Genomic DNA, 144,179 nt, shown 5'->3' on the forward strand with positions numbered 1-144,179 from the left:
GTTGGCAAATAAATGTCAATTAGTGAATTACGATGGTTCACAGTCATTCTGTGGTCCTGGTGTTTGCATTCGATTAATCTTGTCAATTCAACAAATGTGTCTAATGCAAGCTGCCTTCAAATTCTATTCACAGCTTGTTGTCTGTAATAGTAGGCTACCTCAGCAGCGTTTGCTTTGTATTACATTTGAATTCTGCTGCATAAGCACAGAGCTTCCCAAACTGTGTGCCGCAAGCAGGTCGCATGTGTGCCGTAGGTTACAATAAATTGCCCACAATTAAATGCATTTTGGCCTCCGAAAAAGTCTAAACCAGTTAATCAACAGCACAGTTCGTCGACAATTATTTGCAATGCGAATTCACGTGGTCAGTTAGTAGTTTTCACCCTGCCATCACAGCTCATATTGCAGTGTGTATGCAAATGATTTTTCTGGCGTACATTGATTGAAATACAGCTTTAGTGACTTCTACTATTTTTTATGTATAGTTTGTTCAAGGTAGCTGTTTCGATGAAAGCGTTGTAAGGCAATATTTCGACAAAAACGATGACGTAGTAAAGCAATGTGCCGCGATAGATTTGAAAATCCTTTGGTGTGCTGGAGATCAAATAAGTTTGAAAATCGCTGCGCTAGGGGATTGCATTAGGTTGTTTGTGGTCCGGCTGTGTTTTGACACTCATGGCTCAAGTAGCGGATATATTGCAATGCAACTATGGAAACCTCTCAATGGGCTTGCATAGAAATGCGGTTGATTAGAGTTTACTAAATGAAAATAACTGCTTTATATTATTATCAGGATATAAAATTGTTTAGTAATCTTATGAAAATGTTGTCACATTGTTAAGAAGATGAAATTGCCTACCCCAGCGGATGACACGCGTATCAGCCAGAAAGGCCGAAAAGAGTCAGGTTTGTAGATTATATTGTTTGTGTTGCTATTTCTGAATGTGATCAAGTTGTTGACGACAAATTTAAAATAGTATTCTTTTTTAAACTCATTGCATATTCTGGATTTTTTGTTCAAAACGTTGTAGCTTCTATCAACAAGGGTCTGCTACTATTCGGCGAGTCCGATTCGGCGAGTCCGATTCGACTAGTCCGATTCGGCGAGTTCCCTATTCGGCGAGAGCCTTTTTTGGCGAGTGCCCTATTCGGCGAGTTTTTGAAATTTGTTAAAGGAAATTATCGGATGCCGTAGCCCAGTTATCCCGACCAGCAAAAATTGCCGTTTTTACATCGTTTTAACGTCGCTAAATGTTGAAATCGTGTAGAAAAGAGAACTTTGCTGACTAGGATACGTTGAAGCTGAGAAACATTCACAGAAGCCTTTCGAATTGTTCCAAGAACCCATTTAGCATAACATTTCATTTGTACATTGATTCAACGTCTGAATACATTATCTTAAAAATGCAACGTATCGTAGGGCTTCTGTGAATGTTTTTCAGTTTCAACGTATCCTAGTCAGCAAAGTTCTCTTTTCTACACGATTTCAACGTTTAGCGACCTTAAAACGATAGGCCACACATTTGGTTAGCCTTTTTATTCTGTTACTACAATGTAAAAATGAACTGTTAGGCTAACTGGGTTCTTGGAACAAATTTTTGCTGGTCGGGATAACTAGGCTACGGTACCCGATAATTTCCTTTCAATCTAAGCTGTAGGTCACACATTTGTTGATCCAAACTAATCATTTTAACTATTCAAAAGTACTAACTTATAGACATAAACATGATTTTTTTTGTAACATTGTCTTTGTTTTATTTTCCCTTCATATCTTAAATTTTTCTGAAGGTGTTGCGACCGTGCCAAATTTCTTTCAACTCAATAACTTACTTCGGTCACAAGCACGTTTTAACTTCGCGTTTTGTCGCTTCTACCTTTTTCTCGACCTTTGCTATGTTGACGTGTATTGTTTTTGATATGATGGTCAAAAATAAAAATAACTGAACTGACATGACGAATTTTAATTTAATAGTTCAAACATTTTATTTTTATTCCTTTCTGCACGATTTAAACGTTTAGCGATGTTAAAACGATGTAAAAACGGCAATTGTAATTAGGCTACGGTACCCAATAATTTCATTTTAAAAATTTCAAAAACTCGCCGAATAGGGCACTCGCCGAAAAAGGCTCTCGCCGAATAGGGAACTCGCCGAATCGGACTAGTCGAATCGGACTCGCCGAATCGGACTCGCCGAAACGGGCCATTCCGATCAACAAGGTGACCAAACTTTAAATAAACGTGATGTAAATTTATGTAGAAACAAAGGATATTGACCAGAACGAACTGGTCAGCAACAAGACACGGCAAGACATGAACGAAGAAAAGTTTCCACATTACAAAAGAGTGTCAGACTATTTGCTTGGAACTTGTGTCGGAGAAGGGTCCTTTGCCAAAGTTCGGGTTGGCTTCCATTGTCCCACAAAGGAAAAAGTAAGCCTTTTTTCGCAAAATGGAGCTCCGCCCTGTTAAAAATATTATGACGTCATAGACAGGAATCGACCAAGACACATGGGTTGAATTGTGTGAACAGTAAAGCAAAGGTAAAGTGGTTTCACGCGAAATGTTTGATCGATTCCTGTCTATGACTTCATGGTATTTTTTACCAGGGCGGAGACTTATACACCAGCTCCCAAAAATGTTACTTGCATAACAGTCACACTCACATAAGCACTAAGCAGCCTGTTAAATTAATTATCAATACATATCAAAGGTTTTAAACACTCAAAGCTTTATTACAAGCTATACAGTATTGTGTCATCACAATGGTATTCTATAGTTACTGGCATTATGAAATTACAAAGGTTTAAAGTTTCTGCAATCCAATTTAATAAGAAACAGTAGGCTACTTTATTAAAATGACGACCACAAGATCCGATTTCAAAAGCTTATTTCAGTTTGTTGCTTAGTTTCGAACTTCACTCATGAAAATGATCTGCCTATCATCCTATGTCCATGATTGTGCTTCGTGCACAGTTCCAACATTTAAAAGTCCAAATTCTGCAGATGCATGAGTGAATACAAATCACCAACACGACACCATGAGATGGAATATGAATTTCGTGTGGATAATCAGCAATTGTAGAGTAGACTTTTATTAGGTGTAACCTCGTTGAAGAGTATGGTAGAAAGTGGTGTTGATTTTGTCGTTTCTTTTAAGTTTAATCATTTTCCAAGCCAGAAAGTTGTTTCATTGGTGGTAAACACATAACATAACTATATATATCACTCACTCTCTGCTTTGCAATTACTGTAGTTTCTTTGGTGCAATTGCTGTTACTTTGTAGCTTGGCCTAAACGGAACAAACATACTCGCAGGTCGCAGTCAAGATAATCAACAAAGCGAAAGCGAAAAAAGACAGTTACGTCTTCAAGAATCTTCACAGAGAGGGAAAGATCACGCAGATGCTTCGCCACCCAAATGTTGTCCAAGTTTTTGATATTCTCGAAACGGGAAATAATTATTACTTAGTGACGGAACTCTGTACCGGAGGAGAACTCATTGACATTGTTACGGAACAGGTAACTGAAAAGAGATGTAGTTTAACATTTTGAGAGTTTTTTTCTCGCAGAAGCCTGTTTTTATCACAGCAGTATTTAGGGCGCTGAACAAAAGACTGAGATTTTAAGACGTTGCTTGATTACCAGTTGTGTTGTTGCGGTCTAGTAATCAGCAGTCTCATTCGAACTATTATTTCTCTTTGCGACTGTCTGAACTAGTCTAGCATTTTCTATTTACCGTAATTTGTATTATAATAACACGATACACTGAGGGTGGAGTAAGCTCAAATGAATACTGCAAACAATAAGAATAAGACAAGTTTTTAAAAGAACTGCTCTTTGACCCACACAAGTATTTTCTCTGAACTCTTCGAGCTTTTACCCGGTAACTCGTCACTCCAGATGAGTGGTGAACATTTCTCATCAAGCGATTTTTGAAGCGTTTTGTTAACAGCAGATCGCTGCCTGTAAAACATCACATGGTAGTTGATCAGCCACACTATTTTTGAAATTGAACCGATTTGATGATATCAAACAAAGACTATAGCGTGTAACCACCTTTCAAAAACGGATTGTGCATCGCTCAGTTATGCTTGTGTAAACTTCTTGTAAAGTCTCATTACACGTCAAGGTATTACCAAAGCATCCTATTTTGTAGGGTTCTCTTCCCGAAGAGGTTGTACGGAAATACACATACCAGCTGGTGAACGCCGTCTCTTACATGCATGACCGTAAGATAGTACATCGGTGAGTAGGCTGCACAATTCTCACACTCTCAATTTTCGCACTTTTTATCTACATAAGCTTTGCTTTGCCTTACACCCTATAAGAATACGAAACCAAGCACAACCCAAAAACTTAGTAAACATGCAAACATTTTCGGCTATCGTCTATCCCTTGTCAAGCATTTCTAAAACAAAGGCTACATATACAAATTAAACCTTTCGCATTATTTCGTATCATAATAAGTTTTGTGTTCTTGCTTGGTTTCGTTTATGATGACTATTTTAACAAAGCAGCTTCTTTAAAAAAAGTATGTGCAGTAAGTCTTTCAAGACCTCAAATATGCAATGATGCCATCCAACTTCGAGCAAGTCTATAACCTACGACTTAGTTTTAGAGCTTACGTTCATGTCAATGTGGCTTGCGTATATGAAAACTATAGCATAGCCTAAGCAATGTCATTGTATATCATGTTGGAAACGCGATCAAAGTTTAATGTTACACTTACACTGGATTTCAAAACGTAGACATTTGGGATAGTTTTGCAACTACACTACGGTACTAGCTCTACATTGGTTACCAAAGTTATTTAAAAGTTCTGCAATGTCAACAAAGTTCACAAGAATTGTTGCAATACTTCTAACGGGAGGCATAATGCATAAACTCTGGAACGTGATATAAAGTAAATAGCCAGTCGGCGATTTTAATTCAAGTGAGGTTTTTGTGGTTTCTGAGTATGCAATTAATAATGGATGTTGTTGTTGATGATCTGACTTTATTATTTGTTTGGGATGAAACGCCGCTTTATGCGCTGTATACGGGGTAGTGGTCTGTTATAGGGCGGCCTTTCTCCTGTGCATATTAAGTGATTCAACCATATTTTTGGAAGTTTTATATTCGCTGAGAACGAGTCGAATCAACACAAAGTATAAAAATAGTGCACAAAGCAGTTAAATGTTCTAAAATGATTTGTTGTCTCTACCAAACGAAAACATCATATTGCCTTTGTGTGGGCCGCAACTTCGGGTTGATTCTTAGAACATGTGGGCTTCCCACTGTTATCGGCTGCTCATGATCAATTTCTTTTTTTTAATTTTTACTTTTTGCGATATTCTTTTAAATCCTTAAGTTTTCATGTTATTTCAGTCTTCTAAAAACTAACAAATTTTATGGAGAGATTTGCAAAACATTTTTAACGATATGTCTTCGACTGTTCATGGAACATTATCTACAATAAACTATAAAGTAAAAATGAAACACCAGCATAACTGTAAATGTATGTCGTTCACTTTTCAGTGCATCGTGTTTATTGTAAACTAATTAAATTTAAAATTCTATTTCATTTAAAATTCTAGTTTGAATTTAACGCTTTAAGAAAATTTTCGTAAGTTTGCAGAATACAAACAAGCGAAAAAACTTGGTACACTCAAGCTAACATTTTAATTACACTGTATGTTGCAAAAGAAATTGCAATGAAAGTGTGACTGACTGGTTAGTCGTGACTTTTATGTGAGTTACGTGAGTTTTCCTGTAGACGGCAGGCAGTATGACGTTCATGGTACGATCGTTCAGCTGATTGTTTTGTGTTGGTACATTCAAGCTGACTGAAAATTGTTGAAGTAGAGGTGGTGCATAATTTAGGTTGATGCTCTTACTTATAGTTCTTCTTTAAGCGGCTATATATAAGATTTTTGAAATATTATTCGCAGTGGTCGTTTTTGCATTTAAATTTAGTTGGGATTTTTTTAAGTGGGTGAGGTCATGTTTTAATGTCTTGGTCACATGTGCATCACTGCGTCCGTCAGATCGCAGGGTCAACAAACAAGATCCTTGGAGTTTCTGCATGAGTCACAGCCATTGAAGCTGATGTAGAATATAATATCTACAGTATGTTTTCTCCAACAAACAAGTTTTTAAAAACTCCGGAAAGTACAAAATCACCTCTGTTTATCAAACAACGTTTTCTCCATAAGCAAGTATTTTGTGCACAAAACACTTCAGTCGTGCAAATTGTTTTCAAATCATGAAATGACGTTGTCCAGTGGTGAACCGTGAAGTGTATACTTTTATTGACTCTTTGGAGTGATGTAACTGGACAGAATTTTATTTGTAACAACTTGTTAAAACAGAGCCATGTTTGATAAAATGGTTGTCATCAAAATAGACAAGACAAGTATGGAGCAGACAATGAAAGAGTCAACTTTGATTAATATTGACTTACTATAGTTGGTTAAGGAGTGGCAGACCGACGTAGCATCAGTGGAAATTTTTGAAACAGCAATTTTGTTTTTAGTTGTAGGCTCTATTCACGATAATTGAAAGGGGTACGATAAATGGTGTAAAGTTTAGATACTTTTTGTTGTTTTGCTCAAAATTTAAACTTTTTGACAATTAAGTATTGCGCCTTGATTGGCATTTCGCGTCGTATTTTCTGCATAGCAATAAAGCAATTGCATGTGGTCAATGAGACTTGTTTTTACTTTTGCACGAGCTTCAAAATGAAGGTTGAAATTTAAGCAAAATTAGAAAAAGTTTAAGTTCCTGATAAGGAATTAGAAAAATTATCAAAATTCAAGATATCGGAACCAGGGAGGAAATCCCAAATGTACTTCCAATTTTTTTTAAAGACAACTATCGCCATTTGTTGAAACGAAAAGCTCAGCCCACAGGTGTTGACAAATGCAATGATGCAAGCAATAAGCCGTGAATCACGTTGTTACCATGTTAAAAAAGCTGCAGATGCCAACGATGAAACTTTTCCAAACCAAAAGGTTTCACAACTTTCCATGTTGCCATACAACTTGCCGACGTCACATCAGGATAAAGTTTATTAGCGAAGAACTCGTCCCACCAACGGTCTTGCCTACACAAACGAAACAAAACAGGATGCCGTAACTTGCTCACTCGCAAAATCGTAATTTATATATTTGCTGTATTCCCGCTGTTAACCATTGCGTTGGTCCTTGTGTAACGTGTTAGCAAACAAGTTTACCTCGTCTGTTTCCATATAAAACGCTTATTTACTATCTGGATATCCTTTTACAGTCGATCTTTAAAATAAATTATGAGAAACCGAATTGGAAATAATATAGCTTTGTATTTTGGTTAACTTTCATATACGTTGCATTTGTGCAAAAAAACAAAGTTTTTCTGAGGAAACGCTTCTTGATATAAAGAAAATGTAGCTTTGTATTTGTTTTTCAAAGACTTTGCAATGTTTTTGAAACTTCGTTTAGTGTTGGACATTAAAAGGCTTATTTCGTGAGCTATACGTGTTGGATAAATTAATGAAGCAAACCTTGTATAGCAACTGATAAAACGGTATACAATATTATTGTGCGGGAATCATGAAGGGCGTAACCACCGACAACTAAGCTTACGAGGCAAATGATTAAAAAATGTGACACGACTTTACTTTTTTGGCCAGCTTAAGTTTGCTCCTTTCAGGTCGCTGTGGAAAAGCTAACAAACTTGGATAGATGTTAGACAAAGAAAAGCTTTGTATGTTTTATTTCGTTTTTCTGTAAATAGAGCTGAAAAACGAAACCTGGATAAACTGATACTCACAAAATTTTAAAACGAATTTTAAGTCAAAGAGTTTAAATCCATGACAATGTGCATGGGTGGGCACTGGGCAAATGAGGTACATTTTTCCTTACTGTCTGCTTGAAAAGTCTTAGAACCAAATTTCAAGTCTGGACAGCGACCAAAATTACTGACCACAGGACTAGTAATGTTCCTATGACCTTAACGACGCAAAGCACGGCGTTTATTTTGTAAACTTTCACGATGAAGATTTTGTCATAATGTTGGTTGATGTATCACCTCTGTCTGAACAATGCGAACCTTTCTTTCCAAGTCTTCGATGGGACAGTCAGTGACGTTTAGAGGAATAGTTTGCCGGTTTATCTACAGTACTCCAATTTAAACCTGCTTGGTGTGAATGAAGACCTAGTCTGTCGCCTCGTTTTCTTTGTCAGATGAACAATTGAACATTAGGAGACAAAAATGATTTTCCAATCTCTCGGTATAGTTTTTGCCGTGTTTACAGCTTTCACGGCTTGCCGTTGAGTCTCTATGGCATAGTCATAGGGACCCGTTTGCCAATATCAGTTCTACTGAACATGAAATAGAAAGTATGACAGAGCAAATTTTAAAGAAGATAAATGTATTTTTGTTGACATACTTACTACATATCTCCTGCTTCTGGTTGGCAATTCTGATTGTTCAATTTGATATAGCCTAGTAAACTATCCTGACAAAAAAATCAGTTTAGAAATTGTCTCTATCGTTTCAGTGACGTTCTTGTCGATATTGAGCTAAATATAAGTATCGTCCAACTCTTAAGCACCCCATAGGTATAAGAGCGACAGAGGACATTTTGCATGTGTGTTCGTCTAACGTGGCGATTGAAGTAATACAAAAAATATGTAACACAAAATTCTTAAATTTTTCATTGTAAATATGGGGTCACATTTATTAAGAGTTGTAGTAGAACATGAGTAGAATGACCACGGACCAAATAGAATTGAACACCGCTATGCTAACCCACACATTCACCAGCATAAGACAAAAATCTCATTTTACATTACAACAGTTTTGATAAAAGGCGTCCTATTTGGAAAACATTACAACCGCTATTTACTCATGTAATATTTTGGAAATTTTTGTTCCTCTTTAAAACTTTCCTGTTTTCATTGTGTAAGATGAAATACGTTGCCTGCCAGAGGTGTTTTCTTGTAATGTATGTTGATTAAAAGGATCAATAAACATGTTCAACAACGAATCAAGCAAACAAGCAGCACAAATTTTTTAAATATTTGAGTCATCCTTTTGCATTGAATAGACTTTTCAATGGTTTGTTTTAGGTTGTCGTATAGCTTGTGTCACAAATTTGACTGGAAGATAGCAAAGAACTTCACTATTCACAGGAATTTAAGGAAAGACATTGGTTAGATGTAAAAGTTATCGTATTTAAATTTCCTATTATTCACTCTTTCGATACGTTTATTTGGTGTTTGCCAAGAACAAATACGCTTTCACTGTATTTTCATACCGGTTAATGCATTGAACTGTGTTTTTCAAAACCTTTTGTTTTCAACATTCGTGAAGTGATTGCATAGTGATTAACTAACGTTTTTTTTGCGGTATCCAGGCTTACACCCAATTGTTGAAGATTTAGGTATTGAGATTAGGTTGAGATTGGTTGAGACAAGAAGACAAGGAAGCCAATCTTTGTGTGCACCTTTAAGCCATGCCTATTAAGTGCTTTAAAACAAACAAACAACTAACCTTGATGCTGACCCATCGCTTCAAAAAGATAGTATAGTATGAAAATCCCAACATCGTTGCTGTATAGTGTATAATCTTCCTATGCAACGTGGCTTTGAACTTGTAGCATCATGACATTAACCTTCATGCTCTATGGACCATCATTACAATCTGCCCTTGTATTGCTCTATCTGTCGTTGATTTTATTAGTAATTTGAACCGCTTATAGATGTAATTTACTGCATGTGGAATTTTTTTTGTTAAAGTTAGAGCTCTACTTATAAGACTAGGAATGAAATGAATAGAAATTCCCTTTCTTAATACTCAATACTTCTGACTCCTGTTACGATAATGAGAAATAAAAAACGAATTATGTGTTTCTCAGACACATGCGTAGTAGCCTACCAATACCTCTGGTTTACTCGCACGTGGCTATTCAATGAGAAACCACATGCAGAGATTGGAATGATCTTCAAGATCATTTTGATTTTGGCGATCTTGATCTAAGATCACTTTTTGCATGACCAAGAATGTAAAATCTGAGTATAAACCAATATAAACATAAGATATATACTGCGATGTTGCCCATTCTTATGTAGCTTTTGTTTTTCTTTTATTTGATGCGGTTTGTCTGACCTCAAGTCTGTAAACTTTTTTGTTAGCAGACAGCAGTACCAAGATTGCCAGATGAGTACATGGTGCAATAAATGTTGATATAATTATTATCTAGTACGGTAGTTGTAGTAGCCTAAAAGTGGAAACTCAGCATTTCCATCAGACTTTAACCAGGTTGCTTTCGAGTCATCCATAATCCATGAGAGGTCATTAGAATTCTGTTCCTATATGAATGAAAATCATTGGCATGATGAGATTTAATTGCTTGTTTCAAACCTTTCTGACAACTCATTGTATGTTTCATTAATGTCGCTTGAAACTATATGTTTGCAGAAACCAGACAACGTTAAACCTCTTGTGTGTTTATCACACAAGGAAATCTGTTGAACAGAATAAGTTCATTATTATGGGAGTATTGTTATTGAAATTCCAACTGAGCTTTTTTGTGCTCAACATGGAAACGAGTCTGAATTTTTTTTAATGTAACGGCTTTCAATCAGTCAAACTGGGTCGCCGAAGTCAAAATGAAAAAATAGTTGTATGCATTCTTGAAAGGCATTTTTCTTGATTCACTGAACCTGAGTTCACACTTGTATTTTTACGTTGATAGAGCGTCATTAACAAGAAAATGACAGCCACCACCAAGCCACAATTAACACCGGTAAAGATATTGATCCGCGTTTTCCAAAGTATTGATTCGAAATAATTCTGAGACCAATAGGCTTCATAATTGCACACTTGATTAAAGTTCTTGTGACAAATCTCAAGTGTACAAATCTCTACCTGCCAAACAAATCCTTCCGAGTGTTTATTTTAATCTTTTGTTTTTCAAACCGTAATAATGCAATCGAAACCTTAACAAGCGCACTGTAGAGGTGTCGGTCAAAGCCGATCTTGTTCCAACCAAACTCCCAATTTAGGAGCATAGAATTTTTCAACAAAATTGAGAAAATACCCGAGATGCTTGTGTACTGAAAATACCGCCAGAATAAGGCCAATCAACTTACCCAATTCCACTATCTTGCAGTGAATGTGCTGAGGTTAGCAGAACCACTGTGAAGGTTATTTGCCGATACCTCTTATCAGATGACAACCTGTTTCAACATACAAGCCACTCTATTTTAAGATACACTTCAAATTAGGGCTAAGCTTGTGATAAGAGTCCACAAATTGCTAAATGGAAACACTCTATCTTGGTGTTTGAGACTCACTTTATGTAGTGAGGATGGCAGTAAGCTACTGTGCACGACTGTTTGCATGTCAAATCTTAAAAAGAACAGTGTAGAGCTGTAGGCTAGCTCAGTGGTTTTGTGAAGACAGAAGTGGTTCCTGGATCAAAAAAGGTTGCTGACCATTGGTGTACATTTTGGCTTCAGCTTGTTAATAGCTGAATGCTCATGTTGCATCTTTCTCTTACGCTGTTGTCTCTGTGCAAATTTCTCCACTTAGCAACGGGCTAAACGGGTTGCTGGGCATCAAGTTTAACACTGCCCTTCATCGTCTTGGTAGAGTTAACAATATAGGTCGTTGTTTATCACAATGTGCATCAAATATGATGAAAAGAATCACCAACATGAATATTGTTTACACTTTCTTGCACAACATTTGGAGCCTGGGGTTTTTGTTTACAACTTCAATTTGTCAATGATTGCAGTTTAAGTAGCGTATAGTGAATGAACTAGATTGCTTACTTCCTTGTGTGTTATGCTTGTGTTCGGTAGGACCATGTTTATTATAAGTCATAATTAAACATTCTTACAGAACAATTTTTGATGTTTGTAGAGATTTAAAGGTAGAAAACCTGCTGTTGGATTCCGACGACAACCTCAAAATCATTGACTTCGGTTTGAGCAACGTTCTTCCTGAGCCTTGTAGCGACATCTCGTGTGCACTTGCAACACAATGCGGTAGTCCGGCATACGCCGCTCCAGAGCTATTAGCTAAGAAGATGTACGGACCTAAAGTGGACGTTTGGTCAATGTGAGTAAAAAAGTTCTTGAGCCGCTGAAACTTGATGATGAAAAATGTTTAGATTTTAACAAAGTTTTTTCAAAATTTGCATTCTATTAGTCTTACAGCCATTGTTTATCCCGTAAAATTTTCTTAGATTTATCCAAAATATTTGCTCCATTGCTAACGACTTGTTTACTTTTCAGTGGAGTTATAACGTTTGCGCTTCTGGTTGGAAAGCTCCCATTTACGGTGGAGCCTTTCAACATTCCAAAATTATGTAAGAAGATGATGAGAGGAGACATGAATCCGATCCCTCCATACATATCGCCTCAATGCAGGTAATTTGGGAAGATATCTCTTATACAGTAAAAAATATGTTATTAAAAAAATGTGGTTGGATATTTTTATATGTCTTGTAAGCAAGTCAGCTTTGCAAGTCAGCTGGAAATTTTCTAAGTGTCTTAACCATTCAGATCAATAAATTGTGACAAATAAAAAGTTTGAATTGGAGTTTCAGAATTTTTATTTGTGGAGTTCGAATTTGTAGTTTTGCTTACATGAAGAAAACTGAAAAAGTTCATTGACTGTGCTTGAAATTGGCAGGGTGTTCATAAGAAAACTTCTCTCTCCCGACCAAGCCCGTCGACCAAGTATAAGTGACGCAATGAGGTTGAAGTGGATTGCTGCTTATCAGGAAATCGACGGAAAGTCATCAAAAAACTCCGTATCCTCTTTGCTTATGTAAGTTTTTAAATTATTATCAGTATATCCGCTTCAAAGTTTATTTTTGTGAAAATATGCTTATCCAAACATTATGCTAAACTTATTCTGATGTTAAATGGTTTTAAACTGCAATACAGGTGAATCGCTTAATTTCTTGATTTAATTTAAACTTTCTTACAGCATACTTTGTCGTTTCTAGAGATCGATTGACTGGTGATTCAAACATTCGTCGACGTCACACGCTGCTTGCTCCACTTGTGTCTCCACCTATTGATTCGTCAATTGTGAAAGATATGTCTGCCATGTATGGTTTTGCTTTTTCGGACATCATACAATGTGTGCATAAAAACAGACCGGGCCCTCTTTTAGCAACATACCATCTGTTGAAGAGAAAGAAATCGAAACATTCCAGACGTTCAGAAAATGACGACTTGACGAAGAACGGCTTAGTCAACGGGCAAGATGGTTCTCAGGAACATCAACCGTCACTTAAACAAAGCGCTCCTACAAATTTGGAGCAGGATGTCCTTTCTCAGAGTAATCATCCCGCTGTTACTGATGACCCTGATAGCAGACGATCATCAGAAGAAGACCTCACGACTACTCCTCCTCTGCCGAAAATTCGCACTCCAGAACATTCGGATAAAACATCCACAAATGACGTTGATAGGATTTCACAACACAAAGAAAGAAAGCAGATTTCTCCTGCCGAAGATACCTCTACCACATCCGAAAAACTCATCGAAAGGAAAGCTTTCAGAAACACGGTGAAACCAACACTTGATTTCCGGTCTCCAACACCGTCTCAAAGCGATTCTAAATCAAATAGCAACGGAGCGAAAACGGTCATTGTTGCAGTGAAGCAAAGGGGTGATATTGAGAGTACAGATCAAACAGATAAACAAGCTCTTTCATTAGAAGAACGAAGATATCCCTTAACAGCCAATTGTACTTTCTCAAAAAATAAGTCTACAGAAGTAAACGAGTTGTTGGCTAGCATGAAAAAGGCTCGAGAACTGTTGGAGAAAAGACAAAAAATCCAACAGCGGAACCTATTAAATTTAGCTAAACCAAAAAATCTAGTTAAACCTGAAATTCCACATAACCAATTTGCTAAAAACGATTCCCTAAGTCAAAGACCATCAGATAAAAAATCATCAAACGGTCTACAAGAACTAACAACCTCACCAAGAAAGTCTCTTCAAATACACATTTCAAACCACGTCCCAACAGAACAGAGAAGCATTTCACAACAAGGAACAAGGGGAAAAGTTGAGCTTTCAGATCAGTATCTGATGCAGTCTCCTTACACAAGGCCAGCTTCTCACAACACTGTGCTGTCCAAAATGTCAGATGGCGCTGTTATCCCAAAGCGGTACATTTACACACCAAACTCTCCACCCAGACCACGCTCTATGCATGACCGATTAAAAATCGACAAAGAAGAGAAAAGTGGTCAAAAGTCTCCTCGTGTTTCCACTAGAAGCAAACCAACCACTCCTTCAATGCTTCCACTGATAAGCTCCAAGCCAAAAAAAGAGACGAAACTTATAAAACAAACAGAACTTCGTCCCTTCCAAGGAGACCATAAAGCAGTCCGACGTTCATTTCCTGCCTCAAACGGGTATTCCAATGGAATCAACCGCATGTCTTTATCTTCCCGTGGCGATAAATCAGCATCACTGAATGACACAAAACTTCCGATTCCTTCAAAGTGGCAAAAGAACTACACAGACACTGATGGAGGACTAAAAAAATCCCGGTACGGCCAACACCTCGACCGAAGTCAATCGGAGAACGCAGCACACACCACTCATAGACCACGCAAGGTTATATCCGAGCCTATAGCAGCCGCTATTTCGTACTTAACGGCGACCAAAAATCGAGCCTTTCGAAAAGAAAAAACAACTTCTCTTTCAGCAAGTTGAAAAAGAACCCACAAATGCATCTGCAGACTTTGTCAACAATTAGTATTACTTCAATATGCTACTGTGTTAAGTTTTCATGTTATTGCAGTATTCAGTGCAGTGATATTAGTAAATGCGTGCAGTATAACGTAAGCTACTAATTATTCTATTCGTTGACGTGTGATGATTCTTGTTCAATCATCTAGAATCTAGATGTATATTTTTATCAAGTTTGCAATTGAAAACATTGTCAAGAAAACCTGTATTGACCACTCATGAAAATGTCAACAATATTGAATAAGTATTTTTGCTTTTTCTGTTCTTCGACACAACAGAATTGTAAGTTGCTCGGTTAAGCAATGAAGAATTCTGATCGGTCACACCGAAAAGCTATCCACTTTTTTCGTGTAATTTATTAGGAACTATTTCGCTGTATTGTGATAGGTTGATTATGTGTATAGCCACTGCAAGCCAGAGCATGCAATGTGGAAATTGCTTATTCTTTTGTTTGAAATAACAAACGCACAATTCGATGCACGGATTTAGAAACATCAAAATTTTGCTGCAATTCGAATGAAAACTTTTCTCCCGCCTTCAAACTCCACTGTACAAACTGCTGTAAAAATAGAGAGAAAGCCATAATTCAATTCTTTAAGAAAAACTAAGTGTTGGTGATTTGATGAAGCAAACGTTGCAAGCCACCATCACTTAATGCTCATATTTTAACTACCCAGCCAACAAATCAATCAATTTAAAAAGTAATTGATTTGCTGACTGGGTACATGTCTTTCACTGTTATGATGACAAGCCATAATCTCATAGCCAACAAAACACACGCTATTTCAGCATCGGACTCACAGATGAATCGGTGATGAAATGTCTGGTTTCGTTGGCTTGGGATAATCGAACATTCTCACTGTTATTTATGTTATTTTGATTGAAGTGTTGTTTTTTTTAAATCCATTGTTGAAAAATCGTGAAGGGACTTCTGTGAAAACGTTCCGAGAGAGCTCTTATTATCAGTTTATGAAAATAACCGGTAGATTGATTGATTCGAAACCAAATTGCAAATCATCGTTATCTCATTTTTTGACAATAATAAACCACAGACTTACAAAGCAGTTTAAAAAATATCTCTTCGACTTGAGACGTCTATTATCAGCAGTAAAAAATAGCATTTGAACAATTTTTTTTCTGGAAATGAACGATAAAGAATATCAATTTCAGAAGTTTTAAATTGTAATCTGGCAAGGTTCATATTTGGCTGCACAAAGAATAAAACGCATTTCAACAAAATCTGAAACAGGATTGCAGAAATCAAAATTTTTTGCAGTCGTATTTTCAATCGTCTACCTCTACCTAAGTGTAAGGACATAATCTGATCGTAATATCCTACCTGGCCTTTTCACACGAGTGTTTGAGGGTTGTCCAAAGAAACATCTTAATTGAAACTTTAATGTTCAAGCTCTTCCTTTGAAAGAGTGAAGTTGAACAAGGAATCCAGTGAGCATCAGTAACTTAGATGCTGCACTCGCAGATGCTTAGCTTGAGCGGACAAATCAAGCAACAACTTATTTAAATGTCTTGAAAGCAAAAATAACAAAGTAGTTTCCAGAGAGGAAAACCTGAAAATCCGATTTGTCAAGTTTAAACCCACTGCCAAGTAGGAAGGGGCGCCGGAAGCGGGGGAACAGGGGGGCGAATGCCCTCCTGCTCTCAATTTTTCTTTGGATGGGGGGGAGGCAGGGAGAGCAATGGTGCCCTTTTAAGGTCATGTAAGCTACTGCATATTTCGCAATTTCTGCTATTCGCTTTCAGACTAATTATTATCTTTAATTTTTGCCTCTAAATAATAGGCCTATTTACGACACATAATTCTGCATCACAGTAGGTTAGGCCTACATCATTATAAAATAGCATGATGCCCTTCTGTGCCATTGTTCTTTGTATACCGGCAGGAGAACACTTGTATCATCACTCGATAATGAGCTGATAGATGAGCATTATCGCTATAGGCTATATCCCAGCTAGAAAGCTACGTATATTACACGTTGATTTTTGGTTGATTTTAGGTAGTATGGTATCTTAGGTAGAATTCAGGTGTTATTAAGGAGTTTGTGTACACCAACACAAATTCACTAGTTTAAAAAACATTTTTTTAGAGACATATTTTAGCTATCATTTAGTATGACTAGTGTGTAAATATGATTCTAGAAGTTTTATCAGGGATTATTTTTTGAATATAACTCTTGCAAAAATAGCACGTGTTTTCCACGTACATTACACGTGTTCAAAATCCTATGATTATTTGACTAATTTTTAAGGTATATAAGGTAAAATCACACCCAGAAGAGGGCATACAAAAGAGAAAAAATGTTTACCCGAGCAGAAGGATGTTTTATCGGAATTTTTTATATTTTGATTATATGTTGTTTCCACGTGTATTGCACGTTTCCATCTGTTGAAAAGTAACACGTGTTTTCCACGTATATTAAACGTGTTGAAGTTCTTTCGTTCATTTGGGCAATTTTTAATCTGTGTTAGGTAAAACTACCTCCCAAGGACGGTATAAACAAAAAGAATTCTCCACTCAAGTGGATTGGTGTCAACCACACTCCTCCGCATTTTTTAGGATATAAGTTAGATTATGTGTTTTTGTAGGTGTCTTTACACGTTTTTATTACGTTATGTATAAAGGAAACTTCATGACATTTTTTAGTCGCAAATTAATGTGATCTTTTAACGATAGTTCTTAGTGTAAATTTAAGTGGTCTCGCTTACTGATATTAAACAATTACTTACTAAGGTTTGGTACGGTAGCCACTTTAACAAGTCGAAACTCTGCCACTAAAAATGACTAGAATGAAACCGCCCACCAACCATAAGCTCCGGTTTAAGTGACGTAAAAATGGCGAAAAAAAGTTGATAGAAAGCAAATTAAGTGATGGGTTTTTTGTCAGCTGGTTGGCTTAGGGGTTTTGTCAGCTGGTTGGCTTTCATTGACGCGGGTTCGATTCCCACCACTGCTATTGCTCTTTTTCTTCTCTAATTCCAAATAAAGTTCAAAACAAGCGTTAACTCTCCGAATGAGTGCTAGAAGGGTCACAATTGGACAGTAGCCTCATATAACAATATGTGTTATACAAATGTGTTAAATAAATACAAATGTGTTAAATTGTTGATTTCAGATACGGTACGCGGAAATTAGGTAGAATGTGGGTGTAAAAACACGTAAAATCCACCACCAAATATACGTGTAATACACGTGAAATAGTGTCGACACTTATACGTGAAAATTAACGTATAATACACGACCCAAGGAACTTAGAATCTACGTGTCAGATACGAGGAAATTAGGTGTAATGCGGGCGTAAAACACGTAAAATCCACCACCAAATATACGTGTAATGCACGTGAAATAGTGTCTACACATATGCGTGTATTATACGTGAAAATTAACGTATAATACACGACCCAAGGTACGTAGAATCTACGTGTCAGGTACGAGGAAATTAGGTGTAATGCGGGTGTAAAACACGTAAAATCCACCACCAAATATACGTGGAAAACACGTGTATTAGTGTTGTCAGATACGAGGAAATTAGGTGTAACGCGGGCGTAAAACACGTAAAATCCACCACCAAATATACGTGTAATGCACGTGAAATAGTGTCTACACATATGCGTGTATTATACGTGAAAATTAACGTATAATACACGACCCAAGGTACGTAGAATCTACGTGTCAGATACGAGGAAATTAGGTGTAACGCGGGCGTAAAACACGTAAAATCCACCACCAAATATACGTGTAATGCACGTGAAATAGTGTCTACACATATGCGTGTATTATACGTGAAAATTAACGTATAATACACGACCCAAGGTACGTAGAATCTACGTGTAATACACGTGAAATTTCTAGCTGGGATCATCTTAAAACTTTAAAAAATGGCCTTTCAGCAATAAAAGTGCCCTGTTTTCATAATCCTGCCCCCCAGTCAAAAATCATTCCGGCGCCCCTACAAGTAGGCTAAGACTTCGAAGAACTGGAACTTGAAATTATCTTTCTATTTAGCCTACTCACTTGTCTCATTCTTAACTCAGGACATTTAAATACTAACAGTGCTCTGACCTCTGATCCACATATCTATCTGAAGCTTAACTTTTTACTGCAGTTGCTGTTACGACCAAGGACAGGCTGAGAGTTGAAGACTTAAGCTACGTTGCACAATTTTTGCGGAACTACCTCGCATTAAAAATCTAGTTGCTGAGAAGTAATTTCAAGTACGGCATTTTACTGACAAGTACGTGATCAATAAATAAACAAAAACAGAATTGCTTTTAGTGTTGCATTTGTTCAAAATTGGAACGGGGGCGCAAAGCATGTAGGAATCATTGTTAAAAGGGGCGTGCAGGCCGTAACTAGCTTGGAGCACTAGGGGGGGGGCAATAAGTATTCTAGAGGGGGCCTAACTTTTACTTTCCGTATCATGTACGAAAACGACGTTTGTACACAATGTGGGTATATTTAAGCAAAAACATTAATCGTAAAACAGTGTTTACATTAGCATATAGATTATCATAAAAACAGCAGCGTGAGGTGGCATTATAGAGTGAATTACATGCTGTACAGTAGCACAGTTATAATGACGACAGCATAGAAATTGAGAAGCAAAATCATTTTTAAAACATCCGACCATCAACTAGTGATAAAATGGTTAAAAATTGGCATAGAAACCGTGTAGCGATCCATTATTTCGTCATATATGTTTCCCTTTCTTTTACTTATGTGAACTAGTTTAACCTAAATTTATTTCCTAAACATTCTGTAATTTTCCATGTAAACTGCTCCCGAAGTAAATAGAAAAAAGGGAACAGAAAATAAAAGGGTTTGTCGTTTGTTCGCCCTTTGACGAGAGCTCACATCAAACCAGCTCAATTAGACAAAAAGCTCACATCAAACCAGCTCAGTCAGACCAGCTCAAACTGAGCTCGGTGAAGAAAACGTATGTAACAAGTTGGACGCCTGTTGTAATGTGAAAATCAGTACCCTTTTGTTTCGTTATTCTACAATGTTTAAATTCATTTGCCATAACTACAATGTTTAAATTCATTTGCCATAACTACAATGTTTAAATTCATTTGCCATAACTACAATGTTTAAATTCATTTTGCCATAACCTACAATATTATATGAACCCCTTCTGAGAACTTAAAATTATAATTCGAATAACAATAATTGTGTGGAAATTAGTTCATGGAGTCAGATAGCCAAACTAGATAGATAAAACTTCCATCAGGTAGTCAGACAAACTTAATATTAATTCAAATATAAACAAACATTAGACCTCAAATAAACTAACTTAATAATTGTTACCACATTTTTATAAGTTACGTAAAATATATATAACCACAACCGCAGCGAAACTTATGAAATATACACAAAATATAGACAAAGACTCTATTTATCAACTAATACTCAAACTATCAACTTATAATACTCGCGATTTTGGCTACTAACAGATCGGCCTTCAGTCAAATTTTAAGCTGCACGTTGCCATGGCCTGTGTACAAAGGCCGTGTATAAAGGTCGCCATGGGCCTATACATAGAAAATAGGCGTTGAACTACGATCAAATAGGGCAGCAGCGGCTGCACCCGGCTACGATCAAATAGGGCAGCAGCGGCTGCACCACTCATCGTTTTGTAAATAATTGTACAATGCACCTTATTTTTTTTAGTGCAGAATCAACAATTATCTCTTCAAGATCAATCCTTTAATGATAATAGTGAGAATCTATTTCACACCATCAGTGAAATGTATCCTCACCATGGATAGGTTAGGTCCTACCTTAACAGAGCCTATATATATTCAGGAATGCCAGTCGTTGATTGTACAGTTCTTTCAGTACGTACTATATTGGAATCCTCGTGTTCTGCAACTTCCACATGGTCATGTAGGAACTGTTTTGCGACTTGCAATTCCGCCTCTGATGGAATATCTATCTTCAGTTTCGTGTATAGTGGAATGAACGATTCACGGTCCAAGAAGTTTTCATTTTTTCTTGAAAGGGCACGAACAGATGTGTAAAACCATGAATTGTCTGCCAATCTAAGTTTTAAACTGCAAGTATAGAAGCATACCAGGAACGCAAATGCCAAGGTGGTTGTCCGGTCCTTTAATAACGCTGTGGCAGTCAACTGCACAGTATTCTGGAGACTGATCGGCTATCACACTGCTTAGTTTAGTTGGAAACTGGTGTAAACCTACTCTGGCTCTTACCAGCAATAAATCTCGAGTCTGTCTGTTTAACACAACATTAGACACACAATGTTTACAATTAAACAACACAAGAAAATTGGGTATAAAACTGAAAAGTTAGCGAACAGAGCTAATTAAATAACATCATTTTTTCCAGGGGAGGCGAAGTCCCCCCTAGTTACGGGCCTAGGGGCGTGTCTAAGAAAAGGTAAAGAATAGAGATGTAAAACAACGGTTTTTTTTGTTTTAAAAAAAAACGAGCTCGCTTTTTTGTTTTTTATTCGTTTTTTTTACCTATTTTGACATTAAATGTCACAATATGCAGCAATTAGGGTAAAGTAAACTCATTGCAATAGCGTCTCTTTCAACAAACAAACAGTCTCATAACTCGTATAACTTATTTCAAATCAGACAATATGTCTGGTATATTTTTTCATTGCAATTTTGTAGATCTCAAGTCTCAACACACGAGCCATAAAGATTTCTCATCGTCTCAAATAGTAGTAACAGTGTCCTATGGTTGGCACATCTCAAGTATTGTCTGTAATTTGGTCCAGCCAGTTGTTAAATGCAGTACCACACTCGTGTACAGTTTCGAAGCCACCTGGGATTTTGGTTCATGGGCATGTCAGGACCAGGTGGTCAGTGTCCTGTTTCTCTGCTTCACAAAGGCACTTTTGACCAGCACTCTATACACCTTTTCCAGTACAACGTTAAGAGGTTATTCCAGTTGATGTGCATTTGGTGCAAACTTGATGAAAATCACACAAGCGGTTCACGGGTTATAAGTGAAATAATCTTAGCCACTAAGTGGCTTCATAGATAAGGAGCAACAGAAAAACGCCAATATCTTAAGAACCGCTCAACATATTTGAATAATTTTTAGCTCTACTTTGGGGTGGGCCATCTGTTTATGAACATTAAAACAAGTTTTGGCTACTACTTTTTGAGATAAAAAGAAATTAACCTTTTGTCGTTACGCACCGATGAAACCATGATGCATAACTTTAAAAAAATATTTTTTTTAATTGGGTAGAGGAAAGATAGATGAAAAGTTTGGCAAAAGCAGTGTAGTGCTAAAGTCCCAACTTTTAGCCCAAATCACATTTAAATGTAGTGAAAGATGGAAACATTTTGATGCTTTTTATTTTCCCTGAAGAGATTCAATACTCCTTTGTGATGTCATAGTCATGTTTGTTTTCCCTTAATCACACCATTGTGCTGTCATAGACATTTTTAAAAGAAGTATGGTAGCACTTAATCCATCCAATTGAACTAGTTTGCAGGACTTTAGCACTTTTCTGTTTTTGCCAAACTTTTCGTCAATCTTTACCCAATCCAAAACAAAAAAAATTAAAAATAAAGTTACACATCATGGTTTTATTGGTGCGTAACGACAAGAGGTCAATTTCTTTTTATCTCAAAAAGTAGTAAGCCTAGTTCCCAAATAAAATAAGTTTTCATCTTTGATGTTTGTTTTGTATTTTTATCCTGCATTGCGGGAATATGGGTAAAACTTTATACTTGTCAGGAAAAGTAGGCTATTATGAAGCATTTATTCACTATGTGAACACTGAGCAGTGCTGAAAAACCCCACTTTAAAGGGAAAATTTCTTCATTCAGGGCTGGTAGTTACTAGCAATAGTCAACATGAGTGTGGTGGGCATTTGAAAGGAACATTAACCTAAACCTTTTCTGACAAATGCACTTACTTTTGACAGCGGAAAATATCAGTGATAAGATCTCTTGCATTATGTCACAAATGATCTGCAAGAAGCATCAATGACAAAGTGTCTAAGACCTTACAACACACAAAAAGAATACTTCTATTTCAACATTTATAAAGCAAATTATACATCGTTGCTAAGCTATCAGTTAAAAAGCATGTTTAAACAAGCTATTGGCAAAAGCTTGCATTAGTAAATTACCACAAACAAGGTAATGTGTGTTCTGAATACTGCCATCTTGTTTTTGCCAAAATTTTGTCCACCCATTGAGTGTGTACAAGAATAACCAGTCCCGGTATACTAACATCGTAGGCTAACTTCCATAAAAGGAAAAAGAAATTAACTCATCTACATTGTGTCATGTATCAAATTGCATTAATTCAATGTTTGTCAGGTCTACTGCCACAAACATGCCTGAGAATGAAGAAGCGAAACAACGTAGAACTATGCAAAAAATATAGGCTATGCTGCCAAGCACAAACACTTAGGAATTTCAGCACACCAATAAAACCAATTTTACTAGTTTAATGTTTTTCAAGAGCACTATAATGAAACTAAGCTGCAAATTGCAAAAAATTTGCTACTTTTCCAGATAAATATGAAAAAAAAACAAAAAACGCGTGTTTTTTTAGCCCAACTTTTTTTTGAAAAAAAACACGTTTTTTAAAAAAAAAACGGTTCGTTTTTTTTTTTGCATTTACATCTCTAGTAAAGAACCACTGGTCTAGACAGTTTCACATTTTGTGGACTCTGGATCAGCTATGCTCAAGGTATAGGCTATAAGGTGGGATGTTTTGAAGTCATTTGAAGGTTCTTTTGTTTTCAGCAATGTATGTTAACGTAACTTACAACGATCATTACCTGCGGTGGAATATGGGTAAAATTTCATTATTGACTTTGTGAATGCTATCAGAAGAGCAGGCTAGCTTTTAGTTGAAGCTGGGTACTGGATAAAGTTATGACCCGTCAATCACACACGCATGAATTGTAGCTGCTTTTATTCCCTTAAATTCAACAGAATGACTATCAAAAAACGCTGAAATACGCGAAACCTCATCATTGCCAAGAAATACTTTTACTTTTGTAAATGCTGTGGCAACTATTCTAAGCAAAAACATCGTAAGGGAACGTTCAAATATTACGTAACGCTTTTTTTCCGAATTTTTGACCCCCCCTCCCCCATGTAACGCTTTTTTACTACGAATTCAGCACAAAAAACTACCATTCCGTAATCGAAAGCGTTACGTAACGTTTTGCTTAAACCCCCTCCCCCCCGATGTGACGCTAACGTAACGCTTTGCATAAACTCCCCCCTCCCCCTCGAAGGCGTTACGTAATATTTGAACGTTCCCTAACAAGGAAATAAAAATCGAGGAAAGAACAGTTAATTAACGAATGCATGTGCCAAGAATGAGCTTTAAGCTGCGGTGATGGGAGAGTTCATATTTTGACTTAAGTTAAAAGCAGCTGCGAGATCATGACACACAAATCCACATGAACAAAAGGCAAGGGATTTTTCAAAACTAAACATAGGTTTTGTTAAAACCAGCTGTCATGATGTAAATTAATAAAAATCTAGTCTCGTAACCTTGTTTTGTCACGTTAGATTTTCATTTTTTAACGTCAAAGAAACACGACTCAAATACTTTAAAAGTAAAGGCTTGCACAGTATCTCAAAACTCGTAAAAAAAAGTGAGAAAACAAATTTTCAGTGGCAAATTCCTTATTTGATGGACAAAATTGTATCCCAGTTTTAATTTGTTAGCGGTGGTCACTCCCGTTTCCCGATCCTGTCTTTCATCTCTAACAATGGATCCAGCACCAACCCATGGAATGATCGGGTGAGAAATCACGGTTTTCTAATTGGGCTACAAAAATTTCCGTCTGCTCTGTTGGCCGAAAGAAAACTGGACGTTAGATCGTCTGCCTGCAGAGAATGATCCAAAAAACGTAAAGGAAGAACGGAGGGTAACAACGGATTAGGAAGAAGTGGATGAAGATGTGACTCTGAAAATGAATTGAGAGTTAGTTGTGATTGAAAATAAAAATCTTCACGACACGCAGAGCCACCTGCTTGGTACAGGCCAGCAGAATATCAAACGAGTTGATAATATCTCTACCAAGAGCGTTTAGTTACCACCAGCTTCAACTCGAAAGTCAGTCAAGAAATAATTTGAACAATCGCAATGCGTGCTGTTGCACTGAATACTCTAAATTGTTCAACAAGTTTTCCACTTCACTCTTCTGAGACTTCTGAACGGATTCTTGGATTGAACCTACCCGAAGAAGGGCTGCGAGATCTCAGGTCCATTGGGAACGAGGGACGATTTAGTGAATTTACCAATGACGAATCCAACGTTGCGAGGTCGGCACCATCCGAAGATCGGAGGCTTTCATCATTGTTAAGAGATGAAAGGGAACTAAAGGTTGAAGAAGAGTGGATCTGAGGAGGAGGAGGAGAATGAGTGCGAAAAGACCGAAAAAAATGATCGGTGATGGGAGGTTGTCTTAAAGATGGAACGTTTTCAGGTTTGGAAGATTTGTCAGAATGAGAATTGTCATGGTGCGAGTGGCTTTTATAAGGAGAGCGGGGAGCTGAAGAGGAGTAAGGTTTCGAGGATGACGTACAATGGGGTCTTTTCCGATATGATGACTTTTCGTGATCAGAAGAGCTACTCTGTGCACTGAGATCGACGACGTCACTTCCTGTCTTCAATGGTCTGCTGAACAAAACAGAACAGCTGCAAGAAATGACCATATATGGTGCAAACACGACAACGTTTAGAAATTACATAAAAGTGATACTAGTAACAGTGGCGAGTTCGCAGAACACGGCTTATGTATGCAAAACTGCCCATTATAATATAAAGGGGAGTTTGTACAGTCTGGTTCACATGAGCGTTTATACAAAATAGACTGACGTTTTAAAACCTGGCAACAAAAGCTCACAACTTTCGATAACTTGAAAACATAAACCGCATACCTCATCTTAATTCTCCAATGCGCAAACGCGAAGACAAGGGTACTGACTACTGAGTAAACGAACACAACTTACGGTGAACCTATTTCCATTAGCGTTCCATCTGGTACAAAGATTGGCGAGTTCGGAGCTTTTTCGTCATCACTTGAGTCGCAGGTTAAGTCGATCACAACCGGTTCATTCTTCCATTGTTCGGTATCTTTCCTGTCGCAGTCAATCAAATCTAACCGAGTAATAAAATATTGGATCAAGCGATATTGCCGCCTTGCAGTTGATTGCACGCAAAACGGAAATTTTCATGCTAGTTGTTGAAATATTATTAAGTCAAAAAACTTACATGAAAATTGATTTTATATTCACTTTTGAGATTTTTTTTAAACCGATTTAGTTTGACTAAATTATACCACAAAGAAAATGCTCTTTCTATTAATTAATGCATTGCTATAATCAAAATTCCGCGATGTAAAATTGTTCCAGTGCATTTGGCATCTTAAGGTCTGCAGGTGCTTTCAAATTCAAACCAAAGTGATGCATTTGGCAATAACGTAAAAAGCGAAAAAACCTTACAAAGGGTAGCAGCTATACAATGATAATCGCTAAAAATGTTCGCCCCTTCAAGAGACTACCTATTGCCTTGATTGGTGTCCCAACGACAAGGGTTTCCATTTTTCTTTTTTCCTTTGGACAGTGCCAGTTGCCGTCTTCGGTGAAGTCAATCTCATCAAAGTCGCAGCTTTTGAGAATTTCCAGAAACAAACCATCAATAGCAAGCTTGGAGAAGGTCGCGGGTCTATCACACACAGGGCAAATCCACGTCGGCTTCCTGAGGAAATCAACATTAAATTGGTTAGTTGGACCCCAGAAAACATAAATTCTCTTCCCATGTTCTCCAGTGCAGTTTAATACTCACTTAAATTTAAGTTACATTCTGTGACAAAACATAAACATTAAAACAAAAGAAAAAACGTGTAAGTTTGTAAGTCTTATTACGCTACAGTCATGTCATGCATTGAATGAACACAAAATTACTAATACAGTCCAATTTGTTTATATGATATCTCTAAGGTTGCATGGTAATCTACCAACACAATTAAACAAAACTTACTTTTCGTTCATCATGAAGAAAGTAGCCGCATCGAAACACTGAAGGTGGTTACAAGTCAACGGCCTGGTAGGAGCCTTCATGCGCGTCTTGCCTATCTACAAAGGTGTGCGGACATGTTGCTTATCTGACTTTTATTTTTAAATGGAAGAGAGCAAGACAAAAATGTGCGTCATTACGTTAAGTTAACGAATCCTCTACATGCTTTGTCATGTATGAATCAGTAAATGAAATGAGATTTTACAAAAACAACATTTCCCAAAGACTAGCTTTAAAAGCTGAAAATGAAACATTTCTACCTTATCACTTTACTCGAGCGTATATATTCAGTCAAAAATCTGGGAAACATGAGCAAATTCAATATCGAATGAAGCCAATACCGGACAGAGAAGTGACACTTTTAGACTGGTTGTTGTGATGTCCGATTCCGGATCACCAGATAGTTTGTCTTTGATAACAGCCCGCGACGTAGAAGGTGGAATCAACGCAACCTGCTTCACCTTGCGCAGTAGATCGTCAACATTGAGCTTCTGCACAAGGTTGATGGTCACACCGTAACCTTGGTCGTTAGTCAGCATCTGCAATGAACAAATTTAACATTTTCATTGGGCAACTAGTTTAACATTTTAATACGGGTTGCAATGTTACTGACCGCTGCAACAACGCACCAAAAAATGCCAAAACGACTCTACATGACTTTCAGTGGAAAGTTGTCACTGACTCGTATGGCAAGCATTCAGGTTTCGTTAAACTCGTTGGTGTTGCATTGGCGCTTGTCGTGAGACTGCCGATTGAATGAGACTGTTTTCAAGACATTCAGCTTAATTTGGGAAAATAAGTAAAGAAATGAGTTGCTTTTCTGGTGCCTGGTAGAACCTTCCATTCTGCATTATTGCCTTGGCAACAGCGGTCGGGTTCAGAATGAAACCAACCGATCCGCAAAGAGAAGCAGAATGCCTCCACTGAGATGCGAATCCACACGCAACGTTGCTGAGTACATTCACAGATCGAAGTTCAAACCTCAGTAAAGGCGAAATCTTTCAATATACCCAGGACAATGGTCACACAACAGTTGTTGCTAAGTTCAAACTTAAATACTAAGGTGAAGCGTCACCTATCCCCATATACTTACTTTCCTTAAAAAAAAAAATTAAAATGATGTCTCAAACATATTTCAATTCTTGCAATTTGCAGTCAACAGACAAGCAAGTGGACTTTATCAATGAAGCTACTAAGCATTCTTTCGTCAAAAATAACTAACAAACCTCATGATTTTCACTTGACCATTTTATGTCTATCGTGTAGTTGTCATCCGGGGATAGGAGCGGTAAACAGTTAAGCGTGATATCGACTGGTTGGTTGATGCGCTTTGGTATTTGGCCGGTATTAGTTGGAGATATAAAAGGAGGAAGCGTCACAGTAGATCTGTTGATCTGAATGAAAGCACAAAATTATTTTAAGCTTTTTTAAAGATATTGGTAGAAGTATATTGGAGTCCCAGAAGGATTTAATGAGTGCTTATTCTTTGACATTATATGTATGTATGATTTCAAATGAAATTTCATCACGGTAAATGTCTTTATCCAAAACACAAGGTTTGTCCTTGTAAAAACTTTGTCCAAGTTACAATAGACTACTTTTCACTAACCTTTACGTTCAGGTTTGATGGCAATGAGTCACTCTGTTCGCAAGATGTATTCAACAAGCAAAACCTAAGCATAAATATCCGATGAAGCAATGCAGAAAAAAAGCTGGATTAATCTATTAAAACGATATTATAATTATGCAAACCAAATTGCCAAAGTGTGATCACTGAATCTCAAATCACTGCAAAACTCTTGGTGTCGCTTTTAAAAAAAAGATAAACCTTTTAATGTCATCAGTGCTGCCAGATGCTTGTCGCGTTTTTTAGCATAAGTGTTGTGGTAACAGTAACACAAAAGTAGCCCAAAATTACATCACATATGTACAAAAATCATATATATATATCTATAAAAACAATGAAAACTATTAATAGCCTACCGTACTACAAAACGTGCTCAATGCTAAGCAAAAAAGCAAAGCAGAGCGAATTAAATCAAACATAGTTATTAGTTACTATCTGAATCCTTAACAGCCTGTTTCACCTACACGGATCATCAGAAAGTTCTTATTCAAATAGAATATTAATATATAATTCAAATTCAATATTTGAATAAGACCCTTCTGATGAACCGTGTAGGTGAAACAGGCTGTTAAGGATTCAGATAGTGATAACTATATTCGATTTATATCTATAAAAAAATACTCAAACAGCAACTTATACTAGCGATTGCAACGGCTATCAAGAGTAGCAAATCAGTCTCCAATCCAATTAAAACTTTGCACATTGACTTGGCTCAATGCTCATGCATATAGGTTGCCATGTTTAACATAATAGAATATTAAGACACAACTCTTCGAACTGTAATGCTTTCTAAAAAGGATTTGAAAATATGAAGAACCTTGAAAAAGTATCATAGCTGTCATTCCAACAAATAGGCTATTGCTTTCTGTTAGTATCCAGCCTTATATCCAGTTTTTATCCAATTGTATAATTTAAAACCAAAAGTGGGCTAAACCCTTGCAACAGAAAAGTTTAAAGCGAGCATTGCTACTGAATACTAATTCATGAGACTGCAGTGAAGCAGTTATACCAACCATGTTTATTGTTCGTAAGTAAATTATTTTGTCTTTAAAGATCAAATTAAAGTTGTTAAATTATAAATTTAGAATTGCTGCTTGCTAGCATTTTCCACAATTGTTTTGCATCACACACATTTTTCATGCTTGACAGATTCTTTTCTTTCTTTGGGTTACACTCTGAATTGGTGTCACACCATGTCTTCGAGTTAGCTGCTCTGCTCCCCTTATCTTTGGCATATCATTAAGTGTTTTTACCGAGACACAGCCACATGCTCTGGAGCGGTGTTGAACCCTTGTCCTTTCGAACGTCGCACAGACGTTATCAGCACTTGACCACGTGCACGTGACCACTTGAAATCTTACATCATGTCAGTAAATCCGGTGACAATAACAATCATTTAAAGAAATATGTCATTCATCGTTTTTATATCAGCGTATCAAATCAGTCGAGCAAGGTAGTCTAGTATGCTGCACAGTGCATATGCAATTTCTTACCGTAGTTGAACCTGTATATCAAATTTGATTTGATGTTTCGACTTCTTTGTTTTTCCACTGTGTATTTTGGCACCTTGTTGTGATGTAAGGCGAAACTTAAAGGAAGAATCTTGCATAGGTCTGCTGGGCTTTGGATCTACAAAAAGTATAAATTAATCAAACTTCCATATCATTTATAATTTCCTTCATATATTTAATTATTTATGTCCACCGGTACCAGTACGTAAAACAGTATCAAGACGCAATTCTCACCAGGGCTGTGGAGTCGGAGGGATTTTGGCATGTCCAGAGGCGCCCAGTTATAAATCAAGGAGAAGAAATATATTTTTTGCCTGACTCCACAGTCCAGTTTCACACCCCAAGCCAAAAGCACAAATCAGTTTTTCTGCTGCATTTAGTACTACAGTAGTAGCTTCGACATCAATTTGACATCGTCTTTGCAACTTACTCATTGTCTTTGGACGCATAACTTCAGAAATGTGTTCATAAAAAGGAAGTGATTGGAACTTTAAAGAAGAATCATGTTGCTTTGCTTTGAGAGGCTCATGATAACTGGTTGGACAAGAATTTGTTATCATTTTATTTCTCGCGTTTTGTTGATCACTGAAAGTACAAAATAAAAACTAAATTCACTGTTTGTGTTTCTACAACACTAGAGATGTACCGATACCAATATTGTGGCCGATACCAATCCCGATATCACTTTTTTAGGCCGATACCGATACTGATACCAATATTTTGGCCGATACTTTGGTGTTACAAAAAGATGCAATTTTGGTATTTGCAAGGTATTATATCAAATGCTAAGTTTTACCTTATTTGCATAAAACTATTAAAAAAAGCTTTCAATTGGTATAATTTATTAAAGATTCAAGAATCCAATCTCAACGCATTTTTGTGTCATAATAGTAGGTTTTAGTAATGAAAGGCCACCATAATTGAGGACTAGGGTATAAGGGAAGAAACATTACATCATAATTGGGGTTTCTGAAAAATTAAATAAAGTGTTTGCGCAAACTCTCCACGGAATGGCCCATTTCGGTGAGTCCGATTCGGTTAGTCCGATTCGGTTAGTCCGATTCGGTTAGTCCGATTCGGTGAGTCCGATCCCTTAACGGGGGATTTTTTCAATTCTTTTTTTAAATTATCGGGTACCATAGCCTAATTATCATTGCCGTTTTAGGGTTAGGGGTTAGGAGTTAAGGTTAGGGGTTAGAAATTAGGAACTCACCGAATCAGACTCACCGAATCGGACTCACCGAATCGGACTCACCGAATAGTAGCAGACCCAACTCTCCAAATAGGCTATCATAATTGATAATAAGATGTAAAATGTAAACCAAGTGATTTGTGTAGTCGTACAAAAACTATTCGACAAGTAATATGCAACCTAAGGGCGCTTGTCGTTTGGTTGAAAAGCTTTTGCCAGGCCAAGACCACCCAGGCAGCAAAAATGCACAATCCCCCATCGCCCCCACGCTGCTAAACGTCCAAAAAAACTATGCAACCCGGCTGCCCCAGCAAGCCGGCTCCACCAGTCCGCGACCCAACTTCCACCCCTCGCTGCAACATACCCACCAAGCCCAAACAATTCCACGGCAGAACTAGCAGGCCCAACACGAAAGCAATGGGACCACGAATCCTCACCAAACCAATCAAAACGATCCTGCCGCGCCCAAGACGACAACCCCACCGCGAAGAAAGGAGCGCCCCTCCCGGCCACCAGCACAAGGCCGAGCACCCACCAGCACAGCGAGCAGCTGCGACCCGCCAACCACAACGGTGCAGCTTCCACACTAGCCATTTCAATTCTTGTCGATGTCAATTCTTGCTGCGAAACGGCTGCCGAGAAACATATAGTTGATTGGATGGTCTAAATGGCTAGCGTGGAAGCCACACCGCTATGGCCAGCGAATTGCAACAGCCCGCCAAACCAGTGAGTGCCCAGCACCGCACCGACAGCCGAGATGAACGCTCCCCCCACAACGAGGCCGCCATCCCAGATGCAACAAGACCACTTATTGACCAGCCCAGCGAGGACTCGCAGTCTCACCGCTCCCACCCACTCCGCCACGACATTGCCCAAGCTTGGCGAGTCCACCATAACTAAATGCGGAAACCAAATCACAAACCGACAGAACCAGCCCACCAAAAAGAACCAAGTTATACGGGTCCCCCAAACGTCCAGCAACGCAAAAACGATGCAAAATTATACACATTTCCGCCACCTGGGCAGTCCTGGCCTGGTTTTATCCTCTGTTGAGAGTAAAAAAGAAACACAAATGATAAATATTGGAGAAATTGAGTCTCCTTCACAACTTAAGAATCGAACAACGCAAAACTTATGAAACAAAACGTTTTGTTTGAGTGAAAGAATCACTGTAAGCAAACAATGCCAAAAGGTGTGCGCATGAAGTCATGGGAGTGTGAGGTATCAAAAATTTGAACAGGTTTTTATTTTTCTTCATCAATGTGACGTTAGTGTGACCTTTGCTTCTGCAGAAAATTCGCAGCAAACGCCTTTTGATTACATGTTTAGTATCGGCCACAGTATCGGCCAAATTTTGCCGATACCGATGCCGATACCGATACTCAAAAAATGGCCGATATCACCGATACCGATATATCGGTACATCTCTATACAACACAAAGATTGATTTCACATGTCCCACTAAATTTGAATCATGACCATGCGATGTGAGTTAAATGGTAAAATATGACAAAAGTAACAATCGATTTGAAACAACAGCTCTTACCATGTTGAAGAATATAGAGGTTCTTTCATAAGCTGATCATGTGAATATCTTTGATGGTAAAGATTATGTATTTTTGAGGCAACCTGTTGCAAAATTGCCAAATCAAATTGTTAATCTGTCCACTGTCCAGTGAATGATATATGTAATTATTATAGCTCAAAGATAACACCCAACCCCTATTGTCAAAATGACTCCAAATAGTAAATAACATTATGTCATAGTTTATTTTGACAAACAAATCAAAAGCCATTCTATCACATGTTTTCAGGGTACAATTTCAAAGTCAGGTGGTGGCATACCATAAACTTACAGAGTTATTGAAACAAGGTGATTTTATGAGCTGAAGGGCACTTGTCATCAGTTCATGCTTTTTTCCACTTTTTGTTTTACCAGCATAACCCAGCAGTGCTTGAAGTTCAGACACACGAAAGCACATCACCTTTTGCTGAAACATATAAAGAGCTCATAAAGTGTTTACTGGCAATCTTCTTCTTAAATGAAATACCAGCATTTAGCAATCCAGCATATGGATATTATATGGTATAGAAAATAACTCTTGATATGCACTTATACTCAATTAGTCATACATTATGATTTTATTGTCATGTTCCTGTGTTACGGTAGCCTACTCAATTATTAAATAAAAAAGAAACAATAAGTCAAATATCCATGGCCAAGTTCAAGAAACTTTATTTTTCTGAAAAACTTCATGTTTGAACTTTGATTCAAATCAAAGTATAAGTTTCCAAATATTAAATATCATAATAAATAAACACTAAACAGGTGATGTAATGACTTCAACACCACTTGTCATTGCACATGACTAGGGAGCTGTGTTAAAGTCCATGATAAACGGCTGTCACCATAGCAAACTTGCAGCATTAAGCTAAAATAGACGGTTTGTATCGGATGCAACCTAATTCGTACCATCAACAATTCGTACTGTTAGTTCGTACCTTGAAAAGATCGAGAGAAAAAAATAAAAAAAAGCCGAAGTTGCTGATCGCAGTTTTCGCAAACATTTTAAAATTTTCCGCAAACTAAAACTCTTAGAATCATTACCAGAAATTTTTAAATGATTGCGGAAACTCCGATCAACCCTAACCCTTTCAAAATGTTTGCGGAAACTCCGATTAACCCTAACCTAAACCCCGATTAACCCTAACCCTCGCCTAAACCCTAAGGGAACGTTTAAATATTACGTAACGCCTTCGAGGAGGAGGGGGGTTTATGCAAAGCGTTACGTTAGCGTCACATCGGGGGGGGTTCAAGCAAAACGTTACGTAACGCTTTCGAGTACGGAATGGTAGTTTTTTGTGCTGAATTCGTAGTGAAAAAGCGTTACATGGGGGAGGGGGGGATTGAAAAAAGCGTTACGTTGGCGTTACATGGGGGAGGGGGGGGTCAAAAATTCGGAAAAAAAGCGTTACGTAATATTTGAACGTTCCCTAACCCTTTTAAAATGTTTGCGGAAACTGCGATCTGCGATTTCGCAAACTCTTAGGATCATTACCGGAAATTTTAAAATGTTTGCGGAAAAACGAAAACTGCGATTAGCGACTCCGGCTTTGTTCTATTTTTTTCTCTCAATCTTTTCAGTTTGTTTGTTTGCGGAAACAACCTAACCTTTTTAAAATGTTTGCGGAAACTCCGATCAACCCTAACCCTTTTAAAATGTTTGCAGAAACTGCAATCAGCGGCTTCGGCAAAATCTTAAGATCATTACTGGAAATTTTAAAATATTTGCACTACCGGAAATTTTAAAATGTTTGTGGAAACTGCGGAAAAACAGAAACTGTGATCAGCAATGTTCTATTTTTTTCTCTCGATCTTTTCAGTTTGTTTGTTTGTTTGTGGATACCGATACCCTAACCCTTTTAAAATGTTTGTGGAAACTTCAATCAGCGACTTCGGCTTTTTTTAATTTTTTCTCTCGATCTTTTCAAGGTACGAACTGACGATATGAATTGTTCATGGCACGAATTAGGTTGCACCCGTTTGTATCTACAGTAGTGAAGTAAGTAACAATGATGCTGCAGAAAGTGAAACTCAATCTATTGTATAAACTTTTTTTTTTTTGGAGCAACGTTCACAAGGTAGTAATGTTAAGCCTAATTTTGATGAGCTAAAAACAAGCTAACTCTCTATAATAAATTTTGACATTATGATATAATTTATAAGACAGAGAGGTTGAGTACAAGTGGAAAATAGTTGAGCTACATTGAAGTTAACGCTACTGGTACCGGTACTCAACCTTCAAAAAGTAAAAACTATCATCAACAAAATTAGTGAACTGTGGGTTATACATTTCAAATTTAATGAGCGGAAGAAAACTTACAACAGATTTAATTTTTTTTTAAGAATTGACCATTTTTTCAAATAAGCCTTCATGACATAATGACAATTCATTCTAGAACATGCATAACTCTAACCTTTATGTCTGATATTTCAGCATTAGAAAAATTTGAATCCATTCTTTAAACTTGAATTGTATACAGCAAACAATTGTTTACTGTAGGCTACTTGTAATACAATGCTAAACTTGACTTTTGCAATGTTCAAGTGTTCATTTTCAGCATAAAAGATAACCCTTAAATAAAATAAACACTAGTTAAAATCTCATCGAAAGTAACCTTTTTTACAATTTTAAAAAGAAAAATTAAAAGTTTATAAAAAAACATGCCTACTGTAGCCTACTTCTTTTTTGATATTAACTGAGCCAGAGTTCCTCTTTGGTAAGAAATGACTGGAAAAATGTAGGCTAAGCTAGATAGAGCTCAATACATTAAGGAGATGTCAACATTTTTTGTGAAAAGTGCTTTTTATTCGGTGGAAAATTTGCATTACAGTTACAGGGAATGTCGCTATAAATTGGCGCCTTGTTGCTATTATAGCCTAAATACTGACAATACTTGTATTGCAAGGCAAGTAGGCCTAAGATTTTTATAGAAATTTTTAGGCAGAAGCAATAAATGAATGTTAAGTTTACAATAAAATTTCTTAAATTACAAATAAACATTCCTATTCTAGCCTAGCCCTACAGTACCTTTGCAAAAGGAAACCGCCTTATTTAGTCTATAAAGCATCTTTCAATAAAAAAGAAACAACGAAAATAGCCCAACACCACCTAGCACTTGTTTAAATTGACAAATTTGCCTTTTATCACATATTAGAAAAAAGTAATTTTAATTGCTTTGTTCAGTAGCCTATAACATTATTGGCCACCAATGACCATCACCAGAAACAAACTGAGAAAGCGTCAGATGCAAAATCTAAATATTTCAAAAATACTTTTGTAATAAAACACTGTTGCTGTAGAAAACATCATTTTAACTTATGCTTCCTTTATTTCAAACAAAAAATAAGTTATTAATAGTCATGAAAATTTTTTCATCTCAAAATGCATGACAAATTTTACTTTTATTTTCGCAGTTGTCATCATCATCTTTCTTCAGTTGGCAACTCTGGATTTAAGGAATTGCCATTTGTTTTTGCTCTTTTTCGCGCTTTCAAATTTCAAATATTGTTTGACTGAAGTGAGCATTTGGCCTTTTCATAAATTTGTTTTATTTATCGGCCGGATCTTGCCGAAACAGAAGCCAGTTGCCCAAGATAGCATGATTGGAAAGTGTCTGTTTGTTTGTCTGCAATTTTTTTCTACGTTATATGCCAAATTGGATATTTTTTTACTTTTATTTTGGTTTAACGTGTAAAACATACGGTACGGTAACCCAAATTTCTCATATTACTGTGACATGCCACTGCTACATCCCAGCTAGCGATGCCTGTCATTTTTGCATTAATTCAACGTTTGCTAACGTTGGATCGGTGTGGAGGTGACGAGTTTAGCTGACTGGGGTCTAAATTTATCGCTTTATCAACGCAACTTTATAACAAAGCACACTTGATATCTTCAAGACATAACTTTCCTGGGTATAATTGGATTTCCAAAAGATGAAGATGTTGTTCTTGCTAGTTTGTTTTATTTGTTTTTGTCATTGTTTTCACGTCGTCAAGTTATGGCCTATCTATTTTGTGATTCGTGCAAGGCATGGTGCGTTACGCTTGAAATGGCTTTGCCCGTGGTAGGATTTCTTCATAGGTGGGCAAAGTTACTTTCAAAAGTAACTGAGTTACAGTTACTTGGCCAAAATAGTAACTGAGTTACCGTTACAGTTATCGATTTTAAAAAGTAACTAGTTACCGTTACTAGTTACAGTTACTAGTTACAGTTACTAGTTACAGTTACTAGTTACTTTCAGTTACTCACAAATCTGAACATAAAATTCTGCACCTGGCCAGCTCTGCATGCAAGTCCAGTTTAACCGCAATGTTTGATATATAGTGTTTGAGCCATCCATGCTAACATAACAGCACAAGTACAAAACCAACAAGGTTTTATTTAAAAAAAATACTCGGTGGCTTATATGTTTATTCCTTCGAGCATTTCAAAGTGCTCGTCACTCAGGCGTGCCCTTTTGAGCTTTAAAATGTCCTTGCCCAATTGTCGTCGTCGTGTGACCCTCTGGGGCCGAGAGTCTATCCTTTTACCGCTCCAGATTCACGATGTTCCCGGACTACACTGGAAGGCTACTAGAGAGCAGCCAGTCTTTGGTTTCATCATTTATAACAAGCAGACCTTCCACTCCGTTAGGTGGCTTGAAGATGTTACAGTCATTGATGATGTCCGCCCCGATAGCTCAATTGGTTAGCGCGTCACTTCTGGAACGAAGAAGCTTCAAGATCAAGCGGCACTGGTTCGACACTCAGGGCATGCGCTTGAGCAACGCACGTTAAGAACTGCTCTCCATTTAGAGGCATATAGGCCTACATAGAATAATTTCCCGGCAACAAAACTTCAACAATCGGAAACTTCACTCTGTCAATCTCGGTGACCGGGCCTGCGTCAGTGATTTAAAGCCTTTAGTTTACAAGCAGTGGCGTACGCAGGATTTTCTCAAGAAAGGGGGCCATTGACAGTAGCGTAGCCAGGAATTTTGAAAGGGAGGTTTTTTGATGTCCGGCGGGCGAAGCCGGACGGCCTTGTCAATTAAGACAACACCCAGTGGCGGGGGGTCTGGGGGACCTCTCCCAGAAAATTTTGAAAATTTACTTTGAATTTGGTGCATTCTGAAAGCATTTTTAACAAAATTGTGGGTATGAATATTCTTGTACAATGGTGCTGTCAGATGGCATAGCAAAAGGATAAGATCATGTTTTCTTCTGCATTTTTCGGAAATAAAGCTAAGTCTCTATGTTTTCTTGTTGCTAATTCCTGGCTGAGATGTTTGAATGTTTGGTATTGGTAAAACTCGCTCTTTTAATGCAGTTTTGTTTAAAATTAGGCAAGCTTTTTTTTAGACTGAAAGCATCCTTCCCAAGCATAAAGAGACTGAAAGCGTCCTTTTCAATATCGTGACGTCACACGCGTGCTAAAAGGGGAGTTGTAACCCCTAACCCCCCTCCTGGCTACGCCACTGGCCATTGATATCCCAGACGTCTTCATGATATCCCAGTATGGTTTTAGTTTAGACTTTATCCATTTCTTTCTCACTATAATAGGCTTACAGAGCACTATGCTACATTGGCATACCTGGGGTGGGGTAGGTAGATTGGGCCATGTATTTCGTATTGGCTTAGTCTATAAAACAACATTGTTAATTGCTTTGACAGTGCAATCCAAAACATATTAAATGCCTTAATCTACGTTGTTAACTACTAAAACATTTTTAAGGGGGGGGGGGGGGGGCATGGCCCAATGCCCCCCCCTGTGTACGCTAGTGTCTACAAGCAAGTACACTAGCTTTCCCAGTCCAAGGATAAAGATTTAATCAATCAATCAATCAATGATGTGATCTGCGGTCTGTTCCTCGGCACCACTTTCACAGGAGGAGGAAGAGGCCATTTCCCATTGGTGCATGGTTGAGCGGAAAAGCCCGACGCCCGTACGGAGACGGTTGAGGCGCACCCATGCCTGTCTTGGTAGTGTCAGGTCGATGGAGCGTGTGTCGGCGTCTGGGATGAACGAATAAAGTCTGGTGATGAACAAGTGCTGCAATGAAAACAATACTTCTACTGCAGCACTTGACGGAATGGGAGTGTTATGTTCTTAAAACAGTTTTTCATTGGTCCAATTGTGAATCTGGATCCGCTTAACTTGTCCTAAGGGTCCGCTTCCAAATACTCCTGTAACAGATTCAACGCGCATTGCTTTCTTTTCTTGGTTTTTGCGTAAAGTGGTGCAAAAACTCTTCCGTGGCTCTACCTACCACCATCCACTTCAGTGTTGCTGCTACTCCCCTCTTCAGCAGAGCAGTTTGCTTCTTCAATTGCTTGAAGCATGTTCTGTTTTATTTTGGTCTTCAATTCAGCAGTGTCGCTTAATGATCAGGCATTAAACACAGATAAGTCTAAATTGTGGGTGGAATGCAGTCGCAAGCTGAAAGTCGCTGTCCTCGAACCAATGACCAAATCTGGTTTAGGCCTATATTGCTTCCACAAGAACGTCCACCAACAGCAAGCACACAGCAATGCTGTTGCTGGTTTCAATGTCAAACAATCTTTTAAGAGGCATTGCAAGCGTTACACTAAATGCAATAAATTTCAACTTCTTGAAGGTATAACTAACTAACTGACTAGAAGCATCAACAAATTGCTTTTTATCGCTGCGTGTTTCTTGATGCTTATAGTCAGTTAGTTAGTTACCTTCAAGAAGTTGAAATTTACTGCATTTTTATAAATATTTTCAGGTTCCTGATGAGGGCTTAAGTTAAACCGAAAACGTTTGACTGTTAAACTCATTTGTAAATATGTAAAATATATTATTATAATGCTCAACCCTGTTGTATTGTTGTGTCTTGCCTGTCTTTGGTACATATTGATTAATCGCCAAAACAATTAATTTAGCCAAATCAGTTATCAAAAATCGCCAAAAAAGAGCCAAATCATAAATATGAAGCTGAACGTCTTAAAAAATCGCCAGATTTCTGGACTTTTCAGTACAAAAGTAACTTGTAACTGTAACTGTTGAAAAAGTGCTAAAATAGGAACTAGTTACCGGTACCGCGTTTCGTTACTTTTGGAAAATAGTAACGAAGTTACCGTTACAGTTGCTCAAAAAGTAACTAGTTACTGCCCACCTCTGGATTTCTTTGTGGGGTTTTCTTTGCCTGCCTTGCTCTTCTTTGCTATGAGCTAAACGCATCAAGACGTGTTCCCCTCACGACCATCAGCACTCTTGATAACGCACCATGGCCGATCTTCATAGCAACTGTCCATACAAATCTTAAATAGGCTATATCAGCTAAAGCTATGTGGGCTAATAAAGCTACAGCCTAAATTTTTGTTTTTTATTTTTTTGTAACATTTTCTTTTTTATTTTCCCTTTACATCTTAAATTTTTCTGAAGGTGTTGCGACCGTGCCAAATTTTTTTCAACTCAATAACTTACTGTGGTCACAAGCACGTTTTAACGTTCGCGTTTTGTCGCTTCTACCTTTTTCTCGACCTTTGCTATGTTGACATGTATTGTTTTTGATATGATGGTCAGAAATAAAAAAAAACTGAACTGAGCGCCTTATCTTCTGCGCCCTCCCACAGAGTTTTCGATTTTTAAGCAAAAACTAGGCTAATGTTGAGCAAAAGCAGGCGGGCTGAGGGCTCATTAAAAAAAACGTATGTAGGCTGTAGCCAAGTAGGGTGCTTTCTACAGTTTGAGATTTTTGTGCGTTTCTGGTTGACAACGAAGTTTGTGTCACTGTCAGTATAGTTAAAAACAAATTCTTCCTTAAAAACCTGAGATTAACTCCAATCAAAATGAAACCAAACTAACGAAACTGGGCAAACCAAACTCCATCCAGGGATAACCTGTTTTAGAAATCTCTAACCCCATCAACAACAATGCAGCAGGGTTGACCCTTTGCGATACGGGTTGTCCAAATTATGGTTTCAGAAAAGTTCACTGAAAAAAAAACAGCTTAAAATTAGTGCTTTTTCCGGACAATTTCAACTGCAGATATATCCTGCCATGCCTCAGTAGACCTTTTGTTGATGCTATTTTACCATTAAATGCTGCATGAAAAGATTGTTAAAAAAATAAATAGTTGATACTCCGCTATTTCGCCTATCGCACTCCATCCTCAGTTAATAAGTCAGGGTCAAACCACTTTCACGCATTGCGTAGCTTTGCATCGTCAGCACAAAAACCTCGCTTCATGTTCCGGATCTGTCTCGTCGGTCACGATGTTTCTCATGCCTAGCCTACTTACAAAACTTTCAACCGATCTGACAGTTTTCACAATTGGACGTAGGCTATCTATTGCACAGTAAATGTATTTCAAAGACAATAACTGATGTTGTGTCAGCAACTGAAGTTTACCAGAGTGCAGTGTAATGCGAAAACTTGAAGTAAGTTACCATTTGCTTTGTCAAATATCACAAAACTTATTAGGCCTACAGAAAAAAAGAATGTACACTTGTACAGTACGTTAGCAGTAGGCTAGTACCTAGTACGGTACAAAGAATCATGATAAAACACTAAGAATTCGACAGCTTCAAGTCTTTGACAAACGAAAAAGCTGAACAATTGATTTGAAAATTACAGTTCAATGATTATAACTTATTTGTTTCAAATGAAGGAAAAAATGATGGTTAAATAATAACTCTCACAATACAGAAACATTTGGGTGTTGCTCAGGATAATCGTTTCTAGCACTACAGTAGAACTCGGTTAATCCGGATTCGATTTGACCGGCGATTCCATCCGGATTAGGCGAAGATCCGGATTAACCGATGACGGTTCTATCAAGCCTGACGTTACCTAGATAGAAGGGTATCGGTCTGCCAATTCCGAGACGCGCGATCACCATATTAGCGATAGAATTCTTTTGAAAATGCAGTATGCATGTAAAACGAATGTATTTGTAGACTCTGCGTCTAACGCAAGAACACACTGGCAAAAGTTATATCTTTAGACATGCGTGTCGGAATAATCTGTAGTCACTCAAAACTTTTGAAAACAGTTACAGAAGACGAGTTTCTTTGGAAAACTTACAAAAAATCAAACAAAGTCTTCTATTGGAAAAACATCACCAACATACCGCCGAAAATTCCACCGACATCTTTTCAAGTTACAGTACGAGTTTGAGCATTTGCGCACGAATTTTGCGTTAGGAGGGATTACTGTTCATGAAAAGAAGAAATCCGCAATAATTTATTGCGTCACATTAACGGAACAATAGATAAAAAATTTCTCGCAATAAGCTTTTTTAACGTTACGTTTTAGCATAAAATGGCAAAACTGTCGGGAAAATCCGGATAAAGCGATAGAGAAAGCGCAACTTTTGTCCGGAATAGGCGAAGATCCGGATTAAATAATCCGGATAATCCGAAGCCGTTTCTCAAGAAAAAGATTACAAATCATTTGTACTTCCAGTTTCATCCGGATTAGGCGAAGATCCGGATTAACCGAATCCGGATTAACCGAGTTCTACTTTAGTTTCAACGTTCACCTGATAAAACTAAAAGCAATGACAAACAGGTTGGTTTAGTGCTTCACTGACGTTTCACGCACCATGAAAATGCGCATCCTCAAAGCGAATAACAAACAAAATAAAATTCACGGAGTTATATTTTGCAATGCGATTGCGCGTTGTCATGGTGCGCGAAACGTCAGTGAAGCACTAAATCAACCTGTTTGCCGTAGCTTTTGCTTTCATCAGATAAACGTTGCAACTAGTGCTAGAAACTCTTAAAATTGTGACAGGAATAATATGACACGATAAGTTCCAGCCGTCAGCGGTGGTTAAATTGTATCAGAATATTTGATACAATAAAGATATTTTGATCCAAAAAAAACAATATCGTAGAAAAGGTGTAGGCTAGACTAAAAACATCAAAGCCTTCTAAAATAAAGTGAGATTTCCAGAACCAAAGCATTACTATGAGCCCAGATAGCAAATCAGTTAGTTTTTACATTGATTCAATGCATAAAAACGTAAAAGAATATGTATAATGTAAAAGCGACTGGTTTGCTGTCTGGGTACATGCAGAGGTGGGCAGTAGCGCGCTACTTTTTAGTTGGCGTAGCGGCGCTATTTTTTTCAAAGTAGCGGTAGCGGCGCTACTTGTTTTCAGTCGCACTCCGCTACGTGGTCAAGCAGCTATATTATAAATAATCGGTTTGGTTGCAAAGTTTGGGTCTTTTGGGAATCTCGTTTTCTGGTGTGGAGCTGCGATCAAGGTATGAAATCGACAATTTGCGCAAAGAAGTTAACTGAGATCAGTGATCTTGTGAGGAGTTAAGAGTGAAAGTCCTTGAAGGGGTGAAAAAACGATTCAACAAGCGCTTCAACGACATGAAATGTGTTATGACATCATGTCTTCATCCCTCCTTCAAGACGTAGTGGCTACAATTCCTGCACTACGTTTCCACGGATGATGCTGACGCACTACGAGAAAAAGTCAAGACAGATGTAATTCGACTGTTGCGGGAGACATCAATCCAGGTTGATACCGAGAAGAGTGACACCAACACCAGTTACAACTCCGAGAATTAATTTTTTGGTATGTTGGCGCCATTCCGTGAAACGTCGGTGCAGAAGGAAACAGCAATTGTGGACGCCGTTTTTCGGACAGGAGCAAGTCCTTGAGCTTTTCGAATACCGAGTTAAAACATCTGTTCATTAAATACAACACCCCATTCCTTCCAGTAGCCGTGGTGGAGAGACTTTTCTCTGTTGGAAAAGATGTGCTTAAGCCAAAGCGGGCAGGACTTAGAGACTCTTATTTTGAAATGCTCGTGTTTTTGAAAGATGCGTAACAATAATTTTCCCTTAAAATGTGTTTTCTATAACGACGTTAAAATGACAGCGTAAACGAATGATAACATTCGTTTTCAAGGTCATTTTTGCGTCACTAGGGACTTGAAGAGTGTTTCCTAGGGTCATTTTAGACATAAGTAGCGCGCTACTTTTGTAAATTGGTAGCGGGTAGCGCGCGCTATTTTGGTCCAAGTAGCGGTAGCGCGCTACTATAAAAGTAGCGGGTGCCCACCTCTGGGTACATGTGTCCCGCTTAGATCACCACAATATCAAATTAGATAAATTAAAAAAGCAGCACAAAAATAAATATAACAGAGTTGTAGATGATGAACCTTTTACGTACAGAAACAAACAACCTCACAACTAAACGAACGCTTGAATGGAAGTAAAAAATATGGACTCGAAACTAAATAGGTCTAACTAAGTAGATCGGATTCAAGCAAAAATTGATCAAAAGTGTTTGTTGTACGTTTCCTTGAGTTGTGGTAACTTTGACTGTGAAAATGTTTATCCTCGGACCGGAAAGCTTCTTTGAGAGTTTAATCCTGGCAGTGTCGCATTTTGTAGAGGCTTTGAAAAGAGCCTTGAACAACTGACACAGGTCTGTCATCGTGTTTGACAGTGAAGTTTCCGATTGTTGAAATGTTGTTGTCGGTGTATTATTCGTCGCTGAATAGAGAGCATTCCTGAAATGCGTTGCTCAAGCGCACACTCCGAGAGCCGAACCAGCACAGCGCGATATTGTGCTTTCTTCGAGCACAACGTCCGCGCTAAACCAATTCAGCTATTAAGACGATGGCATGCAGGCTATGGGACACATGATATATATGGTCGGTCGTGTCATCGAACCCATTACTACAAAATGATTATTAAATAAAAACATGATTATTATTACTACTGTAAATACCAGGGAAGACAGATGCAGTTTTCACATTTTGACAAAAAAAAAATGGTGAGGGTGTTTTAAAACAATGTATATATCTTTTTTATCAAAACGAGTAAAGATAGTATTTTTAACCTTGAATTCTCATAAACTACGCTTTTGCATGCAGAAAAAATCAACAATTCCCTTTACTACATAAATAGGAAACATCCAAATAAAACATTCAAATTGCATCAATATTTACATATAAAATGATTAAGTTACAACTTGAAAAGGGTTTGTCGCACAAACACCTTCTAATTGCACTGTGTGTATTCAATCTACCGGCGTGCGGACACAATCGATTTATGATTCTTCAATAAAAACATTTCACCTTATGTTGCACATTATTACGAGATCCACGACGTTTTTGTTGATTATTTTTACAGTCATTACTTTTACAGTAACAGTACGGTCGAGTTTACAGTAAAAGTGAGAATTAAACACTTTCAAAGGCAGCAGCACGCCTGAGAAACAACACAAAACGCTTTGTTTTATCCTGTAACATATAATCAAAAAAGCATATTTGAACGCTGTACGAATCAAAGCGACTTTTCTATGACAGAAAATCGTGAAATGTGTCACCATTTTCGTCTATTTGAAATCGAATTGAAATTCAACACATTCGATGTGACATGTGAGCTGTCAATTTGTCAAATATCATGATCTCGCGACAACCTTGACTACTGCTGGCGGTTGGGAGTCAAAACGACGCATAGAAAATAAAGCAAATGCTGTTTCGTACAAATCTCATTTTATCTCACCTGTGTAAACGCACCAAACTACAAATACATGCAAACTGAAAAAGCTGAATAAAAAAATAAAAAATCCATAGACGTTTGATTGGAACCCTGGTGTGCGACGAAAGAATCGAACAATGTCGCTTGTGAAATATGTAGGCTACGTAGTCACAAGTTCATTTAAGACAAAAGCAAAAAAAAAAATTGACTTCAAAATTATGTTTGCTCAATGTTGTTTAAAAACCAAAAGACGGTTTCGATAAGTTATAAGACGTTTCCAACGAGACTAACTGGTTTGATTTTTGGCTAGCGACCGTCTCTTTTTGTCCAACGTTGATTTGTTCTTGAGTGAATTGGTTTGACCAGGCAAATCAAAGTAACCTTTGCGTAAAACTATCTGGAAATAGAACAGGTTCAGAATCAAATGTTGTAAAAATGTTTAACACGCGATTTGATTTTAACGATTTCAATAATTCTTGTATAAATCGACATCATTACGCAAAATATAGGCTTTAAATAAAATTTAGTCAACGCAACAAAACGATACGAAGCTCCACTGTGCTGTATGCAAATTGTACAGTATGTGACATGTATTAGTGGCGCGATCCTGATGAGGCCAGCCTCATGGGCGACACACGGTGTCGATCGCTGTCAATTCTTGCTGCAATCGGCTGCCGAAAAAACATACTGTACAGTAAAGTTATAGGGGTGGAAATCATCAATTCTCTTCCAAAGCTTAACTTTGTGCCTTCGTAGTGCAACGACACATTGTCAATGTGATACTTACACATGTCGTCACAAACCGTTTTCTTTAATTCTCGATAAAAACTTTCATAAAATACCCGAGCCTCTACGTTAAGTATGCAACATAAGAAGAAACGTCCCCAACGTACCTGTGCATTAAACTTGGCAGCAATAACACGATCTCTCGACTTCAAATCACTGAGGTGGGCAGAGTATCCTTCGCTTAATACCTAACGTTATAAACATATTACGTTACATCACAACCATGCTTGATTTGCCTTAACGCTCACAGATGCGTCAACAACATCTAATGGTTTCAGTTAAATTTAAGAAATATTGCATTTGATTGACAAGCAAAATATTTTTGCATCATTAGCACAAGTCTAAACTACTATTAATTTTAGAGATGGTTATAAAGCAGTATCCAACTACACACCGTGGAGATATCTCTCGAAATTGAAAGGCATAACAACGTATTCACTATATACAGTATACCGACCAAAGTGGAATGTGAGTCCCACGATGGTTGGCTTTCATATCATGCCACAGTGCGGTACAAGTTAGAGAGAAGGAATGCAACTTACGGAGCATTGGGAGTTAAGTTTCTTTGACGTTTTTCCGACAATGTAAATTTGATTTTCTCGCATATCAAGTTGGGTGTAGACCCAGATGTCTTTGCTCGACCCGTAGCCAGCAGCGTAGTGCAGTTTGTACTGAAGTTTAAAAATACTGTATTAAAAAATTACTGTAACGACAATTTTATTAAATCTGGTGAAACAATCCCATTTGGTAATTAGACTTCGATAGAGTTATTTAAATATTAAAATTCCCATACCACCACACAAGGCCAGCTTCTCACCTCAGTTTTCAAGGTTTTAAGCAATGTGGCCTTTTGCTTCAATGGATCAGCAGTGAGCGCATCGCCGAACCAAACCAAGCCCTTCGGGAAGTTGTGATGCGCCAACCAAGTCACCACTCTGTGCTTCATGATGTTTGGTCGTGCCGTGATGTATATGATCAAGTAGCCGAGATCCTGCCAAAACCTATCAATACATGGATGTTTTTGAAACGCCGAGGGTGCGCGGTGATGTCAGTTCAGAAAGTGAGCGATACTTCGGCTAATACAATACGTTCGTTGGACTTTTGCACGTAAAATTTTGGATAAGAGGAAAAGTGTGAATATTTGTTTTCTGAAGAAATCGCATATCTACATATTTCAAAGAATATCTACACAATATCTTTCACAACGTGTGTTAATGTTAAAATGATGTAAAAATAACAACTCTACAAAGTTGAGGCTTCACTGACCTGACGATATCAACGGATCCAGGCCTCACTTTAGGATCGGATCCCATGATGGAGACGCTGGCAGTGAACGATCCGTCGATGCTGAAGATGACACAATCTGTGTCCGGTGGAAGAACGGCCAGGTAGCTGTCGGCTGTGGAATGATCACCACTGAAAACAAAAACAAGATGGAAAAGTTTATTTATTGTTGCATACCCACAGCCGTGCTAGGGATTCTCGATTATGGGGATGCGAAGCTACATCCGCTTTTGGCTTAACCGCCACACTAGAAGTTTTTCTCTGATTAACAAAATAATGTACTTTTTATGGGTGATATAAGGGAAGTTGCTTTAAAGCAATTTAATTTTTTTTCTTAGAAAGCAAGCTAGTAGCGCGTAGTAAACAATTGTCAGAATGACAGTTGACCTTTCTAATGTTGCAGGAAGAGAGGAGCTGCGCGTCCAATAATGCAACTTCCTTAAGCAGTGCACGTCAAGATAGGCCTTGTGATTATCCCCATGCATTTATAAATGCTAAGTTTCACGAAGTAAATGTCGATCTTTCACACAACCAACAACACTCACCAAACAACCATCTTGATGGGATGGATGCCAAGTCCAAGCTTCTGACTATCAGGAACAGTATACGTCACTCTGCCATTGCTGTTAGTCACCTCGTTCCCTAGCAACATCCACTCTGACGACGGTGGCTTAGGAGGGAAATTTGCGTGTTAATTCAATTAGTGCAAACAGAAAAGTTTGCTTCAAAATTCATAGCAATTTTGTTAATTTTACAAACGACATTTGTGAAGTAAACAACGATCTAAAAGCGAAGTTCAATCTATTGCAATTGTGTTAATGTTTGCTTTCTTGCAGTGTCACCGTGCTAAGTTTACTTCTCACTCACAGGGGTCATGACGTAAACGTCAACCTTCTCTCCCTTTAAAGCGTAGACGTCGAGTGGTCCGTACATGAACTTGCCCGTGATCACCTGCGGATCGTTCTCCAGAGCTATAGAGTCTCTTGCTCTGTGATTTGGCGACGAATTCTGAGAAAGATGTATGAACAATAAAGTCAATCTATGCTTGCTGACTGCACTGTTACACGAAAACCTTGACGTCTAACTATCTTTGACTATCAATCATATGCAAACAAATAACTTTATTTGAACTTCAACATGTACTCAGACTTCAACATAAACGCCCACATGGCTGCAGCACTAAAACGAGCAAACTTAGTATTACAATTGGAGTTGAAATGCCGCTGTCAAGAAAGCGTATTCAACAGACGCCCATTGAAAGGTCATGGAAAGCGCGTAAAGCAAAATACGAAACACAGGTACAAACCTAAAGGGCAAGTTCTCACAAAACTAAAAGTTTAAAGGTACGTTTCTAATATTACACTGACGACAATGACAAAACCGTGATTTTTTGTAAAAAGCTATAATTTTGTTGTACTTCCTAATAAAACGTTTGTGAGCCGATGTTGTACAAAACGTTGAACAACATATCATAGTCTAAATTAAAAGTTAGCTGAAGAAAATAAATGAAATATCAATAATTTAAGAATTGAAAAAGCGACGATGTCGTAAAAGACGTAAATGGTAGAACGATGATGAAATGACGCCAATTGCTACTCGTGAACAAGCTGAAAGATTCAATTTACCTTCAGCTTAACTTGGTTTCTCTTTTTCGTCCATTTTTCTCTGGGGGTGGTTGGTGTGAACCGCACTATGTCATTGTAATCATTCAAGCGAATCTGCACTTGGTCGTGCTTCACTACCTGGTGCGGGAAAATCAAAGCTTTGAATAAGTCACGCAAATCATTGTGATTAAATTAAGATATTCATCAACTTCGACAAGAAAGCTCCCAGACAGCAAATCAACCGTTTTTTACATTAATTCAACGTCTGCAGTCTGTAATGTAAAAAACGGCTTATTTGTTACATGAGCTAAAAGTTCATTTGATAGGTCGCATGTGCAGTGTGCACCAACGTGAAACTATTATTTTTGAATCAAATGTCAGTTTGGTCAGTTAGTTTTTCCCACAGGTATGACAAAACACCAACACCATAATAGGATACATTTAACTTCTGCAGACGTTGAATCAGCGTAAGAAGACTGACTGCTGACCGGACGATAACACGCGCAACTGCAATGCCTACTGTGTTAGCAGAGTCATCTACCTACCTGTCTTAAAACAAAGGCAGCAACATCGGCGGATTCCCAGAAGCTTGAGTGGAATAAATGAGGGAGAACACAGGACGGGAAATCCGACAAGGCTTTGGGATAGAAGAGAGCATAGTCCATGCGCTTTTCTCCCCACCAACGCTTAGCAACTAAAAGTATCACCACTTTAGTATAAGTTACTTTCTAGATACTAGATCATATGAGTAGACAGACAGAGCATATCGTAATGGAATGTATAGGTAGATACGAGCATATGGTAGCTGAAGAGAAAATGACGACAAAAAGATATGACACGCATCTTTGGACCAAAGTCTTTTTCAAGCGTAATCCTGGTAATTTTAGGAATTTGTATGTAGAGGTTGTGACTCAAAAAATCAAAATATGACAAGAAACCTGTAAAGCCTAAAGCTTGATAAAAGCGATCTGCACATCAACGTATGAAAATAGGCTGGGTTACAAAATATCACTTAAATTGCTTCATCACACCTTGAAGAAAATAATCTCAGGGATGCATTGCATAGTGTAGTTATGAGGCAACCCTTTCAAAAGCTTCAGTACTATGTTACGCTGCATCAGTTATTATAAACGTAATTTTTCGGTTTAGATAATTGGGATAAGCAATATCCCCTTGTTGAAGCTTTGTTTAAGACACTGCAAGTCCAAATCGTGCAAGGGTACGTTTAGAAACATCGCGAGTGTTCAACAAATGAGTAGTCCACTTACTCACACACCGCATGTGTGTTCTTGTAGTTATGAAATGACAGTTATTTGTAGTCTCTTTATCAGCACATCGATTTCTTAACTCGGCACTGATGAAAAATTTACCTTTCGAATTGACGTCACGGGACGCACCAGCAGGCAGATCGAAATGAACGTCATCACCAGATGCCACCACGTCATGCAATGAATCCTCTAACATGCGTGTTAGCAAGAAAGCGTTTGTTATACACTTACCTAGACAGGAAATCAGCCGGTTTTTTTACATTGGTTCAACGTTTGGCTGATTTGCAGTCCAGGTATTAACATTTTGTCATTTGTTTACGTTGTAACAACCAAAAACAAATGTCAATCCAACACAAAACTACGAACACCGGAACGAACATTTGCACAACAACGTTGTAATCCAGATAGCAAAACTCGTTATTTTTACATTGATTCAATGTAAAAATGACGGATGTTGCTATCTGGGATAGGTGGTTTGTTAATGGTTCTTGCTATACACATTACACACGGTAAGTGATGGTTATTCACAGCCAAGCTGAATTGAAAATAAAACGATCACAGAAAGAAAATCAGTCGCTTGTTACATTCGGTAGACGTTGAGTCAATGTAAAAAGCGACTGATTTGCTATCTAGGATGACATGAACGGTGAAAACTATTTCCCTTTTTTTGAAACGGACAACGTAGAGATCAGAATCAAAATTGATAACGCACGTTCACGTTAAACAACAAAAAACTAATATAAAAGCGACAGCTTAAAAGCCAGCATAGCTATTAGCTAAGCAACATGAGACTAGGTCAAAGCAACTGTCTTACTTTGTTGAACACATTCAGTAGCTTGTTTGTTGCTGACAGCTCTTGGTGGTTCACCACCACTGCCTCTCCTGGACACTCCGTGAGTCAAATCGCTGAAATAATGAGAGCTCGATGCAAGAATATCTCCTGAAAAGACTTTTGTATAGTTCACTAGTTCCAGGAGACATGTGGCAAAGTTGTATAGTTGCAATTTTGCAAGAGCGCAACAAAAATATATTTGCAATGGCAATTTTTTATGTCCTTGCTTTGTCTTTGTTTTACCAGATGTGACGTGGCTATGTGGAAAAAATGAATGATTGTTTGAAGACTTCTTTCATTGCTATCTAACTTTTATAAACGAGAAGCCAAGTCTAGTATCAAAAGTCTTACGTTTCTTTAATATGGTCTGTGCATTGTTTCGAATGAGCACTTATGCTACTAAGCAAGACACTAACCAGGAAAAAATCAACTCAATTGAACTCCACTTCAATTTACATTTAATTTGTAACTTTGGTTTCAATCAACGCAATCTGATACGTTCAATCAATTCGGTTCCTTCAATGCATTTACAGTAAAAGTAACGAAATAAGAACACTGTAGGTTCTCCTACTAACCAATAGCAATGGACTGGCCGTCTCCAAGAGGATACATTTGGTATTTTCCTACATTCGCTGGTGGAAGTCTGGAAAATCTAAGACAGACAGTGGTGGTATCAGTTAGCATGACAAACTATACGACAGGCTTTAAACTACCAACTGCATGTCAATGTGATGCCACTAAGCGAAAATTTTCGAAAATAGTTTAACGAAAAAATGTCAGTTGTACCTCATGTCAAGAAGAGGTTCGATTCGCGACGAAGAAGGGTCGGCAGTGTAGAAGAGATTGTAAATGTTGCGGCAAGCTGGTTTCTGTGGAGTTATCTGGTCACCGACACTGGTGGACGGCATGATGGTGTCATTGCCAGATGAGAGCTGTCTCAACGCCAGTATCAAACCCAAAGGAGACCCTGCAGAATCACAAACTGTTGAATAACATCACGAACCAATAAATTCCAATCTTAATCTATTTGCAAAAAATTTTTAGCGGAACAAAGGATATTACAGTTAAACAAAGCTCGTCTGCAGCAGACTGGGACTGTGGAAACTGGATAGAATAAAATGGCAGACACTGTTTTTCCTATTATCGCTACGATGAGTTCTCAACTTGTGGTGATAATCTTGGAGTAATGTCAAGTGCCAATAGAAACAATTGACGAAAAGCATTCTCTCTAAAATAGCATATAACGTTTGGAACAAACTTTTCTAGGCCTACGCGGAAAGAATAGTGGCAAGTATAAACATCAAGCTGTTAATCTCAATGCAGGCCTGTGGCTGTACCACTTCTATACTGAAATGAAAAACTGCATACGTCAACAAACCGCATCGAAGTGAAAAAAAATTCCCAGTAAATTAAAAAAAAACATCTGGCAAAACTGCTTTGTATCGCGCCACGTGCTGCCAAAAATTCAAAGAAAATTATCGTAATTCTAAAACAATTAAAAATACAACAATACAGGTTACTATCGTTTGTAAGTTGAAGATTCATTATAGATGTTAATGATCATTCCCTCTTCGACACCTACATCCACAGCGATACTACATGGTATAAACGTATAACAAACCTAGCATGAAGAATTCCGAGACTTCAAAGTCAAGTTTGAGCAAGGTTTCAGAAGAGGAGCTTTCTGTCTGGGAGATGGAGCGCTCTGTAGGAGCTTCACTTGCTCCGGAACAACTTGAAGATCTCTGCGTTGGTGAAGCAAAGCTAAGTTGTTGAAATGTGAAAAAATTGCAGCTTTTAATCCATTGCTCTACTTTGAAACGATTTATCGGACAATTGAGATTAAAAACTGCATCTACCCAGACAGCAAATCAGCCATTTTTTTACATTGATTCAACGTCTGCAGACCTAGTAAATATAGTTGATTTGCTGTCTGGGTTGTTGAAACGTTGAAAACGGCATTTTACATTCTGGCATCACATGAAGTGGATAGCGCCAACCGGCTCATATCCATTGAACGCTTTTGCATTCACGTGACATCTGAAGCCACACCTGGTATGTAAACAAGTAATACACGTTGCAACAACATTAAATACAATCTCGTTTCAGTTGCTGAATCAAGCGAAAAAATATACAAAATAACCATTCGGTGAAAAAAAAAACAAACTTATAAGTAATGAAACCATATAATGCAACATAGCCTTCATATTTTGTGTCAATACAACTCAAATTAAACTTTTCGTGCAGTTTCGGAACTTTTCGTGCAGTTTCGGATAAGTTGCAATGAAAGGAAGTAAAACTGCTACCAAGTATATTTAAGTTGTTCAATGAATGAGTAGAAGATTTCCCAACATTTCATAATATCTCAGATATCTGTACATCTCAGTTATGTTGATAATAATTACAGAGCCGAGATTACCAGCCAATTAGTATTTTAATTAACATGCAGCCATTTCTACATTATAATAAATTGGACAAATCATCTGCATTTTCCCAGCAAGCCCTAGCTTCAAACTAGAAGAGGTAGATCATTCACAGTTTACTCGTATTCAAACTCAATATCAAACCTGTGCGTCAGCATGGCAATTAGGACTTGATCGTCGTTTGGGCGAAAGAGAATATGATAAGCTTCTCGGTGCGGAAACGGATAGAAATGAGTTGTCAATGCTTTGAGAAGTGGAACTTTTACCCAGTGCGGAAACGGAAACACGACTTAAGTCGCTTTGAAAGCGCTGCACAGGCGCATCAACCTTCAGGCTGAGGGAATTGGAAATGCTCCAAGTGTGGGTGACATCTTTTCCCTGGCACCGCAAGAGACAAGACGGTTTTGACGCTTCACCCAACTCAGCTCGCAAAAGTTGACATTTTTACATAGTTTTAACTTTTTCGAAGTCGCAACTTTTGTAAGCAGTGATGGTTGGGCAATAAATAAAAAAAAAAAAAAAGCATTCAATCGCTATAGCAAGACAATATAGAAATCATGCAAAACAAAACAAAATTTGTCCTTTTGCTTTCTTCGATACTCTGTGTGATAAATTTAAAACACTTTGCTGAGCAAGCAGCATTAACGCATGCACAATGCGAATCAACAAGCTGAGTGCAGAGCCAGTCAACTGGCTAATTAACAAATTTCAGGGTTTCCACTTCGGTTTAGTTTTCGAAACTCAGATGCCTAGTTTTGGCAACAGAAACCCAAGTTTGAAAATGAAGTGTTTTGAGTTATGCGAACATTCGACGTTATGCAAATTTTGTGGGGTACCAGCGCCACTAACGGGTGCAGTAGAAACGAGTGTAGTAGCAGCTGTCCTGCCGATCCTCTCAAAATATGTCCCGCGAAATTCATCTCGACTTGTGTTTACTCATATGAACAATACAAAGGAGCTAATAAGGTACGCCAAGCCCCCAGGACTAACGCACTTAGCAGTGTCATGTTTAGTTAATTGCGCCAACCGTTGATCCTAATGAATTCTTCCACCATGGCTATTTCATGAGAAAATTTTAAGTTTTGAAAGAATGTGGAAAAACTACTAAATAGTGCTTCCTCCACATCTGGGTTTGAATATAGAAAAACCTGATGTGGAAACCCTAATAAAAAAACTTGTGGAAAAAAAGTAAAATATTCTCCTTGGAATTAAAGGCGACAGATCGTTCAAATGAAAATAAATGCAGCAAACCACCAAACGTAAGTGTACAAACTTTTGACAGTAAAAGCTGTACATAAAAAATCAAGTTTTCAAAGGGTCTCATCCCATACAGCAAAATCCTCCATTTTTATATTGATTCAACGTCTGCAGAATCAATGTAAAAACGGCGCATTTTGCCGTATGGGACTATATATTAGAAAAAATATTGAATACGTAAAATAATCGAAATAAAATGTTTTTTAAAACTAATTCATCAATTTTTGATGAACGAACATTTGGAAGAAGAAATTTCACGTCGAAGTAATAATAACGACGAAGTGTCATGCTCTATAGCAACTCGTGATATAACAATCGCATAACAATCTTTTGTTGGCCACATGCCCTGGGTGGTAGTTCGCCCGCCCCTGAATCCAAAGATCGACAGACAAAGCATTATGCTTAACGCAATTAAAACTATTTTCAGCAAATGTTACCAGCTGCATAAACGAAATGGAAACAAGAGCGAAGACCTTGTGACTGTGAAACTTACATGTCGATTGCCGCAAGTGTCGCCTTGTCGGTCAAAACATCCGCACAACATGTCGTAGCCCAAAATACTGCCAACCGTGTCACTGATGATGCACACCTGCAAATAAGGACACTGTTATTCTGCATTCATCACAACAGCTTGAAATGGATGAAAAATGGACCTTCCCAGTCAGCAAATCAGTCCTTTTTTTGCATTGATGCATTTGGTTTCCCCAATTACTTTGTTATCAATCATATGTTTATGGTTCAGCAAAATTTACTTTTCTCTCTAGTTACAGTTTGAAATATACAGTACAATTGAATAGACAGGTTCGGGTGATGAAACCTAGGAACACCTTCATTTATTGAGCGTGTTATTCCTCTATATTGACAGCGTTCAAATTGTTATGCTCATTTCGCGCATCCGATTATCGTTTGTCAGTGGATCAATTCGAATCAACCATAAGTGTAAGGGTAGCAGCAAATGTTTTGCCTAAAACTGACTTGTATCAACTTAATTTGTATGACTATATGTATAGAAAGTTATACAAGAAATAATTCTATGCACCAATTTATTGCACAAGCTCTGCAGAACAGCTGACATATTTTGCCAAACAAAGGCCAAATCTTTCTTTAGCAGAAATAGGCAAACTCATAGAACCACGATTACCATTGAACGGGAAGAGTATACACAATTACACATGATAGGCAAACCTGCTTAGTGTATAGTGCTTATACTTCACGAGACGACTTAACATACGAAAAGCTCCGAAGGTTTCACGTTGATTTAATCTACACACCACTGGATTGAGGAATGACACCATTGGCTTACCTGGCCATGGAAGCCGTTTCCTTCAGGAGAATCAAGGAAAGAGTTGAATTCATGATTGCACGAAAGGACGAGAGAGTTGAGATTGTCTTGGTAGAGAGACGATGATGTAGCGAAGAGAGATACCAAAGCACTGGGCAACGTTTGTTCGTGCGATATTGTATTGTCGTGGCCGAATGGGCTCAAACTAAAGAAGTAATTGCATTTTATAATATGGTCAAAAGAGATTTTCCGAACTGTGACTACTCAAGCTTAGTGATTCAAAATCCGGTTGTTACGAATGCAAGTGAACCTCAATATCCATTGTTGTAATCACATCAATAGCATAAAAAAAAAATTTTTTTTTGGAGGCAACACAGCATAGGCCTACTAACATTCAGTTTGAACAAACACAAGCCAAAGCAAGTTCATAGAGTTTTATTATTATTTCGCACAAAAAAGCAACTTACTTTTGCAGCAAGTGGAAGGCGTCATTACAAACCACTGGACAAGCCACCAAACGCATTGCCACCCGGCCGATAGCCGCTTTGTAATGAGACTTTGTGACATTTTCAAAAGTAGTCTTGAGTGTTTGTAGATCGCTCTACAGCAGAATGTAATAATGCAAAGTGGATGAGGAGTCTTAAAACATACAAGGTAAATCGTGGACCGTACTTCAATCGATGTAATTTAAATATTGAGATTTTATAGCAACTTTCTTTGAGCAAACCAGTGATGTCATGATAAAGGTCTGTTAAATTATCGCATGGCGTCTGACGACATATTTTACCCCTACGTTGACGTAAGGGTAAACTATATTGACGTTATGTTGACGTTTTTTTGCCAATATACATAACGCAGTACAGCATAATTATTTTGACAGTGACAACCTTCTCCTCAAGGACGTGATACGATTTGTAAATAACCTAAGTGGAAACGCTGATAAATAATGCCCACAATCCCACATGAACAACAATATGACGTCAAACTTTCACTCAAAAGAAACTGGTGAAAGCTTCGGCTCAAACGTACCTGTTTGTTTGACTGTATCCCGTGGCCAGACGCTTCAAGTGCGTTGCCGCCATGTATGATCAGAAACAACACATTAAACTGACAGGATGAAGGAAGGTGGTTGTCCGCCTGAAAGATGAGTTTACAAAGTTAGTTTGTGAATGCTGCAGGCGATTACTGATTGCGGAATCTAATTCATGTCACTGACGAAGCTATTTGTCAAATCGTCTCAACAATTGAGCATTTTCAAAAATACATTTTGGTGGAATATGCACAAACAAACAATTCTGTGGTGAATTCCTTATTTGAATACGCTGGACAGTGGACAGCTTCAAAGACACGCGAAACTTCAAAAATAAAACGTTTTCAAGAAAGTACAAAAACTATCCCAGCTAACAAAGTTATCATTTTACATTATTTCATTATCACTTGGGACCGCTCGTATGTTAAGAAAGTTTCGAAGCAGGCCACAAAAACACTACAACATATATAATACTTCATAATTCTCAAAGAGTCTAAAATAAACTAGTACGAATAATTAATCACGTGTCGTCTGCAGAATGCAAATAAGAGAGCGAGGATAATGTTCACATAATAAAGGATTAAAACATCGAGCACCTGATCAAAGGCGTCACTGATCGTACTTTGTTGCTTTTCATCGACTTGCTGATGTTGCTTCGATGAAAGTTTCTCATTGAAATCTAGTCATTGCAACAGGAAGTTAGCGCGTTTGTAAAGCAACTGCTGGGAGCCATGAAAGCAGGTATGTTTGACAGCTCGGTCGATAACACAACATAGCGCGCCCATCAAGATTATACGAATAGAAGCATTGCTACAAAAAGTGGTCTTTCCTTGATGACTTAACCATAAGCCAGATTCCTGGATAAGCGTTTGACCGATTAACTTTTTGCTCAGTTTTATATCTCTTCGTTTCGCTTTGCAGTATTCTATTTGAATTCACATAAACACCCCAGACGATAAAATCCGTCAGTTTTACATTGATTCAACATCTGCAGACGTTGAATCAATGTAAACATGACGGATTTTGTTGTCTCGCACTGAGCATATCACAAAACAGTTCATTAGCTAAACATGTACGCTATGTGGAACAAAGACAAGCACTGTACCAGAGTTTGAAATGTTTTCCAAGGATTTCCACGGAATATTCGTTGATGTCGGTGGATCGCCATCCAGCAACGACGAGTAATGATGAGGAAGTTCGTCTGTACAAAATATTGCAGTACAATCAGACGGTTGTTGTTACGGGCGTTACTTTTAAAAAGCAAAAAAAATAGAGAAAGATTAAAGTGTTTTGGTTCGCAAGAGCAAAGCTTCAATGGTTTGATTATGCAAGCGGGAAACCAGCACACAACTTGTATTATCTTTTTTTGTATTGTGAACCGCATTTGTTCGCCAAGTGGTCTGGCGAGCGATATACGAACCCATTTATATGTGGCCTTATTCCACCATACGTGAGACAGGTCGTAATTATTATCTGCCTTGTTTTATAATCTACCTAATCAGAAAGCCAGTTGAGCTAACTCAAAAAAAAAAAAAAAAAAAAAAAAAACGATCAACACATCAGTCACTCGTACGTTGCTACCTAGTAACTTGATCGATTGTGAATTCATAGAAAATCGGCTTCTATTGTGTAGTTTTAACTCCGGAAGAACGGTCATAGTTAAGAATCCTTTATTACAGCTCCTACAGTGCAGCACGTCTTACGGAAGTTGAGGCGCACAATCACTTTCTTTCTGTGCATGAAATTCCTTCAACTCAAAATATAAATACTACTGCAGACAGTGCACACCTCAGTGCAGTGGGTACACTGGGTATGGCCACGGAGATTATATACTTCCGTGTGACGTTTTCCCATTTGTGGAACCTAAGCTCCAAAAATGGTACTACCGCCAACCTTGCCAAAGTGCTCAAACTGCAAGCAGTGAGCTTTGCGCAATGCACAGCAAGGTGCCTCCAGTAAATTGCTCAATCGGGATAAGCCAAGAGCGGACTACTGCATTATGTGATTATGAAAGATGAGAATCGATGTTCTGCTTAGCTTCACGCTAATCTATAATTTTGAAAGTAGGCCTACCCGCCAAATTAACTAGTGCAATATTAGGAAACAATGCAAGGACATAACATTGAAATGTATCGATTGTATCACGCGTGTTTTATATACGTTGTATTTGCGGGCATCCGCAGTGGGTTTTAGAAATACTTTTTACGATCACAACAAGCTAAAGTCAACGTTGGGCTTCAAATTGTCAAAAGTACAGTTCTTAAGTAGATACCTATACCAGGACCACCACCGGTGACATTTAGTAGAACATCTTTTTACGAATTAAAATCGATTGAGGCTTGCCAGGCCAGTTCCGTGTTTGATAAGAAAACAACCTTTAAGCCATTTTAAGTAATAAAAAACCTTTTTATCCATTTGCTGAATTAAATTTTAATTTTTCATGAATTCTTCTTGTAAAAAAATACAAAAGGTATGGTATGAACTGCGCAATGCACATGTGCGCGAAAGAGGTATGATGGGATATCGAATCTGATTCTATACGAACGAGAAAGCGCATTTCAACGAAGGAAATGACCTTAAGATTACATACAAACTAATCGCACAACACTTAACTGAAAGGAGAATATTGTACAAAGTCAATAATGACAATGTTGCTATGACTCTACTAAATAAGCTAACAAGGTTAAATATACAGCAGAAAAACATTGAAAGCGTTTATAATATGTAAATTTGTGTTTCCGCAAAACTATTGCGACTTAATTTTTACTTGTCTAAAGTTTCTTGAAATCTGTGAATTTAATCTCTCGTTTGTTTATGTTTCAACAAAATCGCAAAGTTGTGGTTACGATGCAACAATTTAAGCGGAGAAGGTATTTGACAATTGGCCACATGTAAAGAATATTTAATTATTTATGCTTTGAAATGCGATTTTTACGTGTGTGTTCACTGTTCATCAACTAAAAATGCAAGCACACTTATCATAGCGGCTATAGTCACCTGTTGCGTCAAAAAATTCGTCTTCGTCAGAGCTGACGTCAAAGCTGTCGCTGCCAATGTTTTGTGACCCAGGGTCGGAGGCAGTGGTTTGGTTAGAGCGGCCTGCAAAACGCAAAGAATAACATTGATAAGCTTCCTTTCTCTGCAGCATTGCGCATTTTAACGAGCAACATCCTAGAGGTAATGTTTTTGACGATGTCGTATTACTATGCCATTTCAATAAATTTAATTAGCCAGTTTATAGCGGTATGCGTGTAAAAACACCAAATTGAAGACGGAAAATTTACCAGTAGGCCTACACCCGTTTTAATATACAACTCCAGGTTGCAAGAGCCGCTTTAAACCAGTATAAAAAAGTGCATTTTTCATCTGTCAAGTGAATCCGCAAAGCTGCATTCAATAATTATGAGCCTTTTGACACAATAGTATCTATCGAAAATCGGTCGGTGTGTTTGCTAAAACAAGTTTTAAAAGTGCGTTTTCCGTTGGAGATTACTTGTATGATTTCTAGACCAAGAAACGGAGAATATAAAAGACATCACTCAAACACCATTGCAACTACTTGCCTTCTTGGTGGTCGATTGCAGTTCGGCTGGACAAGGCAGAACTCGTTGAGTTTTGTCTCACCAGCTTCTTCCTGGCACCTGGATATGACAAACTACCTATATATCTGCACTCTTGATTGCAAGTTAATAATAAAAAGCGAAAGTAAATAAGCATCAAATTTGCAGGAGTGGCGCTGCATATAAAATATATTGACGACAAAATTCGATTTACATCGATGTACGTGTCCACGTATTGATCACAAGATTTAAAAATACATGAAAATGTTTCGATAACCAATTAACCATACTACGTATAGATCACTTTTAATCAATAAAGAGCTTGACAATTCCAAAATCGTTCCACTTACGTGCAATGATAATGATTACGAGTCCACTTTATATAACCAAATGATCAAATAACGTTTTATTGGTTTTATTTTTTTACGTTTTATTTAGCTTCATTAAAAACTGATATCTGTGTATTGTTTTCAAAAAATCGCTTGATAGAAACGTTATGCATTGTTACAAACTTTGTCCTCGAGCCGTTGAAGATGACATGATCGTTTCGTTATTCGACATATCTTCAGTGGTGCTGTCACCTAACGATGAATCATTGGCATCATCGTCATCCTAACACGCAAGAAGAGTTAGCAGCTCACGAATGATACACTATCACCAGGTACTTCCCCCTGGCAAGTTTGCTGATAGAACTATTTCATAAGTCTTATTTTTCTTCAATATCAGAATGCCAATTTCAATGCTTCTACGTTTGGAAGGATGAAGGTTTTGACTTAAGCACTATCGTTTGTAGACAACTAAAGCAGGAATCCATTAACCTCCAACAGATCAAACAACACAAATGCGTTAGATAAGCCATTAATTGTGAATTTTAACTTTAAAACAAAATAACTTCAACAAGTTGAACATTTTTTTTATTGCACAAAGAAATACATTTTAATCATTTCAATTGTAATTATGTTGTATTTCTTTGTGCAATAAAAAAAAGTTAAACCCGTTGAAGTAATGCTGTTTTGTATGTCTGCAGTACAGTCAATCTACTAAAGCTTTATAATTTAACGTTAAAAAAATGAAGAGAAAATTTATAAGCAGAATAATACGTGTTACAGCAGCTATCACTATGATTCACTCTCTAAAAAAAAGACTTCAAATGAAATATGACGAATAGCTTTTCCCCTTTGCTTCACCTCTGATTCCATTGAATCGTTTTCCTTCGCTAAACCATCGTTTCCGAATTTAAGACGTAAAGCCAGCTGGGTTTCTCTTTCTAACTTTCTGATATCGGCAATCGTCAAGCCAAACCACTCGTCCTGCCAGCACCAGGCTTGCTTGTGAGCTCGCAGCATGACCTTTCGCAAACCTTGGCAGTGTTAAAAAGTATACAAAATATTAATGACATACGTGTGTTTTTGTGTATATAGTAAAACATGGCAATTGGCAATGCACACAGAAGGACGCATTTGACATTTTGACTATTGTTTATGTTTCCAAGTTGTATAACTATTATGGGCTTCAAATCAATAAATGAGGTTTTTTTAATGATAATTTTTTGATTACATGATAATTTTTAATTATAATAATTTATGCTATTAAAACAAAATTTAAAAATAAAGCCAGCAAATTACCTGTATCGTGAATGAATTTTTCTATTTTTGATTGCATTCCCCAATATTTGAATTCTACCTAAAAATAAAAAACAATCATGTAGAACACTCAAGGCAACAACAATACCTAAAAGTTGTGTTTTGTAATCTTTTACTGCCAAACATCAAGCGATTCACATTGAGACGTAATTCCTTTGGAGGATGCAAGAACGGTTGAATTGCTGTTTGAAGACCTTACATCAAGCGTTTGGCGTTATACAGAAAATATCACAAGTATTACAATTGCTCACTTTGCAAAGTTTATAAGCGCACATGAATTTTTCGTCACTATTCCCTTCATGACGTTTGACTTCGGCCAGCCAATCATCGCGCAGAGGACCTCGACCGGTTTTCTTTGATTTATAAAACTTGAGATCTTCCTCTTTTTTGTCATCACTTGAATGCTCTTTCACAATATCGATGTTGTCTAAATTGTGAATCAAATTAGATTTCAGTATTACAAACAGGATAAAATAAAATATTCTTTGCCAATATCCATGGTAATTTGATCTTGTCGGTTTGTGATATTATATTCTTTGAGGTTAAACTTTAAAATATTTTTAATGAAAATATGTCTTTGATAAGTAAATTGCAAAACTTAAATTTTTTGTTGTGAAACACATTATAGTACTTGAAGTTTCTCACCAAGACTGAATTCATAACCAAGAACAAAAAAAAATAACAAAAGAAATATTTTGTGATACCTAGAGTTCTATTTTTTAATTCTGAAGACGACAAGTTAAACACATTTTCGGAAGTTCCTGCATCATTGAAATAACGAGTTTCGATGTCAATGGAAAATTTCTCCACAAACGGACAAGTGTAACGTGTCCTTGTGTATGGATAGGCATTCCATGCTTCTTCTTCAACAATCAAAGCGTTCTTGGGTAATAAAGATACCAACCAACCTGAAACAAATTGAGATGTAGATAAAATCTAAAACAAGTAGATTTTATGACATTGTCAATAAGCAAAAAAGCGCAATTGTATTCCATACTGCACAGCTATAACATTGAAACAATGCTATTCTACACATACACAGTTTAATGCAATGTTCGAATCTGCAATCTTAATCAAAAGCAACAAAATAGTTGGAAAAAAAGGTTATTCAGTAATACTGTGCAAACACTTTTTTTTTCTGGAATAGCCTGAATAATTATTTGAAACCTTTAATCAATATGAACTGTTGAATGCACAGTGAAATAGCAGCATACACAATTACACATTTGTACCTGGTATGTGTTTGCCAATATGATAAACTTTTTGTGTGTGCTGCCCCTTGCCACCAGGGCCATCTGTGTAGGGTTCATTTTCTATTATTTCCACACCACTCCCAGTTCCTTGGCTTTCTTCTCTACTCTTTTTCTGAGTTAGTATTTCATGTTACAATTTTTAGACACTAACACAGACAAAAGCAACGTTAGGTATAAAATCTTGATGTAGTTAGGAGGAAAATGTAACAAACCTGGATCATGTACAACTGAGCTATTCTGTATTCGTCAACACTTAAAGGCATGGGGATGCGATATTCCTTTATCAACATTGTGCTTGAAAAGTTTTCTTAAAGTTTATGCAACAATTTCGTAATATATTGCATTAAAATTGATTAAGGACGAAAAATTCTGAAACACAAATGTTATTTCATTCTGAATAGCACATATCTACAAATTTGAAAACATATTTAATGGTTCTATGTGTGTTTTTTTTATGAAATGTATCATCTTACAAGTGAAGCTATTAGTCTGGGAGCCTGCGACAGAAGATTTCACCCCATAAGGTACAAAAGGTTTGACCCCTTGAAGTTACTGGGGTCAACCATGTCACTCACAAAAAGTATGGAAGAGTGACCCCACCGGGTGGATCTGGACTCTAGAGACCTAAAAAGCCCCAAAAGGGGGGTTATTTTACCCCATAGGGTACATGGACCAAATTGGTCAAAACGAAGTTCTATGTCAGAACATCACAAAAATATCAAATCTAACAATATTTTCGGGTGGAAAGGTGATGTAAGACCCCCCAAAGTGACCCCCCAGGGGGTTAATTTCACCCCATAAGGTACATGGACCAAAGTTGGTCAAAACAAGATTTTATGTCAGGACATCACAAAAATATCAAATCTTACAAAATTTTTGGGTGGAGAGGTGATGTAAGATGCCTTCAAAGTGACCCCCTTTAATGTGAATCCCTCGGAAGGTTTATTTCACCCCATAAAGTACATGGACCAAACTTGGTTAAAACGAAGTCTTATGTCAGGACATCACAAAAATATCAAATCTAACAATATTTTCGGGTGGAAAGATGATGTAAGACCCCCTAAAATGACCCCCCAGGGGGTTAATTTCACCCCATAAGGTACATGGACCAAAGTTGGTCAAAACGAAGTCTTATGTCAGGGCATAACAAAATATCAAATCTAACAATATTTTTGGGTGGAAAGGTGATGTAAGATGTCATCAAAGTGACCCCCAGAGGGTTTATTTCACCCCATAGAGTACCTACATGGACCAAACGTGGTCAAAACGACTGGAGGTGCGTGGTGTCCTGGTCTGTTATAGAGATCGTCTTGCTCACTATAAAATGCTATTTACTTTTGAACTAAAAACAAAATTGATAAAAATATTATTATTATTTTAAAACATAATTAACGATAACCTAGATCAGCGTGGCCCAACTTCTTTTCATCAAGGGCCAAAAACTTTTTTTTATTTTGCGGGCCAATGTTTTTAAATAGTGATTCATAGGCATATTGCTGGCAAATTATACATACGGTAGTCTATGGCATCAGTGGCGTAGCCAGAAAATTTTTTTGGGGGGGCCAAATATTTGATGAAATGATGAGAACGACAAAGTGTTTGATTAAGCCATCGCCACCTGATGTGCATTGGCGTATCCTGGTGGGTTGAGCAAGGGAAGCAATAAAAGTGGTGGGGGGTTAGAGCGTACCGAAGGCACGCTTATTCTAGGGGGGTCCGGGGGCATGCTCCCCGGAAAATTTTTGCAAATTTACATTCAAATAATGGATTATAGCGCTTTCTGGAAACACTTTTAGGGTAATATTTGAATGAAATTTATTAGCAGAAAAACTGCTATTAACTTATTAAAGGTAGCTCTTACACACAAACGAGCAAAAACTGCGGCTAAAATTAGAGAACACCAAAAACTCAGCTATACAAAAACTCAATAACTACACAAAAACCCAACAGAGTAAGCCATTCTGAAATTGATCCACAAATTAGTTAAAAGAAACGTAAATCGCGTAAATTTTGCGTGATTTACAATTTGCAAAATTTATTGGTGTCTTTCTGTGTGTCTAAAATCAATCCTTGGGGGTGTTAATAGCCAGATGTCTTGGTAAACATTATAAATTTCTACAAATTTTATTATATTTTCAACAAAGGGCTCAACTTCGGAGTCCAATCTTTGAAAATTTGGGGGGGGCCATGGCTCTTTTCGCCCCCCCTGGCTATGCCTATGTATGGCATATAGTTTTTTCTCTCAAACCTCTACAGCTTGTTTCACCCTAAAAGGGGGATCATCTTTAACGTTATCAACTTTAGATTTTAATTTTAGACAATTTAGCGTTGGTACGGTAGCCTATCCAACAAGAATCGTAGTTGTGGCCATGCAAACGCAAGCGTACAGAGCATCGTTTTCAAGTTAATTTCAATTTTTGGTTTTAATATTGTTTATTCGCAAATGTATGCAGTTCCAAACATCGAGTGGCCTACAGGTTCAGAACAGCATCTATTAAAAGGGGAAACTTCTCCTTTGACACTAACTTCCAAAAGCTTGCAGGATTTTTCATTTTCTTTGACAGCAAAAACGGATCGCTCTGAAGTTCACATAATTGAAGTTGAAGCTCAGGGGGCTGTGTATTAACTCTCACGCCCATGGGAAAAAATTTTGAACAAAGTGGTTTTGCTTTGCATCATAAAAGATCATTCACAAAGTTTTTTTGCCAATTACCACAACAAAGAAACAAAAATTGAAGTGATATTGCTAGATTATTTTAAAGCAAAGCTGACTATCAGTTCATGGGCCAAAAAAACAGAGCTTGCGGGCTAAGTTTGGCCCGCGGGCCAAGCTGAACCACGCTGACCTAGATTCATTTTAAATAAAATTGATTTTTCTGATTTAGTATGATATTGTCTACTTTTTTACTTTTAAACATCTACAACATGCTCACTCTTCTTCTGTAATAGTATCCTATATCAAATGTATTGCCTATTAACCAAATAAATTGTTATGCAGCTGAAACATTTCAACTTGAAACGCTTGTGTAGCAGGGTTGCCAGATCCAAAATAGCTTTGCCTGCCAAATGTTTCATAAAAACCGCCAAAAAACTGCCAAATTTTTCGGGGTTTCAAAATAAACTGCCAAAAAAAATGCCAAACTGTTAGTGTTAATAGTTACTTGTCCTGTTAATCAGAAAGGTCATACACCATACTATTTGGTGCTACATATGGCTCTGTCTGATGATATATTGTCTTAATTTAACTTGGTAGACCACTTAGTATGAATAATGAAACACAAACTGCATGTATCAAGCTAAATTAAAACAAACTTTCAAAGATTGTACGCAGCCACATAGTTGGAGCTATCAAGCATCAACCAAGCGCAATCAGAAAAAGGTGATAAAGACCAACTGGCCTTGTAGTGTATGTTTTTACAAGTGGATGTGGAGCTATTCTGGCATTCGATAGGTTTTCACATGCATTCATAATATCAAACAGCTATCTGAAACTTTTGCATCGCAAATATTCTGTTTGAATAAGCTTAACTGAAGGTGATTTACAGTGGTGTAGCTAGGGGGGGGGGGGGGGGCGGACCGCCCCGGGCGGCACTTGCAGACTACAATTTTAGATTTTGATTATAATTTGATAAAAAAACGCATTTCATTTTAACATGCTTTTTCACATGCCATAGGCTATATAATAGACTGCATGTACGGTACTGGTGAGGAACTTCTGGTACCAATTCAGCAGCTCAAGTCAACGAAATTCCTGGTAGGCTGCACAGTGACCGTGTGCTCTTCGAGACAGTAGCCTCCCGTATAGGTTTATAGCCTACCTGTATGTCATTGTCAACGTGTTCAGCCCAGCCAGCCATTCATACACAGTACAGCATACCGGTAGGCCAAATACGTTCCGGTTCAAATTTCTACAAGACCTCTGGCCTAAAGACCCTAAGCTATGCTTTCAACTCAAACGGTGCGACTGCGCATCATTAACCATACCCTGTTAACACTTACTATTGGCAAGCCGCAAGAAAATAAATGTCAAAACCGCATGCCTCCACCTGCCCAGTCCAACTCCAACTTTGGTTGGTGACTGGTGTGACTGGCCTCTGGTCTGGAGCTTCCATTTCAATAAATTAAGAATTCAGAGTTTCTAGTCCATAAATTAAAGTTTTTTGATGGACTTTCATTAATAAAAGTTTTTGAAAAAACTGTAGTGGTGAGTTGTACCGGTATCGCAATAATTACAAAAAAATGCCAGACACAAAAATAAAAAATGCCAAAAAAATGCCAAACTGCCAAACGTAATTTTCTCCTGCCAAACGCTTTAAAAAAACGCCAAATTTGTGGAATTTGGCAGGAAAAACGCCAATATGACAACCCTGTTGTGTAGTGTAGACCAACCAGACCTACCTATCCTACAGCTCTGTGCAATAAAGCGTAACGTGAAAAGAAATCACAGAATAATCATTGTGCAATAAAGCGTGACGTGGAATTAGCACTTTCCCCGCAGCCAACCAATGAAGCGTGACGTTAAAAACAAACCACTTCAAGAACTGAACTCATAGTAGTGACTAGTGAAGCACAGTTTTTGAACGTTTTAATCGAACCATTGCTCATTTTAGTCGTACATTTTGTACTTAAAGTACTTTTTTGACTGAATATTACAATTAAGTAATTTATTTTCAGAAAAAAAAAAGAATTTGCTACAGGGCCTTAGCCCATCGGCCTAACTACCGCCAGCACAGCGCTATCAGAGCCGGCGCTATAGCCTACTGCACGGGACCATTGAATGAAAGGACCTGGCATTGACAAATTTTATTTAAAAAAATATTTGAGTTCAACTAAAGTAGGTAGCCTAAACGTGTTATCATTTCATTTAAAATCTACACTTAAATTTTTTTCGTGCAGCATTTCCGTTTATTACTTGATGTTTTTGTCCTAGCTTACCCTATGCTTTTGGTCACTCCAGGTTTCTAGCCACTTATGTTTGTGTTTGGTTTGGCTTTTTTTATTCTTATGGAACTAATTATTGACACAGAATGAGACAGCATAGGCCTATGTATTTTTGGCAATTAGGGGAGGGTGGGGTAAGATGAGCAGCTTTTTGCTTAAGTCGCTTTTACAAAAGAACGGTTTGTTTTGGAAAATTTTATTTGGGTGAACTTAAAGCACTAATGAATCAGCTACATTTTAGATTGAGTTTTATCACCTTGCGATTTTTATATTTTTTTATATTGATACTTATTCGCGAGTTGCTCAACTTACCCCGGCATGAATTGTATGGGGTAAATTGAGCAATGACCTGGGGTAAGTTGAGCAATTCGATTAAGTTGAAGCATTCCCCTGTCAGTTTGTTTGTATAATTGCGAGGCATTATGCTTCACAACACAACACTGTTTTTTTATCCAATACGAACCTAAAAAGACACAAATTCAACAGTTCAAACATTAAATAAGCTAAGGCTATTTCTTTTGGGGTAAGTTGAGCAACTGCTCCAACATACAGTACTTCAACTAGCATTGCACACTTTACCCCATCCTGATTTTTGTGACAAAATTACCAATATTTAAAAAACTACAAGACTAACCAACCTGAACGTTTTTTTGAATATCCTCACACTTTATACTTACCAATACAAAAAAACAGATTTGATTTACATAGTGTAACAATAAAGTTATTCAGTTTTTGGCAAAAAAATAAAAATTTCGAATTTTCGACATAAGCAATATAATCTGATATAATTGCGTGCCATTGTAAAATGCAGTTCTCAGTGGACATAACAAATACATTGAATGAAGTGGCATTATGAGTGATACATCCAGAATAAAAATAAAAAAATTCCGCCGACTCGTTTTTCCAAAAACAGGGGTTGCTCATCTTACCCCATTGCACACTTTACCCCAGTCTCCCCTATTACTTTCTGTCGAAATAGGAATAATCAATCAATCAATGTTTTATTTGTCAGTAACAGGTACATGTTTGAAATATGCAAGCAATATACACAATGCAAAAGTTACACAAGTTCCCATACCGACAGGGAGACAACGAGACAACCACACGGTCTACTAATCAATTGCCACCCTACGGAAATGACGATTTTGCCATTTAAAATAAGCTTACAAGAGAAAAATAAAATAAAACGTTAATAATCACATCACAAGTTTGCAACACACACGCATTAATTTTAAATTGGACTACAGCGCAAGTGGAATCCCCAATACCAAACTTTTTGGTTAGACTAATACAATTCTGGGTATCTGGTAGCAGTTGCCGAACTAGCACCTTGTCCTAGCATCAGTCACACCTTTTCGCACTCATACGATAGCGTACACTCTGCGTATGACTTATGTGCTGGTGGATGACATGGGCTATGGTATTCGGCGCTGCTGCAACTCTCACTTATGCCTCTTCGTAGTTGGTAGCGTACGCCAACGCGGCATACCCTGGGTAGTGATCTCGACTGACTTGCTAAACTAGTTGAGGGGTGCGGTTCTCTCATAGATTTGGGAAGCAGTTGAGAGAGAAGTAACCTCTCAGTACGTGAAGACTAGAGCGGCGTGAAGAAGCGGAAGAACTCTGTGTCCACGGTTTCTCTGGCGCGTATAGCACCACGACTAACGATAAATCTAGTGTCGGGTTGTCAGCGACTAATCTGTCAACAATCTCTTTGAATGGTAGCGCACGCCGATTCATATAAGAGGTTTTTTGACCGTTTACAAACTGGCTCTCACAAGGAACTTCTCCCTTGTTTCTATGTGCGTAAAATCTAAAAAGTTATTTACACTTTCTAGTAGAGCTAGCAGCTTGGCTCTGAGGGCGGGACTCAAGCCGCTAAGAAAACCGACAAGCTGCAAACCTCAAGACGGAAAGTAACGGAAGCCTACCGTCTTTTCTACTCTTCCAAGAAAACTATGATGACACACAAAAAAAGATTGAACACTTATAGCTGTGAATCCTGGACTGTATGCCTACAGATAGAAAAGAAGATCAACAGTGCTGAAATTTGGTTCATTCGAAGAATGATGGGAATTAACAGGATGGATATGAGATCACTAACAAAGAAATATGGAGACGCTGTAGGTGCACCTCTGGCGTCCACATCACAACTATCAAAAAAAGGCAAATGAAATTTATCGGGCATGTCTACAGCAAACGCGGAATTGAACACTCGGCAATGATGGGGCGACTTCCTGGTCAGAGGCACCGGGGCGCGTTCACATTTGGAAATCTTCAAAAATCTTTTAACATGGACAAACCAAAATTTTGAAAACCTAATTAGAACTATGGACAATCGATCGTTGAGGAGACTCACGGTAGCCGACCCCTTATTCAGGCATAGCCAGGGGCGCCGAAAGCGGGGGGACAGGGGGGCGGATGCTAGTGTCTAGGTAACCCTGCTGTGGATGCTGAAATTGAGCTTGGCAAAGACCACTGTCACCGCTTTTAACCTTTGAAACATGGAATCTACGCGCCAATCGTCAGTCTCTCTCAACGGAAACCCACTCCCACACAACCCTTGTTTTACCTATACATAGGAGTGCAGCTCAACCGACAATTAACCTACAAACACAAGCTGAAGCCCTCCATGCTAAGCTATCAGCATTCAGCACACAACAACTTGCTGAGATGCCTAGCTGGAACATCCTGGGGTGCTGGTAGCCTACATCCACACTCCATACAAGTGCTCTTGCACTTGTTTACAGCACCTCCGAATATTCTTCCCCCGCCTAGTATCGCAGCGTAGGCAAAATTAACACTGCCCTCATCACCACCATGAGAAGACATTGGTTGCCTGCTTCCAACTCCAACTCAAAGATTGTCCTAAACTCGCACTCCCAAAAGCCCAGCGATTGTAATCTCAACGCCCTTTTTCCAACATGCTGCAGCTATCTGTAAATCCAACTAAAATTTATGAAGTTTGGAATAGTGAATGGAGAGAAGTTGTGAGACCAACCCAATTCACAATCCTTCCCAACAGGCTACCAACACTCCACCTGGAGCAGAAATACCTCGGAAGGAATGAGTGAAGCTCAATCGCCTGCGGACTAAGGTGAGCCGTTTCAACAGCAACATATGTTTCAATGGGACCTTGCCAACTCATCATTTTGTGCATGTGGCTCAGATTCTCAGTCTGCACACCACATTACCTACCATTGTCCTGTGTATCAACCCTAAGTCAGATATGTGGGCCTCTATTACAACGCTCGATGAACATTGGCTGCTGCGTCTGGATGTAACAACGTGATCTGCGGCGGCCTCAAACGCAAGAAAGAAAGATCTCTAATTAGTATTAATAGACTAAATTAAGATTTCTAGAAATTTACAATGCAAATGTAGATTTTAGCTTCGTAAAATTCAAATCCAACAATGAACCACCATCATGACTACAAAAGTAAGAAACTTACAATGCGGAAAGCTGAACCTACTCAGCCTTCGGCTACGTTGTGCAAAACAGAAACACGTTTCGCATTTTATTTACGTCAATTTAAACATGTTTATTTAAACACTTTATTTTATTTTATCGCTTCTATCGTTTTCCAGGCACATGTAAAGGCTGTAGTTTATTTATTTTTATCAAACGAAAAGTTCATAGGATTTGAATTTACTACAAAAAATATAAAATAAAAATTTATGCAATGGCAAGTTTTATTTTTCGCTTTGATAATCAGAAATAAGTTATGAAACTGAGGTAAAGTATATTTTTTATTGCAAAAACATAAGTTAGTTCAAAACAACAAAGCGTGAAACCATAGATATCTTACATATATGTAAGATATCTATGGTGAAACACTGTGAAGGCAGTCATGCTTGAATTATTTTAACTGGTTATTTCTGTAGTTCTGACTCTGAGTTCTGACGATCTGACTTCTGTTTTGTCTGTTGGTGTTCTGGTTCTGGGCATTGGGACTGGGACAGTGACGTGCAGTGAGGTTCCTGGATGGTGAGGCACTAATTTTTTCAAGTCACTTTTACAATAAAATTTTTTAACAACAACAAAAACGGTATCATACTAATTAAAAAAATTAGCAGCATGCTTTCACATTTATTAAAAATAAAATCCATGCGCCTATCCTTTTGGACTAAAACATCTGTGACTTTGTTGTAGAGACCCTTCTTTAGTCCAAACATTATCATTAGATAATGAAAACAAGGGACAGGGAAAGTAGAAAAGGCGATTATTTTCATTCATAAGGCATAGCCACATAGCCACTTCTTTTTTGAGTAGGCTACCAATTTCTTTGAAAGTTGCAAGTTATTTTTTTTGTTCAGTCGTCTGACGCAAACCTTATAAAATTGGAACAGGTCTTCCTTTATTTATGACTTCAACTTTGGCTTGAAAGTTTAGTTATTAAAAATCTCTCAGATTTGATACTAAATCTTTCTCCATTTTGGTTAAATTTTATAAGAAACAATCCTTTACACTGCAAGAAGTCATATACCACGTACTATGCGGGCATTCCAGCTTGACGAAAAAGGTTTCATAGCTGTGACGTCACATTTGAGGCGTGCCTCAAATCATAGCTAAATCGTTCATGATGATTTCTGGGCGACTTTGCGAAAGAAAAAGGCACGCATAATGCAGTGTATGGAAGTTTTCTGATCTGGTGAGGCAAGGCTTGGCGTTGCCTCTCCTCGCGTATTTCAACAATTTTGACCACGTAAACGCTCGATATGAATATCGCCACAGAAACAGAAAAAATTAAAGCACAGTTTGGGTGTAGAAACGTAAAATTTGCTTGAAAGAGGCTTGAAAGATCTAAACACATGCAATATTTACTACTTTTTAACAAATAATATTTATTCTGTGATAACCATTTCTTTGATATAACTTTTGCTTTGCCAGTGTTGGCAGGTGAGGCACTGCCTCACCTGCCTCCCCTGACTGCACGTCCCTGGACTGGGAGTAATGCTAACTAATGTTAACAAAGGTCCGGTTTGACAAATTGAATAATTTTAGCGTTCCTGTGAATAAGTTATTTCACACGCAACCACGAAAGTTAAACTATCTGAACCAAACCACTTTTTTAGGTAAAATGTAACTCGATTTTAGAGTTGCCAGATTGGGCGCTTTTACGCCCAATTGGGCTACTTTTAATTTCTCCAGGCGCCAAAAATTCGCGTTGGGCGCGCTTTTTTGGCTGGCGCCCAATTGGGCTACTTTTTTTTAATATAATATACGTAACTTTTTATGTAAAAATTGTATTATGTTTAAGAATTTTACCCAATTCGTAGTTATTTCATTGAAGAGCAGCGTTTTTGGAGGCCTCGGTCAGGCAGGGTTACCGGTTTGGTATAAAGATGCTAATTTTCAAAAATATGCATGTTTAGGCTTTAATATCTGGCAACTTTGGCAACTTCAGTGATCCAGTCCAGGTTTTCATGAAAATGCAGTGGACATCAGACCACTGAGACCAGTTCAATTTGTTTTTATTTCTGACCATCACAACGAAAAACAATATATGTCAAACATAGCAGGGGTCTAGAAAAAGGTAGAACCGACAAAACACGGACGCTGTAACGTGCATGATGCCAAAGCAGAACAATCAGTTATGGTACGGTCGCAACACCTTAATAAAGTTTTTACAAATGTAGAAAGATGAGAAAAAAAGGCTAGTGATTTTTTTTAACAATTTGTATGAGTAAAATAAAAGACAAAAAATTTAGTTTCTACGTTGATTATCAAAACTGTTGATGGTCTTGAGGGGAACACTCTTGATGCGTTAGATCATCACGAAAAGCAATTAAACCATTTTTTGTGTTACTTTTGTGGTACCGGTACTTGTTTGTAGTTATTTTAACAAACAGTTGAGTGAATGCATGGTTGCCAATCTGTCTGAAAGATGTGAAGAACTGGAAAAACACTTATAATTTGGGACTGATGATCAAGCGCTCTGGAAGAATTTTGTATAATGGCTTATCTCTTTGCTTGGGCTCCAATTTGGGCTCCATTTCAGAACCCCCAAAAAATTGGGCTACTTTTTGCATAAGCTTGGGCTTTTTTTTATATTAACCTCTGGCAACCCTACTCGACTTGCATTTTTGAAAAAATTCAATTTTATTATTCATTGCTGGCGTGAACATGTAAAACGATAGAGCAAACACACGAATTTTACACCAACAAAAGGAAAAGATGACAAACCAAAAGGTTTAAAATATGCATCAGTAAAACAGTGTTTGAAAAACATAATCTTAAAAATACACAGCCACCAAACCTAGAAAAGAAAAAAAAAATGTTGGGAGTCAGGGGGTTGAAGCCCCCGAGCAACTGGGATAATCACAGTAAAAATTGCTTTCTTACATTAGAAACCTGTTGAAAGAAGCCCTGAAATAGTGTTGGGCGATATTGAAAAAAACAAAACGATACGATATTTGAAAAAATACTCGATATTTCGATACTTTTCGATATTTTTGTTCTAATTAAGAAAAGAGTTTCCCAGTCTTCGAAATTAATATCGGCAATTGCCGAGATGATTGCCGACGCAGATGCATGAATGGCGCATTAGCGTCGGCAATAAAAATACCGAGGCCACACGAGCGCTTGTAAGGTTAGGGTTATAAATTCCTCCCAGGCAGGCCCGTAGCCAGCCGGAGGCCAGGGGGTCTTGCCCCCCCGAAAAAAATTTTGCCCCCCCTTGGCAAAATCCCAACATTCTCGAGCAACAGCTACAATTATAATGAATTAATTTTTTGGCCCTCCCTAAAAAAAGTTCGCCCCCCCTTGCTCTGCGGTCTGGCTACGGCCCTGCTCCTAGTCGTTATGCCACAGATTTGCTCTTTATAGTCAACACCCGATGGAGCTCTGCGAAAGAGGCGTGTGGGTGGGTATCAAAGCACGAAAGCCGCAAAACGTGGACACTTCATTGCGAACGGCAAAGACGGTGTAGATTTACAGCCAAGCGATGAGCCTCTTGATGTGTCCGATTCCAGTGATGATGCGACAACCTCATCCTCCGGTACAACATCTGATGATTCCGATTTTGACATCTAGTTCTTCATCAAACAGACTTTGTGTTGCTCGCAGTATCCCAATTGTGCCGAAATTATGTTAGTGCATACGTAAATCGAGGCAATCTTCTCGCAGGGAGCTATTAATTTGTTACCGGTACTTAGTTGAGCAATTCACGTTATTTTATGATAATTCAACGTCGCTAGATGTCCAATTAATGTAAAACAAACGTAAAATTCTTATTGGGCATTGTTGTTACGCAATACACCCGCCGGGAAAATTAAATCGATTTGTGCTGACTCTAACATTAAATCAACCCAAAATTAACGTACTTTTCCTCCCCATGAGTTATTCAACGTGAATTACCGCAACAGCGTGCGTAATCGTGTTGTTCGCTTTATTGCTACTTTCACAGCAATTGCCGAAACGTTCACAGCAATTGCCGAGGCAATTTCAACTTTTGCCGTTTGGCCTCGGCAACATTTTTGTAGGGGTTTGCAGTTACGAGTTAGGGCTGTAATAGTTAAAATATCGAACGATATTGAAATAAATATCGATATTGAAAAGATATCGTATCGTATCGAAAATTCGATATATCGCCCAACACTACCCTGAAATGTGGCAATGAGGTTATGCTTCCAAAAGCTCAAGGTCTACCATCTCAGTCAAAACCAAAATCCAGAAGGTCTGTCGGTTGGGTAGCCCTGGCCTACAGGCTTTTACCAGTGGTGCACGGAGTCAGGTTTTTTGGACTCCTGCTCTACTTTGACTCCAAAGTCTGCGACTCCAAATCCACTCCTATTCCAAACATTTTAAGAATATTGACTAAAAACATAAACAATGATCTTTATAGAGTTTTAGGACAGCCTATAACACTTGTACCTTCCTGATCTTTTGTCATTAAAAGAAGGATATTTTTAAATAAAAAAGTTACTGTTTGGAAAATAAAACCATAGAAGTAGGATATAGCATAGGCTACCAAAATAACAACTGCGCTAAATTGGCTACAGCATAAATGTTTGTATGTTAAAGTATCAACTGGCATAAAAGTCAGACTCAGGCTCCTGTTTTTGCCAAGAATTTCTGATTCCAGTCGAAAACCGAGACTCTGGCTCGTAAATGCTCCAAGACTTCAGCTCCTGTGTACACCTAGCTGGCTTTTACTTTTGTAAGGAACTTTACTCCTTTCCCTTTTTGTCAATACAAACAATACTGTCAGTGATGTACGCGCATACAAAAAATGTTCACGCCGTCAGCGTAAACGCAAACATTCGAAAAACCATACGCCGTATGCGTCAACATAACTTGTAAAAAAAGTTGGCGGCGTCAACGCATACACTAGCGCAGGGGTGGGGAACCTGCGGCCCGCGGGCCAAATGCGGCCCGCGTGACTGTTTCATGTGGCCCGCGTCAATATTTCTTTACCCAAAATATATTGAAACAACAGCTCAAAAAAGAGTAGGCTAGGCTCTGCATTCTCGGTATATTGCGAATGGCCTTCTATGACTAGTTAATCCATCATAGAAGGCAATTTGTAACAACAATGTGACCAGTTATTGTTAATCGGTCAGTTATGCCATTCGTGAAAAGTGTTTTGCAGAGTAGCCTACTTCTCAAATTAGCAAAATTTTACGTTGTATAATGTCTTCTGCAAAGAAAAGAAAAATTAGTGATGAAGGCAGAATGTTCCAGGAAGATTGGACAAACTTGTACTTTGTTGAAGTAGCCTAAGTGGCAAACCTGTGTGCATTGTTTGTGGTAAATCTGTACCAGCAAAGAAAAAATCACATTTAGAGCGTCATTATGACTCCTGCTATTTGAAACAGCTAACAGGGCAGGCGAGGCAGAATAAGAGTAATGTCCTTAGAAGAGAGTTACAAGCGCAGCAAAGCACTTTGTCAAGGTAGGCTACTGCAAACAGGATGAAGATATTGTCAGAACGAGTTATGAAGTTACCATACTAAACTGATAGCAAAGAAGCTGAAACCACATGCAGATGGAGAATTCCTGAAAGAATGCACTGTCACCGCTGTCAAGCTACTAGCTAAAATTTCGAAATTTTTAGTGGCCCGCCTGTGTTATTTCTCATTTTATGTGGCCCGCAATACTAAAAAGGTTCCCCACCCCTGCACTAGCGTAAACTCATTTTGTTTGCTTGGTGCCAAACATTCACACGGTATAAACCACTCGAAACAAACAAGTTGTATTTTGAATTTCCACAAAGAAACATAAGCATCTGAAAGTGTTCATCTGACATTTTTTCTGCGTTTTGGTTTCAATATGTCTTTGACCATTGAAAACATTTTTCAACTTATCCAAAATTTGGAAAGTTTGATAAAAAAAATGCAAACAACAGCTAAGACCTTAAAAAGTATACGTTGACGTTATACACTAAAAAACCGCAAAAACTTTGCGGCGCAGCCTCAAGTGACAACTATCCAAAAAATGTGGCCGTAAGCGTTAGCGTAAACAAAAAGTCTACGCTGCAAGTGTATGGCGTAGAATTTACAGTATATAGTATACGTACATCTCTAAATGCTGCCCTTCGAAAATTGCCATAGAAAATGTCAGTGAGTTAAAAGGCTACTGAAGCAGCTGTATAGACAGAATTTTATATCAAATGTTTACCCACAAAGTCATGACCTATACACAAATAATTTCAAAGGTATAAAGTAGATAAGCTGTATCTACTTAAAATAACCACATTATTTAATGGAACCATGCCTCCATGAGCAATAGATTGTGTGTGCTTGCACACAAACAATGCTGTTTACTCTATGCATGTTCACTTGTATGCACATTAGGGTGTCCCACTTTTAAGCGACTTTTCAGGAAAATTAGGTTCGGGTCAAATTCTGACTGGATTTTCGTCACTGATTTCAAAAATGACGTTATTTTTTCATTATGACGTCATCTTGATGTGCCAGCTAGCAGATTTTTGGTATTTTGGCTTTATCACAAATATGGTAAGAGCTAGAGAGTTGGAACTTGCGCCAAAATGACTGGAAGGGACGATTTCCTATTTGTTGTCAATACAATATGAAACGCTAACTGCAACAGAAAAGGAGTTATATATTTTGAAAAAACATGTTTTTGCTCATTTGTGGATAAAAAAATGAGAAACCCGGTAATTTTACTACAGTGACGCTTTTATTTCGATTGTTATTGTTTAACAATTACAGTGGTAGTCTAGCATATTGTATTTACTATTGATTACCTCAGCATTGATTTTTACATGCATGTTGCAATTACTAATACTAGCTAACTGTAAACCCTTGATCATTTAGTTCAAAGATCTATCAAACAAAACCATCATTCAACAACACAACACAGTTCAATGGGATTATTTATCACACCATAGTGTGCAAAGCAGCACAAATGCGTAAATGTCTGGTTTGCCCAAATTATCTTGATCATCTTGAATCAAGCCGTTCACAACCTGTTTCAGTCTGCCAATGAAGCGCTCTGTTCCTCAATTGTTGTTGTTGATCATACGCCAAAACACTGATGGAGATGAAAAACATGCAATGCATTGAGCCATCTTACTTTCTTCGGAGAAAAAATCACGTAAGTTGCCACGCTTCAAAAGCGTCTGCTCGATATCAACGTTTCTTGGAAAACTTTTCTGTCTTACCGCATCAGGAGCTAAAGGCGGAGCTTCAGCGTGGGAACTTAAAGCAACGTTTTTAGGGCTCAATCATTGAGATGGATGCTTAGCGAAATGTTTCAGAACAGCGTTGAATACTGTTCCATCAACAGATTTATATGCAAGTAATAAATCTCTTGAAAACAGTACAATTGAGGGACCTTCAGCAGCAGAAGGTTTAAGATGGATGACTAAAAATGCTGGCAAAAAACACAAACAATGAAAGAAACCATACGTTGAAGTTTAGGGATATCCTGAGGCTCAACACAATACCCAAAAATCAGCAATCACTCGCTGTTGTTATCCAACGCGCATGGGACACTCCTTGGCGATAAAAAAGTAGGGGTTTACAATTTCTTTGAACATCCATCAATAAATGAGCTGCCAGGGCAAGAGTATATGGTCGCTCCGAAATAATGAATCTTCAGCTTCTTTCTTGTGCTCAGAAAACCATAAGATCTTGGCTTTTTTTGCGGCTATAGCTGTGATGGAAACTTTGCAATCTTGTCGGATTTTCAGATGTTAGGGCTTAGGTTTTGGTATTTTCTTAATTATGTTCATCACACCACCATCTTCATATGCTTTAGGGCCTTTCACTTTGCTTTCCAAAAAGTTTTTTGCGTGTGTAAAATAAATCTCATTTACATGGAAGAGACATTCAAGATTGTGTACTTCATGACCAATTTCAGACTTGATATATTCTTCTAATTGTTTGTTGACACCGTCTTTTTACCAGTATTAACTGCTGTTGTATAAACCATAATCGAATACACACGAGAAAGTATTTGTTGGTCAATATTTTCGATTATAACGTGGAGTATTGCTTCTGAAGTAACTGAAATTTCTTTCGAAAATGACTTCACTTTAACAGGCGTCGTCTTTAACACCTTTGTTTCCCCAGCAGTTGTGTAGAGATACTGGCTGATGAATACATATCTGTCAACACCATTTATAATTTTTCCATTGTAGCATAGCTGCCAAGCATTAATAGAAGACAATTCTAATTTAGCTGCTTTTAAAGATTCAAGACAATATTTTTCTCTTTTACGATGCACAGATGATTTGGATGTTCCAGATTTTTCAACATTTTCGGGAGTGAATTGGTCGGCCTGCTGACGTAAAGAAGTGCAACGTTGATTCGCCAACATACATTTTATTTATTGTTAAGCTACTTCCACTGTACTTAATTGTTAAACAAGGTGGCGCAGCTTAACAATCGAAATAAAAGCATCACTGTAGCAAAACCCGAGCAAAATTGCCGTGTTTCTCATTTTTTTATCCACAAATGAGCAAAAACATGTTTTTTCAAAATAACTCCTTTTTTGTTGCAGTTAGCGTTTCATATTGGATTGACAACAAATAGGAAATCGTCCCTTCCAGTCATTTTGGCGCAAGTTTCAACTCTCTAGCTCTTACCATATTTGTGATAAGGCCGAAATACCAAAAATCTGCTAGCTGGCACATCAAGATGACGTCATAATGAAAAAATAACGTCATTTTTGAAATCAGTAACGAAAATCCAGTCAGAATTTGACCCGAACCTAATTTTTCTGAAAAGTCGCCTAAAAGTGGGACACCCTAATGCACAATTGCACATGTTTTGACGGAATGATTCGTGGTCAGGAAAAGACAACCGCAACATGTGCAGCATGCCATTTGCTAGTAATAAATTTTGTATATACCATACCATCTCAACAGGCCTGAGTTGAAGCAGCAGTGGCCGAGTGGTTAGGGTGCTGGCCTCGCAGTCGAGAGCCTGCATGTTCGACTCTAGCCACCCGCACTTGCTGTTGTTTCTTTGGGCAAGAAACTTTACGATAATTGCCTCTACCCAGAGATCGATTTTGAGTAATAGGTAGTACCAAATTTAAGTCATAAGTAGAGTAGTCATAAGTAAATTTAAGTCATAAGTTTGAAAAACAAACAAACAAGATGTGGCTTTAATTCGAGTGTAATTTATACTTGAATAAAGACAGTTAGCTTTTGTTTGTTGTTGAAAAATTGGCAAAAAAAAATGTTACACCTAAATTATTGTGGGACTATGGCTTTAAGTCTACCATGCGTATTACTGTTATTACATAGCTGGGGAGTTTTTCGGTCATTTATCGGTCATTGATCGATTTTTTAGCAAAATGTCTGAAAAAAATATAGTCAATTCGGTCAAAATGTCTGAAAAAATATATAGTCAACGTTGAAGAAACGTTTGTCTGTTCTAAATTTTCTAAGATAAAACACGACAATGTTTCTCAGCGAAACTTAATGTTGTAGCTAATCAGGAAGTGCAAATTTTGGTTTGTATCAGCTAGTTTGATTGAAAGGAAATATTTTCATCAGAAAAAATGAACAAAATAAATAAAAAATCACCAAATTTTTTCAAGTTATTTCGGACAAATGACCGAAAAGTCTCAGCAAAAAAAAACCCAGTTACATAGTAACAATAACCACTGCAAAGTTAATGATGGGAGGTAATAAAATTAACTAAGATAATCATATTCTCTGTGTAACATATGTTTTCTTTGCCGACTGCATGGCCAAGTAGTGAGAACATCAGTGCAACTAGGGATGAGCAAAATAGAATACCGAATATAGAATAACCGGTTGTGAAGCCTAACCGGTTTTAAAATGCATGTGAAATCGGATAATTGAAACCGCTTTAACGATTGACTTCGTACCACTCCGTCTAGTCGCAACAAATTCGCTACAGCAAAAGTAGAATTATTGATCGATTTGGTGCAATCCGGCATAGAGAAAACGCACAAGTTTCGTTGTTCGCATTAAAGAAATCTTTCTTGTCAAACGCTTTGCAGTCGTTACAGTCTTATGAAAGTATGTACGAGTAGTTGGCTTTGTCTTAGCTTTTATTATGCCAGTACAGCCACATGGACGACTTGCTGAGCTGTGGGATTGAAGATGCTACATGCAGTAGTGAAGATGAAGCATCAAATTTGGCTTCCCTACCTTCAGAAATGGCTACCTATATCACCCTGTTGAAAGTATCCACCACAACTGTTGAAAACGCCCTTGTTTGGTGGAAAGCAATAAAAACCAATTTTCTTGTTTATATCAGTTAGTTTCAAAATATTTTTGTGTACCTGCCACATCTGCTTCTTCAGAGAGATGCTTCTTCTTCAAGTGCCACATCTGCTTCTTCTTCAAGTGCAGGTTTAACTGCCACAAAGTTGAGATCCCGTTGGTGAACATTTAGAACGCCTAAATTTGTTAAACTGCAATAAGCAATTTTGTGATATATATTCATTGTTTTTGTAAACTCATAAAAATTATTCAAATGTGTGGATAGCAAAAGCTGTCAGTTATTCTACATAGAATAGATATCTGTATTCTATCTGGGTTGTTTTTCTCGGTCATTGACCGATTTTTTAGCAAGATGTCTGAAAAAAATATACGGTAGTCAATTCAGTCAAAATGTCCGAAAAAATATATTATACAGTCAATTTGGTCAAATGTCCCTTTCGAGATAAAACACGACAACGTTTCTCAGCGAAACTTAATGTTGTAGCTAGTCAGAAAGTGCAAATTTTGGTTTGTACCAGCTACTTGAAAGGAAATATTTTCATCAGAAAAAATGACCGAAATAAGTAATAGTTGACCGAATTATTTCAAGTTATTTCGGACATATGACAGATAAGTCTCAGCGAAAAAAAAAACAGTATTCTGTATTCAGTTTCAGTATTCTAGAATAGCTAATTATTCTATTTTGCCCATCCCTAAGTGCTACGCTCAAAATGATTTCAAGCTGTGGCTATATTATAGTGTAAATATAGCCTCAATAGCATTGCCAGGTAAGGAATTCTGCTCTAATTCGAGAAAAGTTTAAAGCTGTTGAAAAGAAAAACTTGTATTTTGGAAATTTTTTTTAGTCCTGGACAAAGATCAAAACCCTAACCTTATTCCTAACTTTAACACTTACCTTCCCCTTCCTAACTTTAATCCTAACTTTGGCAACACCTGATGTAACCATGGCAACAAGTGGGTAAAAATAGCCACTTTGATGATTTCAGTTGGACACCATTCCAGAACTCATGACTGTGTCTCCGCAAGACAATTAACAACATATCCAATAATGTAAAAATGATGGGAGCAGCTGACTCAATGATTGCATATCACTTTGCTGCTTCCAGTTGTCCGTCGTGTTGCATCTGTGATCGCAGATTACTATATGTTGTTGCAATGGATGCAAAACATCATTATTATTATTAGTAATAAATGTTTAATAAACTAAGATATAAATCTTCTCTTGCATTTTGATGCACTTAAATTTCCGGAATGGCCCGTTTCGGTGAATCCGATACGGTGAGTCCAATTCGGTGAGTCTGATTTCCTATTCGGTGATTTTTTGAATTTTTTTTTAAATTAATGGGTATCGTAGCCTAATTATCATTGCCGTTTAAGGGTTAGGGGTCAGGAGTTAAGAACTCACCGAATTGGACTCATCGAATCGGACTCACCGAATAGTAGCAGACCCTTAAATTTTACCCTAGAAATAACATAAAAAATATTAACTCATCAATTGAACCATATAATCTCCTACATTGTTACGCCAGAAATTTAAGTAGCCTACTTATGTTCAACTGTACCTTATTATAAGTTGTTGCATTCTTTTGTTTGGCCTCTAATCATGTACTCAGGTAATCAAAGAATATATTGCAACCAATTAAAGAAATTATGTTTCTTGGTTCAACTGTTTAATCTCTACTAATAACATTAACAGATTATTGCATACTCGTACTTTAATTGCAATGCAGTAAGGCAATTTTTTTAAAGAAAGATATGAAGAAAACTACAGCTGGAGGGATGAAGCGTGTTGCACGGCCAGTGCCAATAAATCGTCCAAGTCAACCACCAACTGACTTTATTGCTTTGGGAAGCAAACCCAAAGACAACAGAAATGCTGGAAGTGACAACTCAAGTCAATATAGTAAGAATTGTAGCCTATCATCCGGGTCAATTTTGCAAAAATGCATTTTTACTTTGTGCTACTATTACTAAATTATGTTAGTGCTACTGAAGAACAAATATATATCGTTTTAAAACTATATGAAACTCTCATTATCAGTAGTGTCTTGACAAAGTTTTCAGGAACTGTATTAAAAAAATGGTTTCATTTTAAAATTCTTTTGTAATCTTGCAATGTATAACTCAGCCTTTCATAACGCCTGCACAAGTGCACATGCTAACATTTTGATTGTATCTAGGAATGCCTCCTATAAAAAAGCCTAAAATGTCTTCTGCACCTTCGCATCATATGATGACACCATTGAGTCGCTTGTCAGTGGTGGAATCTTCCACTAATCGAATGTCCCCGACAATACCAGAACCAAATGTTCCATGCATTGATTGTCCCCCGGAAGATATTGTTTATCGTGTTTTGAAGCATCTTGACACTAATCCTGACCAAGTAGAGGCAAGTGTGACTTGATGTGCAACTGGTGATTGGTTAGAAAAATTTAAATTTGAATTTAAAAATTATACTAATTTTCCAAAAAGCTTTCGGCATGCTTGGCTGACTAAAATTGTCTAAGAGTAGTCAATGTGTAATAATAAATCAAAATAGAATAATATAAACTTCTTTTGGTGTGGCTGCAACCTACCTGGGAAGGTCACCTCAGAAAACTGGGTAAATGCACTGTCTTCATTCTGTCTGCCATAGTCTTCAAAGTTTTTTTTTCTTAAAAAACCTTCCATTTTACAGCCATTTTATGCTTTCATCAGTTTTGTTAGTGACTGCATAAAACAAACTTGTTATCTTTAAAACAGTTGAGTGTTTTTGGCCACTTGTCTTTATTAAGACCCATGTTTGTTATTTTTGTTTGAATTCAGTGTAACTAGTTGATTTTTTTCTATCTTAGAGCATTTTATCTTTTCCTTACACTACCGTAGTTTCACATATGATGTTTTCATTACAGGGACTAATATGTGGTGCCATTCGCAATTTGAGGCTGCACAGAATCAAGCCAGATGCTACCACTGTGCTGTCTTTATTACACCTTGCAAAAACCCATCCCTCTATATTCAATAAAGAAAATGTTATTGATAGTCTGTGTAGTCTCCTGAAAAAGGATGTTGGCGTGGATTACATCAAATCTAAAAGTAACACATGATATTACTATTTGGATAATCTTTATGTCATTGTATGCAATATGTTCATTTTAAGGTAATGGTGGCCGGCACCTGTTGAGCATGGAAATTGTTGTAAACTTGTAATGATGTTTCGGTTTTGTGCTCTATCGCTGTGTCTACATGAAACAAATGCATCAAACAGATTATTAAGATTATATTTTGTAAGATATGGAGAAGTTTGCACAAAAACTACTTTCCACAGAGTAGCAAACAAAATACGACCAAAGCGCTCATAAAGTAGTTAACAATTGTCAATATATTTTTCTAATTTTTGTTAAAAAATTTACTGACCCACAATTTCCAATCACCATGTTGTATTTTTTCAGCAAACAATATTGTTGCTATTATTGCGTGTAGCATTCTCATGAAGGTTTTAGAAACTGAAAACAACTGGCCCACATTGATTGTTCAAGGTATGTGGTTTTGTGGTTATCATTATTTGTGCGTCACGCTTTGATAACAAGAATAGGTAGTTAATTAAAAATTGACACACTTTAAAAAGTTGAGATGATACTGACCGAACTGCTGTAGAACAAATCAATACCTTTGTACGAGTATCAGTCTCACAATATTTATGCTAAAAATCAGTTAACCTAGTGAGCAAGTGACCGAATGGTAAAGCTGCTTGACGAGGCTCAGGAAGACCTCGATTCAAAACCCACCAAGGCCATGTCTCAGCAAGACGTTTCATGACATCTCTAAAGGTGAACGCAGGGATTGGCTTCCTTGCTTTTTTTATTATTTAAGCTGAAATCTTCACTACAGCTCCTGGATTAACCGTGAATTTAATTTTAAGAACGTAAAGTTACCATGTCAAAGTCAGCAAAACATTGCTCTATGTGTTTCAGTGTTTTTGGATGATTCTTTTGCTGAACGGATTTGGGTTGACCACGTCGATTGCCAGTATTTTGTTAAGAACATTCAAACGGCTTTTGGTACCAAATTGAGTCAGAACATTGAAAAGGATGATGGTGTTATCAATGACGTCTTTTCAAAAGAAATTACATTGTCTCGGTATGTAAATTTACAATGAACTTGCATTTGTGTGCACTGTTTGTTAGAATTTATATTTATGTGTGCTTACCGTATGCACTTCATATCACATTTTCATTTACGGGTTATTTACTACATAGTTACGTTGCTTTGAACCAGGTAAAGTGGATAGCCACCTTGTTTTTAAATTTGTGGACAGGATTGCTTAAATAAAATACATTTGATGCTTTTTTTTCAGATTTAAATCCAATATTGAAGTCGTTCAAAATTTGACTTTGGATCTAATTAAAGAGCGACTTGCTCGGCGTCAAAACGAAATCGGTGTCAATTCAGTTGGGCAAGGCCAGGCTGCCACAGGAGCTGCATTAACAGGGAAATATCTCATCCGAACCTTGACGTCTGCATGCGGCATGCAGGATGTACGAACTGCGGCCGTTCAGAAACTGGAGATGTGGCTTCAAAATCCGAAACTTGTCAAACCCACTCAAGTATGGTGTCGTTTTTTTATTTTGGTTATGACAGAGTTTATGGAATTTAATGCTAATATGATTTGTACTTTTTTATTTTTTTACCAGGGAATGGAGCAACTATAATTGTTTGAAGCGTTTGTTGCAAAAATAAACCAGACACTGCTTATATAACAAGTTAATATCATGGGCACGCAAAAGCACATGAGAATTTTGATGTGTGATTACTTTTGATTCAAATCGTTGTAGGTAATGAATAGGGCAAGTTTTTGTTGCATTGAAAAGTTGCATTTATTCACGAACATTTCAAACTGCTGTAGTCGCAGTATTTTATCCATGTGAACTATTCACATGCAATGCCAAACATTTCTACACGTCGTCCGTTGAGATTGACAATCGTTCTCTTAGCATGCATTTGCTGAAACTTCATACAACACAAAGTTGGTTCGCATTACAACAATTGCTGACGATGCTGGAGTAATGTTTGGTTGAGACATCTCTATAATCACGATCCTAGTACAAGTTTTTCCTAACTTAGTCGATGTAAAAGTGAAAACAAAACATTTTCTTAATTATATATCGTACTTTGCCTTTTGATACAACACTAAACGAAAGTTGCAGTTAAAATTGTATTGCAAAACGAAGAAAGTTGCCTTAACAAATTCCTGGAAATAGCTCAACATTTGGCTGTATATATAGGTTTTTATTATTTTAGAAGCTGTTGAAAAATGTAAAAATAAGTTGCAAAAACTGCCATAGTAGCCTAATGAGTAAAAAAATACATATATAAAGTGGTTCGTTTTTAAAACATCATAATCAAAGGAAAGTCGCTTTCAATGACTTTTCCACACCATTCCCAGGATCTGCTCCACGCTGTTTGCGTCAATTGTCACACGCACTCTCAAGAAGACGTTGACGTCATAGGCAGCCTCACCAAGTTGCGGTTGAAGTCGAAGCTGCATCTGAACCAATATCTCATTTCTGTCAAAGTACGTAAAATAAAAATAAAGCCACTCTTGATATCTGTCAGAGGAAAGTGATTAAATTGGTAGAATCAGTTTATCTAGTTTTCGTCATGTGTACGATAATGCCAGATAAAACCAACTATCTTCGTGTAGTAACCCATCGTAGTGTGCTGCCGGATGGTTCACTACTTGGTACTTTTGAAAATGCCTGAAACATATGAAACAACTTCGGTCAGTCTGAGACAAAATCCAGAGCCAGCTTAAGTTGCGGAAACTCAACTTAAAGCTTCCCCGACCGAAAACGGCTCACTTCTGACAACTGCACTGTACGTACGTATGACAATCATTTTCTAATCAATTTTGAAATGTCTCTGTGCTTTTCATAGGAACTGATTGACGCTCATCCGGATAATCTGAAGACCATGCTCAGCTATGTGCTTTATAACGAGCTATCGAACTCACGGAATCAGAGCAACATGGCTGTTGTCACATCCACCTTGCAGAACTACCCAGAAGCTGCATCGAAGACTTTGGGTAACGCAACCTTTTCGTTAAGCTACGTTTTTTATAATTGCCTTGTTAGTTCAGCAATCGGCATATTATGTCTGTTGTTTCAATTTGCAAAAGAACTTACCCAGAAGAAAGGTATCACTTTTAGAGTTTTATATTTATACTGTATATTTTGTTAAAAGTTCAAAAATACGAAACAACACAAGCTGCATTATTGTATATTATATCCGCCTTTGAGCAAAACTGCAGTGGTGATGCTCTTGTTGGTAGACGTGGGTTCGATACTCTGTTGGGTCATACCAAACACGTTATGAAAGTAACAGCCAAATCTCGTTCCTGTTTAGCACTTGAGGCTTACATTTGATATAGCGTAATAACGCTATATATTATACGCTGAGGCTTACATTTCATAATAACGTACCGTACTCGACTGTGCTTCTGTGGGGCTGCACTGAACCTGTTTTTCTTGTTAAACCCCTGAAAGCAATTCATATCTGGAATGGATACATCGTTCTATGAAACACATTATTCGTGTTACTATGTTGCTGCGCCATCATAACCAGGAAAGATTTTGATTTTAACATTACTCGGCTCTTATTGATAATTTTTCCTAGCCTGCGTGTGCCAAGATCTTCTGCTTCAGCAAGAGGATTACCTTCGCGCAGTCCGATCTTTGCTCCGGGAGATTGTGCGATCTGCCAAACACGAAGTACGTTTTCCATCCCTCGCGCTTGGCCTAATGCAGGAGCCAGATATGGAAAAATACCAACTACTTGACCAAGCACATAAAGGTATTTTAATTGCTGCATCATGTTTTTCATCTAATTCCGAATTAAACAATAAATGTTATTAATACTGTACTACAAAAAAATTACAGTATATTATTTCCAAATTGTATGGTTTCACCTCACGTTTGTTTGGTGTCTGTTGAAAATGATATGTGTACGAAGAAACTCCATGGAACTCCACTAGCCGAATGTGAAAGCATTGCCAGACGTGCAGAAGCTAAGTAGTTTCTTACTCTACTATTTGAGAAAAGCTGGTTTCTGAGAAGGCGATAGAAAAAGAAAAGAGTAAACATTTATTTCCAGCATAAGTTGGTGAGACCAGTATGTGAACGAACGGAATGGCCCGATTCGGTGAGTCCGATTCGGTGAGTTCCCTATTCGGTGAGAGCCCTATTCGGTGAGTTTTTTTTTTAAATTATTGCGCGCCGTAGCCTAATTATCATTGCCGTTATAGGGTTAGGGGTTTGGGGTTTTTTTGGGGTGTTTGGGGTTTTTTTTTTTTTTTGGGGGGTTTTGGGGTTTTTTGGTGGTTTCTGTGTTTTTTTTTGGTTTTTTGGGAGTTTTGTTTTTTTTTGGGGGTTTGGGTTTTTGGGTTTGGGGTTAAGGGTTTTAATTAGGCTACGGTACCCGATAATTTTCAAAAAAAAATTTATAAAAATCACCGAATAGGGCTCTCACCGAAAAAGGCTCTCACCGAATCGGACTCACCGAATCGGACTCACCGAATAGTAGCAGACCCGTGAACGAAAATGAACTGGGTGATGTTCATGCAGCTATGCTTTGTTAATGGTCGTGCAATGTCGTGGTAGCCAACATTAACACGGATGATTCTCGCAGATCGTTACATCACTTCAACATCCGACTTGATCTGCCTCACCATGCTGCTTAGTGTGACCCCCCAGGTTAAAGAAGCCATCCATGTTATCAATGGCAAGGTAAAGCCTATCATCATGTTAATTCTAGACCAATTGAAGCTTTGAGGGTTTGAAGCTCAGCAAGTTAAGTTTGCCTCTGTGTGACCGGTATTGTCTTGTAAGATCATGTAAGCCCAATGACTCTTCCAGGGTCAAGATAGATATTTCACCGCAAGAAAAATTAAACACGTCGTCTATTGCTGTCAATCTGTGATGTTTCACGTCTTTTGAACTACAAACGGATGTAAATAACGATATCTAGCGTTTTGTACGTTTTCTGCAGCTGCCATTAACCGCATGCATGTTGTTTAACCATATCTGATTCTATTTTTGTCACACCAATAAAGTACTTTCACAGCAACTTGTGTCTAGAAAAAAGCTGCCGATAGTTTCGTGACGAACCCGGAAGCGGTGACGACAAAGTTCAAACGAATTATAGCCGAGATCCAACACAGCGCCCTCTGGTGGGTTCACGTCATTGTCATCCCCCAACTCAACTCTACAATGCAAGTTTCTGAATACCAGCAACTGATATACAAGGTAAGCTCTTTTAACTTTACTTGGTCTTTAGAGCCGTGTAGTCAAAGCAACGAATATTTCCAGCAACGCTGAGTCCACTCATTGCTACTCAGTTAATGAAACATTTAATGAAACTAAATCAGTTGCCGCATGTTTTTCCCCTTTTAACTAATTGACTGATGTCAACATCATGCTGATATTTTCTTGCTAGCTTTTGTTCTTGAAACCTACCGACAGCTATCATACAAGAGATAACTGGCCGCCCGAGTCAGAGCGAAGTTTCATGATTAAAGCGTGTCATGACGTACCTGTGCTCGAAGACGCCCTCTTGCGGGTGGCAGCGATAGGGCTTTCCCAAGAGCATCCTCTGTCTCCCGCCGATGCTCTAGATCTCATCCACCTGCTTGTCAGGTAGTAAAGAAATTATTTTATTTTCTAGAGTAAAGAGTAACTTAATTTGAGAAGTGTTGCTTTCCTAATTGCTTGTGCCATAATGAAGAAGTCACACTGAGAAAATGCACCACTGCCGCTATGGTGCAAACTTAGTGTAGCCGCACTGCGTTGGGTTTCATATACAAATATCAAACGCTTGATCTTCCCCCATTGTATTTTTAAGCAATTCACATCATTACCTCCGTTGAGCACATTAGCTTTCCACCCTCCGTGAAATGAGGAAAGGGATCCAACGGTTGGGAAATTGTCTTTAGAACTGAATGTGATACAGTGGAGGTCGTTGGTTTGATTTCTACTGTGAGACATTTTCCCTTCTATTGCGAGATAAATTTCTTGAGCATGGCAACCACACTTGGCTGCAAAAGTTACCTTCAAAGAATGTCAAAACTTTGATAACTTTTATAAACCTCAATATTCCGAATTAACATCGTTCACTTTGAAAGAGTCATTTTTGTATTTGTGTCTTTTTTAGATTGTTCAGATAAATGTTCTTGTGTGTTTTTCAGACGTGCCGGGGCACTGGCCCGACCTGGGGTCAACCCGATTGCTGCAGAAAGGGTCGATTTCATCGACACCATCCTCGCTTTGTGCCAGTACCACCATCCTGGCACCATACGATTACCATCGGAATACATCCCGCCGTCCTTAGCCATATCTTTACTGTATTGGACAGCATTGCAGTGCTTGTTGGCTGTCATTGCTTTCAATCCCTCAACCGTTGGTCATCAGGCATGGACTCAATATCCAATGTTGAAAGGTGCGTTTTAAGGCTTTTTTCAAAAACTGTGGTACCTGTCTGTTTAAACGCTGTTTAGCCACACAATTACATACACAACAACACATAGAGAAAACAGGCCACACATGATCAATGATTGATCATACATTTTTCTAATCTCATATGAAAAAACGTACATGCCACGCTGCTGTTGCAAAATACTCTACAGCAGGGCTTGCTTTATGTTTGTAATTACAAAACCAACGTATCTCTCACATGACGCTTCAGTGATCACAAATTATCATGTTCATATGACAGTGCTCATGGAAATGTCCATCGTGAACCGGTTCACGTATCCACCGATAACTTTGGTCGATGAGGATATCAAGAGTCAAATGGTAGGAAAGGAACAGCAAATGGCATTGGTGAGCAAAACAGTAGTTTGCATAAAACAGACGCAGTACAACTTGTAGAAGATTAGAAAATTATTCAGCATTTTCATCAGTTAATGCGAAAAAGCACTTTTTAATATTTTTTTTTTATTAATAATAATCTAAGAGTAAGTAACATCTACTGTAAATTTCTCCATTGATTTACAAAACAAAAGTTATAGTTCAAAAATGTAGATGTAAGCGACCTGTTTTAAACTGATGCTGCGGGTTCGCTGTGGTAGTAGCGAATTGCACTAGCTTTCGGAGCACAGTTCCCTAGTCATGTGCAATAACGAATGGAACAGTGTTCCGAAAGCTTGTGCAAACCGCTAATGACATAGCGAACCCGCAGCATCGGACTAAAACAGTTTGTTTTGCAAAAACGACGCAAACAAAACACGTTTGCGTCGTTTTAAAGTAAACAACGATCATGCTGCTAAAAGCTAAACTCAATTGCAAAAAAAGATATTACCGGTAATTCAATTTCTTAGGCCACTCGCATACCGACTAAATACTCAACCAGTAAAAGGTGCCTTTTACAGCGTTTCAACGTCGCCAGATTTTAAAGTGACGTAAAAACGACAACGTTTGCTGGCTAATTACTGTCAGAACTTGCAATGGTCAGCAGATTACTGTACAACTGGCAGCTAAATGTCAAATCCTTTTTCTGAGTTGGTCCTTTTTGTGTCTCAATGAAGATTGAGAAGACTGAGATCCTGGAATTTGAATCCCATCTTGCTGCTGCCACAACGCGCTTGGTGGTCACGGAGGAATCCAGTCTCCTCCTCTCGCAACTGATGGCTCTGGATCCTCAAGGACATCCACGTCGGCCACCAGAGCGAATTTTGGAGCAGATAGGAGCGATGTCATCCCACCTTCAGCTTGGTGTCTGGTTGTGTCGCTCACGACAACCTGATTTTCTTCTGGAAATAATCAACAGGTTTGATAACATTTCAAACTTTACACTGGTCAACAAATGTTTATCATTAGAGACACAAGTCAACTTTTCTAAATGATTTTTTTACGCTGATTCCGAATATGCGCGTAGTTTTTCTGTAGATTTTAGAATTACGTATGTAATAATATTTATAAATTAGTAAGTAGAACTTTATTTCATGTTATTTTAGTTTTTGAATTCCTCATTTTGTAGCTTCACAATATTTGTTGTGTACGGTAGCAATGTTTTGAAACGAAACAATAATGGTTAAATTTGCTTTGCGCCTTTATTGGTCAAATCTCAACAATACAACCTGTAAATACCGTATTTTGAAAACATAATGTGCCAGAAAAAAGGTTAGACATTTTTTTGTAATCAGTGGGACGTCGCAATCCATTTCCGATTAAAATTTGTTGTTGACCATTCTATGTCAGCTATTAACGCTGCTGATTCTGTTTTTTTTTTAAGTTTTATTTGTCCACTCTTATATGGCTTAATAAATATTTTTCATTACTTAAACCACATAGTTTCATGAGCCACATATTTCCAGACACGGTGAGAACCAGTCCATGAGCTGGCTACCTGACCTGGTGGCGTCAACCAAGGGGGATGTTGGTTTGCTTCCGGTGCAATGCGTCTGTGAATTTTTACTTGTTCACGACAGCGAGTCCGAAAAAGTAAGTTTGTTGAAACGAAAGATTAATATTTAAAAATTGTTTTATGTCGAATAACTTCTGCTGACTGCAAAACCATTTCAAGAAATCAGTTCTTATTTTGCATTAGCTCAACGTCTGCATAGGTTAAATCACGGTTAAATCAACGTGGTAAAGTAATCGATTTTCTGTCTAGCAATGTTCGGTGAACGGAAGATCTGCGTCTTGTCCATAATAATGATCCTTGTTTCAACTCAGTCTTTTACAGCTGCCATGCAACTCAAGTATGCTGATGCCACAACCACTTTCAGAACGAAATTATTCGTCTTTCTGTAAACCCCTAAGTAACAACTTTCAATTACTTTCAGCTGTCAACTGGAGGGATTCATATCAGTGAGCTTGTATCACAATTAAGAAGGTTGCTTGGCGGTGAGAACATCGAAGAACCTCTGCAGGTGAACTCAAGTTTGCGTTCATATGTCACTTTACATGCATCTGTGTTTTAAAGTTAAAGTTTTTATGCAAGCCGTTGCACTTATCCAGACAGCAAAATCCGTCATTTTTACATTGATTCAACGTCTGCAGACGATAAGTCAATTTAAAAATGACAGATTTTTCTGTCTGGGTAAGTGCACATGTCGTTTATTTTAATAGTATTTAATTATCTTTTTTTCACAGGTGGCTCAATATTTCTTGAAAAGACTCTACTCTCCACAACACATGATGCGAGCGAGGGCCCGCAAAGCACTGGCGCTCATACTGAGCGATGCATCGGAAGATACAATGGACCACGACCAGTTGACTGATGCAGGATATAAGTGAGTCTTCATCAGCCGCCATCAACCAAATGTGGCTTTTCTGATTGATGATGACGATCTTGTAGTTGTGTCTTGTTAATGCTACAATCAACTACAACGTCTTCAGTAGCTGAAGTAGGAAAAAATCGCGAGGCACCAGAGTTTCAACAAAGCACATTTTCTAAGAGTGAATAGACAATGCAAAAGTTGAGGTCTAGAGAATTAAATAAAACAAAAAAGTTTTCCGGGAAGTCTCTGGAGGGTTTCCCCGAGGTAATTTTAACAAATGTTCGTTTCGGTCATTTCTGTATTTTTTTTTTACTCAATAATGTTTTTTTTTTCAAGACGCTCATTTTATATTTGACCAGATTTGTCAAGGTTTAAAATGTTTTTTTTCACGGCCACAGAAGGATTTCAATCATTCTGTTTACAGAGTTTTGTGTGGTCTTGCATAGTATTAAACGTCTTGTGTGAAATTTTGGCACTATAAATCGACATACGGAAATAGCTGAAAACCATCGATTTCAATGATTTTGTTTGCTGGTACCTTGTACATCGTTTGTGCGTTGTGCCACGGATATTGCTTTGCATAAATATTATTATGACGTCATTTTTATCCATCTGCTCAGGTGGCTTTTACACGACTTTGTTCAAACCCCCCATTATGCGTCGGTGATTCGGCCTCACGCGGTTGAAGCTGTCCAGAGTGCAGCTTTGGTTGAAGCCGACCCGCTGTGTGTGGTCGCCTACATCAAGTTTCTGGTCAACGATCTGCGGCAATTTGAAGCGTTGAGCAGCGAGGAGGATCTATTTGAAAAATCGATGAGTTATGCCAGAATGGTTGCACAGCTTTTGTTGGACAGGTATCGAAATGAGAATCGCTAGTGTGCGAAATCTACTGTTTTTTAAACCATCAAAAAACGCTATTTTTTCTTGTTGTTTTCTTCTTGAGATGTGCATTATTTCACACTCCAATCTGGCAAAATAATACATTTTATCTTTCTGATTAATGTGTCTGCTCATCTTAGATACAAATAAGCTGTGGTGATAGTGCGCTATGGTTGCATCACAAATAAGACTTTTTTTTTACCTAGTTTTATTGTTTAACATTGGGAATTATGGCCATTTCTATACTGCGTAGAACTACTGTACTGTAGAAGAACTGAAAGTGGTCAAATTGACCCTTAGTCAACATTTAATGTTTTATGATGTACAAAGTACATGCACGTAGATCTTGATTTTGACAAATAAAATATGTTTTTCTTGTCTTTTGTTACTAATCCAACTGATCATTAACTGCTTTGGGTCAAAGTGACCCCTAACCTTACTTTTGGCGTTAAACGCGTTGTCATCCCGATCTTCATTTGACCTCGATTGCTTTCTTCAGGCGGATCATCGTCGATTGCGCAATCTCTCTCATTGACGAGAAATTGATTAAAACGGACAACAGTTGTGCTGCAGAAGCGTTTATTGCCTCAATGCTCGAGCTATTGCTCGCTCATATTCGACAAGCTCAGCAATATGAAATGCGCCGAAGGATCAACTCCCAAGACGCGAACAACGATGGAATGCCTTGGAGCGACTCACAGGATGAGGTAGGAACCATCCCAGCCAGGAACGTTTGTCGTTTTCACGTTGTTTTAAGACTTTAAAACGATGTGAAATGAGAACTTTGATTGCTTGGATGGCAGGTCGAGCCACATGCAGCAACAAATATCATTCACATTTTCGTCAATAAACTTTGAATAAGAATTAAGATTTCATGGATTTACTGTCTCGATCAATGGTGCCACGTGCCGTACAGCTTCTTTCAACATGCCATTAACAGATGGCTGACAATAACTCAATAGGATTGAATAGTATTATTCAAAACAAGTACAATAAATAATGCTATTCAATCTTTTCAAGAAGCGATTGTCAGTCATCTTTAAAAATAAGTTGTTAAATGTTTTTTCTATTATTGTAAAATTATAGTAATCGCAACATCTAACAAACGTTCAACTTTTTCAGATTTACGTGAGGTGGCCCAACAACAGCGGGGCTGCCACTCTGCACATATTCATTCCACAAGCCAGCATCATATTGCTCGGCATGGGACCGCCGTCACGGCTCCCTGGCAGAAGCAGCGATGCGAACATTGACTTACAAAACGACGCCTTGTACAATGATTTAATGAACCTTTGGTTCAGCGAGGAGGGTTACGTTATCCCCCAGGTATTTAGAAATGTTCACACTTTGTTTTCTGAAGGTTATGTTTTTAAAAGGTAAAATAACAGCTTATGTGCCTTGTTTATTCTTGCTCTATTCTGGAAAGTTTTTTTCTTGTTGCGTGTTCTAACAAATGTAATTTTTAGGCTTTTCTCATGGACACTCAAGAGGAGGCGTTGCTTATTCCTGATTGGTTAAGACTGAGAATGCTTAGGTCAGAGGTCACACCGAGAACACGCCGCCTTGCCTTTGCAGCCGTGAGAGATTTGGAAGTTGATCAAATCATATTATTCGTTCAGTCCTTCGGCATTCCAGTCAAATCAATGAATTTGCTTTTGGAGGTACTACCATCAATTAGCTGTTGTGTACAATACTTTCGTAAAAAAACGATTTGTGGTCTGCTCGCTTGAGTTGCAAGCCATTTTTAGCATTGAAAGTCTTATTGCATAAGTTTAAATGAACGAAGCTTACAATTTTATTTCATCAAACGGCTCAGCTTGTTTTATTAAACCAATAAGCAACGTATTACCGAAATCGAATACACAATCGTTGAGATGAACTTAATTCCATCATTATCGTTTTCTTTTTGTCTTAACGTGTCAAGTTGCAAATTGACAGGTTTCGCGGTTTTTGGGTTGCAAATTTGATACAATTCATGTGTGCACTTCAACTCCTCTAGCTTTCATCATTCTTTCCCGAGAAAAAGACGTTCGATTGCGTATCTGTGTCTTAGCGTATCATCAAAACTTCTATATTTTTGCATTCCCAGATACTGGATTCTCAATGCGAATCGAATAGTGACGTTATTTTGAATGCGACCAGCGGGAACGCCAGCTACATGGCGAAGTTATTGGACGTGCAAAGGATGCGTGGCTGCAAATCCGGTCTCGTAGTTTCCGATTTGCTGAAAGTAAATCTAAACGAACCCGCTAAAAAGGTGAAATGCTGCACTTTGCTTTGGTCGATGTGGACAGCTCGCGTTATTTTTCAATCTGCTCTAGTCGCCGTCGATTTTTTTGTTTTACGTACGGTGCAAACAGTTTGTTTGTCGATGTGAACTGATTGTTCTTGACATAAAAAAGGCGCTTCTTAAGCTCATTTCTGGCAGCTTCACATGTCTGTGGGAGCTTTGAGTCACTTTCCCAGTCGATTGCTAGCCTTGACAGACCAAAGTGTAAAAGTTTCCCCTAGTAACTCAAGTGTAACCTGAAGTTGTTGAAGACCGACTGTTATTGAAATCTGCTGACGCCACTGCTGCCTTAACCATTTTGTGCCCTGACGGCAAATTCATCATTTTTATATTGATTCAACGTCTACGGACAAGAGAATGTTTAATCTTTGTGATAACAAATTTACATTATACAGTATTTCTTATTTTTTGATCCGCATCACTTTTTACGGAGTGGTTGAATGTGATGTTTCGCCACATCTAGGCCTCGTCTTGTGTGATTGACCTCCTGGATGATAGCTCTGACATGGATGTGGACGTCGTCCAGGATGCTCCCCCGATCTCGCATGATGCCAACCAAATTAAGGATGTGCTCTTCAAGTGTTTCTCAGGATCAGGTGAATTATTCTTTTGTTCAATAAACGATTTTTTTATCAATAGATTTTTGTTGGTCATCTTTATTCTGTTTTTGTCGATAGGTGGAAGTAGCAGTGGGTGGAGCTCTTTGCTGCAAGCTGTCAATCAAGTCCAAGGATCATCCAATCCCACCGCTTTGTTTTGTTTGGAAGCTTTGCATAAAATCATTTCCTCCGGCAAAGCGACTGGTAAGAGATCTACCAAGGATGTTCGAAACGATTTCTTTGCTGGAAATAAAAAGAAACGAAGTTGTATAGTATAAAATGCGGTTCGACATGAAACGAAATCAAGCTACAGGAATTGGTAGACCTGGATAAGTGGTAAAGCTTCATAGAACATGACGCGATTCCATGTTCTTTTAAGTTTTATGGCGCTTTCTGCGCTCGGAGATTCTCATGTGTTGGGTTTCAAACGAAGCGTGGTGCTTGAGAAAATAAAATCCTTCTAGAAACCTCCTTCAAGCGAAATGTAAACAAAGATTTTTGGAATGTTTTGTCGAAACGAACTTTCGAAATGTTTTTTTTGTTTTAATCATCTGCATATCCTACGCTGATATAAAGCAACCGAATCAACTGTTTCTTTTCAGAATTCATTTCGTCTCTCTACCACTCCCCGTCCCGCGCGTCTTGTCTTTTGCGGGCGATGGACCGGGCGCTGTGCTCAAGAAAGAATACCAACCCAAAAGTTCTTCGCAAGTTTGGAGAGGTGACAGCTATCTTTCGGCATAACCATCAAATTGTTATTTATATGTTTGTTATTTATTAGTATTATTATCATCATCATCTTGACTTTTTGTCTCTGAAAGGAAATAAAATACGTTGCATACTTGCATCACAGGTAATGGCAAAGCTTCAGCAGCTTGGCAAGCCTCTGACTGACAAATTAGGCGCCAAGTCGAAGTGTTTATATTCTTTGGTGACGTTATGGCAATCCCGTCACGCGTCAGCAAACAAAGGCGTTCGACCGCGACGAGTGTCTTCGACGTCAGAGAAGAATGATAACTTAAGACAGTCTGATTGGTCGAGATTGGAGGAGTTTCTGCGACACCAGCTGGCATTTTTGGATAAAGATGAAGAAATTAAAGCGAAGGTCATTAGCACACTTTTCACGTTTGCTGGATACTGCATAAGACTTTGCTCGCAAAACAGCTGTCATCTTTAACATAATCTCTGGGAGGTATTTTAATCATATATAATTCAATTTTCACCTCTTTATCAGGGTGGTTCGAAAAAACTTGCGATAATTACCGTGTGGTAAGTTAACACGAAATGGAATATGTTTGAAATGCTTATCCATTATCCAACCGCTACTAATACACGTATTTGCAGGTTGGCTTAGTGGCTCAGATACTTCTTGAAGAAATCAGCCACAGGAGGACACAGATGAGTCTGGGGAGGATCCACTACACCAGCGCGTGCTTCACCAGCATTGGCACCACAGGTTGGTGTTTCAAATAACTTCTTCGGTGTTTTTGGATGCTGCTTTCAATCTTCGACACTCCACCCCTAAACGGTTTATATCTCCATGTGGCCTTCACGAAGAGGAAGGCTTGTCAGGAAATCTTGTTGCAAGAAAACATTTTGCAAAGAAATTCCTCATCAACCATCGCTAAAAGAAAGCTGTTTTTATGCAGGGTTGCTGGTGGATTGGCTTCAACTGCTGGATCCAGAGCTACTTGCCCACACTCCAACTTTGCAGAGGAAGCTGCTCTTTGAAAGTGGACGGAACGATTTTTCAGATGTACATCATCGCTTTTGTAATATTGACTGCCGAGTTGTTGAAACCGTCACCATTATAAAACGCTTTACCTTGATTCTTCAACTGCTTACAAGTTTATTATTATTATTATGCAATAAAATTAACTGTTAAAAATATTTCTTTGACAAAGCTGCAAACGATACTACTGAGACTGCAGCGACGGGGCAGGTATCCAGTGACATAATGTTTGGTTGACTATTGCCTTCCCAACAAAATAACTGGCCTTCACCGACTTGATGCCGTAACAATACTATGGCTTCGACTCGTCATACTATCTTGCTGATCAACCTTTTTCTTCATACGAACAAATAGTGAACAGCGAATATACTTGCTTGGTTGTTCAGTATTTTCGCCCTTCATTGCTCTTTGACTTTTTTACCCCCCAAAGTCTTAAAATCGTCCCTAGGAGTGTCATATTGCTAACTTTAAAAATCACCGCAATAGACCCCATCACGTAGAAGAGGAGAAGCAAAAACTAATTACAAAATAAATTAAAAAAATCTTGTTTTTTTGGCTGATTTCGAGTTTCCCGTTCAGTTTTTGAAGCATCGTTTTTAGTTTTAGTTATGTGAGCCCATTAAAACTTTCAAAGAACTTCATCGTGTATTTTTCACAAGTTTACTTGCAATATTGTAAATTATTATTTGTGCACTTCAGTTTTCCACGCCAGTCTTTGACCAGGCCTACCTTCTTTCCCTCCTCGCCGAGCATTGCAATTGGGAGACTATCCACAGCTCTCTTCGGTGGCTACTCTCAAATCTGACTCCCGACCCAACAGATGTGAATGCGTCTTCGTAAGTTGTCAACTTTCGTTCAGCTGATTTTGCAGCAGCGTTTTTTCAACATTTAAAATTTTGTGTCTCTTTTACCAGGCAAGCTTCTATCGCCGTTGACCCGAAAACTGCTCTGGATTTTGTTTGGGTCGTCATACAAGCACCAAAGGTTGGAGGTTTCATTCTGTTGTTTATTCATTCATTTAGTATTGTTCGATAGGTCTGTAAGTTTTTTCATTTAGTATTGTTCGATTCAAGGGTCTGTAAGTTTTTTCTACTTTGGACGGTCGACCCACAGCAATAAACCGGTAGACTCGGGTTTATGAACAGCACAAAAACAATGCCACCATCGAATAAAAAATGTCCAAACTATGCCAAATTTATGTAATTTCCAATGTTGTAACTTTACAACATAATCCACTCAATAATATCTTGTATACCGAGAGTAAAACACGATCGGTTTCATGTCTTGAGGTTTTCACATCCACTACCAATACCGTTCAAAATGACTGATCATATCTTAGTCTAACGACAACACTTGTGTCAACTTCATGCTTGTGTTGGTTAAGATCTGGCAGGGTCGGGAGAACAAGAGCACGAGCGTCAGTGAGCCAGTCCTGCAGTTGAGCACCGCTCACTTCACCAGGCTGCTGTCTTACGTCGTCGCTGCCACAGCCAATCAGAAAGTCAGCGATGACGTCACCATGGAACATGGCGTAAACTACGTCGATCTTTTCAGCATTTACTTCAGGTAGGAAAGAGAGCGAGGTTTTTTGAGACAGTTTTTTTTTCAATGAAGATAACGACCATATGAGTTGGTTGCGTGATTTTTCGTTATCACCAAAATTACCAATTGACTTTTATCCAACAAACCAATGAACACGTAAACTGGTTTTCTGCAATGAACTGTGTTTTTATTTAGACTGTAGCAGCCGTTCACCTCAGTTATTTTTGTATATACGTACGTCACGACTTGTTTCTTAATTATTGGTCTATTTTCAGTAAATTTTGCCAAGCGAAAAAAGGAAAGAAGCACATTTGCGATATTGCGTTGTTTTTACGCAATAAAATCAAGTCGGCTTCGCTCTTCAGCCCCTACACCCCAATCTGGTGGCAGTTGCTGGCACAGCTGTACATTCTGCAGCCGAATATACCTGTCTGGGACGGAATGCTGAAACCCTCCGAAACGAAATCAGGTGAAATACTCTTCTGAGATTGCTTTTGAACGTTCTCTTCCAATAAGCGTGGTTCTGAGACGGAATGTTTTGCTTCGAACCAATAATATCGCTTCAGCTAACTCTACTGGTTGGATCTTCGACCGAGAACTCTCCTACAACTGCCGATGTCACATTTCTATTCCCAGCCATTCACAGATTAAAACAAAAACCCAAACGCGTTTTCTTAAATCATCATTTTGCGACTGCAGTGACGTTCATGACAAGTTCATTCCTTCACGTGTTCCTCTCTCTGACTGGATTGTCTTGCAGGTTTCAGCCAGAGCGATCTGGAAAAGTTTTCCGACACAGTCACTTCCATAACAGTTGGTTCGGATTGCCAAACGGACGCTTTGGTTTGTTCCTTGCTGAACAGACTCGGCTACGTATGTTCTCGATCCAATGTTGATACAAGGGTAAGATATATTTCACTTTGCTGTACTGAAAATTAAGTTTTGCTATAACAACGCCACCCACATTAGTTTCTGGCATAGGCTTACAGTTTTCTATTATGTAATCTTGCCGTGCTTTGCGAGATTGATTCCGACAAACTCCTTTGACGCGTGAAAGATTTTCAAGTTCCATTAGAGCCGCACGTTTTAACAACTAAGCTCATTGGCCAGCACTGCGGTCGGAAGGAGTTTGCTTTGAATGGAATCGAGCTCTGTCCCTGAAAAGTTCTATCTGATATTTAGACTCTAGCCCCGCATCCTTGCTCTTAGCTACAGTTTGATTCAACAATAAAAAGAACTTGGTTTTTCGTGCTCTGAACAAAGTACTTGCTTCACAAGTAAACCGGCAACTAAAAAAGACTTAACTTAGGTTGGATCAAGCATCGTCATGTCCAGCTTGGATTCCGCCTACGACGCCAATCTGACGCTGACCAAGATGGCGAGTTCAAGACCTTTTCTCATCCTTCGTCAAGTGAGCATAACTTTCATATCTTTATGTTTTGCTTGATTCTTCTTGCGTATCAACTTTGCTTTTTGGCCACGAGACTTTAAACATGTGTTAACGAGTGGCCGCATATTTCGTAACATGCACTAAACACTGGCCGTCATCGTCAATTTGTAAACTTCATAATAGTCGCGTTTTTGACGACGCTGCTCTGTTGCCGTGAATCTAGTCAGAATCTTCAAGACGTTTCTCAGTCCGTAATCTGGTAGCGATTTCCCTTCTTCATATGTTGGAATATCACCCCTTCAGTATTGTCAACAAGCAGCAAAATGAATTGTGGCATAGTTTGCATGTGTGTTTAAAAACGTAAATTCGAAGGTAGCGCAACGAAAGTTGAGATTTCGATCTCGCCACTTTAGCATTTCCGGCCTCATCTTTTGATATATCTGGTCTATTTTTATGCAACAGTGATAAACCCCCACCTCGTCTTTTGGTATTTGCGAAATTGATCGGTCCAGGGCACAAGCGAGAGAGCGGAATACCGAGATTGTATCTTGGTTAAACAAATAGTTTTTAGACCTTGAACCAATGTAAACAGGACCGGTTTGCTGAATGAAGTAGCCAACTACCTGTTACTCAGGTATGTCCTTTGGCAGGAATTGCGTCATCGTTCTTTTTTTTTGTAGTGTCAAATTATTTTCCCAGCGTTGAGACTTGTAGTGTGCGATGATTCAACATCTATAGACACACTGGCGTCCAGATGAACTAGTGGACCTCTCCTCCATAGCATACACGCGCATGGTTATAGGCGAATTCTTCGTAAACAATTCTTCGTAAAGCAATTCTTCGTAAGCAATTCTTCGTAAAACAATTGTTCGTAAACAGTTGTTGGTGAAATGAAATCCGTAAAAGAATTTTTCGTAAAGCATTTCTTCGTATACATCAAATCTCCATTGCATGCACGAATAAATGCTTTGGGAAGAATTGTTTTACAAAGAATTAACTTTACGAAGAATTGTTTTACGAAAAATTGCTTACGAAGAACTGTTTACGAAGAAAACGTCGGACACCCACGCGCACACATTTGTTGCGCTGCCCGTTGAAGACAGTTAGTGAATGAGCATAACCCTCGTACACATGTGTGGCTTCGAACATGCGATCAGCGCGCGCGCACACACATGCTGCTGTACGGTTCATTGCTTCTAATGTTTTGCAAGTTGCAGAGTTTCGGCGCGTCCGAGGTGACGGTGGAACTTGTGTTTGTACAAATAACGATGATAGCTGTTGGTCTATTAAACAAAGTTTTGCTGACAGGGGGTCAGCTAGGATGCAAGCCCCCCCCCCCAGTTCGCAAAATGTTAGAACTACGCTCCTGAGATTGAACTCCTCGATTTGTATATAACGTTTGCACCATCCTTTCCATTGTACGTGCATTATAAGCTTGAAAGAACGTTACGTCATTGTTATTGATTGATTGTATTTATCCTTGTATGCAAGAATGTAACATAACAGTCTCATCTTCCCAGATTGTTGTTGGAACTGTCCGCGTGTGTGTATAGATGTCAATAAATTGAATACTCCCCAGACTATTTTCTACTTTACTGAAGAGTTTAAGTTATTTCCAAGAAGCAGCGCCTAGAAGCATGGTTTGCTCTGCGAATATCATGGTTTCGATAACATTACCCGCCTTCTACGTGGGATTTCTACCTTGGGTGTAATAAATTGGTTGGGCATAATTGCTGCAGGAAAAGCGGCCTAGAGAAAGGAACTGGCCACTCTGCTCTCCTTAGTGCCGATGCTTAGTACAATAAGAACCTTATCTTTTTATGCCCGACACTTGAATCAAGTATGGGACCACCTTGAGATTTATTGCTTTTTTCTGTGGAAACACACTAAAAAAATTGTGGTCATCAATTAATTTAACCTGTTTTTGTTTCGTTTTTTTGTTCAGAAATAAGCACAAGTTTTGGCAGCTGCACTTTTCTTCTCCCTTAAAAACTGCATCTTTTACCTATTTTGTTGTGTTTTTTTTTTTTTTTCACTAAACAAACATTTCCAAACAATGTGTTATCTTACCTAGCTTCCTTTACTCTCTGCGATGCTGCGCGGTCGGACGAGACACGATTTCTTCGAATTTAAAATGCAGCATCACCTGCCCCTGATGATCAACGTGATCGGTATCGTCCAGCAGCTCACACCGCACGTCTACAGGGAGATGCATGCGCCCTATTTGTTTGACATCATGGAAGCGTTTTGGCAGGTGCTTTGAATGACCGGAGTTCAACATGTGCAATTTGATCGTTTTTCCATTGAAACATCATAAATTTGTTCACAATTTTGTTAATTTTTGTTTTATTTGTTCATCGTCGCAAGTATTGCTTTGAGATTAAAATCAGTGTTTCAAAACTCTTTCATGGACTTGTCTTGAAAAAAAATTCTCAACAATAACCGCTTGCTCTATGTTCGCAGATGATAAGGAACTACTGCCATCGTGCGCGTCGCCAGATGTTGCCCGCCTTGCTGAAGACTCTCAACCTTTCACAGAATTACGTCAGCCATTCACCTGCTGACGCAGCTAGGATTCTGACCAAGCACCAGTCAACATTCCAGGTTACAATTTTTTTTCTCGCAAGTCATTTAGTGTTTTGTAAGTTATCTGAAGAATACAAAATATGTGATTGTTTCGCAAAGCTGAGATGGCCATTTTTTTGCGTTTATGCAATTTATTTTGATAGTAATTTTAATAAAGGATTTTCTTATTTTTATTTGTAGCGACGTACAATATATCATTTCTTTACCATAGGGGTTATGCCGAACTTATGCAGACCAAGAAAACATAGCTTCCATTGTGACCGGCCTTCAGTCAACCATATCATCGTGGATGAGTAATCCAAACGGCGGGATTGGGAGTTCCTCGATGCGGCCACCGGTTTTTTCCCAGTCGATGGCGATCAGTTCTTCCCGCGACAAAGCTATGCCCTTGTACGTGGAACTTATTGGGGAAAATCAGGATCTGGAAAACATTTTACAGGTCGAATGATCTTGTGATGGCTGAGATCTTTCAGCTAATTTTGTTTAAATTTAGAGCAGGGCTTTCCAAACTTTTTTGCTCGCAACCCCTTTTAATCTCCTAAAATGCTTCGCGGCCCCTTACGATTAAAACGACGAACAGTGCGAAATATACATTTGTGATATTTAACAATTTACTGTTCTCAGTTCAGTTTGTTTTTATTTATTTCTGACCATAACAACGAAGCCCATGGGCAGCCTGCTGGAAACAAAACTAAAAAGCAAACACATTTATTCAGTGTGAACAAAGCGAGTCCAGCCGTGGCGCAGTGTTTCGCAGGTCTCAAGGCGGTTTCAATGTTGTTTAGGCTGGAACGGTAGACGAAGTAAGAACATTTCGGATAAATCATTTTGAAATTTTTGTTTCCAGTTGTTTAATTTTTTGATGAACGCATCAATTTTAGATTTCCATGCAAAATATTGATGTTTTCTCATAGGAGGGACAAATTAATTTCGTTTAGTTTTTCAAGCAAATCTGACAATTGGCATAATTTCAAAAGCTAGATGCCATTGCAAAAATGGTGGACCAAGACTGAATTTTATTCTGTTGGAAAAATCACGATTTCGGTTTTCAACGTTAATTGGCTAGCCATTTCAAAGCGTTGACTTTTGAAAGCCACCTCACTTCACGATGCAGTAAAAGAGTTTTTAACTCTGATCTCATGTCACCTCATAAATTTTGAAAAATACGGGCAGCCTATTGAGTGAGCGACTTTAAAGTTAATTAATAACTGTCACCGCATCTCGCACAGAAGTGTTGATATGCATTAGCCTACCTTGTGCAAATTGGTATACTTTCTGCGCCCCCTGAAGTTCGTTACGCGACCCCTTAGGGAGTCGTGACCCCCAGTTTGGGAAGCCCTGATTTAGAGCATAATATATATATTTTAGCCTTAATCTCCAGTCGGGCCGGGAAATTTCACACTTCTCCGAAGAAAGACATCGCTGTAAATTTTAAGCGATTTATTTGGCTTGTTTACATTTTGCATTTCTCGCTATTCACGCTGAATACATAGAAGCGAAAACCAGCGCTTTGAAGCTGCTGTGGTTGCATTTCCACTTACTTTGCGGTGGTAGTTGCGATTTACCACCAATCTAGATTTAAAAAAATAAACAGTTTACTTAACCGCTTACGCTGATCACGACTTACTTGCATTGGGAAAAGGCGATGCTGGTTGTGGGCGGCTGAAAGCAGTTCAGGCCGCTCTCAACGCTTGTTGGAGCCACATTCGTTATTGTGTTTATCTTGTCTCGTATAAGATGCACGGCGTGTCATTTTGTTTTATATTTATAACAGCAAGGACGCACCGTGCCACAAATCTTTTCCACAGCGTGTCAGTGGTAAAAGCTATATTTTATCGAAAAGAACTTTTAAATAGCCGCTTTGTGCCATGCAACAGCTCCGGAATGTATCGTATGGTATTCTATTTGTTTTGAGGCTGTTCATGAACAAATTCAAGTTATAAGAAACGTAAGCGATGAACATCACTGGCTTTGACTGACGGTTGCATTCCGCATCATCAGAGAAACTCACCGACTCCTATCTCCACAGCTTGCAATAGCTGCCGTTTTTCCTTTGTTTCAATGACGTTGAAGCGATGTAAAGAAGTAACTTATGCTGGCTGAGTAATTATAGTTTTTTGTTTCTGTGTTTGTTTTGATGTGATTAAACCTGAAAATCGCGAACACGATTTTGATTTGTAATCTCTTTTCCTCTGTACAGGTCTTGGCTGATTTTGATGAGTCGTCTAAACGACGAATCGATAACATCGCCCCGTATGTCTCTGATCTGCGTCGGATCTTCAGTCAGTCACGTGACCCAAAGGCTCGTGTCTTGGCTCTGACGGCCGCTTTACGTCACGCGCGAAACCATCCAGAAGACGCTGTTCGAGAAATATATCCGGATTTTCTCAGGAGCCTGCGTGAATTAAGCGATGTAAGTTTGATTTGCAATTTGTTGCTTTGAAAATTCATTTTTGTCTATCATCCTTGTTTGTTTAAACAAATCTTTGTTTCAGACTGGTGATCGAGATGCAGAAGAAACGAAGCCAGAAAAACTTCTTTGTCGCCCCCTGGAATGGCGCACTAACTCGTCCGACAGCCTTTCTCACAGTTTGTTGGCCGATACAGCGACCACGGCCCGAGATCTATTGCAATTTTTACCAGATGTTGTCGTTTTATGTCGAGAAAACGCTGTTCAACTTTTGGGAGCTGCTTTTGACGCCGGTGCCCAATGCAAAGGAGCCTTTGCTTATCCCAAGTCAATTTCAGGCGATTCACAGAGCAATACAAACGAAAGCTCGGATGTGACGAATTCATTAGCGAGATCTCTGTGGCTTTTATGTGGCCTTGATGAAAGTGATATGAAGTCAAAATCTTGAGCCCAATCGACGGTTACTTTTACCGAAGCCATGAAACCGCCGCAGTTCCGAGAGGTCTACGATGTTGAAGGTTGGTAGATGGCATCGCAAATGGAAGAAATATTCCTCTGGTCACCTTTCCTGTGGAGTGATTTAAATTGAGAATAGTAGACTTAAAGCCGGCTTTAAACTAGGCACATATACGCCTTCTCCGACCACCGTGTACAAGTTTTAACGGCCGAATACGGATCTTTTCGGCTTCAACACCCTGCGCATTGCTCAGGCTTAATAGTGTGGAGTCAGATAAAACAAAACGAATCTCAGTCAACGGACTCGACGATTTCGATTGTCCGTTTCATGACATCACTGCTAGAATGTTGGCCAAGTGCACCCGAAAGTGAGGTGCAGTTGATGTAGTTTCTTCTACATTTTCAACAACTTTAAAGTACCCCACAAGTTTCCAACACGCCGACCAGACTGCTTCACTCTTGCAACTGACTTTGGAAAATTATTGATCGCGATGCCTATTTTTTGATTGTTACAAGGATCTCAATAAATTTTAATCACACAATTTGCCTCAAGTACCTGACGTGGCTTAAATTTGGCAGACTTTAGTGCCGGTAATCTCGTATCGTCGAGTGGTGCAGTCTTGGCCTTGTATATTATAAAGTTGGCCCATGTTTGTTACAGTAAACTGTAAAATCCTAAATTAGATAAATGGTTCTGGTGAGAAGTTGCCATGAATTTATGAGAGCTTGGTCGACATGAAAGTTGAGTTTCGAAGACGTGAATACTGAATATGTAGCATGAGTGAAGTACTTGCCCTGGAAAGTTTTGAACGCTTATTGCGCATTTTTGGCTTGAACTTTGCTATTTAATCGTACACTTTAACTTAAGGCAGAGCAGACCTTAAGTTAAGGTCAGTACCGTTGACAGGGGGTACTTTTAGACTTGGGGCCGGGAACTGAAAGAAGCCAATCGCGTATTATTTGGATATAACGCGTTTTTCTTAAAATTGTCTTGATTTTTGCCCAAAATATTTTCTCAACTGCCCGGATTGAGGTAAAGTCACTGTAGCAGTTTCCTATTGTATTTTTAACTTCGGTCGGTCGATTGACAGCTAGTGTCAGTTGGAAAATTTTTCCGTTTCTGTGAAAACTGGAATATTTGCACTTTGCAGCAATATTTTTAATGTTAAAACAAATTTGCTTCTAAAAAAAATTGAAATAAAATGTAGGTTATTAGGCCTACTGCAAGCTATTACGGCCGATAGCTCAGTCGCTCAGCACTTGACTTCGTAAACGAAAAAGCTTCAAGATCAAGCGGCGCTGGTTTGACTCTCGGGGTGTGCGCTTGAGCAGCGCATTCTAAGAACTGCTATCCGTTCAGCGGCACCTAATGGATGGAATAATTCTCCAGCAACAATTGGAAAACTTTACTCTGGCAATCTCGGTAACCGGCCTTGCGTCAAAAGCCTCTACAAGTAGCCTATGCACAACGACCAGGAAAAAATTATCAAGGCTTTGTCAGTCCGCAGATAAAGATTCAAAAACCAAGACAGGCTTTAAACTCGTTCTAAAATATGGAACGTCATAAAGGTATGTGCGTTGCGAATAAAACATCTTGGGCGCCATGTTAATTTTTACCAAGCTGCAATAATATGCAATATAGCTGCAAATTATTCACTTTACATGGAAATAATTGCACAACATGGGCTAGTGGCCTGAGTTTGTGAATTTCAGATTTAAACTGAACGTTTTACAATGGCTTGTCTGTAAGCTTATTGCTTCCTGAATTCTATACCGCAAGTTACATTATATCCTTGAAAGGGTAGGTAAACAACTGACATAAAAGGTTGTAGGTTAATGTAAGGCCTTGACCAGACCCCTAACAGCAAACTAAATGGCACCACCTGACTTGATGACTGCAAAGTTGTTTGCTGTCTTCAGTTGTGCTGCAACTGTAGCTAAATACCGTTGCACCGCATCTTGTCACCACGTACTCGAAAGAAACGATATTTGGTTTTGAATTTTTATTTTCTCGGACTAACAGAGCCTTTGATAGGTTATTCTTGGTAGTTTCATGCAGGCTACTGACTACTGTACTTGTAGAGGCTCTTGACGTAGGGTTGGTTACCGAGATTGACAGAGTGAAGTTTCCGATTGTTGAAATGTTGTTGGCGGGAAATTATTCTATCCATTATGCGCCGCTAAATGGAGAGCAGTCCTGGAAAGGGTTGCTCAAGCGCACACCCCGAGAGCGGAACCAGCGCCTCTTGACCTTCAGACGAGCACTTCACCACTGAGCTAACGGGGCGGACAGTGGCATAAATTTTTTTCATGGAGCATGATATTTAACTTTTTATAGTATTATCGGTTTCTTACAAAAGTTATTGTCAACTTTTCTTCATCAGCGTAACTGATTGGGTTTTCTCTGAATAGATGCCAGGGAAGGTTTAGTTTTGTTCTAAAATTAACAAGTAGCCTAGCCTATCAGTCAAAAAATTGTCTGTAACGAAAAAAAAAGTTTAAAAAAGAACAAGTAAGTTATGCTATTAGTTTCTGGTATGAAAGCTAAAATCTCCAGGCTCTTTTTGTTGCTTGCTGCCACATCAATAAGATATCTGTGAGGTTGTGGTTATATCCTTTTACCGCCCAGAGAAGGCCTTGATTTGTTTCTGTGGTGGTGAGCCAGATTTTTATTCATTTGCTGAGATTGACAACCTACAGTAAATCTCGCCGTGGATCTTTTGACTTAAAAAGTGTTCGGTTCACCTTGGAATCTCCATTGCTAGGGGCATGTCCTAGCATAGCGCCAACCTTCACATTGCTTTTGGGGTCAAGAACTCTAGGCTGTAAACGGAATTCAGATTGAAAAATGATTGTTGTTTATAATTTTGCTTGAAACTTAACTACGATGTACCTTAACATTTGTTGGTAGCCCTGTTTGTATGCTCCACAAATTCGTTGTCAATACAAACCTACTCTTTTCATGAAAAATACTTTGAAGAGGTTAAAAGTTCATATCAAGTGAATGCAAAGTAACGATAAGGTTTTGCTGCGAACCCTCTAAACATCACCAGTTTACAGAAACTACATAGTAAAATGTTTTATGGCGCAATTGCCAAATCGGGCTTTTTTTAAACTCTGCATTGGGCCCACTATAACCGCAAGCCTAGTAGGCTACTTCGCGTTCCATCAATCGATTATCACTTCCACACTGGGTGATAACGTTAGATTTTACTAAATCGACTCAACGAAAATCTCAAAAGAAAAGTGGTCGATCAATGGAGATGACTGTAATAGCTATTGCCTATTGGACATTGGTCCTTTTTCAGGTAAATGTTTTATACTTTTGAGTTGAGATTTATTTTAGAGTTTTCTTGATTCGGGGGCCCGTTATTGGCACTGGACACGAATTTACCTCTTAACCGCCCTGATAATGGTATATAAGTAGGCAAGGCATGATGTCTTCCCGAGACTTCCCCAATAGCTCAGTTGGTGAAACGCCTCAGTTTGAACAAAAAAGCCTCAAGATCAAGCGGCGCTGGTTCGACTCTCGGATGTAAGCTTGAGCAACGCACTCAAGGACTGCTCTCCATTCAACGGCACCTAGTGGATAGAATAATTAGCCCAACAAACAACACTTCAACAACACACAGCCAAACTATGAACTATTAAAACTATTGACCAACATATCCGATCCTTTGCACCTATTGCATCATATTTTGAAAGAGCATCTTCAAATATTTTTGACAGCTTTTTCTCAAGTGATGCAAGTTTCATGACACACCTTTCTCTTCTCGGCTGCGGCATAGCCTGCTACTATACTAATACCACGTAGTTTGAAAAACCTTGTATGACTGCAATGGCTTATCCAAAGATGCAACAAGGCAACAAAAGGGGCTATTAAGATGGTAATTCAACCTACAAGATGCGATTTGAGATGCTAAAAACGACGCTTTGCTATTTCAGCCATTCTGCCTACTTTACGTAATAAATAAGAGAGTAATGAAAAGTTCCAGTATCACAAAGAGAGGAATGCATCAACAGATTAACTGTAAGCAGGGAGCGTGGAAAACGTCCGCCCCGTTAATTCAGTGTAGGCGACTTAAGATCAAGCGGCGCTTTTTTCCGCTCTTGGGGTGTGCGCTTGAGCAACGCATTTGAGGACTGCTCTTCATTCATCGGCACCTTATGGATGGAATAATTTCCCGCCAACAACATTATTTTCAACAATCGGAAACTTCACTCTGTCAGTCTCGGTAATCGTCCATGTACTAGTGGTTCAGCGGTGGGATGGCGCAGCGGATAAGGCGCCAGCTTTCCAATCATGCAATCCTGGTTCGACTCCCGGTTGTTGAAGAACACCGCTCACCTCTACCCAGGGTGTAATAATTTGGGTGGGTGTAGTTGCTGAAAGAAAGGCGGCCGAGAGAAAGGAAGTGGCCACCCTGCTCTCGTTTGTGCCGAAGACTTAGTATAATGAGAACCTTATCTTCTCATCCCCCGATGCTTGGATCGAGTATGGGACTCACCTTTACCTTTACTAGTGGTTCAAAGCCCATAGAATCTAGAAGTATGCAAAACAGACAGGAATACCAATCAACCTATTCCGAAAATAAAAATTCAAAACCAACCAACTTTAATATTTCATATTGTTGTTTTTTTTTTTACTTCGAAAAAGAAATACTGGAATCTGGAACCTACTGTACTTTACAAATTTTCATTTTATCGTTTCACAATACTTGTTAAAGTAAGTCTTTGTCGGTTAAGTTTTAACAATAAACCATAAAAAAAAATTTAAAAACCTGATGTGCTAGAAAAAAAATGAAGGTTTGTTTGAAATCAGTGTTAAAAATAGATTTCGGATCATCTCAAATGCTTTCTGATTAAAGTTTACTGTTGACCAGTCTAATTTGTAAAGTAATGTTTTTTTTAAAGCCACTTCTCCAAGCATTTCCCAAAGTCCCTAAAATGGTTGAAATTTTTGTGCGCTCTTGTTTGCAGAAATAACGCTTTGATGGTATCTGGGCTACTGTATCTTGCTCAAAATTTCGTGTTTAATGTTATCAACATAATCAAAGACATTAGGCACTCAGTGGGCAACCAATAAATTTGTAGCTACATTGCGGTAGGGTGTTGTACAAGCCTATAACAGTAGAATAATCAACATCGAACGGCGTTAGTAAACACTGTCTTGTGCAGAAACTCACGTTTTCCGGAAATTTGAAGAAAACGAGAAGGGGCTTTGCCAAGTCAGATTGTTTCTTAGGAAGCATGGCTCGGAGGTTATATCAAAAATCAATGAGAAGATCAATCGCGTTGATTGGCCAGCAGTAGCGGGTCTATAGAAAATGTTTTGCTTTGAGGGGACGGCATAATTTAGTTGGACGAAACAAGAATTCCAAGAGAAAATGGACAAACTTTATCTCGTGATCTGAAGAAACCAAGATATAGACAAGGGTTAGGGGCTTTTCCACAAACTTCGGACAAATTTTACCTTGTTTTGGATGCTTCTTTAAGTTTGCAAAAACAGTGTTGCAGAACGCGTTTTCGAATATTAAATTCTGTAGATTTCCATCACGCATTGAAGCGGTGATCTGATCATGAAATTTTCTACGGTTCGAGAAAAAGTTTTCTCTGCCTATAAAAGGTTGAATGGTAGTTTTATCAAATATTTCTGAAAGTTTCTTGGTTTTGTATTATTCTTTAAGTTTCTTGCGAGCAACTTTAGCAGCAAGCTATAAGTCTGCTTGATGTTACCATATCAATTGAATGACGCACAAAAATTATATTTGCAAGCTTATCTATTATCTCTTACGTCAAAGAAAATTTGTTAATAACTTTGTGGCCAACTGTATTTGTTGTCTTTCATTTTAAAATAACAATTCCAGCATAGAATTCTTCTACATGTTTAACACAATAATAAAAGATTGGGAATCCAAACTCTGTTTCTGCTACAATTACAGTAATGATGATCCATGGTCTATACTTAGACCAACTGTATATAAGGCCTGCTTTGTTTCGGATTTCACGATGTTTAGTGCGTCAAAGCCAGTTTAGGCTACAATTTTCAAACTAGTCCATTTTATCGCAGGCATATATTATGACTGGTAAATTTGCTTTTACCGAACGTTGTTCTATTAATAACTGTCTGGAGAAAAATTTATTTCACTAACTCCACGCTCATCAAATCTTTCTTAAATAAGAAAGTGTACGGTATATTAATAATGCTAGGCCTAGTTTCTTTCTAAATATACAAATTCTTTGCTTTTTCGGTACCAAACCGTTTTACCACAGTTTACCAAAGCCATGAAAGTAAAAACTATTTTGATTGGTCATATGCAAACTCAAAACGTTTGCAGCAATGTTGACCTTTTTTGCAAAATTGTGAAATTCATTTGAGGGTTTTCACATTTCTGCTTGCAATGTCATCTTCCGCCATTTTGAATCAAAGAAAACTTTGTCTATATTACATATAGACTCAATTGCGCTTAGGATCAAAGCACAATTGAGTGTTTCAACCATAACCTGTTTTGTTCTCGCGCTTATATTTCAATTTGCTCGATTATTGAGTTTTCATATCCACCTTTTTATTGATCAATGCATTGTGCAAACTTCTGTTTTTCCTCTGTTGTTTCAATGAAACGTTGATCGACAGGAGATCAGATCTCTTCAAATTGTGAACTTACAGCAAGGGTTTCAAACTCAAATTACTCTGAGGGCCGCGATACACAATAAAAAGTAAATAAATAAAATAATACATTGAGAACGCAATACAACAGAAAGGCAGAAGTATAAGTATAGCCTACACCAAGAACGTAAGATCGCAATAAAATAAGTAGCTCTTGAGAGATGCGCGCTTGAGCAATGCATTTCGTCCGCCCCGTTAGCTCAGTGGTTACGCGCCCGGCTCAAGATCACGCGGCGCGAGTTCGACTCTCGGGGTGTGCACTTGAGCAACGCACGTTAAAGTACTGCTCTCCATTCAGCGGCACCTAGTGAATGAAATAATTCCCAGGAAACAACACTTCAACAATCGGAAAACTTCACTCTGCCAATCTCGGTAACCGGCCCTGCGTCAAAAGCCTTGACAAGTACGCGAAACTACCAGGAATAACCAATCAAGGCTTTGTCAGTCCGAGGATAAAGATTCAAAACCAACCAACCAAACCAAACCAAGACTTTTCTCAATTCAGCGCAGGGGCGCCGGAACGAATTTTGACTGGGGGGCAGGATTACGAAAAAAGGGCACTTTTGTTTACTAAAAGGCCAATTTTTTTTCAAGTTTTAAGATAAGATATAGCGATAATGCTAATCTATCAGCTCACTATGTATTGAGTAATGATAGCCTACAAGTGTCCGGTATACAAAGAAGGGCATCATGCTATGTTACTGTATAATGATTGATGTAACTTACTGTCAAGCCTTAAAGCAGCCTGTGGACATGGCCGCTAAGTTGTGCTTGAATGACCGTCGGTGCTACCTCCTCAATCGGCCAAGTTTGACCGCCGGTCTCTTCTAGCCAATTCTTTAATTTCGCAATAGAATGATCGTGGATTAACTGTTAAAGTTTACTGTTGACCAGTCTAATTTGTAAAGTAATGTTCTATCGCCGATAATTATCTATGGTCTATCGCCGATAATTATCGCCGATAAATTATCGCCGATAATGCCCATTACTGGTCATAAACAACAGCTGCAAAGCCTAAAACCAAACAAGTGGGTTAGCCATGTGAATAACGTTTAAAAGGCCAAATTAAAAAATGCCAAACAAAATTTTTTCGGCAAAAAAATAACGAGAAAAGCCAAAAAACTGCCAAATTTTGAAAAAAGCCAAACAGGATTTTTTTCATGCCAAACAACATAAAAAATGCCAACCTGGCAATCCTGAACGTGCTGTTTGAAACGAAGCACAAGCGTTTGCTGTTCGTTTGTGTAGGCAAGTCAAGAAAACACGCGGCTCGTTGACGTCACGATCGAGTGTTTGTTTTATTGTAGCCTTGCGCAAAATATATCACAGCACGCAGAGTTGCCAAATATAATTTATTTTACACAGTCAGCAATTCTGTGAACAGAAAACATAAGCTACATTTTGGGCTGAAGAAACGCTAAGATATTTGAGAAACTTTTCGCGAAAATTTTTGTGGGAGTGCTGCAGCACCGCAGCACACACTAGCGAGCCGCCCCTGCTTCAAGGTATTGTCGTAACCTTTGGTATTGTCAAAAGGTAGCTATGATTCCTGATATTAAGACGTTTTTATTCAAATGGAACTTAAAATAATTAGTCACACTATATGCTTTATCAAAGTCATATTATAATATAGCTTAAGTGCAGAAAAAAAGTTGGTCATGAGTTTCATCTCTTCAGCAGCATAACTATACAATGCACTGCTTTACTTTCTCCATCCAATAGTCACTTTTTTTCTGCGGTTGGTTTCAACAGGGTGCTGTCAATTGGGCCGTTTTTAAAAATAAGTCTAGCCTGGTATGTAAAAAGGCCATCTCCAACTCCAAAACTTGCAATTGCGTTACTTTTGAAACACAAAAACTATAAACAGGGAGGATAAAAATGACGTATTGCGCGTGCCTTTAAAAAAATTAATAAAGCACTGGAGTGAATGCAAAGTTTTTTAACATCACAAGGTTGTTGTTACGGAGATTCCTTCCGAATGCAGGCCCTCTAAAGGGACTTTATGTGTGCCCATGGCCACCTAAAGGTACGGCCTGATTTGTCACATTTTGCAGAAATTTCCAGGTTTTTCTAACTTCGGGCGAATAAATTTTTCTAAAAATTAGATTTTTACGCTTTCTTTATTCTTTTCCCCAGATGACACAATAGGTTTTAACATCCTCACATGTTGAAAAACAAAGAAAATTTGATTTCGAAGATTTTAGTCAGACTGTTAATTTTCAATAACAGTCTGATTTTGCGTTTTTCAACTTACTTTTTCTCATTTGCTACTGCCTCTCCAAGGCAACAAAAAAGTTTTATGTCATTAGGAAACCGCAAAAAGTAAAAACATCTCAAAAAATGTCAGTCAAGCACTAGCAGTAGCTGTAAACAAAATCTGCAAAATGTGACAAATCAGGCCGCATCTCCAGGCAGAGTTGCCAATTTGACTTTTTTGAAGCCAGATTTAGAGAATCTGGCTGTTTTTCAACTCGCTTGGCTTATTTTTTTTAAATAAAAAAAGCCAGAAAAATTAGGCTTTTCTGGCTTTTTTTCATGTTTCATCGATTTTTTGTCAAATTAATAAAAAGCCAACAATATAATTTTGGCTTTTTTTGGCTTAATTTTATCTTTCGCGATTTTTTTTTAGGAAAAAATTCGGTCTGCGTCAATTCGAGCAGTAATTTCTACCTTATATTTGGTTGTAGTGTCCGACCGAATTTCGTTTTGAAGCCGAAACTAGAAATTTTTCTAGTTGCTTGTCTTTTTATTAACTATGTTTCTGCGTTGTCGCTGAAGTCAAAGTTCGGTGGGACACTATTTGCTTGTGCACTTTTTATATGTGTATGTTTAATGAATACTAATTGACTTTTTCAGCTGTTTTTTTGCTGGCTTTTTTGTGACTAGGTCTGGCTTTTTTTGGTGAAGACAGATTGGCAACCGTGTCTCCAGGTGGCCATGGTGTGCCAATAACATCATTTCCGCTCCAAAAGTATTATCCAACATTTTGCCCTTTCATGAGCGTTTACTGTTGAATAAATCCTATTTTATCAACTGTTAAAAACTATTATCCAAGAAAGCGAGAGGATAGTATTTCTTTCTCATGCACTCTAATAAAATAGAATAAATTATAACTGTCGTTGATTTGGAATAGTCATATCAAGTGATGACGGACAATACAATACCCCATTGATGTAAGCTATTAAAATGTCGACGTTTTGCAGCAGTCTTTTCACATTTTTATTTCACATAACCGAAAAACTCTGAACCAACTGAATATGGGTGATCCCTAGATGGAGATGGTCCCCAGCCTGGTGGGGTGGGGAAAGCTGTAAATATTTTCTTTTCAAATCACCGAAAAAACATAAAGCAGGCTAAATGAATTGGCTCTAAAAAGCCGTGGCCCGCGGCCAGGGGACATGTTTGAGCAGATACACGGCCCTAGGCTTGTAGATTAAAAAGAATTGCGGTCTATCTTTCGCTTCACAAATAAAGATTCTTACGTCCAATTTCGTCAAAGTTTGTTTTGACAAAACATGGTTAAGCTGTGGTCGATTTTAATAGATAAACAAACATTGGTGAAGCTTCAGTGGGTAGTTGCCTGGTGGTGTCATAAGATTGCCAAACAAAGAGCAGGCAATGTGTTGTTGATGCAACTATATATATTTTATTTGTATAAGATTCAAAAGTTTATAATCTCCAATCATATTAAAATAGATTTTCAGAGTGGATTTCTAAGAAAATACTCTACAAAGGCCCTGTTATGCAGCTTAGGACCAAAGAGAAGAAAATGATAATAGAATATGCTATTCATCCAAAGTGTTCCCAAGACCTAATAATTTTTTTAATTCTGGTAGTATTAATTCCGTTTTGAGGTGTACCCTCATCATAACGATCTCGTAAAACAATACCACGTGAATTCATTTTCCTTCAATGTTCCAAAGTAGATAGAAAAAATTTTAATAAAGAAAAATTAAAAATCGAAAAAAATGCATTCCAGAAGACAAAACAAAAGCTGAAGCTTTGAAAAAATAACATCACACCCAGATTCACCTGATTTAAGTTTTGATGTTCAAATTACAATGACAGTAAGGCTGACTGATCAAATGTTGATCAATTGCACAAATGATGATAAGAATAATAAAGAAACAAGGTTTCCACTCCAGTCAACTTTGAATTTTATTGAAGAAAAGCCAAGGCATTGCCATTGGTCAACACATGCTCTTAGGCTTGACGTCATGATGGTGTATTGATTATTCTGTTCCCACGAAGGGACAAAAAAGAGCCAGTCTATGACAGAGCTGATGATGATTGCTTGGGTGGTTCAACCTTAAATCAAAATCTATTTGCAAGCAAGGAGGCTTATTGTGGTTTCTAAAAGGACGAATGAACGCTCATTAAACCCGCGATGCACTTCCTAATTAAAGCAAACGCATCAAATGACGCTACAGTTGCAGTCGTCCTTATCAATCCAATTTAAGCTAAATCTATTATATGAAGTGGATTTGTCGAATAAAACAACAACTTGTTTGGAAGGGTATTTTCTGAGATTTTAAGGTTTTAAATGTTTTAAAATATTTACTAACAAAAGACCTTTTTTAAACGTCCAATAGCAGCTTCTTTAGTGACTTGATACAACAGCTATTATACGATAATAATAAAAAGAGATATCACTGGAAAATGGCGCAGAAGCAGACCAAAAATAATTTGGGCAACAAATATTTCAGAATAGACAAAATTTAAATATGAAAATCCTCCAAGAACTGCTCATGACTGTGAATCATGGCTCATAGTATCTAACTAACACTCTCCATGAGGAAAGAACGTGATGACGATTCCCTTAACGGTAATTCAGTTAACAAACAAATTAGTGTAATTAATTTACTGAAAATAGATAGCCCCAGAATAGAAAACAAACAAAAATGATCTAGCTCATCTTTACTTTTTCAGACATTAAAATCTGTCCTTTTTACGTAGATTCAACGTCTGCAGATGTTGAATCAATCTAAAATGGATGGATTTTGCTGTTTGGATTAATCTGCAAATTATAAGCTGAAAGTTTTGCTTTTTATCACTTCCAGGTTGTCAGAAAACAGCCTTAATTTAAAACAATCATTTTCTGCAAAAGTTGTTGGATATTGTTTGAAGAAACTCAAAATATCTGCATAGCCTATGTGGCTTATTTTATTTCACCACAACGCCAAAGTTGAATACAAGTGAAACAAGAGTAACTTAAGACCTCGCAAACTGCATGCAGCTTCAAACAAGTTTCGAATTGGTGTTTTTTCTACAAGATTTATTTCATAGATAACCTTATAGCTTAAGCTGCTTAACTGAGTATTCTTTCCACAGAACCACCTATATTGGCCTTCATATTTGCTATGTCAAACAAAGCTTTCTATAGCTTAGCATGCTTTTTAGATCTTAGAGTTATTGTGGAATAACATCTAAACACGTAATCATTTTGCTATTTAAAGGAAAGTAAATAAACGTTTTTCTTCAAACTTAAACTTGAAACAAAAACCCTACAAAATTATCAACTAGTTTGAAAAAGATTGAAGTATTGTGATTAATATATGACATTGTTTTATCCTCTTCTAAAAACCTTAGATTCCTTTTTTTGCACATACCGGTTTTAAAATTGTAGCTTATCCAAGTTTGAATAAAGAAAAGAAAAACATTTATTCTTCAGTTCAGAGACGCAGTAACATTGACAGGGGAGCCCAGGGGGTACTTTTACATCTGACCCAAGGATAATTTTGGAGGCCCGGAAATTTGAAGAAACCACCGCGTATTCTTTGGCTATTGTGATTTTTTTTAGAAGCGTTTTGATTTGGAGTCTAAGGATTTCATTGGCACCGGACCCGAAATATCCTCACAACGGCTCTACAAAGACATACCAAAGATGAGGGATGGCTGCTACGAAAAGACAAAAATACTATTTTACGAAAGACATAATTGTGTCTTTCAAATTGATTTCGTAAAAATGAAAGATCTTTCATTAGCTTAGTAATTTCCTTTCGGATAACATTTGAAAAAAGGTTTCTCTGATATTATTAAAATCAGCGTTAAACTGTTAAATGATTTGATTAACAGCAGGACGGACTGCTTTGTAAAGCGTTCAAAGCAACGCAAATCTGTAATGAATAGCCTACACCTCGATGTAAAAATACAGTAAGTTGTTATTATTTTCATACCTTGTTCAGGTTACTATGAAAAACTCTGGAGATTTAGTAACTGATTCGATGGTTTGCTTCCTGGTTTTTTAAGAAAACTCCTCGGATTTTTCAAGCTGTTAAACTTTTGACAACCAACCAAAGAAGTTATTGAACATAGCCAAGCCACGGAGTGAATGATAAACAAACTTGTTAAAAATCTTAAATTAAAATAAGAAAAGAAACTAGTCAATGGTCTGCTTGTTTTACACAGTTAATGTAAATTACACATTAGGCCTAGTTAATGTACCACTGTGATGGCTATCCCTCGTCTTCGAGGATGATGGCCTTCGCAATAAAATAAAACCTAACGGTGAGTTCTTTTGTTTGTTTATCTTTATCCTGCATTGCGAGAAAGCGGACTTGAGCGCTATGCATCGGTGTACGCCTTCCGACATACACCTGACCCACGCTGCAGCCGACAGCAATGTCTGATTTTCCGGTTGTCTACTCTACTTATGACTTAAATTTGGTACTACCCATTACTCGAAATCGATCACTGGGTAGAGGCAATTATCGTAAAGTTTCTTGCCCAGAGAAACAACAGCAAGTGCGGGTGGCTGGAGTCGAACATGCAGGCTCTCGACTGCGAGCCCAACGCGCTAACCACTCGGCCACGGCTGCCGACATTCTTGAATGGCTACTGAGTCCAATCCTAGCTTTAAACGTTCGGTTACATTTGGTACATTTAAGATCCTTTGGGAGAGTTGGTTGTGGGTGTAATTGTCGTTCTTTTCTTTGCATTCTTTTTTCTTTTAACCTTTTAGATCTGCTCTTCTGAAACGTGGCAACACCTTCACGAGTGGCAGATCTCCAAAGCAGCCTATCCTCTGCGGTTTCCTCCCAGTTTGTATAATTGATGTTACACATTTTAAGATTACTCTTCAGTGAGTCTTTATACCGCTTCTTTTGTCCACCTACCGAACGTTTACCCTTAGCCAATTCCGAGTAGAACATTTGCTTAGGGAGACGCTGATCTGGCATTCGCACTACATGCCCGCACCATCTGAGTTGATTTCGAATAAGGAGGGACTCAATGCTTGTTGTTTCAGCCTCTTCTAGCACGCTCAAATTTGTTCTTTTGTCTTCCCAGCTGATATTCAGAATTTTGCGCAGGCAGCGTTGTTGAAATCTTTCAAGAGTTGTAATGTGGTTTCGGTAGGTGGTCCAGGTCTCGGAAGCATACAGTAGTGTTGTGATAACTACTGCATTGTAGACGGCGAGCTTTGTACTTTTTCGTATGTTATAATATGGTTGTCAAATATTCGTGAGCGAAGTTTTCCAAAAGCAGTGCTAGCACAATTTAAACGATGTTGTATTTCATCCTGAAGCGAAGTTACCACTATACTATTCAGCAGGCCATAGCCCTGAAAAGGGCTGTAAACATTTTTCTCTTGACTAGCATAGGCTACTGTTCATAATCATGTGAAAAATCAAGGCGCGCCACTACGCAATCGACGGCAAATCTTTGTGTGCCTCGTCAAGAACACAATCACATGCTTTTGAGCGGAGTCGAACTGGCGTCCTATCGAGCGTGGAGCTAGGGTTCTCACTACTCAGCTAAGCAGCCTCTTTGGCTTGCTTTTATTCTTGTGTCTAATGTGCAGGCAACACTAGATTCAATGTACGACAAAGTCCAGATAACACCAATTATCGTGTTGCAGATTGCGATTCCGGATATTGAAACTCGTGCGCGGACATTTTGCCGAAAGACATTTTGCCGAAACCCATTTTGCCGAAAGACATTTTGCTGAAAGGACATTATGCCGAAAGACATTTTGCCGAATGGACAAATTGCCGAAAGGACTAATTGCCGAACGGACTAATTGCCGAAAGGACTAATTGCCGAATGGACAAATTGCCGAAACAATTTGGAAAAAAAATACTTTGAAGTGACACAAAGTCTCGTTACTATGCAAGCAGTGCTTTTGAAATAGAATTATTTTGCTACTGTTGTTTGCTTAAAAATTACTTTGAAGCAACACCAAGTCTCGTTACTATGCAAGCAGTGCCTTTGAGCTGGTAATTATTTTGAAGTGACACCAAGTCGCAAGTCTCATTGCTATGCAAGCAGTGCCTTTGAACTGGTAATTATTTTGAAGTGACACCAAGTCTCGTTACCATGCAAGCAGTGGCTTTGAAGTAGTAATTACTTTGCTACTGTTGTTTGCCTAAAAATTGCTTTATATACAGTCCCCACAGTTTTGGAAATCAGTATTAGTTTAAGTGACACCAAGTCCCATCTATAAGTATATATGCAGTCTCCACAGGTTTTGGAGATCAGTATTAGACGTTTGCTTATATAACACTTCTGTCGGATACTTACGCGCTGTCGCACATAATTTGTGAGTGAAATCTGTTTGTGAATGATATTTATGTGTTATTAGGTTATGATAATACATTATAATGCATTTGTATAATTTCGGCAATTTGTCCATTCGGCATTTAGTCCTTTCGGCAATTAGTCCTTTCGGCAAAATGAGTTTCGGCAAAATGTCCATTCGGCAAAATGTCTTTCGGCAAAATGGGTTTCGGCAAAATGGGTTTCGGCAAAATGGGTTTCGGCAAAATGTCTTTCGGCAAAATGTCTTTCGGCAAAATGTCCGGGTACCTTGAAACTTAGGTGAAATTGGCTTGTGATGTTTTTACAATTTCAAAGCGACGCAACAAGGCATGACTAACAACAGCTGTAGCCTATGTGTCTCCAATGGAAATACTTCCAATTTTGCCAAATTTGGTTCGCGAAGCAATACAATGTGGCCCGCGGGAAAAGCATGAAAAGTATTAGATTTCACGTCACTAATTTCGATAGAATGTGTGAAATTTGGCTCTAGGCGGTTTGAAGACTTTTTTTAGAGAAATGGCATGAAGTAGGGCAAAATCGAGAGAAATTAGGGCCTGATTGCAGTAAAGATCTATTTTTATTTTCTTAGAGAAACGACATAAAGTCGGGTAAAATAACCGAGAAAAATTTGGGTCTGGTTGCAGTGAAGACTCTTTTTTCAGGGAAAGACTGTGGAAACGGGGGAATTTGGGGTCATGTGGCCCGCCTGGTATTGTTAATAATTCTTGTGGCCCACAGTACAAAGTAGGTTATTCCCCACTCCTGAATACAACAAACGTTCATTGATGGTATATATCAGAGGTGCCAGATGGGGGCGGTGCCCAATATAGACCCAGAAAGTTATGCATCTCATGAATGCCATTGCGCCTCAACTAACCCCACCCACTGACTCAACTAACCCTGCCTGCGGGGTTGGTTGAGTCAAACGGTACTCTATGTTTGAGGTAATAAAAATGGCAATTAAACATGAGATAGCATTTTGATAAATGGGTAGTAGCAAGCATACTTCATTACCTTTGTTTCACTTAGAGTTTCATAGGTGTATCTACAATAGGTAAAAAAATATAAGGAAAAATCTGAAACATGACTCAACTAACTCCACCTTCCTCTACCAAAAAATGATTTTATTTATTTTTTGTTTAAACAAGTCATTCATGCAGTACTGTTTTTCAAGTAAAACTTAAATAAAAAATTTAAGGTATAATTAATAAAAACGTTGAGAGAAAAGATAAAGCTTACCTGTAGGCTATTGAAATTTTATTTTTCTTGAGATAAATTTTTTTCCACAACTTTATTTACATTTACTAACTTTCAGGAATTTTTGTGTAGTCAAAAATTACAATTGTTGCTACCCAGCTTCCTTTTATCAAACCAGAAACTGTCAGAAATCAAAGGGTTGTTGAATGGTATAAATGAATTGACAAAAAATGAAAAAAAACACATGTTATTGTCGTTTATAGAAGACTTCACAGCTCTTGACAAATTACGTTTAAATATTTCCTTTTTAACCATGCTTGGAAATTTTATAAAAATGCATTCGGCGTAGCAGTGAAATTTAAGCTTTTCTATTGAAGCTGAGGTTTCCCTTTCGTAGAAAAAAGGTTGGTTTTGTCAAGTCGTGCCTGGCTAATTTTTAATTGCACATGACTGTCACATTGATAATGAAAAGACCACAAACCACGTTTCTACAAATATCACTTTCTTAAAAAAGTATTCTGATGAACTAGCTCTAATGTTTCTAAATTTGGCTGGAATTGAGCACCAAGCAAAAATCTGCATCGTCATGCAGCCAACAACTTCGCTTGCTCAGCTGGTTTTCATTTGGGACATAGAGAGTGCCGGATTAAAGGTCTGCTGGCCTGTAGGCACATTTCATAAGTGGCCCGAAAATCAGGGTTGCCGACTAAAAAGTTAGAATTATCAGTGTTGCCAAATCATTGTCACAAAGATCGTTGTTTCAACTGGTACCGTGCAAAAACTTGGTCATATGCCTAACTAAATAACAACTTCGCGCGTTTTTACGATTGAAAACTTGTTAACTATGGTTTTTGGAGGTCAATCTTACGGAGTAGAACGTTTTCAATACACAAAAGTGCCAGTGTACCAAGACGTTGTTGACACATTGTTGATCGTTTAACGTCTTTAGTTTAGAAAATAATTATTTTGAACACATGACTAAATTTCTACTGATTTTAAAGTGGCCTGGATTTTTGATTGGCCTGTAGGCACGTGCCTACTTTGCCTAGCCCTAATGGTTAATCCAGCACTGGACATAGACTCAAAAATTTGCATTTTTGTGTTTACTTTGCTAAGCCCAGCCAAAAAGGTTGTCTTTATATCAGACTGTGAATGAGAAAATAACTTAATGATTTCCTGAACAATGCACGTGAGTTTTATTAAATAAACAGGTTACTCTTAAGATACCTTTTGTGCGATCTCTTAACACATCCAGTAGCAAATCTTGGGGAGAGGGGCGGTTGGTCACCTGCCAACAGAAAAACTAATAAACATGCATTTTTTCTCCTTTAGCAATTTTTTCTCTATCAAACACATTGTAATGACTTAGCCGGGGACAAAGAGTTTTTTTTTTCTAAAAACATTGCTTGCTCAACCACATTAAAGTTAGCAATTAAATTAACCTACATATAGGTGAAGCATGCCTTGTATATTAGAAAGTGGGGAGACTTAGAACGGATTTTCGAAATGTCACTGCGGTATGAAAAGCACAAACAAAAGTTTTGTGTTCATTATGTTGCACAATTATTGTATAAGGTGCAAGCAGAAATACTGCAGCTTTCCTTACAAATTTCATATGCAAAAATAGTCAGGTTTAGCCTAGGCTACCCTACGTTATGCGTTTGAAATTTCCTTCCACTCAAATTGTGCTCACTTTTCCCAATTTTACGTAAAGGCAAAACAAAACAAGAAATAGTCATTGAAACCCTTCCGCCATTATAAAAAATGCTTTAAACTTAAATTCAATTTTAAACCAAAATTTTTAACTTTAGCATGTACGGAAATTTAGCGTTTTTGATAATGGCTCGGGGCAGAGCAAATACAAGATGTGCGTGTCAAAAAAGGACAACTATTAGTACTTACTCAGCCTACTGGCCAAAAATATGAAACAAGCGACCGAAACAAAGCAAATTTTGTCAAACTTTTTGGCAGAAAGGTTCCACACAAAAATCTGTGCTTCTGATCTCAATTTTTTTTCTATTTTACAATCTTTGGTTTGTCAAAACTATGGCACCTCAACAGCAACCAACCGCATTGCTTTACCCTATTTATGTCTTATGTTCCATTGTACAGCCTATTTTTTTTTCTTTTCAGTTATCACTTGCAGTGAAACCATATCAATGATCTAATTTAGGCTTATGGTTGGTTCACTTGAGATCTGCTGCTAGCCGAAATTATGACATCGGTCGCAAAATGCGGACAACCAGAGATGACAGAACCGGTTTGAACAGGAATGGTTGCTTTGGCTCCGCCAAAAAGAAAAAAACGGTTCAGATTGCACCGATTCAACTTCTGCAGACTTTCAATCACTGTAAAGAGGACAGTCTGAAGACTTCATGCTATCGCCCAATATGGTAATGCACAACTGCAATAAGTCTTGGATCGTGAAGAGAAACCATTCCAGCCAGTAAATCAGTCCTTTTTGAAGTCTGTCTATCACGATTGAACCAGTGTAAAAAAAAATGATTTTTTTTTAACCGGAACGTCATCATTCACCGGACACAAGCTTGTCATGCTAGCCTGACATCCAAGTACACACAGCTCGGAGTATGAATTAACTTTACTGTTTATTTAGGATAAAAAGTTTTCTTGATTCAAAAACAAAATTATTTACATAATTAAAGCTCATGTACATCAACTCATTGTGCAGCATTGTAGAAATAACGTTCAGAAAATGCAAGAATTACATAGAAACAACTAAAATTACGCACATGCATTGGCACGTCAAGTATTCCTGTGGAAACAAACTCAGGTTTGCAGGGAGACCTACATATTTTGCAGGACAACTTTTAAATCCCAAGTAAATCGATAAAAACAGCTAAGAAATCGGTGTGGTAAATGATTTGATAGCTCAGTGTAAAAAACGTCAGAAGCTAAACCACCGACCAAGTCATGCAAAATTGTTGAAGAGGATTAGTAAAATTACCTTGTGGTTGATGATTGGCAAAAATGTTTACCCTAGAGTTGAAGGACGTGTTGAAAGCATAACTCTAGTCTGCCCGTAACGTGCTTGCTTGACCTCGCCAGAAAATCATTTCTTTTTTACATTGATTCACTGCTTGCAGACATTGAATCAATCTCCAAAAGTATGAACTTATGGTTGAGTCAGTAGTAATCTGTACGTAGTCAAAATAGAGAAATGGTGAATTTGACTTTTGTGAATCAATTTTGACTCAAGTTGATGTATAACAAACAGATTTCATCTTTTCTGGTCCAACAAACCTCAACCTAGAGCAGTAGCAAATACAAACAGGTAGTTACTATTGTAGCTGGACCAATGCAAACTGCAATTCGTGTTTGCAAAGTCTGTCTCGGCCAGGCACAAATACAACTTGACTGACGTTGGTGTGGTGATATTTAGTTTTTCTCATTGATTTTTCTTGGATATAAAAATGCGAACAAATAATGTCCTTTAAAGTTGAAAAAAGTACTTCGTTTGTGCAACCCTACAGCAGTAGGTAATTGCCCTCCTTAAACATAAGTAACTTCCTTTACCGTAATTATGTTTATACGTCGGGAGTAGTGACCGTGCATAACACATTTAAAGGTGGTTTATCTTCTTGATGTGTTTTCTATTTCTAACTGCCATTCTATAGTTAATGCACAGGTACACATTTTGGTGTTTTGCTGGTAAAAAATATATTTACCATCACTAAAAATAACCGAAATCGCCCACTATACTGTAAGTTACTTTTTGGATCCGAATCTGCCCCACAGTAAGCCAAAGCAGTCCACTGGAAAAGAGACATAGCTAAACGAAAATAAAATTTTGTTTATGGAATCTTCTGACCAATGATAAACATGTAGCGAAAGTAAAATCCCTCACATACATTGCACCAGTGATTAGCATAAAGACAGCAACGACGGTAACAGAGATGAGAACAAATCCTAAAATTTAACAGTAACAAGCTGTAACAAATAATTAAGACATAAATTTTTAGTATGGCTATGGAAACAAATTTCATGTAGATCACGTTAGATTGCAAACTACACACCGCCTGTAGCTGTGTGCGTATTCGCACCCATCCAGTAAATCATTCCTTTTATGGTTGAGCGTAGACGTTTAATCAATGTAAATAAGGATTGATTTACTGGATGAAAAATATGAAATTGCAGCCTGGAACAAAGAAACATCACACTATGCTGATGGCATTGTCGACAAACTTTGTCACAACTTGGGTTGGCCAGCCTGGGTTCAACATGACACTGCAAAATTGTGTCCCTGTCACACCGAATCCAGGTGAAAGATCGGCCACTGGTACCTTGATTTTTCAATCAATTGAATAAAATGTGAACAGTTGCAAGCCACACAAAAGTGCAAACAATTAAAGCGACCAGAAAAACAAGGACAAAACAAAGCGTATCCGACAGACTATCAATTAATTATATAAATTTCAATCATGATTGAATGTAAAGAGTTGAGACTAAATATTCGTTACCTCAACGCCTGTAGATCTAATGTAAAAAACACTAGTTAGCGAACTAGGCTACGTCGTTGATACAATCACACATATGAGCAGAATGGGTTATCATGACGGGTGACGCGATTAGTTCGGTATTGTTCGATCGGTTTTGCAAGTTTGTGCGAACGAGCGTGTTCCAGTTTGAAGTTGTATAGTTTGTAACCAGGTAAACCTAGGCAAGCATTTAGATAAGAATCGAAAGCTTTCTTATCAACAGTCTCCCGCTAATTGCTTTCCTTACATTTTCTCTCACACAAACTTCAACTTATCAGGAAACATTCACTTTGACAGGTTGTTGACCTCATACCAAGGAAACACAAATATAAATGAAAAACTGTTAATAACTTGAAAAATTAGCATATGTGAGTGCCTGGACAGTCTTTGTAATGTTTTTTAATTGCATCGTATGCTACGTCTATTTACGGCTCTTTCAAAAGCACGTACGACACCACAGTGTTGCTGTCGATTGGTGTCAAATAAATTCCCACATAAAAAAGCTACACAGGCGAGTTCTTGCAGAAGCATGGACGTCATGAAGAAAGTTTTCTGCAAAAAAAAGTAAAATGTAAAAATGCGACAGCAATTTTCTCCAAACACACAAGCATGGATAAACCTGAAAATGGGGTAAAAAAGCAAATACGAAAAAAGCAACTTTAGTCATAGGCAAGCATTGGAAACACATTTTATTTTTTAGTTGCATCACTTGCATGTGAATAATTTTTAACTTAGCTAACAGCGTGATTCGGGAAAAGTCCTACTGGTGCCACCGATCCGTTTGAGATATAATATAATGACTCTCAAAACATTTTCAACATTAAGATCACCACTTCAAAACCTTTTAAATGGACCACTGTTTCTTTTGACTCGCATGTAAAGCAAAAACAAGTAGCCATGTTACACCATGTCACTTGTAGGCTAAAGCCTGACCAAGAAACACGATAACTGTACAATCAAGTACTCACCAAGCATAATGTCAGCTTCATCCACCGATCAGAATCATCGGGCGATTTTTCATTTTGGCAAGGTTAAACATTCCTGAAATATAACAGTGGAATGAGTTATTTTATTTCACAGAGTCTCTATTCTTCATACGCAATGTCATCATCATTATGCCTTCCTCGTATTGAGGGTTGGATACAATGCGCCATTGTTCTCGACCATGAGCTGTTCGTACTGCATTTTCATAACTTAATTTTGTCCATTTAGTGATGTTTGATGTCCAAATCATTCTTGGTCTGCCTTTGTTTTTTTTTGCAGTTTATCTTCCCTTCTATTAATGATCTTTGTAACGAGTTTTGCCTTATTGTGTGTCCGAAGTACTTCAATTTTCTTCTTTTGACTATTTATAAGAGAATTTTGCTTGAATTGAATTTGGATAATATTTCATCGTTGGTGATCTTTTGTTTCCATGAAATTTTTAACAGTTGCCTGTATGATCAGAGCTCGAAAGCATCGATACCTTTCTCCATTTTTTGTGATGTGCACGCTGCATATACTTTGTTTAACGAAGAGATGTTTTATCGCATGAATCCACAAGTTTCGTGATCTATTAATAATAAAGGCGTGCAAGCAAACATAAGCAGCGAGGCTGCGGATTCATCAAGCGCTGCAGGACTAGATGCATGTGTTTAACTGTTTATTTAACCAACAATTTAAAAACCACTTCTGATGTACTCGGTCAAAACGTGGCTTCAATTCAAGTATTTCTTGTTTATGTTGAAGCTGAAGATAACCTTAAATAAGAGTCTTTGTTTGGAATTTTTTTACTGATGGATTAGTTATTCCTGGTATCCAGTTGATTTCTACTAAGCAAGTGCCCGTTGAAAGCCACCCTAGTCATACCGAACCAAGATTATCTCAGACAGCAAAATCCGTCAGTTTTACATTGATTCAACGTCTGCAGATATTGAATCAATGTAAAAATGACGAATTTTGGTGTAAGGGATCTAAATTCGCGTTAACGTCTGCATTTTCGCACAGCAAAATCAGTCATTTCTACATTGATTCAACGTCTGACGTTGGATTTTGAAGGATTTTGCTATCTGGCTTTCTGCAATAAACGCTGATCAACTTTGACGTCTCCCATTATAAAAAAAAAAATTACCCGGCGAAACTGCTCTCTATGTGGGAGATGGTAAACCGATTTCATGTGGTGATGGATTATTTTAATTAACAACCAAGATTTTCAGGAAAAAATGTTTCCTTAGAATTTTCAGTGTATTTACAGTACATTGCATTTGTATGATTTGGCATAAAAATAATGGACAGTTTAAATAATAAAAAATCAACGCCTTTTTAAAAAAAGTTGTAAAAAGTCCATTGAAATTTACAAATATAAATGGGTCAGAAGCAATTTTCATAACACGAATAAAAAAGATAAACATTTCACCCATACCCCAAGCATACACGGAGTTAGACAATAAAGAAACATTGGAAACTCAACGCACACCATGCGAACAAAATCGGTCTGATTTGGCATTGGCTTTTACATGCAGACCTTGACCAAATGCAAAATGAACTAAATTTGCAAGCTGGGAAGCAGATTATATTCCACATCCATCCATAAAAAGAAAAATTCATCACAGTAATTCAATAGCAAATTCAAAGTCTTAAAAAAACACAGCAAAATTCAAACACCTTTGAGACCCGCTTCAAAAGGTTTTACGTCGTAGCTGTAAAAAAATCTGTTTTTTTACGTTGATTCAAAGTGCGCAGACGCCCAAACTTTTAACATCGTTACTTTCTTTAGGCAAGTTTTCAATCAATTTATTGATGACTTTCGACCAATAGCCGGAACACTAATGCCGCCAATGTATTAATAGACTGCGATTGTGTGTATATGAAACAAAAAAGTAAATATCTGATGTAGAAAACAGTTCTTGCTGCACCGTTTTTCTACTGTTTTTTTGTTTTTTTCATTCTAAAAATATCGTACTGTCGCAACAAGACTACTTGATCTTTCAATCTACGCATGTTCCTCATCATGTGAAGTGTATGGTTACGAATCATCGGTGTATGTCAGAGGGGTCCAAAGTCCGGCCCGTGATACGTTTTTGTGTGGCCCGCGCCTGTTGTTTCACAATGCGTTATTTTTGGCTTGCAGACACACAGGAATCATACCAATTCAATTTGCATTTTTTTTAAATTAATGAAGACAGCATTTCTCACAGACATGTGAAAACCCGGAGAGAAAAGTTAGAATCATTATTACGTCATAATTGCGAAATCAGCTATTATCGTTCTGAAGACTATACGTATTAATGAGTGATAGGCGAGCATTCATAGATGGAAATCTGACTGGTCTGACTGGAAGTCAAGCACAACTGAATTCCATTCGTTCATCACCGACAACCGTCCCATTGGCCTGACACTACAGAGACAGGAGTAGATCCGCCTCAACAATATTCGTACGTGTCCGGCTTTTCTGCTCAACCATGCACCAGTGAAGAATGGCCTCTTCCTCCTCCTGTGTATGTGGTGCTGAGGAACAGAGAAGGTAGACCACACCAACGATTGTACCATCTTAAAGCCACCTAACAGAGTGGAAGGTCTGCGCCTCCTGGATAATAAAACCAAAGTCTTGTTGCTCTACTGTATAGTAATCTTCCAGAGTAGTCTGGGAACATCGTAAAGGGGTATCTTGGGTACTAAAAGGATAGACCCACGGCCACAGAGGCTCACACGACGACGACGATTCGTTTCCTTGCTGGCGAATTCAACTACCGCTTTCAGGATTGTGCTGCAATTGGAAAGAACTTATTGCTGTTCACTTCTTTCTGCATGAACCCTGATGAGGCTCAGGCTCACCTGTAGCTAACTGAGCTTCACAGTGACGCCAAAGTCAACAGCAGCATCTTTCTTTTGTGCTTTTTTTTCAGCAGCTGGATAAAAACAAATTTCCAAAAATGCGAACGTTTGCAAAGAAAACGTTGAGCGTGTTCGGCTCAACATATTTGTGGGAGCAGACATTTTCGGTGATAAACTTAAACAAGAACCGCTTGAAATTAAAACTGAGCGACTCCCGTATACGAGTTGTTTTATGCTTGTCTACCACTAACCTCGAACCAAATTGACCTGGGTATTGAAATCAATACGTAAGCTTCATCCTTCACATCAACACAGCTGTGTTTTACAAAGTTTTTAAATGCTTCAATTTATAATGGAAAAACAGATAACTTTCTAGCCTACCTTATCACATCCGGTGATAGTGAACTTAATGTTGCACTGTACCAGAAGTGACAATTCAAGATTGTAAACAAATAAATTAAATGGCATCACTCGAAACCAATTGTATAGCATTTGCAAACGCAAAACACAGTGAGGAAGTTTGCAAGGCAAGTGAATGAGATTATTCTGTAGTGGCTGTACTGTCAAAATCTTTTTTCAAAACTCCACCGTTGTGTTAACAAAAAAATGTTATTTGGAAATGCCTCAAGTTTAAAGAGAGGGAATTGATGGCTAACAACTTAGCAAACGATTGATTTGTTATCAGGATCTCGCATAAATGACTTATCGTCGAAAATCGTTATAGATGTGTATAAAAAGGCCTTGAGCTAGCACAAATTGAAATAGACCAAAAGAAGATTAAACAAGACAAAGATTCATGGAAAACACACAAAGCTTTCATGATTTATTTACAATCTGTAAACGAAGCAAGCAAATCGTTCAAGAGGCAGACTTCTGCTCTGAAATCACTGGCAAGCCGAGTTTGTTGGTGGACAAACGACCATGTTTGACAGCAAGCTAGTACCGTTTTGTCAATGTAGTTTTCATTGCTGCATCATCACGTACGCTTCCGACCTTTGAAACTAAACCTTCTGAACCTTTGGAACAAACGGGAGCAAATATTTCACCTGCGAACTCTCCCAAGAATAAGCTCTTCAATGACGATTTTTGAAAATTACAGTAGATATGTCGGTTTTCAACAGCCAACTTCACCACACTTTTCCATTTGCACTACACTTTTGTTTTTCTCCATGCATCTAGCAATTTAACTGGCCGGTATCCAAACTCAGTTATTAAATGCATGTTTATTGCAACAGCAGCATTCAGTATTTCTCGGAGTTGGCTCATGTTGACGAGGATGTGAACTCGCTGCCGTTAAGGCATGAATTAGTCACCAACCACAACCAATTGTTTGACATGTGATTACATCATGAAGCAATATTTTCTCTCTAAAACAAACAACCGTGACTAAGCAGAATCCACAAAATCTGAGTATGGCCTTTTACAAGTCGTGCAGCGATCACGTTGTTTAAAAAGTTCATGCAAAAACAGTTTTGGGGTGAAAAGAAATACACCGCTAAATTAATGCATCGGGATCTTTAACTTTATTCACATAATCGTGGCTGACTCAACAAATGCACAACCAAATGCTTCTTCTATTTCTACAAGGCTTTATTAAAACAGCCTTACTGAACCAGATCGCTGGTCCTTATTAACGTGGAACTTTTTTTTATTACTTTTAAAAAAAGCGGCAATAAATAAAAATTTAAGTGCAACTTTGACAACACGGGAAGACGGACTACAGAGAAAACAAACTGGGAGACGTAAAATGACTATGAACAAACAATTAAACAAGAAAACCAGAACAAACTGCATCACAGAAAGCAAAGTATTTTTAGTGAAAAATCACGTTGCCACCAACCTGCATGTTGCTTTTTCTTTCTTTTCACTGCTGCTCCAATTACTTCCAACAATTCGTCTTCACTCTTTCCCGATCTAATTTCATCGCGCAGCGACACTTCACTGTTCCCAAACAGACAGACCTTAAAAATAAAAAGCAAACTGCTTGGAAAAGGTTTACATTGTGCGGCCAACAAGGAAACTTGTGCATAGAAAGGAACTTTGCAAATTCAACAACGATTATGGAGCTTCAATGTGAAAACAAATCATAAACTTCCAAGAGAAAGTCAATTTATTAACCAAACAATCAATTAGTTTGAGCTCAAAGAAAAATGGACGACGACATAAGTTTTTTTGTTCGGTAGTGACACAGACAAATACCTTGATTACCAGCAGAACTGCACGTACAATGCACATGCACACTTGAAAGTATTGAAAATCTGACCATCATAATATTACTCATAGTCATACGACATTTTCAAAATTGTTAAGAGGTTCAACAAAATATTGATCAAATAACCGGCGTCTTTTGTATTTATGTTGAGCTGGGAGAACTGCACATTTGTAATTCGCAACAGGCGGTGGTGTCGACGACGTTCGAAGTAACTGCCCAAAGCCAAATCATTTCAAAACAACATTCTGATGAAAAATGACGCAAACTCAAAGAAAGCTCTGGTCCCAGACATTGCATTGATTCAACGTCTGCAGACGTTGAATCAATGTAAAAATGACGGATTCTGCTGTCTAGGATAGAAAATTTTCCGTAAAAGCAATGACCAAATTACTGTTTTTGCGTAATTTATTGCCGTAGTTCAAACAAGTTCAAACTGATTTATTTTTTGTCCTTACATCATTCCATTAATGTATTTCAGCTAAGTACAACATTAAAACGTAGGTAGACGACACAGGCTATGCTTACACACTGTGATGAAAAGTGTGAGCCATAAAATGTGAGCCAAAAATAAATCTGAGCTCTTAACCAAGAAAATTGCAATTGCATCGACATATACATCATTTGCTATTTTATCAGGGTTGAAACTTGGGCTCTGTTTTAGTTCAAGTTTGAATTCGAACTCCACTTGTGCAACATTTGCGTCGCAATTTTTTGTTGAACAAAAGAAAGAACATGCCGATTGGTGTTGGTGGAAATCCCTACAGTATCTGTTTTTACAATCAAGAAAGCGTTGTATGAGAAAGTAGAACTTTGAGTAAACAATTTCCTTTCATAGCCATTGCACCGTGGTGAATTGCTTATTTGTTGCAAGGTTTATTCACAATATTTATATTTGTGGCAAATATTGAATTCCTTTCTGATAACAAAAAAACCTCAATAGCATTAGCTGGATCGACCTCGCCTTAGATTATCCATCAACTCAAGCGTCATAAATGTCAAGTGCATTGGGCTCCATTTTACGAAACCTGTCGGTCGCATTAGTGTAAAAATCACACTCTTCATGGTTGCTATTTTGAAGAGAAGCATAAACAGAAAAAAGAATTAAAATTACCAAATTTTATTTATTCACAAAATACCGTAAACTGAGAACAAGTCATAAGCTGCTTTGTCTATTGGAAGGCTTTTAATTTATCATAATCTGAAATGAAATATTTATCAGCCCAGCAACGATAGACGTATTTCACAAGCGAGAAGCGTGGACAGCAATCCGCTTACAAATACCTGTTTATTTTGCCAATTAGCCAGCGTCATTTAATGCGACAATATCTGAACAACACTTGGAACCGAGACAGGCAGTGATGTTGTCCTGGGTTAAAATACCATGAGTGTCGAACATGAAACTAAAAGTAGGAATATTCAAGGGAAACACGGTTAGGTTTGTGGCACAGTGCAGCATTTTTCAACCTTTTTTGAGTCACGAAACATTTTATGTATTAAAATAATCTTGCGGAACACCAAACGAAATTTTATCATGATGCAATACAATAAATAACACAACAACAATCTATTCACTTTTACTTTTTTTAGTGCGATATCTGAGCCTGTTTGGATGAGTACAAAATGGTATTCGGGCAGGAATTGCAGAAAGACAAACGCGAAGCTCTTGTGATTTTGATTTTCGATTGATGTTCCATGGAACTGTAGTCAAGCTAAAGAATTTCTTGCGGAACACCTGACGATCTTTCGCGGATTACTAGTGTTCCGCAAAACTTCGGTTGAAAATTACTGGCATGCCATAGGCGATTCTTATATCGTGACGCGACGCAAAACATGTTTCCAACGCAACGTGCTGGTTGTAACGTTGGAGGAAGGAAGGGATTTGTTTAGAAAAGTACTTGAAAAGGATACACCATGAAATCACTTGCTGTTGACAAGAGGACATCCCGTGTGGTATTTTACAGCACAGCGTGAATTTAAAGGTCATAGTGACTTCTTCACATGCTATGCTTGTTCATACAGCAATCTTGTTACCAACTGAACATGATTGTGGCAAAAAGGAAAAGTAAGTCAAACATCTGATCTCTAACAATCGAGCACGACTCTGGGTAATATCATTCTTCACCAATATGTTTCTCGGCAGCTGATTTGTAGCAAGAATTGACAGCGATAGACACCGTGTTTCGCCCATGAGGCTGGGCTCGTCAGTCAAAAGTATTCGACCACCGCTTTACCAGTCAGTTTAACTCTTATCTTTGTGGAAAGAAAAGAGCCAACAAAACCAGCAGGCGCCAGGGCAGAGGACATTGTGAAGAAAGGGGCGTTCTTCCCGGCTATCAGCACAAGGCTGAGCACTCACTAGTACAGCGAGCAGTTGCGATTCGCTAACCATAACGGTGTAGCTTCCACGCTAGCCATTCAGACCATCCAATCAACAATATGTTTCTCGGCAGCCGATTTGTAGCAAGAATTGACAGCGATAGACACCGTGTTTCGCCCATGAGGCTTTGTGGCAGAATTAGTGGTGCGATACTGACGAGCCCAGCCTCATGGGCGAAACACGGTGTCTATCGCTGTCAATTCTTGCTACAAATCGGCTGCCGAGAAACATATTGTTGATTGGATGGTCTGAATGGCTAGCGTGGAAGCTACACCGTTATGGTTAGCGAATCGCAACTGCTCGCTGTACTAGTGAGTGCTCAGCCTTGTGCTGATAGCCGGGAAGAACGCCCCTTTCTTCACAATCATTCTTCACCATTAATCTCTACCCATCGCTCTTTCTATCAATTCAAATACTTTTAATGTAAATCCTAATACTTTTACGTTCAATGTGTTTACACCTTAATTTTTTTTTCGGCAATATCTTCAACCCGTTCCATATTTGGCCTTTCGATTTTTTCTTTCCATTAAAAGAGTCCTACAAAGCCAAAGACTAAACCAAGTGCACGGATTCTTGCTTCGGCGAGCAGAGAGAAACCAAAGAACTTTCTATTCCCTAAGAGAAGCTGTTTGACCACATGGTTACATGCCGAGCAAGAGTCACCGATTCGAAGATCTCGGTTCTTGAACTTTTATTTGTTTTCTAAATACGGTAGATAATGTCGCACAAAACCCTTCTATTGTTAGCTTGAGAAAAGTTTACTGAAAAAAAAAATGAACCAGATAACAGTCTGAAGATTGTGTTACAGTCTATAGTTTGTGGACGGTTGGGATATTGGTGTGATTTGACTGACTTTTATTATTAAGCGTATGCAAACTCAGACGACTATTTTTTCATTTTTATTTGAAATTATACAGCACTATAAATGTGTGAAACTGAGTAGCACAAACAGGATTACTATTGTGCTTAAACACACTAAAAATAAACACTCTTGATCGACCAATTAAAATTCATCTCTCGAGGCAGATATGAATACCAGACTAAGATCATCAAAGCCCTAAAAATCAAGCGTAATAATCCGTCTCTCAACAGGCAATTATTTGCCTGTGGCTCGTCTTTCCTTTTGAGTGTGTTCTAACTGTTGTCACATGTTTGTATTTTACACCTCGTGTGATCTGTTTCCCACCGTGTTATTTACTCATAATCATTCTTGTATCACTAGTTTAGTTTGTGCTTTTCAATCCGGAGAGTAGTTGCAGCAAGGGATACAACAGCACATTCTGATACCTCTAGCATTCTAAGCGGAAAATCTCAGAATGAGAGCTTGAATCGAAAATGCAAAGTAAATTTTTGCAGACAGAAGCCAAACCCGTTTTATCAGTTAAATCACTTATCATAACAAAACAAGCTAAAAGTAAAAAGCTATAAGTTTTTTTTGAAAAGTAGTTTTTTTTTTGGTCCATTTACGGCGGCTCAACTACAACCAGCTTCATGCAAGCCGTTTGCATTAGTGTCACGCATTTGCGCATGCGCACAAATCAAAATAACCACTTTCCCATGTTTTACGATGAAACTAAAACCAGAAAAATACGGCATGCTTGCAACATATTTAATGTGTTTTAGTATAAAAAATGATATTTGAACTTTAAATGCCATAAACAAAAAGTGACGTCCATACAATATTAGGCGATTAAACACGAAAAGTAATTTTCAGGGTAGAAATGTGTGACCAATCGCTGACGAAAGGTCACACAAAACCATCAAAGCACGAGCGCTAATACGGCGGAAGCAACTGCAGCGCTGGCTTCCGCCTTTTAAGATCATAGTAAAAGAATAAAAGGAAACTGTGAAAGATCTATTACACATTTTTTGTTTTGTTTTATGTTTGGGGAAATTTTCAGGGCTTAGAATGACTGAAGGTAGATTGATTACGGAAAAATTTGAATGTTTACCAGCGTTATTTCTTTCTTTCGTAATAGTTGCATCATTCATCTGGTGAATTAGAAAGTGAAAGCAAAAGCATTGAGTTATTTCTTTCTTCACTGACGTTTCGTGCACCATGACAACGCGCATCCTCAATACAAACAACGTAGGATCATAATAAAAAATTTCAAGAATACATGGACTACCGCAATACCAGTGATGGTAAAAGAAAACCAACGCAACTACACTCTGACCTCAACACCACTCGTCATTGCACAAGACTGGGGAACTGTGTTTCGAAAGCTCTTGACAAGCCGCTTCTACCACAGCGAACCAGCAACATCAGGCTAAAACAGGGCTTTACATTTTTGTAACCCTTGTAGCTACTTTTGTGATAGAAAAATTTCATTTAAAACAGAATTACAAGTGTAAAAAAGAAGTGTAAAGATAGTTACTTTACAAGTTTATTTAAAGAGTAAACCGAATTTATAGTAGATAGTTTACATTGATCGATCGTCGTAAATCTCCCAGGTTATACTTTAACGACTTCACATACCTTCAAGTTGCCATCAGCTGTAATGCGCAGTCTGTTACAAGTACCACAGAAGTGGTTGGACATTGATGAGATGAAACCAAACTGCCCAGCGTGGCCCGACACCTTGTAAGCCTGGAAGAAAAAAGATCATTATAAGCATGTCAAAAACTTCTCTTTACACGTGCACCAACAAGCAGTCTCTTGATTATCTAGTTGGTATTTTTCGCTGAAAGAAATGAAGCAATCCTCGCAAATGACATCGTCAGCAGCGACATGTTCATGAAATGATAACCATTATAATAAACCTTTTTAATATAAAAATAACAACGTCAAATGCAATTGAATATTGTGACAGAAAAACAATTGATACTTTCAGGATGAAAAAATTGCAAGCAGAAAACGTTTTGTAACAACACGTCGATACTAACCCTAACACTAATACCTGCACAGGCGGCAAAAACTTGCAGCAATTTTGTGACCTTAGTACAGGAATTCTTGTGAAAAGCTTAATCGATGTCCTAAATGACGTCAGTCCAAGATAATGTTTATGATATCCTTCAACACTTCACAGGTTTTAAACGGCGATAACAGCGCACGAAAAGCTGAGCAAGTAGCTGCTTGCAAACTATGCAATGCGGCCTTTTACAACATTCAACCTGTAATCTTTCAATCACTTGTGGCACGAAAAGCGACACGAGGCCAGTTTATAGTACCGCAGTGTAAGCAATTAGTATTTCACAAGTCTTTTTGAAAGTTATTTCACTTAACAACTTACTTATACCAAAGCAGTAATTGTATCAATATTAGAAAACGGCTGTAAAAAATATATTATACATATTATATGAGTACAGACAAGAGCGTGGACTTCGGTCTGAACAAGTTGAATTGTATTCATTCTCTTGCGTTGAACTCTCACTCGAGTTTTAAACTTTTATGCTTTGCGCTGGAGTCGACTGAGTTTCATCTGTGATTTGCTAAAGTTAGAGGCGTGATCACTCAACCTCTACGGCAACTTTGCAATGTAGCAAGTTTGCGTTTCAAATTGTATCAGATCAGTTTTGCCCACAGCGACCGCGACAGTTGATAATATAATTTTGATTTCGGGCTCTAAGCTGAAGCCTAAATATAGCTCTATATATTTATGAACAATAGTTATGAGAAACCAGATTGCTAAAGTGTGATTAGCAAACCTTAAATCACTGCAAAATTGCTGGATGAACTGCTATTAAACGTAGCAGGTCATCTTCCAACCAAATTTTTAAATTTCACACATTGGCATAGCCTGTGTTCGTAGGTCGCAATGGTTTTTCTTTTTCTTGTCTGGCCAAACATGATGATATGATAGTTGGACCTGTTATTTTATGTGGCAATATACCAATGTCATACAAAATTCAAGTTTCACTTTCAGGGTTGCCAATTCGTCTTTTCATAGATTCAGGGCAATAAAGTACTCTGCGTTTCTGCACGATTATAGTGACACTGTTGGTTTGTAAAGCGCTGAGAGTCAAGCATATCTGCGATGGATATAGCGTTATAGAAACGCACGCATTATTATTTTTCGCAACAAAGTTTTTCAATAAAAAATCTAACTGGCAACAAAACCAAAACTCGGTTTTTCGAAACCAAATTACTTAGATGCTTATCCTGATTTGCTGGATAAGCATTTTTTTGCGATTTTTATAAAACTATCCAAGTTTTCATCGAAAAATATTTTAGTATATAGAAGCGCACGATCTTTCAAAGAAACACCATTCGTCATAGCACATGACTAGGGAACTGTGTTCCGAAAGATAGTGTAATTTGATATTGCCAAAAAGAACCCGCAGCATCAGGCTATAACAGATCGTTTGAATCTACACTGTGAAGCTTTCAATGAAAGCTCGTCTAAAATTAGCACAAAAATAAACTGAAACAACAAATTGAAGTTTTCTGTAAAAGCAATCGTTGAGCACAACTGATCAAAACAATTCAAAAACAAACTAAAAATCTTCAGTGGTGCATCTGTTTGGACTGCAGTTTATCAAATTAAACGCTATTCACGAAATTTTGCTTTCAATCTCTCTTGACAAAATATGTCTTTAACTCTTTATGATAGATTTTGATTGCATTTCTAAATCAAGAAAATTCTCAGACACCAATTGAATTTACTTCCATGAAAACATGATGTTAATTTCATATTAATGCTAGGTGTGTTGCCAACTGCCATGCATACCGGAATGACTCATCGTTGAGAACAAACTTTTCAATTGAAGTGTCCAATTCTTCGAAAGCAATTAATCAAGAGTCAAGTCGTAAACTACGCCATTTCCAAGCAGCAGGCGATGTATGCATTCTAAGTAGTCTCGAACTATTGATTTGCAGAAATTCTTTTGAGAAATATTTAAAACTAATACTAGCAACTGTGAAATTGACTACTAAAACAGGCCGCATTCAAACATTGAAATAATGCAACACTCCATAAAGCTGAAAGATTAATGGGTGGACACCAGTGCAGTGGCGTAGCCAGAAAAAATTTTTGGGGGGGGCCAAATATTTGATGAATTGAAGAGAACGACAAAATGTTTGATTTAAGACATCGCCACCTGATGTGCAATGGCGCATCCTGGTGGGTTAAGCAAGGGAAGCAATAAAGCTGGTGGGGGTTAGAGCGTGCCGAAAGCACGCGTCTTCTAGGGGGGTCCGGGGGCATGCTCCCCCGGAATTTTTTTGCAAAATTGCACTTAAATAATGGATTATAACGCTTTCTGAAAACACTTTCAGGGTAATATTTGTATGAAACTTATTAGCAGATAAACAGCTATTAACTTATTAAAGGTAGCTCTTATCTACACACAAACGGGCAAAAACTGCGGCTAAAATTAGAGAACACAAAAAATTCAGCTACACAAAAACCCTAGAGAGTAAGCGATTCTGAAATTGCTTCCACAGATTAGTTAAAAGAAGCGTAAATCGCGTAAACTTCGCGCGATTTACGATTTGCAAAATTTATTGGTGTCTTTCTGTGTGTCTAAAACAAGTCCTGGGGTGTGTTAATAGCCAGATGTCTTGGAAAACAATATAAATTTATACAAATTATATTATATTTTCAACAAAGGGTTCAACTTCGGAATCCAAACTTGGAAAATTTGGGGGGGGCCATGGTCCCGTTCGCCCCCCCCCTGGCTACGCCTATGCACCAGTGCACTTGCGAGTTGGGCTGCATACCGATAAAAAGAAAATTTCAACGAGCAATGGTTGAGCACATGTTCACATTGTCTAGCGACGTTGAAATGATGTAAAAATAGAAAGTTTTTGCTGATAGGCGCATAGAAATAGCCAAGACATAGAAATGAGGCCTAAATAAACAGAATCGTAAAATGACCGACCATATTTGGAAACACACAAATGCTACCAAGTTTTTTTGCTTCCACAGAGTTATTCCTATTTTTATACGTGTTAAAAAAAGGAAAGGAAGAGCTCCTAAAATCGAACTGTGCTGATGGGAACCAAATAAAGCAAATGTAACTATTATTATCAGAAGATCTTGAGAAATTGCAGTAAGTTTGTGATCATTACAAATAGTTATCGGACTGGCAATTTTACAAGAGGGAAGTATAAGCTTCTCCTCAGACAGCCAATCTGTCGTTTTTTACAATGATTCAACGTATGCAGATGTTGAATCAATGTAAAAAAACGACAGATTTTCTACCTGGGTCAATACAGCATAAACTATGGCAGTGCGAATAGTGGTCCGTGACAATGCCTCAGAAAGAATGTGATAATTTCAGATAGGAAACAAAATCACATTTTTTTTTAATGCTTGACTTGCACATATACTCACAATTAGTACTGTATAAAATTAACAATTTTATTGATTAGGTCGGAGTTGGGATAAAATGTTATGCAACTTGAGGGTTTGCGCTTGGGTTTCTTCCTAGATAAGTTTCTTCCTAGATAAGTTTCTGGTTAGAATATAGTACCGTGCGCCTAACGAGATCGGAAGAACATTTTAAAAAGAACAACAGAGATCACACTCCACTGCTCTTTTTTTTACTGTTTCTTATTCATGTAGTTTTGTGTTTTTTTTCTCGAACTTTTTTCCTCTGTCAGTGCTACCCCGATGTGAAAGCATGCCTTCCAAAAATCAAAGCTACGTAGTCAGAACTTTGTCCAATCGGTGGCGCTTTGACAAAAGAAAAAATACACCCACGACTGTCACTTGAGCTGGTTTAGCAAACAGTTGTCCCAAATAGCAAAAGCCATCCTTTTGCATTTATTCCACGTAAACCGTTGTTTCAAACGTTA

The 144,179-nt window shown here is 38.1% G+C and overlaps 5 protein-coding genes across 7 annotated transcripts in view; 2 read left to right on the forward strand and 3 right to left on the reverse strand.

Annotated features, from left to right (window-relative positions):
• Nucleotides 1-796: 796 nt before the first annotated feature.
• Nucleotides 797-15,811, forward strand: LOC145771324 (uncharacterized). Its single transcript, XM_082583075.1, has 8 exons — nt 797-906; nt 2,259-2,431; nt 3,317-3,520; nt 4,158-4,246; nt 11,891-12,088; nt 12,265-12,399; nt 12,665-12,802; nt 12,984-15,811. The coding sequence occupies exons 1-8, from the start codon at nt 846-848 to the stop codon at nt 14,710-14,712; spliced, it is 2,727 nt and encodes a 908-aa protein (XP_082439201.1). The 5' UTR covers nt 797-845; the 3' UTR covers nt 14,713-15,811.
• Nucleotides 15,812-23,971: 8,160 nt separating this feature from the next.
• On the reverse strand, nt 23,972-35,247 carry LOC145774711 (E3 SUMO-protein ligase PIAS3-like). Of its 3 annotated transcripts, none has more exons than XM_082586014.1 (13): nt 35,112-35,247; nt 32,990-33,124; nt 32,680-32,762; nt 30,372-30,526; nt 29,924-30,059; nt 28,413-28,476; nt 28,030-28,197; nt 27,145-27,342; nt 26,768-26,862; nt 26,289-26,485; nt 25,738-25,885; nt 24,963-25,402; nt 23,972-24,689 (listed from the first exon to the last, which is right to left on the reverse strand). In XM_082586014.1, the coding sequence occupies exons 1-13, from the start codon at nt 35,151-35,153 to the stop codon at nt 24,532-24,534; spliced, it is 2,019 nt and encodes a 672-aa protein (XP_082442140.1). In that variant the 5' UTR covers nt 35,154-35,247; the 3' UTR covers nt 23,972-24,531. The 3 variants fall into 3 exon arrangements, with proteins under 3 accessions (XP_082442140.1, XP_082442132.1, XP_082442148.1); XM_082586006.1 differs by having other exon boundaries at nt 24,963-25,405; XM_082586022.1 differs by having other exon boundaries at nt 24,554-24,689; nt 25,311-25,405.
• A 9,268-nt stretch (nt 35,248-44,515) lies between these two features.
• On the reverse strand, nt 44,516-63,673 carry LOC145765271 (membrane-associated phosphatidylinositol transfer protein 2-like). Its single transcript, XM_082577074.1, has 30 exons — nt 63,596-63,673; nt 63,363-63,495; nt 62,835-63,038; nt 62,382-62,557; nt 62,113-62,170; nt 61,675-61,847; nt 61,000-61,099; nt 60,491-60,568; nt 59,925-60,026; nt 58,033-58,128; nt 57,524-57,606; nt 56,927-57,034; nt 56,365-56,498; nt 55,919-56,102; nt 55,109-55,204; nt 53,503-53,736; nt 52,557-52,680; nt 51,722-51,902; nt 51,511-51,587; nt 50,918-51,043; nt 50,206-50,292; nt 49,381-49,529; nt 48,857-48,973; nt 48,099-48,239; nt 47,777-47,901; nt 47,214-47,363; nt 46,765-46,948; nt 46,490-46,618; nt 46,055-46,135; nt 44,516-45,558 (listed from the first exon to the last, which is right to left on the reverse strand). Exons 1-30 carry the CDS (start codon nt 63,671-63,673, stop codon nt 45,448-45,450), a joined length of 3,819 nt encoding a protein of 1,272 aa, XP_082433200.1. The 3' UTR covers nt 44,516-45,447.
• Nucleotides 63,674-83,705: 20,032 nt separating this feature from the next.
• On the forward strand, nt 83,706-108,679 carry LOC145769893 (integrator complex subunit 1-like). The gene is made up of 40 exons (XM_082581440.1): nt 83,706-83,900; nt 84,178-84,386; nt 84,889-85,072; nt 85,429-85,515; nt 85,951-86,116; nt 86,334-86,583; nt 87,423-87,551; nt 87,914-88,061; nt 88,652-88,828; nt 89,663-89,760; nt 90,112-90,279; nt 90,470-90,669; nt 91,218-91,468; nt 91,745-91,851; nt 92,556-92,797; nt 93,345-93,471; nt 93,816-93,902; nt 94,126-94,265; nt 94,874-95,107; nt 95,632-95,839; nt 96,255-96,458; nt 96,599-96,793; nt 97,222-97,389; nt 97,886-98,018; nt 98,100-98,225; nt 98,624-98,742; nt 98,875-99,126; nt 99,366-99,477; nt 99,671-99,777; nt 100,453-100,589; nt 100,668-100,737; nt 101,138-101,319; nt 101,571-101,764; nt 102,056-102,198; nt 102,605-102,706; nt 104,760-104,939; nt 105,149-105,289; nt 105,483-105,710; nt 107,472-107,684; nt 107,767-108,679. Exons 1-40 carry the CDS (start codon nt 83,753-83,755, stop codon nt 108,127-108,129), a joined length of 6,729 nt encoding a protein of 2,242 aa, XP_082437566.1. The 5' UTR covers nt 83,706-83,752; the 3' UTR covers nt 108,130-108,679.
• Nucleotides 108,680-128,330: 19,651 nt separating this feature from the next.
• LOC145777020 (molybdenum cofactor biosynthesis protein 1-like) overlaps nt 128,331-144,179 on the reverse strand; it is a 23,285-nt gene continuing 7,436 nt past the window's right edge. Inside the window, exons 7-10 of the mRNA XM_082588290.1 lie at nt 139,917-140,027; nt 134,689-134,809; nt 130,004-130,076; nt 128,331-129,587 (exon numbers count right to left, since the gene is read on the reverse strand). Coding sequence (XP_082444416.1) covers nt 130,021-130,076; nt 134,689-134,809; nt 139,917-140,027 — 288 coding nt within the window. The 3' untranslated portion in view covers nt 128,331-129,587; nt 130,004-130,020. The remainder of the gene's footprint in view (nt 129,588-130,003; nt 130,077-134,688; nt 134,810-139,916; nt 140,028-144,179) is intronic.

This window comes from Aplidium turbinatum, chromosome 1, assembly GCF_918807975.1.
Source record: "Aplidium turbinatum chromosome 1, kaAplTurb1.1, whole genome shotgun sequence".
Taxonomy (NCBI): Eukaryota; Metazoa; Chordata; class Ascidiacea; order Aplousobranchia; family Polyclinidae; genus Aplidium; species Aplidium turbinatum.

Excerpts from the sequence above, each read along its gene's own strand:
- LOC145769893 (XM_082581440.1), top strand. The coding sequence starts at position 83,753 with ATGAAGAAAACTACAGCTGGAGGGATGAAGCGTGTTGCACGGCCAGTG. Across the intron at positions 86,584-87,422 it reads AACTTGTCAAACCCACTCAA|GATCTGCTCCACGCTGTTTG; the intron begins GTATGGTGTCGT and ends CACCATTCCCAG. Across the intron at positions 87,552-87,913 it reads AATATCTCATTTCTGTCAAA|GAACTGATTGACGCTCATCC; the intron begins GTACGTAAAATA and ends TGCTTTTCATAG.
- LOC145771324 (XM_082583075.1), top strand. The coding sequence starts at position 846 with ATGAAATTGCCTACCCCAGCGGATGACACGCGTATCAGCCAGAAAGGC. Across the intron at positions 2,432-3,316 it reads ATTGTCCCACAAAGGAAAAA|GTCGCAGTCAAGATAATCAA; the intron begins GTAAGCCTTTTT and ends ACATACTCGCAG. Across the intron at positions 4,247-11,890 it reads GACCGTAAGATAGTACATCG|AGATTTAAAGGTAGAAAACC; the intron begins GTGAGTAGGCTG and ends TGATGTTTGTAG.
- LOC145774711 (XM_082586006.1), bottom strand. The coding sequence starts at position 35,153 with ATGGATTCAAATTTTTCTAATGCTGAAATATCAGACATAAAG. Across the intron at positions 28,477-29,923 it reads GATATACAGGTTCAACTACG|GTTTTGCTTGTTGAATACAT; the intron begins GTAAGAAATTGC and ends ATTTATGCTTAG. Across the intron at positions 26,486-26,767 it reads TTCTTCATGATGAACGAAAA|GAAGCCGACGTGGATTTGCC; the intron begins GTAAGTTTTGTT and ends TGATTTCCTCAG.
- LOC145765271 (XM_082577074.1), bottom strand. The coding sequence starts at position 63,673 with ATGTTGATAAAGGAATATCGCATCCCCATGCCTTTAAGTGTTGACGAA. Across the intron at positions 51,903-52,556 it reads CTCGGAATTCTTCATGCTAG|GGTCTCCTTTGGGTTTGATA; the intron begins GTTTGTTATACG and ends GTGATTCTGCAG. Across the intron at positions 51,044-51,510 it reads CGGCCAGTCCATTGCTATTG|GAGATATTCTTGCATCGAGC; the intron begins GTTAGTAGGAGA and ends AAGTCTTTTCAG.